The sequence below is a fragment of the Miniopterus natalensis genome, chromosome 1, assembly GCF_054644295.1.
Source record: "Miniopterus natalensis isolate mMinNat1 chromosome 1, mMinNat1.hap1, whole genome shotgun sequence".
NCBI lineage: Eukaryota > Metazoa > Chordata > Mammalia > Chiroptera > Miniopteridae > Miniopterus > Miniopterus natalensis.
Window position 1 is genome coordinate 83,558,775 of NC_142081.1, and position 144,179 is coordinate 83,702,953.

The window sequence follows — 144,179 nt, forward strand, 5'->3', positions numbered from 1 at the left end:
ACTTGGGTTGTTTCCAACTTTTGGCTATTATGAATAATGCTGCTATGAGCATTAGTGAACAAGTATCTGTTTGAGTCCCTGCTTTCAATTCTTTTGGGTATATACCTAGAAGTGGAATTGCTGGATCATACAGTAATTCTGTACTTAACGTTTTTGAGATCACCATACTGTTTTCTACAGCGGCTACACCATTTTACATTCCCACTAGCAATGCACAAGTGTTCCAATTGTTCCACATCCTCACCAACACTTGTTATTTTCATTTTTTTAAATAATAGCCATCTTAGTGATTGTGAAATGGGTCTCATTGTGACTTTTATTTGCATTTCTCTAATTACTAGTCATGTTGAGCATCTCTTCATGTGCTTATTGGCCATTTATATATCTTCTTTGCAGAAATGTATATACAAGACTTTTGCCCATTTTTATTAATCCCATATCAGATATGTGATTTGCATATATTTTCTCCCATTCTGTGGGTTATCTTTCCATTCTTTTGATAGTGACTTTTAATGCACAAAAGAATAGCACATCTTTTTGACCCCTTAACAAATTATGTGTGGACCACAACCAGTTCCAACTACATTGCTACTCCATAGGTTTCTTAATTTAATAAGAATATTGTTTTAACCTCAGTGCAATGATATACCAAAATTTGTATTTGTATTATCACCACAAAAATATTCAGTGTTGAATGTTTTAAACAAATCTATAGGAGTATTCACCACCACGTTGTACATTTTCCCTTTGTTAGAATGCATTTTAAAGCTTCTTTGACTCCATGAATTAGAGATAAAAATTCAGCCATTATTGAAGTGATTTTCTATGTGAGGCATCAATGACAGTGCTAAAATGCTGTCATCATTTAACTGTTTAAGATGTTCTTGTTCTGAGAATGGAGTGAACACACTGACAGCTATTGTTTCACGTTTTGTGTTTGCACAAGAAAATTCAAAATTTAAAAATGAACAAAATTAATTTGCAATGGTCATTTGATTTTAATGTAAAGCCATGCTTCATGGAGTGATATGTAAACTCACCTTTTGTGGCTGCTTACAACCCTCCTAAAATACCTACCACTTTAATATATATGCAGACATTTCTTCAGTACATTTGTGTCTGTGGTCAATGATATCACCCTGTGATAGATAGCTGATGTCAACAAATATTTTGTGAAAATAATACATTTATCATCACCTTCTTTGAGAAACTCAAACAGTACTTAATTTTTTTAATTAAATATGCACGTCCATTTATTTGAGCTCATTGCTCCCAAGGAAATTTATTGTGAAATAAAGAAGCGTTACCAAATAATGACATAAATAAATGAACACTTGTACATTTACACCATACAATAGATAACAAAACCACCAGAGTAAGAGCATTTACACTACTCTCGACTCACTCTTTAACAGGAATGCTCAGCTTCTGTTTTCTGCACATATTTCAAATACTTCTCTCTTATAGTTTCTCAACTTTCCCACTGATCACACCAGCGGGCAATTTATGGGCTTCACACTTCTTGCGGGCCAGTGGGTCGGGGCCATGGCACAATTGGCTGTTATTATACCAAGTGGCCAGCAGAAGCAGCAGGGCCAGGGGCTTTCACTACAATTCAAGGCTGAAAGAAGGCGGCTCTCCCTAGGCTTTGTGTCCCAGAATATTTTAAAGCACTCTGCATACCGTCCCTCAAAGGGAAATTTCAGTTATGTGGAATCAGGAGAGAGTTGGGAAAGGAAAAGTGTGTTATCTCTGGATTCCTTTAAGATTTAACATGTGTTAAAGTATGAACTCTGCTGTTTATACATCCCTCACTACTAGACAAATCCTGGCGAAGGCTAGAAGAAAGTCCACTAAAACTTTCCTGCCTTATTTTAGTGTAACTATTAAACAAAATTTTGTTTCAAAGTGAAAAAGCCTAGGAAAAATGCTAAACTGAAAAGCATTCTGAGAAAATATGCACAAGCCAGAACTGTTCAGGGAAAACCAGGACATGGCCACCTAGTCATAGTGAATGTCCATGTTTCACTCAGAAGATACTGGCTGTTTCCCAAAGTGATTGCTGGAATTTACATCCCCTCAAACAGCATATGAGAGAGAGAATTACTCCACTTCCTCACCAACATTTGACACCATTTGTCTTTTAAATCTTGACTCTTTGGGCATATATACAATGCCACCACATTGTGGTTTTAACTTTACCTGCTTAATAAGAAGATGAGCGCATATTTATTAACCACTTGGATATACTCTTTTTTGAGGTTCCTTCTCAAGCCCATTTTCCTATTGGGCTGTGTGTATATGTGTGTTTTTCTTACTGATTTGTAGTAGTTCTTAATATATAGGATGTCCCTCCAAAATGTATACACACTTTAATTTTTGATAACTCACTTAATTTTCACTCTTTTTTAGGTTTAACTAATTTGAAATAATGGGTCAAACCAGACTAAGCTTTGAACAAATAAAATTTATCCTAATGTGTCAATAGGCTTTTTTTACAGGGATACATAAAAGATAAAGTTTATGGTACTAAAAGGCAACAGTCGATAAATTGAGAGCGTGCAAATACCAAATGAAATGATTCTTGTTTTTTTGCGATTCCATCAGTTCTCATTATCAGCAGCGCCTGGACCAGAACAGTCATTAGTTTGAAAACAGGCATTGACAAAAAATTATTCATTTCTGTAGATTCTTTTAAATTTTGAAAATGAACTATGTTAATAAACACTGACTTTATAATCATTCAAAGTGTGCATACATTTTTGGGGACACCCTGTATTTGATAAACAAGCCACTAATTAGTTACATGTGTTGTAAACCTTGTGTACAGGTTGCCTTTTTGGCCTCTAAATGGTTTCTTTTGGTGAACAAAAGTTCTTAATTTTAATGTAGTCCAATTTTCTGTTTAAGAAATTATTTCTTATTTGAAGGTCATAAAGATATTATCCTATGGTATTGTCCTAAAGCTTAATTTTTAACTTGTCATGTTTAGGTATAAAATTCTACTCAGTTGAACTTAGAATATATAAGAGGGATACTTTATTTTTCCAGTATTGATACTCACTTGATCAAGCATCATTTTTAGAATGTTGTCCTTTTCCTTCTGAGTTTCAGTAGCGATTCTGCCATAAATTGGGTAGTTACTAAATGTATGTTTGGGTCTGTTTCTGGGTTCTCTATTCTGTTTCACTAATCTGTTTGACTTTCCCAGTACCAGTACAACCCTATATCTTAGAACTATAACCTTATAATAAATTGGTGTCTGGTGGTATAAGTGTTCATTGTGTACTTCTTTTTAAAGACTGGCTTGGCTATTCTAGGTTCTTTGCATATTCATGTAAATTTCAGAATCAGCTTGTCAATTTTCACCAAAAACTAACAAACTCTGCTCAGATTTTAATTGGGTTGCATTGCATTATGGGTCAATTTGTGATGAACTGACAACAATATTGAGTCTTCAAGTCATGAATGTGGCATCTTCTTTAATTTCTCTCAGCAATACTTTGTAGTTTTAAGTGCAGACATCACACCCATCTTTTAGATATATTAACTATATATTTTACATTTTTAGCGTTACTGTAAAGTTCATTTTTTTAAGTCAGTCTATACCATTTTTATTGAATTGTTGAATTTCTATCAGTACAGAAAATGTAAATTTATTAATCCAACTAATATACATTTTTAAAAATTTATCTTTATTGTTGAAAGAATTACAGATACCTCCTTTTCTTCTCCATTGACCCCTTCTACCCAGCACACACATGCTGCTCCAGGCCTCCACCACACTATTGTCTGTGTCCATGGCTTATGCATTTACACATATAAATTCTTTGGTTAATCTCTCTCCACCCACTCCCCACCTCATTTTTTAATTTCATTTTTTTATTGTTAATTGTTAACATATAGAAATGCAGTTGATAATTATATTCTGAACTTGTATCCAGCAACCTGTTAAATTCATCTAAGTCCAAAATTCATATGTCAAAGCCCTAACTTCCAGTACCTGAGAATGTGGCTGTATTTGGAGATAAGGCTTTAAAAGAGGTAACTAAGTTAAAATAAGGCTGTTAAGATGGGCCCCAATCCAGTTTGATAGGCATTCACATTAGAAGAGATTAGAACGTAGAGTGAGATATCAAGGGGAGGCTCCCATACACAAAGGGACAGCCATGTGGACGCAACAAGAGGATGGCCGTTTGCAAGCCAAAAAGAGGCCTCCGTGGAGCCAGCACTGATGACACCTTGATCTTGGACTTCTAGCCTTTAGAACTATGAGAAAATAAATTTCTGTTGTTTAAGCCCCTCAGACTGTAGTATTTTGTTGTGGGAGACTAATGCAGAAGACCCTGGTTAAAAGCTCATTAAACCAGGAGGGGGTTCAGAGAGCTTCTGGGCTGGTGAATACATGGAGGTGCTGGAAGAGTGTCACCCTGCAGAGGCTGTGGAAGCTCCACGCCCTTCCCCATGCCTTACCCTATGCACCTCTTCCATCTGGCTATTCCTGAGTTATACCCATTTAGAATAAACCAGTAATCTAGTAAGTAAAATGTTTCTCTGAGTTCTGTGAGCCACTCTAGCAAATTAATTAACCCCAAGGAGGAGGCGGATGGATCCTCCACTTTATCACCAGTTAGAAACACAGGTGACAATCCGAAGTTGCAACTAGCATCAGAAGTGGGGGGGAGGGGAAGTCTCATAGGACTGAGTCCTTAACCTGTGAGATCTGACACTATCTTTAGGGAGATAGTGTCAGAATTGAGTCAAATTGTAGGACACCCAGTTGGTGTCCGAGAAATCCCTAGGTTGGGGTTGGGTGCAGGGCCTTCTTTATGTTCCACTGTTGGGGACAGTTTATGACAGTATTGTTTGGAAATTTCAAGAAAAACTAGGTTTAGGGGATGACAGCATGAAATGCCAAAACAACAATCATGTATTTTTTGGTTTGTGTTTTCTTTTCCTTCCTTTCTTTTTTAATCCTCACCTGAGGATACTTTCCAGAGAGAGTGGAAGGGAGGGAGAGAGAAAGAAAGAGAGAAGAGCATCGATGTGAGAAAGACACATCGATTGGTTGCCTCCCAGCTATGTGCCCTTGACCAGGAATTGAACCTGCAACTTTTTGGTGTATTGGGTAACCATTGAGCCACACTGGCTTTACTTTCACTTATTCACAAATTACCATTCATGTGAGTGAATCAAATAGTTATTTTGATATCATATAAAAAGGAGTTAAAGTAAATATTGAATCATCTCACAACGTAACTAACACAATGCTATATTTTATAATTAATTATAAAATTAAAAATGGAGTAAGTTCTTGGTAAGAGGAAAATCCATACTTTAATTTAGAAAATAACAGAAAATTTCCTGTAATAAAAATGGTGTTTTAAGGACCATGCCGAATTTCCAGGAATCAAAAAATATGTTTGGGGTTTTACAGTTTTCCAAAGATGGAGCCTGCAATTCTAGGGCAGGTGCTGTACCGTTTCTTAATATTTAGATGCCAAAAAAAGGAGATCACCAGTTTTTTCCGTTCCAACTGGAATAAGAAATTATTCTAATATTAACAAGTAATTTTGCTAGCAATACTCTCCAAAGAAAATAAAGATGGTTTACATAAGGAGGGCCATCAAGACAAAAGGATCCATTCAAGAGAAATCAGCATGAATTTCAGCAACTACTGAAACTATCAGCCAAGTCTAGCGGGAAGTATAAACAATATTTTCCATTTCAGAGAAATACATCTTATCCCAATGATTATTCATCAAGACACAAGGCCAGGTAACTCTTCAATAGAGTATTTTGTTTTATAGAAGATAGCACAAGGGAAATTCCACTTAGAAACCTAGCCAAGAGACCAGTAATCACAGGCCCTGACAGTTCAATCAAATGTTTTAAGCCAACACAGGAGTAATTTGGGATAATAGAAAGAGGAAGTATATGCACCAGGAAGAGACTAAATAGATCTAGAGAACTTAATGATCATGTGTGCCATCCTAAATTCCTTAAATTTGGTTGGTCAACTTACAATGGGGCAGGGCTGGGTGTAAGGGAAATCTAAATCCACATCACCAGCCCTCTGGACTCCTTGAGGACCAGGTCACTGTCTAGTTCATCCCCAAGGAGGCTCCCCCTAGTAGGTCTTCAAGATGTGTTTATTTAATTAAATTACATTAAGCCAATGGTGTTTACCAAAGCTAAGATTTCATTTAGAAAAGGACAGAAATTAATAATGGTAATCTTCCTGTAGTTTTTATTTGATCAAATTGGGAAGCTTTTTTTGCATATCTTCTTACTCCTTTCCTCTGCCAGCACCAACATCTTGAGGGGAAAAACCTGTACCATTCGTCTTCTTATTCTCACTCTAGCATAGTAAGAGTTCAATACTGCTTTTAAATGAATGAGTGAATGAATGATTTTTTTAAATTCTCTTTTATTAGAAATGATAACTCTATACTTCAAAAAAATTTATTTAAAGAAATAGTGGCTCAAGAACACAAAAAATAAAACCCAACACAGGGGATGGGATAACAATAAGCAGACAAAATAAACTAAGCATGCATGTCTTATCTCTGTCTGACACAAATTTAAAATGTGAAGCAGATATTCTTGTTCAAGAAAAATGCACAAGACCATAGGATAATATCAATAATCAACAAAGTATGTGCATCGACATAGGGTCCAAGCTCCATGAGTTTTATTATTATTATTAGAAACCATAAACCGGATCAGAGAAAGCATTTAAATTCTGAGTGTAAAGCAAATGGCAAAGATAAGCAGTGACAAAAGGGACATAAAGTGATGATAATCTTGCTCTAGCTGCCACCCTAACCCCAACAGCTCATTTTCATCACTGATTCCTGGATTTCCATCAACTTGGGAAAGATTAAGAAATCTTTTTTTAGAGTTCTTAACAGTCTGGCAATCGTCATGTGAAACCTTGCAATATCCTAAGACGGAGATACCATTAATCTAGTTTTATAGACGAGCAAGTCAAGGCCCAGGAATTAACTAAATTGAGCCCAGGCCTGTACGACTCCAGAGTCCATGTTGCTGTTTTTAACTGAGATATATAACATGTTAACTTGATACTTTTATATTGCAATATGATTACCGCCATAATGCTAGCTAAAACCTCTATCACATCACATAATTATTGTTTCCTTTTTGTGGTGGAAGCAATTAAGATCTAGTCTCTTAACAATTTTGAAGTGGATGATACAGTATTATTGACTATAATCACTATGCTATACATTAGATCTCCAGGACTTATTTATCTACCGGTTGCAAGTTTGTACTTTTTGACTAATGTCTCCTCAATCCCCCAACCCTTCAGTGCCTAGTAAATACCATTCTATTTTCGGTTTCTATGAGTGCAGCTTTTTTACATTCCACATATAAATGAGATCATACAGTATTTGTTTTTCTCTGGCCGACTTACCTTACTTAGCGCAATGCCCTCAAGGTCCATCCATGTCGTTGCAAATAGCAGAATTTCCTTCTTTCTCATTGCTAAATAATATTTTAGTGTGTCTGTGTGTGTACAACTTTTTAATCTACCCATTCACTGATGACACTTAGGTTGTTTTTATATTTTAGCTATTTTGAATAATGCTGCAATGAACATGGAAGTGAAGCTATCTTAAGATCCTGATTTCATTTTCTTTAAACAAATACTTAATACTAGGATTGCTGGATCATATGGTAGTTCTATTTTTAATTTTTTAAAATAACCTCTATACTTTTTTGCATCATTAATCTTCACCATCATCCTAAATTGCCTTGTAGCCTAGGTTGCTTGCTGATTTCTCAAGCTCAGTGTAGTCAATTTTATAAAAATAACAGTGCCCTAAGTATCAAGAGATTGGTCTGTCATCTGATAATAATTTTTGCTTGTCTTTGTTTCATTACTGAACCTAAGGAAAGAAGATGCTGACGATTACCCTTCTTCACCAAATAGTTGAGAGGTAAAAATGAAATGATATATGTAACTCCATCGGCCTGACTTTTATGGATACAAATACCTTATCACCATGCTGCAGGCCATATAGGGGTCAGAAGTATACACCATGACCCCCAATTTTAAGAAGCTTTCAATCTAGCTAAAAACACCAGAGAGATAGGATGTCATAATAGCTGCTGAACAATTTAATGTAGCCTGTAAAAGCTGTGCTCTCCCAATAGAAAACAGGGTCCACGAAGGCTTGTTCACTGCTTACCCCACCATCTAGAATGGAGCCAGGCACATAATCAAGCCTCCATAAATGTTTGTTAAGTGAATAATACTGGATTCATCTACTCAGACTTGAGTTGATGCATTTGGGGGCAAAATGTGATTAAAATTTATTTTTAGAATCTATAAAAAAGACATTTCTGTCATATTCTATATCACTCCCCACATATACTCCTACAGCCTACATTTATAAATACTATACTGTGAAAGATGGTATTATCTCATGTACCAAAAATATGGCATCTGCCATTTCTTGTTCCCATATCTAACCAGAGAATCAGAATATTGAAGCTGGAGGGGACTCCACAGATACTGTGGTTAAACTTTCATTTGAAATATGAGAAAGATGTAGTCCAAAGAGATCAAGCCACTTGCCAAAGATTTCACTGGTTGCAGATCCAAGGCTTGAATCCACATGTTTTGATGTTCAGTTCAGTATGTTTTCCATGACACACCTCTGTCTCAAGTAGATGCTGCATTGTTCCTTCCCAAATACACTCTCATCTCTCCTCATAAGGCGACTTGATCTGACCCTGTCATCTTGAGGTTATGGTAGATTCCACCCCTCTGCCTCTTGAGCTTCAATGCCACTCACTCAGATGATTGCATCACGCCCAGTGCTTCCTTTTATGGAACAGCACCAATTACCAGAACTTGACATCCACTATCTGCTCTCCTGCTGCAGACATTTCCCCCTTCCCCTGCATTTCATGGGTGCACGTGCACCCAACTATCCCCACTACTTACCAACTCTAGATTCCCCCGATTCTTGTTCACATCTCCTTTGTGTATTTCCTCAGTTCCTAGGTCAGCGTTTAAGTGGTCCATGATGCCCATAATCACGCAAAGATCAGAATTTAAAAACAATACCATATATACAAGTAGTAGAACTTCAGTTCCTGGAAATACGGTGTGGACAAGAGAGACTGAAACCTTCATACTAAAGGTAATAGGTCAAAAATACCCCCCCCCCCTTTTTGTGCGTAAGTGTGCTTACAAAATAATGAGGTAAATTTGTAAAACCAGGAACAAAGCAGGAACTCAAGCCCATTTGGGGTAAGTGGACACTGATGCCATATGTTACCTTGAGGCACCTACTGATAACAGGTGACCCAGAGCAGAGATCAGTGGCAAAGCCCGGAGCTTCTGCAGGGCAAGAAGTCAGGTCACAACCTCCCCCTGTCTTTGCTCACAGATGCTGCAGCCTAAAGAAAGTGTCAGTGAGAACAGGCATTGTCCTGGCAGGGGCAATAGCGAGAAAACTTGACTGCGTAAGAGGGGAGGGTATTGGGAGTCTGGAAACCACAAGGCAGGAATTTTCTTCTAAAAAGGCATCAGCAGAAGCAAGTGGAATTCCTCTCTGTAGGGCTGAATCCACAACCCATTTTGACACCCAAAAGACCACAATCTGAAACTTTATTTTAAAAGCAGGTTAACTTGCTCAAATGGGTTAGGTCTTCTAATGTAGTCATAACCTTGACTGATACAAACATATGTTTTTTTAATATTGTTAAATGTAAAGAGGAATTCATGCTTAACAATCTTTGTGAACTTAATTTTTCACTTAATACAATATCCCTAAGATTTAACCATATTATTATATGTTTTTATAGTAGTTTATCTTGACTATCTTTTGTCAGCAGTAAAGGCTGCCCTTTTCTAGCCTTGACTGTGGCTTGCCTTTTTCTAAAAAAAGTAATGAAAAAAGAAGAAAAGAAAAGAAAAAATACTGCAAGCTGAGATAAGACACATAAGTGTCTGCCCCCAGTGCCTCCAGGCCTCCCTCAGTGCCCCCCTGCCCCAGCCCTGGGCTGCACCTTCCAGCCTCCTTGCGACAGAGGTGCCCAGCCCGCCCTGGTCCATTGGCGTGGCGATGCGGAGACTGTGACTGTTCTTTCTTCCTTTTTTAAAGTTATTGCCAACCTCCTGACTTCACTGTGTTTTTGCTCACTGGAGTCCAAGAAGTGGTGGTGGGTGACTCCACCCTGGAAAGCGCCTAACCATTTTATTTTTTTAAAGAAAAACAAAAAGCATATGGACAAAAAGACAGTTTATTCATCCTTTCTCTTGTTGATGGGCACTTTGGTTGATTCCAATTGTTTGCTATGAAAATCATTTTTAAAAATTAAAAAGTATCATAATATTAAATATTTATTCCCACTGCTCAGAGATAATTACTACTAACATTTTAGTATGTGTTTTCTTAAGACCCTGCTACATAATTTTTTATACAGTTAGGATTCTATTGTATAAATATTGATTTATGATGTCAAAGTGCTTTCCCAGTGATCTAATTTATATCTCTGTGATCAGAGGATGAGAGGGCCCATCCATTCAAGCCCCAGCCAAAAAAGGATTATCTTTATTTTAAATGTATGACAAGTTGGCCCTGGCTGGGTAGGTCAGTTGGTAAAAGCATCATCCCAATATACCAAAGTTTCGGGTTTGAGTCCTGGTCAGGGCACATACAAGAATCAACCAATGAATGTATAAATAGGGGCAACAACAAATTGATGTTTCTCTCTCTGTCTCTCAAGTCAACAATAAATAAATAATTTTTTTAAAATGTAAATATATGACAAGTTGATAAGCAAAGGCCTCGCCTTATTTTCTATTTGCATTTCTTTTTCTTTTTTAATCCTCATTCGAGGATATTTTTTCCATTGCTTTTTAGAGAGAGTGGAAGGGGAGAGAAAAAGAGAGAGAGAGAATGTGAGAGAGATACATCAATTGGTTGCCTCCTGCAAGTGCCAGGAGTGGGAACCTGCAACCGATGTACAAGCCCTTGGTTAGAATCGAACCCAAGTCCCTTCAGTCCACTGGCTGACGCTCTAACCACTGAGCCAAACCGGCTAGGGCTAATTTGCATTTCTTTAATACTAACAAGTAAACATTGTTCCCAAGTGACTTTAAGTTTAATTTCCCCCAAACAACAGGAACCACAAAGAAAAGCCATCAATTTTACTTTTATATCAGTATCAGTTTTAATGGGATATTTGTATACCTTCCAATCACTCGGTTAGTTTCAACAAATTTCATGAACGTCTTTGTTCAGTGTCCTATTTTAATGCTATACAAATAATGGAAATAATGGGCCTAATTTTGGGCTCGTGCCCATGTCACCATTTTTTTTTTCTTGCTGGCAAATCACCTTTTATGATTGTGAAAAGAATTAGCTGTGTAAATACTTTATTTTTAATCATATGTCAATCAAACCTATACAAGAAGTAAAAATTTTATTACCCCATTAATGTTATCATTTCAGTAGTTTTGCTGAGTGTAAATGTAAACAAAAAATTACCCACGCTCACTACCAAGAGGCCATGTAATCTTATTTTTATATTTCCTTCCATTCTTTTCTAAGTATTTTTCCATAGTTCAAATGTTTAGAACTCAGGGCTGATAAGGGTATAGAAACCAGTTCTAGCCGGAATTTTAACCATACAGAAATATTAATATTTATGTAATTAAATTGATTTTATGACTTTAAAGTTTTGCTGCATCTGCAGAAAGCCCTTTACCTCCACTTCCTACTCTTACCCTCCAAAGATTATAAAAACACAACTATTTTTCCTTCTAGTACTAACTATGGTTTATTTCTTAAATTTATTTTTATTGTTGAAAGTATTACAGTTGTCTCCCATTTTCCCCCCCGTTTTCCCCCTACACCCTACTCCTTACCTCTCCCCAAGCTTTCACTGTACTACTGTGTGTGTCCCTGGGTTATGCATATGTGCATGTAAGTTCTTTGGTTAATCTCCTCCTGCCCCCAATTCCTTTTCCTCTGACCTCTGTCAGTCTGTTCCAGGCTTCCACGTCTCTGGATCTATTTAGTTTGTCAGTGTATTTTGTTCATTAGATGCCACAAATAAGTGAGGTCATGTGATATTTATCTAACTGGCTTATTTCACTTAGCATAATAATCTCCAGTTCCATCCCTGCTGTCTAGAAGGGTAAGAGATCCTTCTTTTTTACAGTCACAATTCCATTGTGTAAACATACCATGGCTTTTTTATCCACTCATCTACTGATGGGCTAGCTATTGTAAATTGCACTGCTATGAGCATAGGGGTGCATATATTTTTTCTAATTGGTGTTTCAGCATTCTTAGGATATATTCCCAGAAGTGGGATCTCTACGGTTTAGTTTTAATTTAACCTTTCTTATTCCTTGACAATGGGAACTTTAGAAGACTAACTCCATGGTAGACAATGTAGAGTAACATTTAATATTTCAGCCCACTCAAGAAGTAAGTTCTTTAGATGAGCATATATTCAACAAAACTGAAAGTTGTTTCTATATTTTAAATAGTTTTCCTAGAAAACTTCTTAAAACATCACATACTTTTTTAGAGTATTAGAGCATCAAATACTCTACAAATTAGCCTTTTCTTGATGTTAATATAATCACTATACATAATGCATATACATTGTGATATATATGAGTATACATACAGTGTGTCCCCCCAAAATATATGCACACTTTCACAGCTCATTCTATTACATTTTGAAGATGAAATGTATCTTAATAAACACTGCCTTTATAATTATTCAAAGTGTGTACACATTTTTTGGGACACCCTGTATATATAAATTACCTTACAGTGTTGAAAGAGGGATTAATAAAGTTTGAAAACAACAGAAGTCACCTCCAGCAGGAGTCCAGCCTGCTGTTTTTCCTACTAGTAGAACATTTTTACTAGTCTTTATTTCTTTTCTCCCACTATCACTACCCCATCAACCTCAACTTTTCCCTCCTTATTAGTAGGTGCCCTTTACTTTTCTGTGTATTCTTTCGGGAACTGCACATATCCTGGGGCACATACTTGTGAAATCACTCATTTTGGGATTATGTTTTTAGCACAGGAATGTGAATCCTTTCAGACAGCAAACCATTTCCTCCAACCTTTTAAAATGTTTGTAGGCTTAGCATATGAGGTTGCAGAGAATTGGGAGTTAATGGCTGGGTGAGGTGGGATATACACGACACAATGGTGAATGGAAGCGCTATGTTTTGTCCTGTTTGCGTTTGGGTCCCTTAAATTTAGCATAATGCTTGGCACATAGTAAAACTTCAATAAATGTTAAAGGAATAAATGGACAACAATTTTATGGAAAACTCGTATTCCACAGGAGGAATCATTTCCTTCTTTTTCCAAAGTTCCTCCAAGTTCTACCAAGATCCCCACCTTCCCAGGGAACTAGAAGGGAGGAAGTTGCTGCTCACCCTCCACTTCTCATTGGCCCTTTGCTATGCCTGGTGAGGTGGTGGAAGACTGAGGATTGTTCCATCTTTTCTTCAGGACTGGTGAACTCAGTAAAAGTGGCTACTTTTATAAAGGCCACATGCTTCAGTTCTGCCTCTTTCAATCCAAATGCACACTGGGAGCAGCTCACCCTCTGCCTGGGACCCAGAGCATTTGTTCAATATAAGGAAGTAATGGCAAGAAGCCCACTTGGCCACAGGTCCATGAACAGCATTGATCCCAGCCTCCTGTGTATATTCTTAATTTCGGGGCTCAGAGGAGACCATAGTGCCATTAATTGAGTCCTTCAACCCCATTCATAGCAATAACTCACAACTGAAAGCATCAGAGAGCATATGAACAGAAAGTTTTCACAGTGAGTGGGTGGAGCAAGAAGGAAGCAGAGCAGTGAATCAGTCCCTCAGGAAGATTGTCTTCTAGCAAATTCCTGTGGCTTTCTCTGGTGGGGCCAGAGAAACTGCTTTGTGATAATGCAGTCCCTTCCTCCTTCCCTCGTTTTCCCCTCCTCCCAAGATATACTGGGAATTTCTCAAAGTTCTGGATGTGATCATTTCTCCTTGGAAGAAGTGGAAAAGAGAACAAATAATGTCCGTTTTTAAAATGTATTTGTATAATATGAGTTAAAAAATTGAAAGTTAACCCAACTCTTCTGATCATTGCAAAGAAGGCAAGAATTAAATAGGCCTTTGTTTCTAATATTGGGGATGAACTGGTGGCCAACAGGCCCCTCCTTCTAGGATCAGGGGTGGGTACTCTTCAAGCTGGAGCCTGGTCACAGGCCTTGATGAGAGCGGAAGGCTGACGCAGATGGAGATTGGAACGCAGACATTGAGGTGGTGCTATTGAGCTTAACATCTGTTAAGGACAGGGGCAAGGTCGGGCAGAAAGTATGAATGTGCCAGACTCAAGTTGTACCCCTCAGCCTCTCAGAAAATGTGGTTGTTGAAGAGAATTAGACAGTAGAATATGTTGAGGTGGTGACTGGCATGCATATGCAAAAAGAAAAAGAAAAGAAATATGAGCAAATGAAGAAATGAAATAGAAAACCTAGGTAAGTTTAGGATCTTAGGGTGGCTAGGTTTCTGCACACAAACTCTTATTTTCCTTTAAGAACATAACTCTTAACAGGGACAATATTGCTTCCAAGGTAGAGGGCAGGGGTGGTTTTTGAGGATCCAAAAATCAGACTATTTTTATGTATAAAGCAGATATACATAAAGTACACAAACAGATATGCAATATATCTGTGGTATTAGAATTTCATGGTGGGAATGTTTAGGGACATATGTCTAAAAAGGCAACTCATGGAATGGTAATGAAAAAAAATTTGAGAAATACTGCTTTAGAATGACTTAAGTATTATCTTTCTATGCTTATCATGGAAATGGCATTGCTGCATTTTCTTACATTCTCATTAGAAAAACAAACATAAAATAGACAAAAGATTTGCACTTTCCCTCCCGGAAGCACGCCCATACCTTTCTTCCCTCTCAGACAGGAATCTCCTGAACTCTAAGGGTTCCCATGAGACTTGCAACCAGGGGAGCAGTGGCAGTGACAGCTGGCCCTGGGTTAACCCTCTGATCCTGTCTCCAAAGTCCCCTTCTTTCTGACTTTCCAGTGAGCTAAAGCAACCTAGCCTTGGCTCATTTCTTTCCTATAACATTTTTAGAGAAATAAAGCAGCCCAACCTGGACTCTCCTGTTGCTTCTTCTATCTTAAGCACTTCTTTGTTTCACTGTCCCAGGCTTTAATAAATGTACTCTCAAAATAAATAAATAAATTAAAAAAATAAAGACAGAAAAGATTGCTAGAAATCCCACCATCCAGATATACACTGTGTGTGCACATACACACAAACACAATTTTTCTATAGCTATTTTTACTTTTACTAAAGTGGAATTACACAATAATTACTATTTTGTAATTTTTGCCACTTAATATTACAGTTAGCTTTCTGTGGAATAAAGATAAATTACAGCATAATTTTAATGCCTGAATGATATTCCATGATATGATTACATCATAATATATTTAATCAGACTCAATTAATAGTTTCATTCTACAACGTTTGTAACAGTAAACTTTGTACAGTAAACATCTCTGTGCTAAATACCTGTACTTTTTTTTTTTAAGATAAATTCCTGAGAGAGGAAGAGTTAAAGTCTATATACTTTCTTTGAAACATTGATACATGTTACCAAGCTATATGTATCTCTTCACATCAATAAATAGATCCCCACCATCATATTAGTGCCTTCATAATATTCCATGGTATTAAATGTCATCATTTATGTAATCAATATAATATCTAAATTATAGCCAATTTTTTCTTTGCTATTATAAACAATACTGTAAAAAGCATTCTGGACTTGATTGATTATTTTCACAAGAAAAATTCCTGAGAGGAATTAGGGGGCCAAGAGTAAACAATTAAAAAACGCAGACACACACAACTTTTTAACACCTTTGAAATGCTGTTCCAATTTCCCCTCCCTTTGAAGGTAATGAACCATTCCAAGTCACAGCATTTCTGGTCTCCTGACTTGTCTTGACTGTATGTCTCTTATGGGAGCAGCCTCTGGATCCACCTGGAGTACCACCCGCTTCGTGTTTGGCTTCCTTGAGGATCACTTAGAAAGGCAAAGGTTTCTTCCACTGCTGATGCCTGAGGCTTCTGCAGTTTCCAGTCCTAGTAACAGGTATCAGTGGAAGCCTGTAGCTGCTCTCTATACAGACATGTCAAAAAATAAAGTATGCGAAGTTTTCATACTGGCTTCCTGATCTGCTGTTACTTTGGTTTATTTGTTTTCATTTTTAGCTCTGGACCTGCCAGGATGGGAATTGTGTGTTATACATCACCTAGTGACACAGGACTTGGAAAGTTATTTCTGGCCAAAGTCTTTAACCCTGCTCCCAGAGTATTCACTGGCTTATTTTTGCTTCTGTTCAACAGTGAAACCATCAGGGCAGGGCATCCAAAATACGAGCCTCCGGAGTCTGTAAAATCATGGTAAGTCTTCCTATTGTCAGAAACGCAGGAACAGTCGCTGCAAGTCACATCATTCGGTGGTGGAAACAAATGCTCGACTGGTTTTTTATTTTAGATTTCTAAATGTCTTTCCCCTCTATTTCCTACTCCCCTCCCCCAGAGCCAACCTGAGGAATGGAAGTGAGGCTACTAGCCCTGGGCCAGAGGTTTGACTGCGTGAGGGTGGCATAGAGAATCTGGTGGCAGAAGCTGCGTTGGAGGCATCACCTGGGCGAGAAAAAACTTGGGATTCAGAAACCCCTCTGCTCCGGGTCACCAGAGGGGGAGTCCAAAGAGTCATATCAGAGTTCATTGACTTCGGAATCTCATCTCCATCCTCCCAAAACCTCTCCTCAGCTTCTCTCATCTTGTTAATGAAGAATACAGGAATCAAAGGCAACTCGTGATTTTTTCCATAATTTTTAAAAATTGTGCCAAAATACAAATAACATAAACTTACCACCTTAGCCATTTTTAAGGGCACAGCTCATTGGCATTAAGCACATTCACGTTGCTGTGCTGCCATCACCACCGTCCGTCCACAGGGCTGGCTTCATCTTCCAGAGCTGACATTCTGTATCTGTTGAGCAGTAATGCCATTTCCCTTCCCTGTAGCTCGTGGGCTTTGGCCTGAGCAACCGGAGGGATGGTGGTGCCCTCCCTTCTCCTATACTTATCATGGCCACTCAGTGTTCGATGACATCCCCTGTGGCTTGACCACACTTTCAATGCTTATTGTCACCTTATGTTACAAATATTGTAGGTTGGCATCACACCTGGTGGTTTGTGACAGCCACCTAAAGGCAGCCCACAATGACCTTTAGTTTTAGAATTTTCCTGATGCCTGCTCTAGGGTGCTTGTGTTTTAATTCTATCAGAGCCTAATCGTTAACTTTACTCTAAAAATCATGACCCCCATGGATGTGACTCCATGAGGACAAGGTCAAATTTGAAATATTAAGGAGTTGACCGTCATTATCATCATTTGTTTAGAGCTTTCAGGTTGCAAAGTGCTTTGTTTTCATATGTAGTCACATTTCATCACCTCGACAGCCCTGTAAGGTAGTTGTTATTTTCATCTCGTTTTTCAGAACTGAGGAAAGTGAGTCTGAAAGAGAAAGTAACTTGGCAAAAGTCATGCAAACACTCAGGGAGAAGATCCTGAAGTTGTAGAGAACCCTGAGTGTTGCAATGACTTCCTTGAAAAATAATTCCCGTTATACTAACCAGTGAAGCTTTGGCTTCTATTTTGGTTTGGTTGGGGGAGGTTTAAACCTAAATTTCTTGTCTCAAGTTTATTTACTTGGTTATTTGAATTACTGTAATCTCAAAAAGTTGCTTAAATATTTTTGTTTCTTCTTAGGTTGTGTTCATTCTCTTTTCATAACCCAGTATGTATCTTCATCTTCCTTCCTAGGCATAAATTTAATTGCTTTTTGCTCAGCTATAGAAAACTAATGCTTTTTTTCCTCCCCAAAGGCCCCTGTGCCCATCAGGTCCTCTCCAGTTTACCTGCATCCTTCTGCATTTCGGCCACAGCACTACATTATTAAAGTGGAAAAATCACATTTTGTTCTTTTTATTCTTCCAATTTTCCTCCAGCCCCCTTCTCTTTATAACCAACCCCCTTGCAGCTCTCAGGACCTCAGCACAAATGGATCTCTTAGGGCCAAGTTTAAATCACAGCAAACATTTTCTTTTTATTCTTCTTCACTTAATCCTTCTTTTAACACGAACCAGCTCAGTATGAGGATTTTTCCTAGGGTTTACTCCCCACAACTGGACCCAGAGTCCTTTGCGGGGCTCTGTCTGGGGCAGCTCCTCAGCCGTGAGGGCTCCTGTGTCTGTCACAGGACACATGGCCCGCTCCATGGGGGTGGCACCAAGCAGGCGTGAGCAACTACCTTCAGGCTGTGTAGGGGAGGCACATGGCCTGTGCTCTGGGAAAACAGAAAAGGTTTCATTTTCTAGTCCCAGTCTCTTCACTTCTAGCAAAGGACAACCTTGTTCTTACAACCAACAGCCACATTTCAAATGGCGTGTGATGTGTGGAATTCTAGAGAGTGGTGGAAAGAGGTGGCCCCCTCTTGCTTCATGCTTGGCTCACCCATCATTAAATCTGTGAGATTTGGTGGTGGGAGAAGGACCTTGGCTCTTTGGAAAATCCTATGGAAATCTTCTGACCACTTCCACACTGAACCTTTTTGGGGCAGTACAAGTCTCGGTGCTATTTACATCCTTGTAGAGCAATGCATCTGTTTTTGGTGTCTTAAAATTTGAGTTGTCTTTAACTGTGGCTCAAGAGGAGGAAGACTTCTCTTTCTAATGTTCTCCCACCTTCCCCTCTCTCCCTCACCTCAACCCCTACTTTTTTCACATAATACCTTCCTCCGCATTTATTTTTTTTCAGTCTTCAAAGCCTTTGACATGTATTACCTTGTCACCAAAAAAGTATTTTGGTACACCTACTTGCCAGTCCCAGCTGTAACCATAGCTGTCATTTTATGTGATGAGTTGTATAGGTAACTGATCCACACAGGTTTACATCCCCTGCCCCTCCCCGCAGGCATGAGCTGAGACCCACCAGGGATTAAATTTGTAACTTTGCTTTTCTTCAGTGCCGAACACAGAGTCTTTGCATGAGTCTCCATTCTTCTCATGTTCCTGACTCTTTGCTGGTTGGCTCTTCTTCCCCTGTAGGAGAAGCTTTAGAGACAGGAAAAATAGCATTTTCCTGTTCCACCTGGACTGTTTATTATGTTTAATTAACTCCTTTGTTGTAATATCTATTCTGGTTGGCCAAGATAAAATTCAAATTCAAAAATTTAGTCTTCTGCTGATGGTGGAATTCTAAACTATTTACCATACTAGGTCTGGCCTTTGTGATTAACCCCACAAAACGCCTGCTACTGCCTTTCAGTTAGCCAGAAGGCACTCGCTGATGGTGGGGATTGTGAATATTTGGTCACTAAAGACATTTAAGTTTCTGCTATGGAAGTGAAAAGGCAGATCTGTCACCATCAGTGTCTGTGACAAACAAAAAAAGAAAATGATGCAGTAGACAGATTAAGTTTCAAAACATAATAAAAATTAGGGTCCAATACACAAAGAATTAATATGATTTTAGGGACTTTCTTCACCCAGTATGAAGATTTAAAGAAATGATTGACCAGCATGTCCAGAGTTTCTGGTTTTGCTCCTGTGTATCTCTCAGATGCTTTTCCACATGGAAAATATCCTAAAAGTGCCTTCCCAAAAGAGTCTAGTCTTCCAGAAAGCTTTTCTTCACTGTGATAACAACCACAGCCCATGGGCATCGGGAAGTGTGGTAGATGCCACCTCATCCTGCAGGCAGCATCCAGAACCAGCAAACCGCAGCATCCACCATCTCAGCTCAGCTGGCTGAGCCAGATTCTCTTGGTTGTAAATTCAGAAAGCCCAATTCAAGATTGCTAGAGGGAAAGAAATGAGTTTATTGGCTTAAAAAGTGAAAGTTGCAGGGAGAGCTGGCTTCAGATACTGAGTGGATTCAGGGGCTCATCTCACTCTATCTCTTAGTCCTGCTTTGCTCTGTTTTTCTCCATTCTTAGATTCTTACCTCACGGCGGCAAGTCTCCCAGAGGTGGGTGGCTTTTATCTTCTCCTGACATTAATTCCAGGTGGAAAAGCCCACCTCTTGCTCAAGAGTCTCAAATATTTAAAAAGTTCTGGAATTGAATCATATTTTTAGTAAAGTATTGATTTGGGAGAGGGTGAAAGGAAACTCTCTAGGTTGTGAGGTTTTTCAGTCTGTTCGATGCTTTTGGTAAGTTTAGAAAGTTACCTTTTATGCTACTATGGGATGCTTTCCTGCCAGGATTTCTAGGAATCAGCTGTCAGTGTGTGCAGAGTTGGGTGACTGTAGGCTGGCCCGTTATGCTGCTATAATTTTCTGCTTTCTTAATTGTGAAACAGAGAGGATGGACCAACTCTTTCAAGTTCCTTTAAGTTCTAGCATTTCATTTCTACTATTGCATTTCATGTTCAAAAATGCAGAAAACGTACTGGAACCATTGTAAAGGGGCCACTGAATGTTTTCAGTTATCCTTGAACCAAGAACTGGGGTAACAGCCAGGCTCCATCATCCAACCACTAGGTTCTAGGGTTCTGTGGCATGTGGTAAACTGGCAGTCGGCATCTATGCCTCCTCCTTCTGGGGTGCTACCATAAACTCCTGAAGTTGGATTTTTAAATTATTTATTTATTTATTTATTTTAAATTTATTTTTATTGTTGAAAGTATTACAGATATCCCCTTTTTTCCCCTCCCCATTGATCCCCTCCACCCTGCATGCATCCCACTCCCAGGCCTTCCCCACACTATTGTGTGTGTCCATGAGTTATACATTTATGCATGCAAATTCTTTTATTAATCTCTCCCACCCACTCCCCCACACCCACCTTCCCTCTGAGATTTGTCAATCTGTTTGATGCTTCCATGTCTCTGGATCTATTTTGTTCATCAGTTTATTTTGTTCATTATATTCCACATGTGAGTGAGATCATGTGATACTTGTCTTTCTCTGACTGGCTTATTTTACTTGGCATAATACTCCCTAGTTCCATCCATGCTGTCCCAAAAGGGTAAGAGATCCTTCTTCTTTACAGATGCATAGTATTCCATGCTATAAATGTACCATAGCATTTTTATTCACTCATCTACTGATTGGGCACTTGGGCTTTTTCCTTTTTCCAGACCTTAGCTATTGTAAATTGAGCTACTATAAGTATAAAAGTGCATACTTTTTCTGATTGATGTTTTGGGGGTTTCTTAGGATATATTCCAAGTAGTGGGATCACTGGGTCAAATGGCAGTTCCATTTTTAATTTTTTGAGGAAGCTCCATACTGTTTTCCATAGCGGCTGCACCAGTCTGCATTCCCACCAGCAGTGTACTAGGGTTCCCCTTTCTCCACAACTTCGCCAAGACTTGTCATTTGTTGATTTGTTGATGGCAGCCATTCTCGCAGGTGTGAGGTGATACTTCATTGTGGTTTTAATTTGCATCTCTCTGAGGATTAGCAATGTTGAGCATTTTTTCATATGTCTCTTGGCCATTTGTATGTCCACTTTGGAGAAGTGTCTATTTAGGTCCTTTGTCCATTTTTAAATTTGATTGTTTGTCTTCCTTTTGTTAAGTTGTATGAGTTCCTTATATATTTTGGCTATTAACCCTTTATCAGATGTATCATTGGCAAATATGTTCTCCCATACGCTGGGCTCTCTTTTCATTTTGTTGATGGTTTATTTTGCTATACAGAAGCATTTTATTTTGATGTAGTCCCATTCATTTATTTTCTCATTTGTTTCTCTTGCCCTAAGAGATGTATCAGCAAACATATTGCTAGGAGAGGTGTCTGAGATTTTGCTGCCTACGTTTTCTTCCAGGATTTTTATAGTTTCACATCTTACATTTAAGTCTTTTATCCATTGTGAGTATATTTTTGTGTATGGTGTAAGTTGATGGTCTAGTTTCATTTTTTTGCATATACCTGTCCAAATTTCCCAACACCATTTATTGAACTGACTGTCTTTATTGTGTACTCTTTTCTCCTTTGTCAAATATTAATTGAGCATAATGGCTTGGGTCAATTTCTGGGCTCTCTATTCTGTTCCACTGATCTATATGTCCGTTCTTGTGCTAGAACCAGGCTGTTTTGACTACAGTGGCTTTGTAGTATAACTTGATATCTGGTATTGTGATCCTTCCAACTTCGTTCTTTCTCAAGATTGCCATGGTTATTTCAGGTCTTTTTGGTTCCATATACATTTTCAAACTGTTTGTTCTAGATCTATGAAATATGCTGTTGGTATTTTAATAGGGTTTGCATAGAATTTATAAATTGCTTTGGGTAGTATGGACATTTTAATGATGTTGATTCTTCCAATCCATGGACACGATATATTCTTCCACTTGTTTATATCTTCTTCTATCTCTTTTTGTAACATCCTGTAGTTTTCCAAGTACATGTCTTTTGCCTCCTTGGTTAAGTTTATTCCTAAGTATCTTAATTTTTTTGTTGTAATAGTAAATGGGGTTGTTGTTTTTTTTTAGTTTCTCTTTCTGAGAGTTCATTATTGGTCTATAAATATGCCATTGATTTCTGGATGTTAATTTTGTATCCCATACCTTGATGAATTCATTTATTAAATCTAGTAGTTTTTTGATGGAATCTTTAGGATTTTCTATATATAATATCATGTCATCTGCAAATAATGACAGTTTTACTTCCTCCTTTCTAATTTGGATGCCTATTATGTTTTCTTCTTGTCTGATAGCTGTGGCTAGGACTTCCAGTACTATGTTGAGTAAGAGTGGTGAAAGTGGACACCCTGTCCTTTTCCTGTTCTTAGGGTAAATGGTTTTAATTTTTGCCCATTAAGTATGATGTTGGCTGTAGGTTTGTCATATATGGCCTTTAATGTGTTGAGGTATGATCCCTCTATTCCCACTTTTCTGAGAGTCATTATCAAAAATGGGTGTTGCATTTTGTCAAATACTTTTTCTGCATCTATTGATATGATCATGTGATTTTTGTCTTTCTATTTATTTCTGTGATGTACGATGTTTATTGATTTGTGAATATTATACCAACCTTGCATACCTGGATTCAATCCCACTTGGTCATGATGTATGATCTTTTTAATATATTGCTGGATCCAATTTGTTAATATTTTGTTGAGGATTTTAGCATCTGTGTTCATCAGGGATATTGGCCTGTAATTCTCTTTCTCTGCAGTGTCTTTATCTGGTTTTGGAGTAGGACTAATGCTGGATTTGTAAAAAGAGTTTGGAAGTTCTCCTTCCTCTTGGATTTCTTGAAATAGTTTGAGGAGAATAGGTGTTAGTTCTTCTTTGAATATTTGGTAAAACTCGCCTGTGAAGCCATCAGGACCTGAACTTTTGTGTACTGGGAGGTTTTTTTAATTACTGCTTCAACTTCATCAGTAGTTATTGGCCTATTCAGGTTTTTTGATTCTTCCTGATTGAGTTTTGGAAGATTATTATTTTCTAAGAATTTGTTCATTTCATCCAGGTAGTCCAGCTTGGTAGTGTATAGTTGTTCACAGTATTTTCTTACAATCCTTTGTATTTCTATTGGGTCAGTTGTTACTTCACCTCTTTTGTTTCTGATTTTGATTATTTGGGTCCTCTCTCTTTGTTTCTTGATGAGCCTTGCTAAAGGTTCATCAATCTTGTTTATATTTTCAAAGAACCAGCTCTTGATTTCATTGAACTTTTGTATTTTTTTTTTTTAGTCATGATTTCATTGATTTTTGCTCTGATCTTTATTATTTCCTTCCTTCTACTTACTCTAGGCTTTTCTTGTTGTTCCTTTTTGAAGTCTTTAAGTTGTAGGGTTGAATATTTTATTAGAAGTTTTTCTTGTTTTTTGAGGTAGACCTGTAGTGCTATGAAAATCCCTGTCAGGATTGCTTTCAATGTGTCCCATAGATGTTGGGTTGTTGTGTGTTGATTTTCATTTTTTCCAGGAAGTTTTTGATTTCTTCCTTGATCTCTTTGGTAACCCATTCATTGGTTAAGAACATGCTATTTAGCCTCCATGTGCTTGAATGTTTTTTGGTGTTTTTATTGTAGTTGATTTCTAATTTTATGCCCTTGTGGTCTGAGAAAACACTTGAAATGATTTCAATCTTCTTGATCTTGCAGAGATTTGTTCTATGTCCTAACATGTGGTTTATCCTTGAGAATGTCCCATGTGCACTTGAGAAGAATGTATATTCTTCAGCTTTGGGGTGGAATGTTCCATAAATGTCAATTAAGTCCATCTGATAGTGTGTCATTTAAGGTCACTGTTTCCTTGTTGATTTTTTGTCTGAAAGACCTATCCAGTGAAGTCAGTGGGGTGTTAAAGTCCCCAACTATGTCTGTATTGCTGTCAATCTCTCTTTTAATGTCCTCCAGAAGTTGTTTGTTTTTTTAAAATAAATTTAGATGCTCCTATATTTGGTGCATATATGTTTATCAGGGTTATAATCCTCTTGTATTGGTCCCATTAGTATTATGTAGTGACCTTTCTTGTCTTTCTTTATGGTTTTCATTTTGAAGTCTATTTTGTCAGACATAAGTATTGCTACCTCTGCTTTTTATTCATTCCATTTGCATAAAATTTTTTTTCCATCTCTTCACTTTTATCTTGTGTGAGTCTTTTGTTCTGGGGTGGGTCTCTTGTAGACAGCATATATTTGGGTCATGTTTTCTTATCCACTCAGCTACACTATGCCTTTTGATTGGAGCATTTAACCCATTTACATTTAAGGTTATTATTGATAGGTACTTAGCTGTTGCCATTTTAATTCTTTACATTTATGTTTCTTTCTCTCTATTTCTACTTCTTATTACAGCAGTCCCTTTAACATTTCTTACAATGCTGGTTTGGTGGTGATAAACTCCTTGAGCTTTTTTTGTCTGGGAAGCTCTTTTTTTTTCTTTCTTTCTTTTAAATATGTTTTTATTGATTTCAGAAACAGAGGAAGGGAGAGGGAGAGAGAAACATCAATGATGAGAGAGTCATTGATTGGCTCCTTCCTGCCTACCCCCTGCTGGGGATCAAGCCCACAACCCAGGCATGTGCCCTAACCTGGAATCAAGCTGCAATTACCTGGGTCATAGGTCAATTCTCAACAACTGAGCCTTGCTGGCTGGTCTGGGAAGCTCTTTATTTCACCATCTATTATGAATGATAGCTTTGCTGGATAGAGTAGTCTTGGTTTCAGATCCTTGTTTTGCATTACCTTGAATACTTCATGCTGTTCCCTTCTGGTCTGTATACTATCTGATGAGAAATTAGCTGATAGCTTTATGGGAGCTTCTCTGTAGGTAACAGATTGCTTTTCTTTTGCTGCCTTTCAGATTCTATCTTTGTCTTGAATTTTTGACATTTTAATTATGATGTGTCTGTGCTTGGGCTTCTTTGGGTTCTTCTTGCTTGGGACTCTGTGTGCCTCCTGAACTTGCGTGACTTTTTCCTTCACCAGGCTAGGGAAGTTTTCGGCTATTCTTCAAACAAATTCTCTATCCCTTGTTTATCTCTTCCACTTCTGACACTCCTATAATGTGCATATCATTAAATTTCATGTTGTCCCACAGTTCCCTTAAACTGTCCTCCTGTTTTTAATTGTTTTTTCTTTTTGGATATTGGATTGAGTGATTTTTTCTACCCTGTCTTCTAATTTGCTGATCTGATCTTCAGCTTCCTCTAATCTGTTGCTTATTCTTTTCAATGTATTCTTTATTGCTGCTATATCATTCTTCATAGTTTCCATATCTTTTCTCATGCTGTTGAGCATCCTTACAATCAGTATTCTGAACTCTATATCTGATAGATTGCTTGCGGTGGTCCAGCCACAGCAGGAGTCAGGGGTCCCGAAGGTGGGCAAGGTGTCGGCCCTGGGAGACAGTAGACTACACGACTCAGAGGTGTTTTGACACTGTTCCACTTTATTGAGAATCAACATAATTTTTTATAGTTTCTTTTTTGGCTACGATTCCCTTTTTTCGGTTAGTAAGCAAGAAATATTATTCATAGGTTAAACAATACAATTTTCAATTTCATCAGAACAGAACAATTTAGACTTTTATTTTTTAGAATAGAGGCGAAAGGAAAAATCAGTGATCTATAAAGTGATAGATGTGGCTTTGTCTGCAGCAATATATTGGCTTGTGAGACAGAAATTTTATATAATATTTGCCTGTGGTTACTACTGCTTGTGGTTATATTTTTAACTATGGACCTATTCATAAACTATTATACTTTTCTTGCCATTTTTTTCTAAGAAAAGAGCACCTTTTGCCCTGGCTATTGATTAACTGCTTAAGAATGCTTTTCTTTTGTTCCTTTGGGAGCAAGCACCAGAGTGGCTGCTGCCTTGCCAAGCGTTTCATGAAGGGCAAGTTCTCATACTGAACATGCCTTCCATTTACATTAACTATTCTGATACCGTTCTCATTGTAAGCACCTGTATAAGGCAGAGGAGGGTCTGGTAGCCTTTTCATACTATTAACCCCTTTAGGGGGATGCCAAAATCTGCCATTTATTCTATATGCTACCCAGGGTGGTCCTTGTACAGTAGGCAAGGGACGATGGACTTTTTCTTGTCCTCAACTAATCTTGCATTCATAGGCAGAGGCACTTGAGTATAGGCTGGCTGTATGAGCTCAGCTTTCTCTAGTTCTTCCATAAATTCCTTATTGGGGGCTCCAGGGAGAATTTTCCTAGCTACTTCTAATAACAATTTGTTAAAGCATCCAGCACATGTGGTAGTGACTGGACTTGGGGAAATCGGGATTTCTTCAGAAGTGAGAACATCGTTTACCATTCCCAGGTTAGTTATTGATTTCACCACCCAAAATCCCCCTCCAAGAAGGAGAAGAGATATTCCCATTAAGCCAATTACTCCCACCCACATGCCAAGTCCTCTTCCCAGAAGATGCCTTCCTTAAAGCTTCCTCTCCACATCTGGACCTTGTCAGACGACATGGTTGGAAGAGGACGCAGCAATTGCTTATCTCCACTTCATTTGATTTTTCTGGAGACTTCTCTTGTTCTTTCATTTGGAGCTTGTTTTTTTGTCTCTCTGTTTTAGTTTCCTATTGGGGTTTGTTTCTGCATCTTAGGTAGACCTGCTAGGACTCTCAGTCTTTTTGGAGGACCTCTGGCGCAGACCAACGTCAGATGCTCTTTGTGACTGGCCTTGAATACCCTGTTTGGAGCTGTCAACAACCCCACTGCCTGTGATTCACTCAGCTGAGCTGGCTTGTTGTTCCCTCTGCTGGGGCTGGGTGAGTTTGTAAAGGACAAAGATGTACACCAAAGTCTGCTTTTCCAAGGCCGGAGTCCAGAAACAGATCAAGCAAAGACTCAAAGCTCCCAGAGGTCCACTTCTGCCTGCAAGCTGATTGATCTTAGTCTCTTATTGAGCCTCAGGTTGTAGATCACAGCAAGGTGTAAACTCCACAGGGTGGGGCGAGAGATTTTCCAGTGGGTAGGGCAATTGCTTCCCTCCCAGGCAAAGATCTGCCTCAGAAAGATATCCAGACTCTTCTCACACCACTCTAGTCCACTCTGCCCTCCTTCTGCCAGAGCCCAAGGTGAGTGGCTACACACAAAACTATGTGCGTTGGTTCTTTAAGAGGGTGCCTGCAATTCCAGCCCTCTCCCCCTGGGAGATAGAAACCCGGCTGCTTTTCACAAACAGATGTTATGTGGCACCTTTCTCAGTTCTGGCTCTGTGGGCTGGGAAGCCCAACTTGGGATTTAGGCTCCAGAGTCCTCAGTGGGAACCCCCACAGCTGAGAGATCCCTCTAGACCTTCAGCTGCTGCCTGTGGGAGCCCAGCAGCCCTCTCAGCCCTCTCTTGCCTCTGCACTTCCTACCAGTCTCTATGTGGTCTCCACTTTTCAATCTTGGTTATGAGGGTGCTCTCCAGCTAGTCTTCAGTTGATTATTCAGTATGGTTTTACTATGTTTTAGTTGTTGTTCCAGTTTGGTCCTGGGAGAGTGTCAGTGTAGCTTCCACTCAATCTGCTGCCGTCTTGGAATCTCTCTGGATTTTTTTTTTTTAAAGTGACATTTCCAGACTTCCTCAAGCAGGCTTCTGGATGAGTGTTAGCTTCTGCCATTTAGATGCTCTTGGTAGAGATTTTGGAAGCAAAAGTGAGACAGAGCTGTCTCTCTGTTAGTGGCCTGGAAGCTCTGGGCTTTTCTTCAGTGGCAGCGTCCTTGTGTGTGGGAAGGAGACTGGCAGAAGGGCAAGGTAAAGCCCTGCTGCCTGATGCCTGAACTCAGCAACAGTGCAGGTTCCTGAATGCAACCTCTGCAGTGCAGCTTTGCGTCCCCCACTTTCCTGACTGAGACCTAGGAAGCAGCTCCCCAGGCATTCTACTGCTCAGAGGTCTGTCCTGCAGGCCCTCCTCTAGCCCTGCCACAGATTTCATGAGCACCTAATTCCTGGTACAACATCTGGCTAGAAACCTAGCAAGATTTCTTTTTCCATCAACTGAGCCCTTACTGGTGGAGCCTCTAACCTATGTTCAGGAAAAGGAAATGCTCTTTCAGACCATGGTTATTAAAGTTTTTAATTTATTACATCTTTATTTCCAAATCATTAGAAGACCCATAGTTCATGAGTGTATTAGTTAGGGAGGGAAAGAGAAACAGAGATTGATTTATCATGAGGTATTGTCTTACATGGTTACACAGGCTGAGAAGTCCAATGATCTGCTCTCTGGAAGCTGGTGATGTAGGTCAGACTAAACCCAAAGGCCTGAGAACCAGGGAAGCCCATGGTGTAAGTCCGAGTCCAGGGACCCAAGGCCCACGAACCAGAAGCACTGATTACTGAGGGCAGGAGATGAATGTCTCAGCTCAAGCCAAGAGCAAATTTGCCTTTCCTCTACTTTTTTTGTTCTATTTGGGTCCTCAGGGGATTTGGTGATGCCCACCCACATTGGTGAGGGCCATCTGCTTTCCTCAGTTCACCATTTCAAGTGTTAATCTCTGCCTCCAGAAACACACTCACAGGCACACCCAGAAATAATATTTTACCAGCTATCTGGGCATCCCTTGGCCCAGTCAAGTTGTCATATACAATTAACCATCACACCAAGAAATACACCTCTCTACATAAAGATCCTCCCTCTGCCCAACCCATTACTCTCAGGAATAAATATTCCTATGGCAAAAGTATAAATAGGGTTCAGACATATTAAGATTGGAACTATTTGCCCTGCATTCAGACATGTTACTGGGCAGAGGAGTTAACCAGGATGTATGACATTAAGTGAGTAATGCCATTGATTTACAAATCAACATTTGAGACACAAAATGCATTTGTAAACCAAGGACTCATATTTAGACATAAAACAAGACCTTTCAAGGGTTATAAAGAAATGATGTTTTCCCCCCTCCTCTTCTCTTTTTGAAGAAAATCATTGTTTTTTTACCCAGGACTTCTCCAACAGGAAAGTTAGGAGTTTGAGCTGATTTTTATTTATTTTTTTTGGCGGGGGGGCTGTCTTTTTAAAAGTTGCTCTTTGAACATTTCAGAAGAATACAATTATAAAATATTTGCTAAAATTTTTATGAAACTTTATATACCAGTGAATTTCCTTTTGTCCACAAAAGTCTCCATTTCTTTATAAGGTGAGAACACCAGCAGCCAATGCAGCTTAGGTTAAGACTGTCAGAGGGGAATTTCAGACGCCTATAAGGCAATACAGTTCATTCAACCCTCCCCTAAGGCTGTATGCATTTAAAGTGGATGCATCTAAATGTATTGTACTATCACCCTGACAAATCACCCCCTTACCCCCATATCCAAGTTTATGGGGCTTGTAATGAAGGGGACTATAGGTGGGAGAGACCCTTGTTTAATAATTAAACAGGACTAGGGCATTAAAAGAAATGTCCTGGCAGCAGATAGCTTTGGGTCAAGAGCCTCAAAATTAAACAGAGAGGAAATGAAGGGAAAGAAAAAGAAAAGAATAAGGAGGTGCCGCGCAAAGAGTTAGGGCCTCCAGCACCAGGAAGCTTTCCTCCCTTTTCAGCTGCAGAAAGAGCCACAAAACCAGAGTTCAATTAATGCTAATAACCTTCTCCATTTTCTCTACTATTTTCCGGTTTTTCTCCAACTCTTTTAAGTTTTCTCTAAAACAAACAAACAAACACACTTCCTGTTTTCTGCCTTGCTGGACTGATGTTCCCTTCGAAGTCTCTGAAGGCAGATCCAGCTGGCAGAACACGAAAGCTCACTTTCCCATTTTCCCCGAGCTTTCCATGTCTATGTGCCAGTAATTCAATGGCCAGCAAAGGGTTGTGCTACAGACTTCCCCTTGCTCTAATGGAACAGGCCTAAAATACTCCTCTGAGCAACCAGATTCTTAGTGAGCCACTAGCCTCTGAATATTCTTTCTAACAGCCAGGACTTAGTGATGTGTCCCGGACTCCTATGGTCACTTGTGGGGCATGCAGAGGGGCACAGCCACAGAGGGGATCTGCAGTTACACTACCAGAGAGTCACTCAGTGGCTGATGGACACTTGCAATGTCTCACGTGAAGCTGACAGCAGACATTCATTCACTGAATTATCTCCTTATGCTGCTCCTGGCTGAGAACCTGAATGAGAGAAAGGTGGTGGTAGGAGAAAAAAGAATGTCTTTGGAAAAAAGATCCTGCTGGAAAGCCACTGAGATTGACCTATGGGTGCTGAGCCACAGAGGAGAAAGTGCTGGAGTCAGGGTTAAAAGAAACATAGCAATTCCTTTTGTATAATTCCTTTACCTTTTTCTTTTTCTTTTTCGAATGGATGGCAAACTGGTTCTGAAAAAAAATGCTGAGGCCTTATAATTTCTATCTATGGCTACATTTTGTCTAATTTTAATGAAAGCAGCAGCAAACAGAAGTGGGAATGTCCCTGACACACTTCCTGATCTGTACAAACCTAATAAAAATTGTTCACAGGAAGCTTCTTATTCAGGGGCAGGTGGTGGGGTGAGGGACTGGGGGGGGGGGATAGGAGGAAAAAGGGGAGAAGGAAGGAAAACGAAATGCCTTTTGAAGTACATTCAGACAATTAAAACCCCACTACATGGGCACTAACCTCAGGAAAGATTTCAATAGAATAAATAATCTAGGCGCCCGGCTGGGCGTGGCTCAGCGGTTGAGCATCGACCTGGGATCCAGGCCATCGGGGTTCGATTCCTGGTCAGGGCACATGCCTGGGTTGTGGGCTTGATCAATGACTCTCTCCTCATTGATGTTTCTATCTCTCTCTCTCCCTCTCCTTTCCTCTCTCTGAAATCAATAAAGATATATTAAAAAAAAAAGAATAAATAATCTTGGGCTCACAAACTTTGATGCAGAGTCTGTGAAATCAAGGTCTCGGGAAAATTCAGACAAGAAAAGTTCTGAACCACTCCCCTCACTGCTTTTGGCAGGGAACTTGCAAATTAAAATCAAATGCTGCACAGTCAGGCAACTTCTAAGTAATTTCAAATAAGTACAGGCATAATTAATCTCTAGTCAAACCCTGAGATTTTCATAAGAGCAACAGGAAAAGTTCTAGAAGGAAAGAACACTTCTAATTTCCATTGTTCTGCAGACACTCCCACTCAGGCAGTGATTTTCCCCCACAGTTACTAAGTGGGAGTCTGCTTATTGGAACACGAGAAAAGGTAAGCCATATTCTTTTATTCCAGTAAAGGAGAAGTGTGATTATTTAATTCTTATATAACTCTGGACAGATGATACACAAGTGCACTTGTTTGTGTGAATCAGAATTTTTGTTTTCTTGGCCTCCCACCCGAGTAATTGGAAAACATCCACCAGATGAGAGAATGCACATGGGGGTCCCAGCTCTCCTCTTGGCATTGAGACTGACTTGCAGGCTGAGCGTGCACTGTGCAAAGTATTCAGCTTGTTTCTGTTTCTAAATAGGCATCTCCATGATGGGGAGGGGAGTGGTTCTGAAACTATTTACACAAGCTTCCAAAAAGGTACAGAAACCTCCCCTAAAGTGTTGTGCCATCCACAAAGGTTTTGTTACACACACAGTAATAGCAACCATTATACCTGAGTATCTATTGTCACGATTATAACCCAAACTTGATCAGACTAATCACTTAGTGTTTATTAAGACTACTCCCACTCTTAAAAGTTCTAGAACTCTATACTACGATTACAAACACCAGCGTCTGGAGTGAACAGTAAAGCTTATAAAAAGTGGTATGGAACAGGATTTTATGTTGTTTATTTAACTTTTTATTTTGAAATAATTATGGACTCACAAGAAGTTACAAAAAATAGTACAGAGAAGTCCTTTGCACCCTGCACCCAACTCCCCGCAATGGTAACATCTTATGTATTATCAAAGCCAGGAAATTGACATAGGCACGATACCATTCACTAGATACTATTAACTAGATCAGACTTTACAGGGATCAGAAGAGGTTTTTAAAACCATTTAGACACAGCTGGAGGTAACTGGAATTATTTGTATGAAATTTATCCTTGGGATAACATGTTATAGAGAATTGATTTCACTGTCATCAGACCTAGATATTGGGCAAATTATTTTTCACTGAGTCTCAGTTTGTTTGTCTGTAGGATAGGCATAATACTATACACCAGGTAAGTTGATATGAGGAAACATCTCCAGTTCGGTGAGAGCAGCATATTTTAGGAACCCCAACTATAATAGTGTCCTTCTTTCCCTCATGAGACCTTACGCTTCAGTTCTCAGGATTTTGTAGGAGTCCCAGCTGATCTCAGAGTCATCCTGGTTGTTGATTTCCCCCTCCTCAGGCTGCTCCTGTGTCTTCAAAAAGGCACATCCTCAAACTACTTGAAGTGAGAAGTTTCAACTCTCGGATGGGCTTACTGCCACTTCTCTTAGAACCAGCTCCCTAGCCAAGAAAGTGACTTGAAAATGTTGGTACTGTCCTGCTCCAAGAAGCCATCCTCCATCCCGCCATCTAGCTGGCCTGGACCCTGTGCTCCTGTGGGCTGGCCCCCAAGCTGGAGTTAAGGTCTGCGCTGGACTGTCATCCCATTCGCTTCCCTCCCCTGGCTCGGAGATGGGCCCTGAGGTTCTGACACTGGAAGCTAGAAGGAGGGGGGATCAGGCAGTCCCTAATTGTGGGTTTTCTTTCCACCTTCCTGACTACTTGCCACTATGTGCAGCTGCACAATTTGCACTATTGTAGCTTTGGTCCTGAAGGTGATGATAAAACTCATATGGGTTTCTCCACCTCCTGTTTTTTATTGTGTCTCACAATAATTTGTCTATGATAAGCCAAGTGGGCAAGTGCCACCCTTCATTCTCTTTTTGGTACAGTTCCTGCCATGCCTTAATGCCCAATTAATAAAATTACAGTAATAACCCTTCTCTGGCCTACAGACAGTTTACACAGGCTCAGGATCCCCTTCCCGTTGACCTGTAGGTCGGGTGTCAAATCTACCCCGGGAGCATAGGTGGACTGGGACGAGATTGGCTGCAGGATGGCATTACACGGAGGAAACCCAGGCAGGTCACGCCGAGATCCTCAGTTAACCAGGTGCGATGGCCTCAGACCTGAAAGGCAGGTGTCTTCTTTCCCAAAGTGGCGGGGAATGGGGGATGCGGGCTGTATCGGTGACAAAGGTCGCGCTCCCTCGCTGTAGCGGCGGAGGTGCGGAGAGCTAGGGACCTGGTCGCGCCGCAGGAGCCAGGCTCGGGGGCGCGCTGGCCTCCCCTGCGGCGCCGCGGCCTCGGGGGCACCGGGAGCCGGGACCGCGCGCCAACCGCCCGCGCGGGGCAGCGCGAAGGGGTTAACTGGAGGGCGGGGCGGCGGAGCCCGTGGGAACAGCCGTGGGCTCGGGGCCGGCGCGCGGCTTCCCCGGCGGGCCGCCCGGTCCCGGTGCTCGGAGAGGCCGCGCCGGGGCCCCGGGGAGCCCCGAGGAGCCGGTCGGCGGCGCTGCGGCCCTGCCTGCCGCGCCTGGAGGGCCGTGACGCGGACGCTGCGGATCCCGGCGCGGGAGCCCCAGGTGGGTGCGCCGCGGGGCGGGCGGCACGGAGGCGGCGGGGAGGCTCTCGCGCCGCCCTGTGTCTGGGTCGCGGGAGCCGCGGGGCAGCCCCGCGCTGCGCTCCGGGGGGCGGCGCCCCGGGACTCCGAGGGGCCTGGAGCAGACGCGCCCGGGGGCCCGGGGACGAGTGGGGGTGCGGGTGGCACCAGCTTTGCAGCTTCGGTGGCGCGTTCAGAAGCATCCTTTCCTGCATGCCGGGACACGGACACGGACACGGACACGGACACGGACACGGACACGGACACGCGGCTCCGCCCCCTCCCCCCGGGTCGCCGCCGCCGGCTGTCCACTCCGGGTTCGGTCCGAGAAGCCCGGGCGCGAAGGCAGCGCCCCACCCTTTCCTTGTGGTGGCGAGGGGGGGCCGCGGCCCCTGGGGTGCCCCCTGCGCCTCCGGACCCCGAGGCCCGCGGCTGCTGCCCCTCCCCGGCCTGCCGCAGTTCGGGAAAGTTTTGGGTTCTCCTGCTCCCCCCTACCCGACGTCTCCCCGGCCTTGAGGGAGTTCCTCCTGGGCCCAGGAGTCACCCCCGGACGGGAGAAGTGATTGGAGGCGGGAGGCCCTAATCACTTTAAAACAACTTCAGTCATTTCCAGGTCTGTATATCGCCAGCACCTGCCGTTTGTCTAATCTTTGGCCCCTACAAATTTGCTTTCCAGCCGGGGAAGTAATGTGGTCACCTCCGAGAAAAGCCACGAGCCTGTCTTTTGTCTTTAAAATACGAATTTATTTGGGGTGGGGGTACCCGAGGCTTCCTTTGCACGCGTTTGTGGGTACTCAGTAGAGCGCTTCTCTGTTGCGGGCCTTTTCAAAAGGGTGAGTGAGGCCGCCACGGAGGAGCATTTGCATCCACGCAGGACACTGCCGACTTCCCACGGGCCTCTCAGGTCTCCCGGGAGGTCCCCCTGCAGCCCTGGAGACACTCGCCCCCTCCGCCCCAGCCTCCTTGTCCTTTCCTTGCAGAAAGGTGTGTCCTGTGGAGTCAGTCCTGCGGACAGAATGAAGGGAGCGCCCCCTCCCCTTGCTCAGACCCTGCCTGACGCCCATCCTCATGCTCTCTTCCCTTATAACAAATACGGAGCAGAGAGCCTGGGTGGCCTTCCACCCCTGAGGTTGTGGGACCTACCCACGGTCTGCTGGCTTTAGTTTGTTACCTACCTGTTGAATTAAAGGTTTTCATATCCATCCCTTGCTGTACCGTTTGCCAGCATCTTTCATGCATTGTTTTTGCTATAGTTATGGTATGAATTGTGTATAAATTTAATAATGTATATTATGGAAGGGGGGCATTGATAAGGTACAAAAAGATCCATGCCTCTCTTCACCTAGGAAATGAATGTTTAGGAATTAGATCATCTTTGTTGAGGCATTGAATTGTAGCCTCTTTTCTTTAATACCCCACTGCTTTTTGAATCAGCTATTTTAATGAGTGATATTTGCATTTCAAGGAGGCCATTACTTCCAAAGAAGGGGTTGAATTTTTTGTTTTGCACTTGAAATACAATATATGGAAACATTAAGTTCATGCACGTGTAAAATAGGGGAAGGCTTGGTTGGCCTCAACTGGAAAAAATCATGAAAAAACCTACTAGGTTTAGGTTGGAGACCACTTTCACAGAGGTCTTATTGCTAAAAATCAGATCAGGTAAGTCAGCTCTGAGAATTGGAATATTCTGTGAAGTGGAAGAGAAATGATCAACCTATGAGGATATTTATGCCACAGCTAAGAGAATCTTGGTATATGGCATGGTTGAGTGGACTATTTTTCCATCTATATTACTTCCTTGATTGGATAAGGATGGCTTTTTAAAGAGTTGAGCCCAGGAACCCTATGAAGTCACGGTCTCACTACCTGGCACCTGGATTTTGAGCTAGTATCATTTTTAAGGGAATGGACAACATCTCCTTTGACATTCTAAAGTCTCTTTCACCCCACTGAGTTCTTCAAACCATCTTGACACTTATCTTGTAACATAGTTTTTAAATTCATGATTTTTCTACTCCTGGATCACATACACAATGAAGACAAATGCCACATCTGATTTCACTTTGTATTTTCCACAGCAGTTTGTAGACTGTTCTGCACATGGTCAGGGCTGCATTGATGAAGGTTTGAAGACAGCTAGTTTATAAACTGTAGTGCAGCGATCTTCAACCTTTCTCATCTCATGGCACACATAAACTAATTACTAAAATTCTGTGATGCACCAGTTGAAAATCACTGTTGTGGTACAACGTGCAGTCATCATTAACACGCATTTTAAGGAGAAAACTTCAATGTTTACCTTCTCTGAAACCTAATTTGTAGGAGTTTTACTTTCATTATTGAAACTTATTTGAATCATACTTTAACATGAGTTGTGTACACTTATATATTGTGTATCAACAGGACTTAGAAATTACTTGTGAAAATCTTTGAGATCTGGAACACACCGATCACATACTATCATATTCCAATTAGATTCTTGGGACTAAATGACACCTTCTTTACTAAATGAATCTGTACTATTTTATCTGAGGAAACTAACATCTTGTAAAACTTCTTGACACAACTTTGCTATTTATATATTCAAGATAAGGTTGAAGGTTTGGCTTCAGGTTCTCTTTTCTTAGTGTAGCTGCTTCCAAATCAGCAAAGGGATTTCAAAGGCAACAGTTAGTTGTCACAGTGAGGCTTTGCTAATCATAAATTTGAACTAGTTTAGATATGATTGCATATTTTTATTGTTTCATCTAAGTTGCTCTAAAGTGTCTATAGTATCTTTTTTTAAAAAAATGTTACAGCAACTGTTATTCTGAAGTATTGACTAATTTTGCCTTTCTCCATCTCTTTCAAACTGTGTATTGCGGCTGCCTTGATAGAGGGGGCTACCCTTGAAGAGCAGTAAATTGTGCAGATGTGCTCTTTAAGGATGTATTTTTGAAGCCCAGCACTCTTTATGTGCCAAAAGAGATCAGAGCTATGTTAAGGACTTCAGGCTTGAACTTCTGTATGATCTTGACGTTGCTGCTCATTATCTAATTTTGCAATGATGTCCTAACTTTTTATTCATCTCAAAAACACTACAACCTGTTATAACATTTGAGGTTGGCTGTCTCTCTTCTCTCTGAGAGGTCTCTCCTTTGCCAAACTCAAGTTTCAGTTATTAGAACACAGTGATCAGTTGAAAGACTATGAAGTGACATAAGATATCATGAGGATCAGCCAACAAAGCCCGACTTATGCTGACATTATATTAAGAGCATAACATCTAAATAAAACTCACAGGCTCACATCTGGGAAACTACAGGACTTCATTGTAAGCCAGGTGTGAGAACTCTATGCAGAAGCAACAGCAAAGTCTAGGGAATTTCTGTCAAGGTCTGTGGAATGACTTTATGAATTATTATTATTGCTTTTTAAAATATGTCTTTACTGATTTCACAGAGAGGGAGAGAGAGAGAGAAACATCAATGATGAGAGTCATTGACTTACTGCCTCCTGCACGCCCCCTGCTGGGGGTTGAGCCTGCAACCCTGGGCATATGCCCTGTGCCCTGACCAGTAATCGAACCTAGATCTCCTGCATCATAGGTCAATACTCAACTGCTGAGCCATGCCGGCTGGGTATACTTTATGAATTACTGATGTATCCTATTTGTACTTGTTCTATAACACAGATTTCTAAACTAACAGCCTGCAGATGAAAGTACTTTCTGAGTTTTAATCAGTTCTTCATTTTGAACAAATTAGTGATGATATCTCTATAAATCTAACTTTGCATTGTTATTACTGTTGATAAATACTAATTTAGTAATTTTACTAAATATTACTAAAAAAGCACTTGGAACATAGAACTGATGTAAAATTAAGCTTCAGCACTCTGATAGACCAATTAATTATATGAAATACTTGTTTTATATAAGAAATTCTATAATTTTACAATAGTATGTACTACATTAAGAAAAGTATTACTTTTGTAAATAAGCAAAGATTGAGGCTATTAAACACTTTAGAAAGTGGTTTATAATGTTTCCTCAAACTAAGCAGTTCAGTCAGCATATTTAAAATGATTCCACCTTCTTCTGATCAGGTCTCTGCTTGGAATGATTTGCTAGCTCCTTTCTTGTGGATTCAAATCTAGAAATAATTTTCCTTTTCTTTCATTTATCCCTTACATAATTTATTAATCCTTACAGATTCCATTAATTAAACCCTTTTATGTGGATGACTCTATCTTTTCTAACTCTTTTCTTTACTTTGTGTCTTAGCTCTATTTCTTTATATCCAAGCTACTTGTCACCTCCATATCAGTGCACCATAAACTCCTCATCTTCCAACCTCCTTTTCCAACCCAACATACTTGAAGTTCTCTATCAATGAGACTTGAAATCTAAGTGTCCCCTTAGGTTCTTTCTCTGCGTTATAATCTATATAGTTGCTAGTCTTACAGGTGCATTTATATAGCGTCTTTATAGAGATGTCTTTTGATTAAGATAGATGTATTTGTATAATATAAGAAGGATTTGGAGGTTGTTTATACTCCATTCTGGAGATGAGGAATCCCAGGCTGAGAGAAGAAAGGTGACCTGAGGTAATGGTGCTCTCTAGCCACACGGACCCCGTGGAAGGTAGAGTAATGGCTTCCAAAGATGTCCATGCCCTAATCCCTGGAACCTATGAATATATTATTTTACATGGCAAAAGGAACTTTACAGAATTGATTAAGTTAAAGATCTTTTTTTAAAAAAATATATCTTTATTGATTTCAGAGAGAGGAAAGGAGAGGGAGAGAGAGAGAGATAGAAACATCAATGATGAGAGAGTCATTGATCGGCTGCCTCCTGCATGCCGCCGACTGGGGATCGAGCCCGCAACCCGGGCATGTGCCCTGACCGGGAATCGAACCACGATCACCTGGATCCTAGGTTAACGCTCAACCGCTGAGCCACGCCTGGCTAGACTAAGTTAAGGATCTTGAGGTGGGCAGATTATTCTGGATTATTCAAGTGAACCCAATGTAATCACAAGGATTCTTATAAGAGGGAGGCAGAGTCTGAGACAATATTTCAACTGAAGCAGAGAGTCAGAGTTAGTGAGAGACTGAGGGTCCTACACTGATGGCTGTGAAGATAGAGGAGGGGCTGTGAGCCAAGGAATGTAGGCCACCTCTAGAAGCTGGAAAAGGCAAGGAAATGGGCCTCCAGAAGGAATACTGCCTTGCCAACATCTTCACTTTTAGCCCAATTATACTGATTTTGGGCTTCTGACCTCCAGAACTGTAAAACAATAAATCGATGTGGTTTTAAGCCACTGAATTGTGGTAATTTGTTATAGTAGCAATAGGAAACAAATACAGACCCTAATCTTCAAGAATTATGAAAAGAGTTGTACCCATATAGTCAGGGTAATGGTAGAGTGTAGACTACTTCTTGGGACCAAGGCACTGAAGGTAAAATTGGAGAAATGCATGAAGTTTTTGCATCTGTTTAACAAAATTCTGCCTCATTGGGGCCATGTTGAGGATCCTTGAGGATTGCCTCAAGGACCCTTACTACACCCACCAAAATAACTAATTTTTTCCCCCTGATGAGATCAGTGGGATGTGACTTTTCTTTGTAAGCAAGGAGCATGAGTCCTCTGTGTTCTTCCTCCTGGAGTTGGGATTATTCACACCTGAAGGGAGAACATGTAGCTCCCAAACCCCTGCCAAAAGCCACTTTTAGAAATCTGGCTTGCTTTTAAGATTTGCTCTAATTTTGTTGAAACATACCTATTGGTAATAAATGAGCTAAAAGAAAGGTGTGATTGAATGTCACCATAGGCCCCCAATCCCTTCATATAATGAAATGACAGGGTCCCCCCCCCCCCAGCTTGGAATGGCCTCCCAGGTGTTGTTTCAGAGGCTCAGCACAACCCTTCTGATATTTCTCTGCTTCTCTTAGGCAAAGGAGTTGCACCAGCTCTGGGCCTGGACCACATGAACAATTGAAGACACCCCAGGGTAGGCAGAGGGCAGAGGCAGTGTGGGAGCACCTGGATCATCCTTGACACTACACCTGATAGGGAATACAGGAAGTATGAAACTACTTGTCTTGTGAATTTTCCATCTCAACGGGGGGCAAAAGAATTAAGTTCAGTGTGGTCCAGAGAAGCAAGGCATGTGACATTTGGGCAGGTCCCAGAATAGCAGGTGAAGGGGTCACTGGCAATTTAGTGTGTGATTAAAACTTTATAGGCTGGGAGAAGGATTAGGGTGATCAAATGTCCTGGCTTGAGTCTCTTCCCAAGGAAATGAACTCAAGAGTGGAGAGAAGTTTGAACCTTCTCGATTTTATGGCTTTGGCCAGGAGGTAAATAAATAATGGAAAAAGGGAAAGAATCACTCAGTTATTTTAAGGCTGAAGACCTTACCACTTGTTAAGGTATCACATTTATCTTCCCAGTATATCTCATTCATTCATTTCTCTTCATTTTCGCTACTATGCACACCTTAGTCCTCAGAGGGTACTTTCTAGAGGCAGCATAGCATGTCTTTCTCCCTGTTTTAATCTGTTCTTTCAACCCAACATCTCTTCCATGATGTTCCTTTTTAAACACCACTTTAGTCATGTTTCTTTCGTGCAGAAAAACATTTAGTATTTTCATGTTGCCCAAAGTATGTCTAAATTACTAAGCCTGGCATTTACAATCTTCCTGCCTTTCTCCCATGCCTGTTCCAACGTGATCTCCCATTCTTCACCAGTTTAAATTGTCTTTTCCAGCTGGAATGTACTACTCGTCGTCCCTGGATAACCATTGCCCATCCTCACTTCCCTTCACCTACAGCTATGTTCTCTTTTCTGCTCTTGAAATCCCAAATACTGAGTATCTGCTGTATGAAGACAGTATACTACTTATTAGATTAAAAAGGGTGGCATGGAGGGGGACAGTATGTTTTTGTAAAAGCTTGATCATTTTAGAAGTCTTTACCCTGTGATATTTTACAATCCAATTAGAAAAGAAATAGAAAAATAAATTCATAAAGTAAGAAGGACGTCACTATTATACTCTTAATGTATTTAGGCAAGAATTTCTTGAGTAAGATAAAACCAACTAACACTTGGATGCCTAAAAGTCCAGATATTAGTTGTCTGTGATTTTTTTTCCGTGTATTCCAAGAATTTGTTTATAGTGAAACACAGGAAGTTTTATTTCGTAGAATATAAGTATTCAGCACATCACTGAGTACTCCTAAAAGTTGTAAGAAAACTCTTTTTAGTGATCAGATGTTTAAGCAGGGACTGCATAGATTGGAAAATATTGGTTCTATAGTGATTTCCAAAGTCAGTTGATGCTCTGAATGAAAGAATTACAGAAACAATTGTATAAAGCTCATATTACTTAAATTGCATGGAGAGATAAGATTATCAAATATGACCCTGGCTCAGTTGGTTGGAGCACCATCCCATACACCAGTAAGGCTGTGGGTTCAATTCCCGGTTAGGGCATATATTAGGTTTCAGGTTCCACCCCTGGTCAGGGCGTGTATGGGAGGCAGCTGATCAATGTTTCTCTCTCTCGCTCGCTTTCTTCCTCTCTCTGAACATATCCTCAGGTGAGGATAAAAAAAGATGATCAAATATGGATTTAATATGTTCATCAACTATTTCATATTCTTAATTTTATGTAAAACATATAAACGCATATTCAAATATTTTCCTAGCAAATGACATTGGAAAAGCTGACTTAGGAAAAGACAGCTTGGAAGTTAGTATTGAGTTTATAAAAGATTGGCTCGTTTTGTTATTTTGTTTGTTTTATCCTGTACCCCACAGGGATAGAAAAGCATGAGTTTATGAGGAAAGACAACTATTTCCAAGTCAGATGAACATTTTATTTGCTTGAACTTACTTTTTGAGCTCAGAATTTGAGTAGGAAAAGTATTGAATTCATATAGAGCGAAAGATTTTTAATGCAATTTTAAAAATTGATTTCAGAGACAGGAAGGGAGGAGAGAACAAGAGAAACATTAATGATGAGAGAGAATCATTGATCGGCTGCTTCCTGCACGCCCCCTACTGGGGTTGAAACTCGCAACCTGGGCATGTGCCATGACTGGGAATCGAACTGTGACCTCCAGATTCATGGGTCGATGCTCAACCACTGAGCCACACTGACTGGGCTTTAATACAGTTTTGACAGAGCTGAACTAAAGTCACTGAGCACTGATTAAAGCTATCCTCAGTCGGTAAGATGAGTCAGATCAGTAAGACTTATGATTTCAAAACAATTGGTAGCAGAGTCTCAATGGATGGGGTTCACTCTCTTCCCCTTCATACTGGTGAGATTAGGGTGTGGTTGTGGCTTGGTTCCTTTGTACCAGTTATAGTTTATATCTCTCCTCTGGGAGAGAAGGTCAGCAAAACAAGAGCATTTTTAATGGAGATTTTTCTTAACAGAGATAATTAAAGCACATGTAACTTGGGTCTTAATATTTTATTATTAACATTTTATTCGTTTCTTAATTTAATTGTTTGATCATTATCAGACTAATAATTTATAGTTTATTATTAATAATATTTTATTAATGATTTGGATGAGTACATTTCTGGGAAACTGATTATACTTTCTTAATGAAACAAAGGTGAAAAGGGTATGTTTTAGTCCACCCAGGCTGCTATAACAGAATACCATAGACTGGGTGTCTTATAATCAACAGAAATTTATTTCTCACAGTTGCGAAGGCTGGGAAGTCCAAGATCAAGACACTGGCAGATTTGGTGTCTGGTCAGGGTGGTTAATAGAAAACCATCTTTTTAATATGTTCTCACATAGTAGAAGGGGCAAGGGAGCTCCCTGTGGCGTTTTCATATGAGGTCACAAATCCCATTCATGTGGTCTCCACTCTCATGACATAATCACCTCTCAAGGCACCACCTTCAAATATAATAACGTTAAAGGGAGTGTATCAATTTTGGGGAACACAGATATTCAGTTTGTTGCAAAATTTAGGTTAAAAAACTTCTGTAGGCAGTAAGTATGGGTTAAAGTTAACAAAATGTAGAACAGAAAGGAAGAAATCTAATGAATTTTTAAAGACTTAGATCTTGTAGGTGACTACAAGATTAGTTAAATAAAAAGTGAGCAGAAAGTGTGACTTCGTTACCAGAACTGCCAGCGTGATCTTGAGCTGCCAGGATGAATGCCTGATTTCCAGAAAGCAGAGCAGGACATAATCTTGTTGTGTCATGTGCTGGTGGGACTGTACCTGAAGGATTGTATTTGGTCCTAGATACCAGATTTAAGATTGACCCTCCACAGCACATTCAAAGAGAGCTTGAAATCATGTCACTTGCTTTGTTGTTGCATGTCATATGCTTATCTATCTATGACATTGGTGACTGCTGGGCTCGACCTGCAGGCCACTGTGGTCACACAGCCCTCCGACAGAAGCTCCTTCTTGTTGGTCATCACAGGCTCAGCCCCAGAAGAGCTGAACTCAGTTGATTAGTTGGAGTAGCTTCAGGCATGTTGCTGTTAAAAGCAAGGCAGATAAGTAGGTGGCTTCAAAGTCTTATTTATGAAAGATGGGCCATCCCAGAGAATGTGTAGTTCAGACCAAAAAAGATACAGGGAGACCACTTAGGGAACTTCAGATATTTTAAGGACTATTGCATTAGTCCTTTATTGCTGCTTTCACAGATTACCTGAAACATAGCAGCTTAAAGCAGCATTCATTACTACCCCACGATTTCCATGAGTGGGAAGTTTGAGCACAGCACGGCTCAGGTCAGTCTCTGCTTAGGGTCTCACAAGGCCAAAATCAAAGCATCAGCCTGGCTGTGCTCCTTTTTCAAGGCCCTGGGAAGAATTCACTTCCAAACTCAGTCAAGTTGTCAGAATTCAGTTCCTTGCGGGTAGAGGGCCAAGGTCCCTGTTTCTTTGCTGGCTGACTATGGGAGCCTTTTGTCGCTCCTTACTGCCACCTATATTCTTCATTACTTTGCCTCTTCCTTTGCCAAGATAGCAACACGCCCAGTCCTCACGTACCACATCTCTTGGACATCTCTTCTGCCTTGTCTCTCTGACCACAACCGGAGAAAGCTCTCTGCGTTTAAGGGCTCAGGTGATTAGATTGGGCCTTCTGGATAACCCAGGAAAATCTCCCTCTTATATAGTCTGTGACCTTTCTTAATCTCTGCACTCCCTTTTGCCATTTAATGTAACATATTGGCAGTTCCAGGGGGGAGGGTGTCGACATCTTTAGGGGTCTCATTCTGCCAAGATGTAAAGAGTGGGTCAGTCGGGCTCCAGTGGGTAGAGGGGTGGGCAAGGCAGATCTCCCCTAAGGGAGGTTGAGGAGAACAGGGAAGAGGACTGGAGAGGGTCTTTTAGGGATTCTGGAGAAGGGTTTGGATCAGGGACTTAGGTGCCCCTCCCTGCCCTGAGACTTTAGATGGTAAACTCCATGGACTGAGTTCTAAATTCTCTGGACTCATGTGCAGGGAAAACCTAAGAGCTTATTTGATACCAAATGCTGTATTTAAAGTGGTCCTGAGTTTTTGTATTTTGACCCTGAAAACCTGGAAGTAAGGCTTATTTTAATAACGTACTAAATTATTTGAATGGTAAATATTTAGATATCTCTGCTATCCTTAATGTTAAATCAGTGACAGGCACCTCGGCCTCATTCACCTAGACATGAAGAAATAATAATGATTAGCTAGCACGTGTTGGGTCTTGTTGCATGCCAGGCAGGATGCTAAGTACCATAATCACAGGAATCCTGGCGGGTGAGGTGTGCACATGCCGTCAGGGTGGCTCTGCCCACCTCAGTTCCACTCTACTGTCCTGCTCAGAAGGCACATGCCGGTGCTGCCCCAGAAGTGGCTGTAGGAGGGCATGATCCAGTGTTGCTAACTCACTAATTCTGACAGAATTAGTGGTAATGCTACACACAACTGGCACCCTCCTCCTCTTTCCTTGTAGCGTGTCTCTCTCAGTTGCTCTACGCCAAGGGTGAGGAACCTTTATCATGTCCTTCGCAAGCCATACAAAATTAACACAGAAAAACTAGCCTGCTCTATTTGGTCAAGCATTTAATTAACTCACCCCTAATGTGATGGCTGGAACTGCCTCTCTTTGTGAGGCGTATGATGTTAGCTGGTATTGATGATGTTGCTACTCTCAGCTGCTGTTCCAGGTGTCGGTCAGTCTGGAGTGCAATCTACTCTTTGCGATGGTAAGTTTTAAAAAGAACTGCTTGCAGCAGTAAGTTATTTTCAACATACATGCATATTTCAATGCATGTCTCCCTGGATATTCCTGGCTGCCTGACGAGTTGCACAGGACCTTTGAGGAACCAGGAGAACAGTGATCTATGTAAATTATCTTTCTAGTTCACAGGAGTTTTATTTTTGTTTTGTGTTTTTATATGAATGAAGTGGTGGTGGTGTTGAGTCCCCCAGTTCCTTACCTCTTGAAATGTTCATTGCCTTGTGTTCGTAAGCAGCACCACTCACCCAGGTAAGAGCCAGGGTGCTCAGGAGTGGTCCTGAGACCCAGCTAGGCCATGGCTTGTTTGTACTGTAGGGAGTCGGGGGCTCGTGGAGAGATTACAAGGGAGAGGAAGTTGAGAAAAGACATCTCCTAGACCTGGTGCATAGCATTCAACTTTTACCCTGAGGTGTGATGTCAGTGTCTTCCTGCTTGTGGCTTCATCTCATCTTACTGGTCTTAAGGCCTCTCCCACCATAAGGGCATATCTGTGAAATGACACCCTCTTGGCCCCATTGCCCCTTCAAACTATTCCTTTCTTCTATTCATTACCAGAAAAGCTGCAGTCCACACTCAGTTTCTCCCCTCACTCTCCCCCCAATTCACCCCTTAATGCTCTGCTTTCTCTCCTCTTTGACACTGGTACCTCCATCTCCATGACATGCTGCCACAGCTTTTGTGGCAGTAGCCTCTCATGGCTTGGCTCCTCCTGCTAGGACTGCCTTTCCTAAGTCTCCTTTGCGTCCCTCCTCTCCTTTGCTTCCCTTTGAGAGGAAGATGTGACCTAGGGTTCTGTTCCTGAACCCCCAAGAGCATTCTCTCTACATTGGGCCTTCAGTTTCTTGTTGTCTTCTTAATGGACCCCCAGATCTCATCCCCAGTCCAGACCTCCCTTCTGAACACCAGCCTGTGCTTTAGCTGCTTGTTGGGTGTCTTCACCCATGGGTGTCCCGCACTCTCACTCTGCCGTGCCTTGGCACACGCCACTCCTCCTGCCTAGAATGCTTTGACCCAGCTAACTCTTTTTATTTTATTATTATTACTTTTTTAAATGTATCTTTATTGACTTCAGAGAGAGGAAAGGAAAGGGAGAGAGAGAGATAGAAACATCAATGATGAGAGAGTCACTGATTGAGCCCGCAACCCGGGCATGTGCCCTGACCAGGAATCGAACCCCAGTCACCTGGATCCTAGGTTGAAGCTCAACCTCTGAGCCACGCCTGGCCGGGCACTTTCACTCTTTTTAAAGCATCAGGCATCAGTTCCTTTGAGGAGCCATCTCTGGTCCCCGAATCCCTCCCCAGGTCTGTGTGCATACCTTTTATTCAACAAATATCAACTGAGTGCTTCAGTGTTCCAGGCACTGTCATTGCTGCTGAGGGTGCAGCAGAAAACTTTGTCCAAACACTTACCGACCTGTATTGAGAGGTTGTGTGTATGCACCCGTAATCCATCTGCCTCTCCTGGAGGCCAGAGCTGCCTCTCATTCTGCTGGTCCTCAGCCAGTGTTTGCTGAGAGCGAATCCAATTATGCCACTTTTTTTCTTCTCTCTTCTCACTTTTCTACTGTGTGTTTTTGCTCTCTCTTACTCAGGAGCAAAACAGGAAATAGAACTTCATAATTACAAGATTAGCCAGATACAATTTCATCTCTGTTTCTGGTTTCTACATAGAGTTCCTTAAAGTTTTGAGGGGTATGATGTAAAGCATGAGTTGAATGCTTTCTTTGATGAATTTGCTCAGCTGTGGCTAACAACAAAGTTCCCCTCTGCTGTGTCCTTTGTTCAGAACTGAAGAACTCGGTTCTTCGAAGTCACTGGGAGAAAGGGATATTTTGCTTATATCTTATTCTACATAGTGCCTGTGTCTGTGAACCTCAAAGCATGTTGGTGGGGACAAACACAAGGTCTTCAGATGTTCTTATCTTGTAATACCATTATCCCTTTCTCCAGAAACAAAGCAACAGAAACAACAAAGCCAGATCATTTACTTTGGGGCTAGTATGGGTAGAGTTGTCAGATGAAATACAGGACACTCAGTGTAGTGACATTTCAGATAATCCACAAATACATTTTTAGTGTAAGTATGCCCAATATTGCACTGGACATATTTACACTTAACAATTATTTATTGTTTCTTTAAAATTCAACTGTCACTGGTGTCCTGAAGTTTTACTTGCTAAATCTAGCAACCCTTATTACGGCAGAAGGCAGTTGTTGGGATCAACCATTATTAGCTCTCATTTTTGGTCATGGCGATGTCTGGTGGAAGCTGCTGCTTTTGCCAACTTTAATATTAGCCCCACTTTTAGAAGGTTTCTCAGCCCTAAGCTGAGGAACAGTGAGGAGAAGCCATACTCACTTCATTGTTCCTCCTTCAACCTGGAGGTGTGACACCAGGTGTACAATGTTGCATGGTTGGGAAAAATGTGATCACAGATGGCAGCTCAGTCTTTCATCCCTGAGGTTCCTCACCTCTTGTAGAAGTGCAAGTTGTCTGATGTGGAAATATATTTAGTTTAGTTCAGCAATCATTTTTTAAGTATTCCATTTCTAATGTAGAGTGTGTTAAACTGTCTGTCTCCCAGTCTGGGGAGGAACAAAAGCTTTCCCAGTGGGGCTCAACCCCGGGTGGACATTATAATCACCTGGGAGCATTTTAAAGCCACACTGATACTTAGGACATACCCCAGAGATTCTGATTCACAGATCTGGTAGGGCCTGAACATGCCTAATTTTTCCAGAGCTCTCCCTCTGATTCTGGTGTGCAGCCAGAGTTGAGCTTCAGCATCATGTATTGTCTTGAAGTGTTCTCTGAGTGCCAGTGTGGAGGAGGAATGGTGAGTGACAGAATCTTGGCTTATGGAGTAATCACATGCAGGTTTAATTCTTGGTCATGACAGACAGGTGGGGCTTCCAAGCTCTTCCAGGAATGGCCCATGTGATCAGAAGCCCATGTGTGTGCCGACTGCATTTTAAAAATCATTGATAAGTGGGACTGGTGAGGGTCAGGTTCGGCATACTGGAATGCCTTAAATTGGACTTGAAATTTCATGGGAGCTTGAAATTTTATGGGGGTGATACTCGTGCTTATTTTCCACTCGTCATTAATTCATCATTCTGCGTGGTTTGTTGGTGTGACTTTAGTGGTGTTAATCTGGAATAGTTAAAATAATGTAAAATGGAACATAATTAAATGTAAGTAATGTCAAGAAGCCTGTCACAGTGACACATGCTAGCAGCTGTACCACAAATGGTGGCACCTCTTCCAGGCAGTGCCACCTCATCAGGTTAGCAGGCTTATTAATTATTTGGGAGAAGCAATTAGCTTCCTCTTCTACCTTGTGACATACCTCTTTATAGTAGAGCTCCTTGGTTTTTATTCAAATTTCTTTTCAATCTGCCCACCTCAGAGGGAAGATAGTATTTGGTCTCGCCAGGCAGTCTGAGCTTTTCTGAAGTGTAGACTTCTCTACACATTGGCCTCTCCTTCCCAGAGTGGCCTTCCATGTAGAAGCCTATTAAAATGAAGAATAATAGAGGTCATCGGATGAGCTCTTCCTAATCTCTCCTCTACCAGAAATGTCTCTGTGGCCACACAGCCCTTCTCCCCCCTTGCTTTTCTGTCCTCCTAAAGCTAACCGGCCCCAGCTCTGGAGGGTGCCCCTCCTGCTCACGTGGGGCCTTGCTCCGTCCTTCTCCCTTCTCCTCTAACTTCACACTTCTTTCCTCTCCATTGGCTCTTACCCTTTAAGATATAAATATACTCATATTTTTTTCATCTTAAAATTAAAAAATCCTAACACTGTGTTTCCTTCTGAGTACTACCACATCTCTCTTCTCAGCCAAATGCTCGCAGAGAGAAGCCCTCAGTTGCTGTCTTCACTGTCTCGCCGCCTGTTCCCTTCTTCACCCCGTTGCCGTAGCCGGTGCACCCCGTTTGCAGCCTTCCCGCCCTCCCGACAGCAGCTGACTGTGGGGCCGGCCGCTGGGCCACGGGCGCGCTCGGCGGGGGCGGGGCGCTGCAGCGCGGGAGGGCGCGGCCGGAAGCACTGCCTCCCGCGAGGCGGCGCGTGGCGGGAGCTCGGGCTGATTGGTCCCCTGTCACCAGGCGACCACGGAGTGGGCTCGGGTTGGCTGGCGCCAGCAGGAGGCCTGCCTTCAGTTGGGAAGCAACTGTGGCAGGAGGAGGAGCTTGGTGCTCGCTTCTCGCGGTGCTTGGGATTCGGGGCGGTTGTCTGATCGCCACACCTTTTAAGTAAGTCCGGCTGCTCGCCGTCCTCACGGACTGGTCGGCTCGGTGGAGGCGGTGGCGGCGGGCAGCAGGCGGGGCAGCAGCAGGGGCGTGGCCGGGCCCTGAGCCCTCCGGGGGCTGGCTGCCCGCGGCCCCTGGGGTGGAGGCTCCGCATGGGGAACAAGCTGACGTGCTGCCTGAAGCCCGGTGCCAGCCCCCGGCTGCGCTGGCGCTCTGGGCGGGTGAGCCGGGAGGATGAGTCTGATGTCTGTGCGGCGGGTGCCGGGAACTCGGGGGCGGCACCCTCAGCCGCCACTGCCCCGGGACCTGCCGAGCTGGATCTCCGAGCCTGCGAAGGCCGCCGCGTGCTGCACCTCTGCGACCTGGAAGTGCCCGAAGGTAAGGAGGCGTCAGGGGTTCGCTGCTCTCCACTGACCCCAGGAGGGAGCCCCCACCTCAGGCTCCTTCTTGCCTGGGGCTGGCTTTCCAGGAGCTGGCTCTTCCTGGCGTCCCGGCCCCTTATTCTTTTCCCGCCATGTCAGCCAGGTCCTTTCCCCGTGCACAACCCAAACGCCCAGTTCTTTCTTCTGTTCCCAACGCAGCCTGAGACACTCCAGTCGTTGGCCCTTCCTGTTCATGGCTCTGTTTAATGTGTCGTGGGACTCTGTGAAGACTTTTGGATAAATGTTCTCCTTTTTTGCAATGAAAACTCTAATACCCCAACTTCAGAGTATCCATCCCATCTCCCTCTCCTTACCTGTCCATATTGTACTTAAGTGAAGGAACAAGGTAGGGCCTGGTGATACCCTTGCTCCCACCTAAGGTAGTTGAAACTAGGGACAGTTCAGCTGCCAGATTTTAGGATTTGTTACTTAAATTCAAAATAGATAACTGACAGAATCTATGTGGTGTTCTTAAGTAGGCTGTTTTCAGTTGCCTGGATAGAAGCTGCTTTATTCCTTCCAACTATAATTTGAACACAGAAGGAAATGATGGGAGAGGGAACTTAAAATTACTGAATGATGTGAAATGTTACTGCCAGTGCTACAGAGAATAGTTTTTTTGCTTGTTTTTTTACACGAAGAAGAACCCACAGAGTTCTGATTACTTTATATATCCACTTTCACACAGTATGTCTTCAGTGACTTAACAGACTTCACTTTCCTAATGCCTGTTTTAAGGGAGGGGTGGGGTGGTTCACAAGAGTGTTGGTCAAAAGTTTCAAAAGAGAAGAACACAGATTTAGACTTTAATTTGTAACATGAAGTCTTGGGAATTAAGACACCAGATCCTGCACAAGAATGTTTGTCTCCATGACTCCTTCTAGGTCCTCTCCCCTCCTGCCAGTAGATTCCTGTTTAACTGTAAGAATGTTGAGGTAAAAGTTCTGAAGACCAGATGCCTAAAGTGGGGGGAGGGGGGAGGAGAGTGGGGAGAGGGAGGAGAGAGGAAATATTTGGTTTAAAACAATTTTGGGTAACAATGTAGCTAATGAAGACTGTGTTTTCAGAAGTAGAAAGCATTCATTCACAAAGATGTTAAAACCCCATTGATCCATTTGTTTCATTTAAATGCCAGAGATTATTTTATTATTTCATAGAGAAAATGTATTATAGCTCTTATTCTATTTAAACTTTAGTTGAGCTTTTAATTTCTTTAAAAGAATAATGAAGCCTGTGAATTCACTTGGATGGTGGATATGGCTTTGCAATGGAAAAGTACTCCCTTTTCAGAATATTAAAATATTGTGGGGAAAAATTAAAATATTGTGAAAAGGTACAAATTATGTGAATTAATTAATTGTACCTTTAAACACAAAGCAAGTGAGCACCTGTGAAAACTTCTCTCTGCTTGGTTCTGTAAGGTAAGCCTCTGTCTGAGTTATTTTATAAACCAGTTAGTATATGAGTAGTGTTGGATGGGAGGCCAAAATAGGACCTTTATAGAATTCTTTTAAGATTTACAGCTCACTTCCATGTATATCTCATTTGGCTCTTCTAACTGCAAATAAGACCTGTGTATATTATCCCTCTATTGCTGCCGAAGAAACCAAGACTTAGAATGTGAAGTGACTGATAGATGTGCAAAATTTAAATTTTGTGATGCTTAAAACACTCTTTTAGAATGCAGCTTATATTTTATAATTTCTCCACAAAGTGAGCCTATTTTAACTTCCTCCAGTCTTGATTATTCCCATGTGAAATTATTGTATACAACTCAGAAGTCACAGTTACTCCATCCTGTGTCTATAAATTCATTACAATGGATAAGAATAAAATTAGAAGTCACGAAATAGCATGAATTTACCAGGTTAATGGTTGATATATTTTGAAGTTTGTTCTGACAACCTCAAATTGAAGCTGATAGTGCTTTGGACATAGAGGGGCTTTGCAAGAAGCTGGTAAGAGGACAGGTCAAGTAACAAGGATTAAACATAAGCTTATAATAAGTAATGTTCAATTAGAAGAGTTCATAAGTATAGAATTTACCTTTTGATGTTTATTATGATAGATTTTTATTTCAATTTGTTTTTAATTTTGGGGGGCATTCCATAAAGTGATATGAGAAACCTCAATTTCAGCATTTGCCTGTTATTAAGTTTCCATAGAAACAAGATAAAAATAACAAATGTAAGTACAAGCACATTGGAAGATTGCTTTTAATGTCTTTATTTCAGACAATTTTATATTGGTTTCCCTGGAAACTAGGAAATACCTACTTAGATATAAAGCATTCCGACTTTTCTATGATGGAGAATTGAAGTATTTGGTTACTTACACAAAATCACACTTGAATGATGCTCTGCCTTGTTTTTTCAGAAACAGAACATGGTTTCTTTAGGTCATTTCCAGGAAATATTCTTAAGAACTAGTACAGATTTCAGACAGACTTAAAAGAATTTGTCTGGTACCCTGCCTTTATCTAATAGTATATTTAATATAACTGATGGTGGCATCAGTAACACAAAAAGGACACTAAGGTCCCGTCATCCAATTTGATTATTACTCACCAACTGCTCACACAGCCTTTTATGCTCTGACCTTATGAGCTTTGCTAATTTGCTGGCTAAAGGTGCTCTCTCAAGTGACCCCCTTTCTCCCTCTGGCCCTGAGGAGTGAGTAGGGAAGGAATTGGCAGTATTTTGTGGAAAAACCTCTGTGCAACAGATCTTTACTCTTTCCAGAAGCTACTTTAAACCCTCTTTTTTGTGTGTGACAATATTAATAAGCCTTTGGGGTAAAAGATTGGAAAATACAGAAAAGTCATTTACTTATGCTGAGAATACCCAGAACTTTTATTAAAATTTTGATGTTTATTCTTTGTGAACCTTTTGTATGCGTATAAACGTAACATTTTCTTTTACAAAAATGAGGTCGCCGTTTCTGTGCTGCTCTATAACTTTGTTATAAAGAGATGTAATGACATAAAGCTCCTGGAACTGTGCTTGACCCCTAGAGGGCGCTCCAGGATGTATTTTGAGGCAACTGGGTGGAGCTCTCCTGCAGTTCTTTAATAAACTGTTCATGTACCTTCAAAAGGATGGAGCATCATTCAGTTATCCAGCCTTCATGATGGGCCATCTTTCAAAGTGGAACCGTACAAAATCCCAGTATAAAGCTTTATTCTGGGGACACCGATAAAACATGCATTGTAACTACCTATATAGAATTCAGATGGTATACTTTCTTATAACTTAATTTGGATGTCATTTTGCAGTTAAGGTATTTTAATGTTAAATGTTCTTAACCCAAATTAAAGTCACAATTGGTTTTTCACTGGACATTAGAACTTCTCTTTAGGTTTATGTGGTTCTTGTGTCTTTAATTCTGAATAACTGCTACTCTGAGATCTGAAAGAAGTGCTGATCTTAGATGACAAATCAAAAGATCACATTGGATGAAATTTTAGAAGATATAAGAGTGTTGGGAGAAAGTTAACTGGCTTGGGGTACACTGAAACAGTTAGATGTTTATTGGGCTTCATACCAGATGCAGGACAAACAGTGATATTCAAGACTAAGCCTCCACCCTAACTCAAGTCCTTACTTTCTAGAGGAGGCTAGGGGCAGACAACACATGAACAGTCAAGAAACTACGGTAACCCTACCCAGTTTGGTTCAGTGGTTAGAGCATCGGCCCATGGACTGAAGGGTCCCAGGTTCGATGCCGCCTAAGGGCACGTACCTTGGTTGAAGGCTTGATCCCTGGCCCCAGTCGGGGCACATACGGGAGGCAACAAATCAATGTATGTATCTCTCTCACATTGATGTTTCTCTCTTTCTCTCTCTCTCCCTCTCTCCCTCTCTCTCTCCTCCTCCCCCTCCCTCTCTCCCCCTTTCACTTTCTGAAAAGCAATGGAAAAATACCCTTGGGTGAGTATTAAAAACAAACAGAATTATGTAATCAGGTTGGCTAAAGACAGCTTTTCTCCTCAGTGACACTGAGCCAGTCCTAAAATGAGGGGGAGCCCTGTGAACATGCGGGAGGAAAGACTTCCATGCAGAGTTCCTCAGATGGGATACACAGAGTGCAGGCCAATAACGGCAAACACAGTGGTGGCTGCAGCAGACAGGGATGCCAGAGGAGGAATATGGTGCATTAAGACATATGCTCAGTGGGCCTTTACAAAAAATACGAATTTTAGTCTAGTAATGGGAAACCATTGGAGGATTATATGTAGGGAAATGATGCTGATTCTATAAAGAGAGTGAGAGAAACAGAGAGAGAAGGGAGGGGCTACTGTGTAAGAAGGATGGAAGCAGGGAGTTCAGGTAGAAGGCTGGCACAGTAATTCAAGTGAGAGCCAACAGTATCTTAAACCAAAGCAAAAACAATAAAGGCCTAAAATAGGCTGACTTAAAGAAATTAAGTAAATCTAAATGTAGTAACAAAGGTATGAATGACAAGTCACAGAAAAAGAAATGTAGGTTAGCTTTAAATGTGTTTCTACGCACAAGAGAAATGCAAATTAAAACTATACTGTAGTTTCTCTCCTTTTGGGGGAAGAGCCATAAACTTGACACTTAATTTTTGGTAAGTCTGAGGAGAAACAGTTACCTCCATATATTGCTGATGGAAATGCAAAATGGCTCCACCCATGAAGAGATGTTGGCATCATTGCACAACAATGTAGTTGCATTAATCAAGGAATCCTACTTGAGGAATTTATGCTGAAGACATACCCCACAAATATGAAACCATAGGAGGGAAAGTGGCACTGTGAGAAGCAGAGTGCCCCTGTTCCCAGCCATGGACTCAATTTACTCCTAAAATGCTACGTAACCAGCTTGGAAAAACCAGAGAAATATACCCACATTTCAAGTAGGGAGCACAGAAGAAACATCATAGAGTCTGGAAGGGGGGGGGCATAGAAAGGGGGAGTCCCCCCTGAAGTCTGTGCTGGCCTCTGAGCCCTGAGGCTTAGAGGCTGCAGAGCTCCATCCCCTCAGGAGTGCCGACCAGCATCCAAAAGCGGGGATCTCAAACCCGGAGTGGAGGAGAAGAGGAGTGGCCCATGCGGAGGGCAGAGGGACCCAGGGGAACAGTGTGCCCTCAAGGAGGGGACAGCACCTTCCTAGTGAAACAAAGCTGCTAATGGTGGATGCTGACCATAGGAAAGGCTGTCACAAAGTGTGTGGCACCTGAGTAGTAAGGGACCAGAGGTCTGCACTGAGCAGCCCCATACAAGGACCCTCTGCCTTCCTGTAAGGCATTGTGTTGAGCCTTAGAAAGAACTTAATCTGTGCGGCGCAGGGAAGGGGAGGGGAGCCCTCCCTCCCTGAGCTCCCGGTAGGGAGCTTCTGGGATTTTTGACCAGCCCTGAAGGGTGCCGTGGAGCTGCCCCAGCTTTACTGAGATCAGCGGTGCAGGGGAGCTGCATGGAGCTGACTTTGTGTCCCCTCCTGTTGGGTGCCTTGGCCCTGGGGCAGCAGGACCTTGCAGGGTGGACTCTCTGCTTGGGTGTTGCTTTGTGGGTTTTTGAGTTTTTGATCCTTGAACTGGCTTCCATCTTCCTGGCTTGCATTGAAGAGAGAGACCTGAGGAAGCTGGGATTTGTGTCTGCATAGTAGAGTATTTGAAATACATGCCTTGTGCTACTAGCCAACCAGAGCTGAGCAGGGAGGGGCAGAGCTCGCCTGCCTCTCCTGCAGGCTAGGAGCACCACCCACAACAGGAAAGGGGCTGGTCCAGCTCACTGAATCCCTAGATACCCCTGTAGGGCACAGTCCTGAGGGGTAAGGGAGAACAGCTCCTGGTAGGACATTACAAGAATAAGACTCTAAGGGACTGTTGTTTGGGAACTGGAGGAAAAGCTGAAAGTCCCTGCTGGGGGCTGGGCAGGCAAAGTGCTCATTGGAAAGTTTTTTAATTGAACCCACTGAGCCCAGGCTGCTGAAACTGTCCATACAGAAAAGGCAATAGGCTGAAGTCATTCTGAACCTGCAGCAGACCAGTGCATGGGGAACTAGAATCAGAGGATAGGGTAGAGACTGAGGAGCTGGCTGTGGAGCAGAGAATAACTTCCTCACGGTGAGTGCATGACAGTGAAACCTCTAGGGGAGCGATATCCCGAGCTACAGTAGCCAGCCTACACCCTAACGACTCGACAGAAGACTCTGGAGTAATACCAGGCAACCACACGGTTGCAAAATAGCTGACATGTGGAAGTGGTCCACAGAGAGCCTCAGATCAACCATCTACCTAAGGACATCAGAGCCAAACCTATATAGATCCTCACATTGGCTGATATACAGGTACCTCCCAGGAGAACTGAAATCAGCACACAAAACAGTGAGCCACAGACAACATAAGCTGCCCAGATGAAACTCATCTGATTGACTTTCTTTTTCTTTTTCCTAGGTTAAAAGAGAAGGGAAAAAAATTTTTTTCTTTTTAAATTTTATAATTTTTTTTAATTTTTAAAATTTAAAATTTTTTTTTAAAGAATTTTATTTTGCTTGCTTGCTTTTTTGTTTTGTTTTATTTGCTTTGTTTTGTTTTATTCTCGCTTTTACTATCAAGATTTTCTTGATATTCCCTGCTTAATTGCTGGGACTTTATCATTGTAACCAACAAGTTTACTGCTTTTCTCTATAGTTTCCCTCATATCTCTTATTGGACTCCCTCCCTGCCATGGCTTTATCTTTCTCTCTCTCCTCTTGATCTGTTGGCATAACTTTATTTTTCTTTTTTCTTTTTTTCCCTTTTGTTTTTCTCCCTTCTGCCTTCCTGTCTTTTTGTTTGATTGTTAGTTTCCGTTTTTCTCTTTATTCTGTTTTTATGTTTTCATTTTCAACTATTATCCTATTCCTATTCTCTCCCTTAATTTTTTACTCGCCTTTCAGAATCTTTTCTGTGCCCCTTTTTTCTCCCAGTAGTTTCTCTATGTTTTACATTTTATTTTAGTTTATTATTTTTAAAATTTTCATCACTATTAACAATAATACACTTTTCTCTCTCTAGCTTTACTTTTATTTTTTTACCTTTTTTTTTTTTTTTTTCCTGCTTTAGCATTTGTGTTCTCCCTTCACTCTCCCAGTTCTATTTTCACTTAGGTTGTTTGCATTGTGATTGTCAAGATGTTTTTAAAGATACCTCTTGTTTCCTGGAAGTTTAGTTGTGTATTGTCCAGCCTTGCCAGCACCCGTACAACAGCTCACATGATGTGGTTGGGGCTGAGACACACAGTTACCCAACCTGAGAAGAGAGTCCTCCCAAGGACTGGTCAACAACAATCTAGACCCAATTAGAACAAGAGAGCCCAAAAAACCCATGAAAAAATCACCCACAAAAGAGACATGTCTAGAGCAAAGAGCTCAGAAGTATAAGGAAAACACACCTCTGGGCTCCACTGGGCTCACACTACAAAATCCCACCCCATAAGACTGGGAGACAGCAAATATATCTAATATATAGATACAAACACTAAGAGCCACCAAAATGGAGAGACAAAGAAACAACCCCAAACTAAAGGAAAATGGCCAGAGAAAGACTTAGGTGAGATGGAGTTAAGCAAGTTATCAGAAACAGAGTTCGGAGTAATGGTTATAAAGATGCTCAAGGAAATCAATGAGGACAACAAGGCACTTGATGGTAAGGTAGAGGAACTTAGTGAAAACGTGAAAAAGATGAATATCATAAACAAGAATCAGGCAGAAATAAAGAATACTATATCTGATATCAAGAATACACTAGAAGGAATTAAAGCAGGCTCAATGAAGCAGAGGATAGAATAAGTAACTTAGAAAATAAGATAGGAAAAAACACTCAATCAGAGTAGCAAAAAGAAAAAACTTGAAAAGCATGAGGACAGTCTAAGGGAGATTTGGGACAACATGAAGCAAAACAACATTCGCATTATAGGACTACCAGAGGGGGAGGAAAGAGCAAGTGATAGGGAACTTGGTGGATGAAATAATGACAGAACACTCCCCTATGCTGGCGAGGGAGAAAGTCACACAAGTTCAGGAAGCACAGAGGGTTCCAAACAAGAGGGACCCGAAGAGACCCACTCCAAGACACATCATAATTAAAATGGCAAATATTAAATTGGCATTAAATGGCAAATATATAATTAAAATGGAATAAATGGTCCATTCAAAAGACATAGGGTAGCTGAATGGATAAGAAAACAGGACAAAGAGAAAATATTAAGGACTGCAAGAGAGAGACAAGCAGTGACCTATAAGGGAACCCCCATAAGGCTGACATCAGACCTCTCAGTAGAAACTCTTCAGGCCAGAAGAGAGTGCCATGAAATTCTCAAAGTAATGAAAAGCAAGAACATGTAATCAAGATTGCTTTATCCAGCAAGGCTATCATTTAAAATTGAAAGTGAAATAAAAAGCTTCCCAGACAAAAAAAGGCTAAAGGAGTTCAGTACTATGAAACCAGCATTGCAAGAAATGCTAAAAGGACTACTCTAAGAAAAAGAAGGAATAATGACAGAAAGGTGCATTAGCATAAAGGGGAAAAATGGCATTAAATAAGTATATATCAATAGTTACCTTAAACGTAAATGGTCCATTCAAAAGACATAGGGTAGCTGAATGGCTAAGAAAACAGGACCCAAATATATGCTGTCTACAAGAGACCCACCTGAGAGCAAAAGACTCACACAGGCTAAAAGTGAAGGAATGGAATAAAATATTCCATGCAAATGGAAAGGAAAAGAAAGCCGGAGTAGCAGTTTTTATTTCTGACAAAATGGACTTCAAAATACATAATACTAAAGGGGTCAATCCAACTGCAGGAAATACCAACTACATAATACTAAAGGGGTCAATCCAACTGCAGGAAATAACCCTTATAAACATTTATGCACCCAATATAGGAGCACTTAAATATATTAAAAAATTTTGATAGACTTTAAGGGAGAGATTGACAGCAACACAATCATAGTGGGGGACTTTAACACCCCACTCTCAGCATTGGACAGATCATCAAGACAAAATGACAACAGGGAAACACAGATCTTAAGTGACTCACAAAATCTAATGGATTTAACTGACATTTACAGAACATTTCACCCCAAAGCAGCAGAATACACATTCTTCTCAAGTGCACATAGAACATTCTCAAAAACAGACCACATGTTAGTTTAGGGCACAAGGCAAGTCGCTACAAATACAAGAAGACTGAAATCATATCAAGCATCTTCTCAGATAACAATGCCATGAAACTAGAAATCAACCACTATAAAAAACTCAAAAATATTCAAACACATGGAGGCTAAATAGCATGTTATTAAACAATGAATGGGTTACCAGTGAGATCAAGGAAGAAATCAAACACTTCTTGGAAAAAAATGAAAATGAACAGACAACAACCCAAAATCTATGGGACATAGCAAAAGCAGTCCTGAGTGAAAAGTTCATAGCATTACAGGTCTATCTCAAGAAGTAAGAAAAAGCTCTACTGAACCATCTAATACAACTAAATGAACTAGAATGAGAACAGCAAGAAAAGCCCCAAGGAAGTAGAAGAAAGGAAATAATAAAAGATCAGAGCAGAAATTAATGACATAGAGACTAAAAACATAATACAAAAAAATCATTGAAACCAAGAGCTGGTTCTTTGAAAAGATAAGTAAGATTGATGCACCTTTAGCCAGATTCACCAAGAAACTAAGAGAAAGGAACCAAATAAATAAAATCAGAAATGAAAGAGGCGATATAACAACCAACCCAACAGAAATAGAGAGGATCAAAAGAAAATACTATGAGCAGCTATATACCAACAAACTGGACAACATGAGTGAAATGGACAAATTCCTAGAGTCATACAACCTTCCAAAGCTGAATCAGGAAGAGGCAGAAAACCTGAATGGGCTGATAACAACTAATAAAACTGAAGCTGTAATAAAAAAAACTCTCAAGAAACAAAAGTCCTGGACCAGATGGATTTGCAGGCAAATTTCACCAAACATTCAAAGAAGAAGTAACACCTGTTCTACTCAAACTATTCTATAAAATTCAAGAGGAGGGAAAACTCCCAAACTTTTTATGAGGCCAGCATCATGCTAATCCCAAAACCAGATAAAGGCACTACAAAGAAAGAAAATTACAGGCCAGTATCCCTGATGAACATAGATGCTAAAATCCTCAACAAAATACTAGCAAACCGGATCCAACAATACATTAAAAAGATCATACACCACAACCAAGTGGGATTTATTTCAGGGATGCAAGGCTGGTATAACATCTGCAAATCAATAAATGTGATACGTCTCATAAACAAAATGAAGGACAAAAGTCATATGATCATATCAATAGATACAGAAAAAGCATTCGACAAAATCCAGCACCCATTTCTGATAAAAACTCTCAGCAAAGTGGGAATAGAGCGATTATACCTCAACATAATAAAGGCCATATATGACAGACCTACCGACAACATCATACTCAATGGCAGAAACTAAGACCATTTCCCCTAAGAACAGGAACAAGACAGGGGTGTCCACTTTCACCACTCTTATTCAACATAATACTGGAAGTTCTTGCCACAGCCATCAAACAGGAAGAAAACATAAAAGGTATCCAAATTGGAAAGGAGAAAGTAAAACTCATTATTTGCAGATGACATGATATTATACATAGAAAACCCTAAAGACTCCATCAAAGTACTACTAGATTTGATAAACATATATGCACCCAATATAGAAGCACCTAAATATGTAAAAAATTTCTTGATGGACTTTAAGGGGGAGACTGACAGCAACACAATCATAGTGGGAGAATTTAACACCCCACTAGCTGGATACAAAATCAACTTCCGGAAATCAATGGCATTCTTATACACCAACAATGAACTTTCAGAAAGAGAAACTAAAAAAAAGTACCATTTACCATTGCAACTAAAAAAATAAGATACCTAGGAATAAACTTAACCAAGGATGTAAAGACCTGTACTTGGAAAACTATAGGACACAGAAAAAAGAAATAGAGGAAGATATAAACAAGTGGAAGAATATACCATTTTCATGGATTGGAAGAACTAATATTAAAATGCCCATACTACCTAAAGCAATTTATAGATTCAGTACAATTCCTATTAAAATACCAACAGCATATTTCACAGACCTAGAACAAACATTTCAAAAATTTATATGGAACCAAAAAAGGCCTGAATAGCTGCAGCCATCTTCAGAAAAAAGAACAGAGTGGGAGGGGTCACTTTACCGGGTATCAAACTGTACTACAAAGCTGCTGTTATCAAAACAGTTTGGTATTGGTACAACACCAGACATAGACCAATGGAACGGAACAGAGACCCCAGAAATAGACCCACGCCATTATGGTCAGTTAATATTTGACAAAGGAGGCAAGAGCACACTATGGAGTAAAGACAGTCTCTTCAATAGGTGGTGCTGGGAAAATTAGACAGCTACATGCAAGTAAAATGAAACTAGACCACCAACTTTTACCATACACAAAAATAAACTCAAAATGGATAAATGACTTAAGTGTAAGTCACGGAACTATAAAGATCCTGCAAGAAAACATAGGCAGTAAAGTCACAGACATCTCACATAGTGGAATTTTCACTGTTACATCTCCTAGGGTAAGAGAAACAAAAGAAAAAATAGACATATGGGACTACCTCAAACTAAAAAGCTTCTGCACAGCAAAAGAAAACAGCCTCAAAATACAAAGGAATCCCACAGTCTGGGAAAACTTATTTGCCAAGGATGTATCTGATAAGGGGCTATTTTCCAAAGTGTACAAAGAACTCATACTACTCAGCAAGAGGAACACAAACAATCCAATTAAAAAATGGGTAAAGGACCTGAATAGATATTTTTCCAAAGAGGACATACAGATGGCCAAGAGACATATGAAAAAATGCTCAACATCACTAATCATCAGAGAGATGCAAATTAAAACCACAATGAGGTATCACTTCACAACTGTAAGAATGGCTGCCATCAACAAATCAACAAACGACTTGTGCTGGCAAGATTGTGGAGAACGGGGAATCCTAGTACACTCCTGGTGGGAATGCAGACTGGGGCAGCCACTATGGAAAACAGCATGGAGGTTCCTCAAAAAATTAAAAATTGACCTGCCTTTTGACCCAGTGATCCCACTGTTAGGAATATATCCTAAGAAGCCAGAAACACCAATCAGAAAGAATATATGCACCCCTATGTTCATAGCAGCACAGTTTACAATAGCTAAGATCTGGGAACAGCCCAAGTGCCCATCAGAGTGGACAAAAAAGCTGTGGGACATTTACACCATGGAATACTATGCAGCTATAAAGAAGGATCTTTTACCCTTTGGGGCAGCATGGAAGGTCCTGGAGAATATTATGCTAAGTGAAATAAGCCAGGCAGAGAAAGACAAACATCACATGATCTCGCTTATATGTGGAATCTAAAGAACTTAATAAACTGATGAACAGAAATGATTCAATGACATGGAAGTGGGGATCAGACTGATGAATCTTAGAGGGATGGAGGGGGGCAGGTGGGTGGAGCGGGAGCAATTAACCAAAGAAGTTGTATGCATATATGCACAACCCAAGGATATGGACAATGGTGTGGAGAGGGACTGGGGAGGGGGGTGGGATGGGGTGGAATGGGTCATTGGGGAGAAAAAGGGACACCTGTAATATTTGAACAACAAAAAAAATTGTAATAAATTGTAATATACCTTCACCAAAAATATAAATAAAAAATAATGTAGGAAAAAATAAGAAACCATATATTCACCAAGTTTTTGTTGCATTATTTTCAAATACAAACATTGGAAGTAACTTAAAGTCTAGTAAGGGAGTGGTAATATAAACTGGTACATCCATGCAGTAGACTACTATAGAGCTATAAAAAAGAATAAAATCTTTCCTGCTATGTTGTGATCTCCAGGGTAACTTACATTTAAAAAGGAAGGAGGAGACATCCTGTGATCTCCGTGACAGAAACAGGGGAAATAAGCTTATTTAAAAAAAAACACAAAACAGAACACTGAGAAAAATTCTTGCTAATTGTGTAACTTTTATTCCCTTTCCTTTAACGAGCAACCAAAACACATATTAAGATGATGTGTGGGTAATAAGTTAATGAGTTGGCATTTCATACAGTTTCCAATGAAATGCTAAATGTTCATATTTTGCTTTGGAATTAATTTATGAAAGCTTTGTCATTTTTTGGTGCTTTGTGTGTAGTATATAAATTGCTGTTGCATTTCATTTGATCCTTACAATGTTTTGAGTTCAGCAGTATAGGAATTATATCTGTCTTTTGTGTCAGAAGACAGGCTCTGAGTGGTGTAAATTGAATTATCCAAGGTTTGAAAAATCAGGCTTGATAGAGCAGGAATGTAAATTCCACATATATGGGACATGGGAATAGAATTTATAGAATGACACAACATGTGATCAGCTTTGGGGATAGTGCGTTTTTTCACACACCCGATTTTTGTGTGTATTAAAGTATTTAAACTTTAGAGTTAAAACAGTAACATTACATAATGTGAGATGAAATTGAGGTAAGTTGCTACTAAGGAATGTTCTTAAAAGTCCAAGATAACGAGCAAAGTACTTTTTAAAAATAAAGGAAGAAAGGTGTACTTCACTATATGAAATGTCACGTCTCTGTCACAGTCATTAAAATGACTTCAGCGTGCCTGCCCGGGCGTGGCTCAGCGGTTGAACGTTGACCTAGGATCCAGGCGATAGGGGTTCGATTCCCGGTCAGGGCACATGCCCAGGTTGCGGGCTAGGCAGCCGATCAATGACTCTCTCATCATTGATGTTTCTCTCTCTCTCCCTCTCCTTTCCTCTCTTTGAAATTGATAAAGATATATATTTTTTAAAAAGTGGATTCTTTAAAAAAAAATTAAAGTAAAATAAAATGGGCTCAACATTAAAACAAGGCAATACTGAGATCCAAGGTGAGGCAGCTACAGAAGTGGTTTGGAAGCCAGAATTAGGATGGTCAGAGGCTAGGAAGCTAGAAGCAAGGCTCAAGGAGCAGAAGACTCGGGGACACAGAAGCATGCTCTGTGCCCTTTGGTGAGGCAGCCAGCTCAAGGCCTTCCGGTAGGAGTCACCTGACTGGGGTGGATAGTGTGGTCTCAAGAGAGAGAAAATCATTAGTGTATATGGTTATTGTTAGACTCTAAATTTGTGTTATGGGCTACAAAACTAATACAATGTATAGTAAATACAATGTATAGTATAGGGGATAGAGCAGTTCAATAAATGCAGGAAACCTTAAGTAAACAGGTACCAAGCAGTTGGCCCAGAAACTGCTGATATTTCTGTTTAATTGGAATAAATTGAAATCAGTGTCTTTCTGAAAAATGCTTAAAACCATTCTATAAAATAGTGGTGCAGTATTTGTGATTAGCAAAAAGTACAAGTTATATATAAAACTGTTGTAGGCTATAAACAGAAAATATTTTATAAAAGCTTCATGCAAATTGACAACATTAGGGCCTAGTGGATATAGTACATGCAAATGATAGGCAACTCACCAAAGTGAAAATAACACTGTTAACTGTGGTCAAAGAAGTGCAAATTAGAGACACCATGAGGTTCCTCATTCACATAACTGATTTTTTTTTTAAGTATGCAAAACTAGGGTAGAAGCTAAAATGGTATGCTTTGCAGCATTACACACTAATATGCCCTCACTTGTTTTGGAAAGCCACTTAGTTTTATATATTGAGCCATAAAAACAATGTAACCTTTGGTCTAGTCATTTTATTTTAAAGAGCTTTTCTAAGGAGGTTTAAAAGATTGTTTAAATAAACACTATACATGTGAAGATTTTTTTTGACAATATTATAAGAATAGAACTTTGTAAGTACCTAAACCCCAATAGGAGTTTGGCTAAGTAAAGTATAGGAATAACACTTGATAGCTGATTATGTATCCATTAAACAGTAAATATGCTGCATGTTAAAAAAAAAAAATCTAAAAATACTTAAAATCTTTTAAAGAGAAGTATTGATTTGTATAACCAGAGTCACAGAGTAAAAAATCAAGGTACTCCTTGATTCAGTAATTACATGTTCTTCTCAGAACTTGTCTCAGTTCTGCTACCCTGTTGGTTTCTCCTGAGAAAGCTTTCTTCTCAAGCTGGCAAAGGGAGCATCCACAGCCCCAGATGACCTAAGGATCCCAGAGCTCACCTCTGCCTTTCTCTTAGGTTCTTGGGAGGTGCCAGGCCAGCTGTGAGCCATTGGCCAGCCCTGGGTCATGTGCCTGCCCTAGAACTTAGGTGTAGGGTAGGGGCAGTTTCAACTTTTTTGTTTGTTTGTTACTTGAGCTAATTTTGATGTGTTTCTGCATGTTGTCATTTCTTTTGTACCAGCCTTCTTGATTTTCGATTTTTGTATTTAGAGCCATAGCAGCACATCTTGGTTTGTGTGTGTGTGTGGAAGCCTGCTTCTTCTTTGATTCAAATACACTCTTTTTTCCTGGGCTTCCCATTGAAAATTTTAATTAAACTATATCATTCCATAGACACCGATATATAATATGGCTACTTCTGCAGACATTTGTTCTTATTTTTTATTCAAATGCAATATGTTTGCTTTACTTTTGGTAGGAATTAGTCTTGAATTTTTTCAGAAGTCTGAGGTTAAAGGCTGCATCTCACTTTGTGCACAACTGAATTAATTTATTTTTCTAAATAGCTACTAGCATGTCTCATTTTTCAAATATGTGGGAAAAAACCTTTAAAATAATTTTATGGGGTTTTTACATTAAAATGTTAACATAAGAAATATTCAAACCTGTGAAGAATTTTTGTGAGTTTATTTGAGCCAAACTGTTGACATGTGCTGAGAAGCAGAATCTCAAAGGATTGAGATAATGCTCTGGAGAATGGCAGTTCGGCACCTTGTTTTATGCATTACAGTCAAGGAGGAGACGTAAGTGGGTTACATGAAATCCTTTGGTGATAGATCAGGGAGGCAGGAGAAAACAAAGTGGGGAAACCTCTGGGATTGGATAAAAAATAAAATGATACTTAGGTGGGTACAGGACAATTAACAATCAACAACTCGTTAACAATGAGGGGATTTGTGGTCTCCACAGAATAGTTCATGTGTTTTGAGGGGTCCAGAAAAAGGAAAATTACTTTGACATTCCAATGATGTTATTGTAGATGCAAAAAGACAATAGACAGGCTCAGTTAAGGTAAAGACTACCTTTGTCAGGGAAGATACTGGCCTAGGACATGACTGCCCACCATAAACTGCTTTTTAACTTAAAAAGTTTTAATTGCACACCGTCCTTTGTGGTTAATTTAGGTCTCTGAGTTTGCGAGGCTGCCATGCAGGCCTTCCCTGAGCTAGTCAGGTTAGCATGTGGCCCCTTTTCATCCACAGAAATGTTGAATAGAATAGTTCCTACAAAAGCAATTTAATAAACTTGAAATTTAGTGAAGGAATTTTCTTGAAGAACAGGGCAATTGGTTTAGTTATTTAAATTTCTAGTGTTGGCAATACTTTCAAAATGGATGGCTCAGATGTCTTTTAAACCAGGAAGTCCCAAATGATGTTGGTGGAAGATTCTAGCTGTATTACTGGGAGGGGAAAAGGGTTCTAGGTATAAACGTGTGACATGATGTGTTAGACTTTATTCATTATTAGACTGCTTAGTTTTAACACAGCAGTGAGCATTTTGCTTCTCTAAAAACCACGGATGTGGTTTATTTATATTTGACCTCTAGATACCCTTTTAAAAAATAGAACCATTATGTGATTTGGAAAATATTGCCTTAACCATTACTCTATCAGGATCTTGGTCCACTTTCTTACAAGATTGGTTAAGTGGTTTGAGATGGTCATTACTAAGGAATATCATAGGGTTTGTTTTTTAAAAGTGATGCCTTTTTATTCCATATAGTGGCAAACTTTATGTTATTAAAATTCAAGTACCTGTTTTGTGTAGTTGAAGATTATCCCACCTTGGTGCAAGGTGGACTGCAGGCAGACCTACCTTTATATAGCTACAGCAAATTTCATTTTTACAAGCAGCCCAATGATCAGGTCCAGAAAGTATTCTTATTGAAGTCCCAAATTAATCGTGTCGCATGGAAGGAAGAAGTGAGTTTAGCTTTGGAATTTGAGGGTGTTGGGGGTAGAGATGTTGATTGTGCTCTGTTGACCTGATTGTAAAAGGGGGAGGGCATATAATAGGAATAGGACCATAGCTGTTTAATGATTATTCACCTTACTAACTGTAGATAAAGAAATTTTCCTACAGACCCTAGGAAACTAGAGGATGTGCTGCAAGAAGAAAAACAGAGCTGTAAAAAGATGAGACACCTTGGGGCCTGGATGGGCCCATTGCTCAGAAAAGAAAATGCATTTCAAGAACAGACAAAGGGCAGGATGCATTTTGATTTGGCTGCTGTGCCTAGAGCCTAACCCCACTCCTGGAGTTTACCTCAGGAATGCTGACTGTTCTCAGATCCCAGGAACTGGCAGAACTGGGTTTTAACACCATTGAAAGTCAACCACCTTGTTATGGGACTTCAAGATCTTGGAAGGAGACACAGGGACCACAGATCTGCAGCCATCCTTCCACACGCACCCCTCCCCCCTTGCGTGCAGCCCTATATAACCAGCCAGGTAATAAGGGAAGGGCAGAGCAGATTTTATGTGGACAAATCCCACTGCTCTCCCATTTGCTGGCAAAAATGGAATAAATGCTCATACTTGATTCAACCTTGTCTCTGCTTAATTGGCTGAAGAAGCAACAGGCAGCCTGGACCCATTGTGTTCAGTTTCAAGGGCAGAATTAAAAAATCACTTTGATGAAAGTGCTGAATGTCACTATCATGAAAGTGTTCCTGTAGATTAGCGCATTGAGCTCTTAGGCTGTCCTTTAAAATGTGCTGTGATGAATAGCCCCAAGTAAGCCTCTACTAACTAAGTTCATTTTCTGAATGGAGTTAGAATTAGCCTAAATGTGTAAAGAACACTTGGCAAAAACAGCTCACTTGCTTTGGGCATGTTTGATATATTAGTTAATTGACCACAGTGTAACTTGGTTCTTGAGACTGTTTCTGGAATGTACTAGTAAGATCAGCATAAAAGAGAGTGACTGTATTTCTAATTGATAAGTAGAAGTGGGAAAGCACTTATTTGATTCATAGGTTATTTAGGTGCAAGTTAAAAGAAAGTCTAGGACATAGCCTGGTTTTATTCCGCATGTATTGAATGATTCTACAAGTTTGAATTTTCCCAATCGAATTTTTATATTGTTACCTTTACTAAAATTGGCTTGTTAGCATTACTTAAAAACTCTTCCCAACCAGATTTTAAGTGATTAAAATTGCTGTGTAGCTATTTTTTAAATTATGTATTTTTCTACTCAACTAAATTAGTATCTCTTTAATGTTCTCTTCTTCCTATACAGAGTTGGCTTCAGACTTAATACCTTCCGACCATCCGAGGGCAAGCACAATTTTCCTGGAGAAATCTCAAGTGGATGGTAAGTCAAGATAGGATTTAGGTCACAGTTAGGTTTTTATTTGAACAAATAAAAAAAATCAGTTGTTTATATATGAGGGTTAAATTTGTGATTTTGGCTTTATTTTACATAGTGCCCAACCAAATGATCATATATCATATCTAGAACTTTTAAGCTATTCAAAACTCTTTCATTCTGATATAATGCTGCCAGGGTGCATCAGAGCAAAGAGAGCCACGTGGGGTTTCCCAGAAGCTTAGCCTCAGCTTCTGAAACTAGCGTCAATTTCCTGTGTCCTGTTTGTTTTAGGATAAGAATAAAAACTGTAGGATTTTAAGACTTTTGCTTGCCTGCTTATTTTCCTTAATGTTATGTTAAATTGAGTTTACTTGCTCAGAAAGGCACACTGATCAAGTCTTTCAGTTGATTATGACAGCAGAAGCACATGAAGGGAAGGTTCCATTTTATTTGAAGCAATGCGGCAGAGTAAAAAATGGGGGTTTTCACGTGTTTTAATGGTATGTGTGCATTTTGACTATCTGGAGCTGATCATTTTTTGTTAGGACTGCTGTATTTCTGTTTTTTCCAGAGCCATGGGCTGCTCACATGGGGAGAGAGGGTGCTGACAGTAAAGGAAAATCTATCCCATGCCCCTCTCTTCAGTCCTAAGGAATGTGTGTCTATGGTGCCCGTCCCACATTAAAGGAGGCAGTGTGGGAAACTAAGTTCAGCCCAAGACCCTCTTTGGAGCTTTTCTTTTTCTTCTGATCTTTGTTAGAACAAAAGGATTTTGTGTGTTGTCCATATGTTTAGTTATGTTAGCCACACTCATTTTAAAATTTAAATTAGATCGGTTCTTTTGCAACTGAGTAAAGCCCCATCTGTTTATTTATATGTTTGTTTGTTTGTTTATTTTTTAATCCTCACCTGAGGATATTTTTTCCATTGCTTTTCAGAGAGAGTAGAAGGGAGAGAGAGGGAGAAACATCGATGTGAGAGAGACATATCAATTGGTTGCCTTTTGCACACACCCCAACTGGGGATTGAGCCTGCAATCCAGGCACATGCCCTTGGCTGGAATCGAATCCAGAACCGTTTAGTCTGCGGGCTAATGCTGTAACCACTGAGCCAAACTGGACAGGGCAAGACCTATTTATTTTTTTTGAGTAAGGTATTCTAGTTGATTACCAGTAAGTGGTTCAGGATGCTTCCAGGTGCCTGGCCAGAAACTGGTTCTTAGAGCAGTCAACCGTTAGATCCTCGTCATTCAAGTAAAATGGGTATAAATGTAGAAATAGAAACTATGACTAAGCAGTGGTTCAGAAATGCAACAGTTAAACTTGTTTATTAGCTGTTTCTCACCTGGCCTAATTCACTTTGCCCTTTTCTTCTGTACATGGAGAGACTTTTATTTGTACCTAATACAGAATATCTGTGAGATCAAACAAGTAAAACTTAGCTTTAAGATTTTACTTTATGGGACTCATCTTGCCAGGTGATTTAAATTATAAATTTTGTTGGAAATCATAAAAGAAATGGAATAAAATATTGTCTTATTTTGTATGTTGGTAACCTTTCAGGTAATCAGTAACTTTTCTTTTCCTATGGCATTTATATCAGCATTGATCAGTGACTTTTTTTTATTCTTAGTGCGAGGAAAGAGAAGAAAGAACTATTCATACCATGTAAGTAAACAGTTAAAAACTTAATAATTTGAATGAAAAGAAACTAATAATTTGAACTAAAAATTGTCTACCATGATTTTTAAAATATGTAATGGACCCAATATCATTAGCATGGACCTTTATTGGTAGATTTTCTAAATCTCTTCTATTATCTTAGTTATCAAACTTACATATTCAGGAAAGTTTTTGGCTTAATAATGCCCATTTATTTTTTAAGGGGTTCTAAACTTTAAGTTAAATTTCAGTAACATGGTTGATGTATAAAGATCTGCCTTTTTTGCCTTATTTTTTAATTTTGTTTTTCGACAAAACGAACAACAATATAATAGTTAAGTCGGTTTTTAGCACTGTCTATTGACTTATTGTCACAGCAGCTGAAAGCTTAGCTTTCTCACCCCAGCATGGCCTTATTTCCCTTCCTCTGTCCCCTCAACATGTATCATGGTTTTTATTAAATCAGAATTAATGTTTACATTATTATGACTATGTAAATATTTTTTACCTCTGAGCCATATAGTTCTCTGGCTGTGCCTCTTTATTGTATACTCTTCATTCTTTCTCTCAAATATTACTGAAATTTGAGCACTTCTCCAGGATAATCCAAACCCTCTTCCTTATCACCATGATCTCAGGTAGCGAAATGCAGCAAGTAAGCTGGTCTCCCTACTTTCAAAAATAACTTTTTTGGTACGTAATTATCTAGTAATTTGTCAGAGAAAGATTACTGTCAGACAGAAATACTACACTTATGCTACATTAACATAGTACCTAAGTCCTCATTTTTGTGTGTGTGGAATTAATTTTTTGACTATATTCACTTCCTGTTTTCTAACAGCTTTTTTTTTTTTTTTTCAGAAAATTTTTCACAGGCCTGTCAAAAATATTTTCCATTTACTAAATACATTTGTTCCATTTTTTATTGGAAGCAATCTTCCCCAGCCTTTTGTTATCCTAGTCTAGTATAGAGCTATTCCTGGTTTTTTTTGGCATATTTCTTTAAAGTCATCTGCAGCAAGTAAGCTGGATTGGATTGGATCCCCTATGTCTTAAATCAGTGATTTTCAACCTTTTTCATCTCATCGCACGCATAAACTAATTACTAAAATTCTGCAGCACAAGAAAAATATATCTTTTGCTGATCTGACAAAAAATTGGTGTAATTTTAATTCATTCACACTGGACCTCTATTATTATGTTGGCTGTTGTCATTTTTTTATTTGACAATCTAAGGGAAAAGAGGCCAGTGCCCCTGACTAAATAGTCAGGTATTCCATGTTTCGAAAATTCTTGTGGCACACCAGGGCACCATGTGGTACACTGGTTAAAAATTGCTGTCCTAGGTTGTATATTTTCCTCTGTCTTGTTACACTCCGTTGTTTTACTGGAGCACTTTTTCCTGGGAAAGGATACATGGGCAGAAATTTTTTAGAGATATAGCTTCTCTGAAATGCCTCCTATTTAATAAAGTATAGAATTCTAGGTTGAAATTTATTTTTGCAGTTCTAAAGACATTTCTATAGTTTTCTTATTTCGCAGTGTTGCTCTTAAATCTGTTGACATTGGATGATACATTGTATATTACCAATTTTAGTAATTTCCCCCATCCCTTTCTTCTCTGGAAACTTTTAGAATCTTCTCTATTCCTAGGATTCTGAAATTTTATGTTTTAGTATGTACCTTTTCATTTTGTTGCCATTAAGACTGCAGGTCTTATCTACTTTCAGGGAATTGGTTTTGTTAATCTTCACCCGAGGATATTTTTTCCATAGATTTTTAGAGAGAATGGAAGAGAGGGAGGAAGGGGGAGAGAGACACAGAGACAGAGAGAAGAAAGCCACATCGATGTGAGAGACATCAATTGGTTGCCTTCCAGTGTGCCCGGTTGGGGTCTGGGATCCAACCTGCCATCCAGGTACGTGACCTTGACCGGGAATCCAACCCGAGACCCTTTGGTTCACGGGCTGGTGCTCTGACCACTGTACCACACCAAACAGGGAGGGAATTTTTTTGTTTCTTTTATATATTCTTTATTCCTTCTTTTTTTCTAGTATTCCCATTACTCAGAAGTTGGAAGTCTTAGACCAGTATTCCTGCACAAATCTAAATGTTTTCCCCTCTTATTTTCCATTTTATCTTTTTCTATTTTCTGGAGATTTCCTTGACTTTATGTTCCAACCCTTCTATAATTCTTTGTTTTGTCTATCTTGTTTTTAATTTATAGTGTTCTCATATATCCTGACATTCTTTTTTATAGCATTTCATTCTTTTACCAATACAATTTTTTGCCTTTCTGAGGTTAAAAATTTTTTTAAGTTTCTGTTTGCTCCTGAATGTTATCACTCCCATTAATTTTCTTTTCTTTTTACGCAATAGTTTTATTTTACATAGGACAACTTATTTGCTGACACCATAGATTCTAAGTTGCTCTATTAAAGTAATCACTAATAAAATGTGATGTTCTTAGCATGTAGATTTTAGGAAGTGTTTTCAACTTACTTTTTTTATGAGTTCAAATTTTTATTCTTTTTTAAATTCATTGGGGTAACATTGATTAATAAGATTATATAGGTTTGAAGTGTACATTTCTATGATGCATGATGGGTATATTGCATTGTGTGCCCACCACCCAAAGTCAAATCATCTTCCCTCACCATATATTTGCCTCCCTTTACCCTTTACTACTCCCTCACCCCCTTCCCTCTGGTAACCACCATACTGTTGTGTGTGTCTATGACTTTTAGTTTTATATCCCACATATAAGTGAAATAATACTGTTCTTAGCTTTTTCTGCCTGACTTATTTCGCTTAGCATAATAATATCCATGTTGTTGCCACGATAGTCTTGAGAAAGAAGAACAAAGTTGGAGGGATCACAATACCAGATACCAAGTTACATTTGATTACAAAGCTACAGTAATCAAAACAGCCTGGTACTGGCATAAGAACAGACATATAGATCAGTGGAGCAGAACAGAGAACCCAGAAATTGACCCATGCCATTATGGTCAATTAATATTTGACAAAGGAGACAAAAACATACATTGGAGTAATGACAGTCTTTTCAATAAATGGTGTTGGGAAAATTGGACAGATACTTGCAAAAAAAAAAGAAACTAGACCACCAACTTACACCATACACAAAAGTAAATTCAAAATGGATAAAAGACTTAAATGTAAGATGTGAAATCATAAAAATCCTAGGGGAAAACATAGGCAGCAAAATCTCAGACATCTCTCATAGCAATATGTTTGCTGATACATCTCATTGGGCAAGAGAAACTAAGGATAAAATAAACAAATGGGACTGCATCAAAATAAAAAGCTTCTGCACAACAAAAGAAACCATCAACAAAACAAAAAGGGAGCCCACTGTATGGGAGAACATATTTGCCAACGACACGTCAGATAAAGGGTTAATAACCAAAATATATAAGGAACTTATACAACTTAACAAAAGGAAGACAAACAATCCAATTAAAAAATGAGCAAAGGACCTAAATAGACACTTTTCCAAAGAGGACATACAAATGGCTGAGACACATGAAAAAATGCTCAACATTGTTAATCATCAGAGAGATGCAAATTAAAACCACAATGATATATCACTTCACACCTGTCAGAATGGCTCCATCAACAAGTCAATGAACTACAAGTGCTGGCAAGGATGTGGAGAAAAGGGAACCCTGGTACACTGCTGGTGGGAATGCAGACTGGGGCAGCCACTATGGAAAGCAGTATGGAGTTTCCTCAAAAGATTAAAAATTGACCTGCTATTTGACCCAGTGATCCCACTTCTAGGAATGTATCCTAAGGAACCCCAAACATCAATCACAAAGAACTTATGCACCCCTATGTTCATAGCAGCACAATTTACAATAGCTAAGATCTGGAAACAGCCCAAGTGCCCATCAGTAGATGAGTGGATAAAAAAATCCGTGGCACATTCACACCATGGAATACTATGCAGCTGTAAAGAGGAAGGATCTTTTATCCTTTGGCACAGCATGGAGGGAACTAGAAAGTATTATGCTAAGAGAAATAAGCCAGTCAGAGAAAGACAAGTACCACATGATCTCACTTATATGTGGAATATAATAAACAAAATAAACTGATGAACGAAATGGATCCAGAGACATAGAAACACGGAACAGACTGAGAGATCTCAGAGGGAAGGCGAGGGGAGGGGAGCGGGTAGGGAGAGATTAATCAAAGCATAACCCATGAATACAGACATTGGTGCGGGGAAAGCCTGGGGGTGGGATGGATGTGGGGTGGAGGGGATCAGTGGAGATAAAAAGGGGACATCTGTAATATTCTCAACAATAAAGATAAACTTAAAAAATAAATAAATAAAAGTAAATCTGTAATATTAAAAAAAAAGAGAGAAGAAAAACAAAAGCAATAATGACTTTTATTTATAGACTGGAGCAAGGTGAAAAGGAGTCACTTCTCCCTTGGGGTCATGGCCAAGAGGGCATGGTCCAGGACAGTGCCCTGGAGGAGGGGACCAGTGGGTGCTGGACAAGCCTTGAGGCTGTTCGGGAGGGTCAAGCCATGTTGGGAGAGTATAAAAAAAGAAAGAAAAGAACAGAAAAAAAAGAAAGAAAGACACTTTGGTTGTTTCCGTGTCTTGGCCACCATGAATAATGCTGCATGAACATAGGGGTGGGCATATCTTTGCAAATACATGTTTTCAAATTTTTTGGATAGATACCCAGGAGAGGAATTGCTGGGTCATATGGTAGCTCTATTCTTAATTTTTTGAGGAAACCCATACTGTTTTCCTCAAAAAAGTGGCTGCACCAGTTTGTATTTCCACAGCAGTGAGTGAGGGTTTCTTTTTCTCCACAACCTCTCCAACGCTTGTTAGATTGCTGTACCTGCCTTGTTGATAGTAACCATTTTGTTTTGATCTCTCTTACTTGTTGGCCTCCCTCAGATATGTGGTCGTCCCTGACTGTCTTTTGATACCTGATTGGAAGCACTAGGAGAGAGCAGAACTTTCGTTAACTGACAGGGCTTCACTGCAAGAACTTGGGGGCTGAATTCTGAGCCTGCCTTGGGTTCTGTAAGACAAACTGGCTTTCTTATTCCTGTCCTAGCCACTCTCTTTAGGCACCAAGGTTGTGCTTCCTCTCCTTTGTTCCGCCATGTCAGTTACCACTGATTTATGTCGTCTTCAACTTTCAAACATTAAAAATGATCTGCTGTTTTTCTTATACTGTGTATAGCTTTTTTTTTTTTTTTGCCTTTAATTCTAATGACATATCTCTGAAAGGAAGGAGAGCAGAAATAGATTTGTGGTTAGTCCACAGATCTCAAACTTATAGGTTCTAATTCAAACTTAGAACCTATATTTAAAGTATAAATCAAAGTTTAAACTTTTAATTCAATAAAATTAATAATATTAATTTAGGGAATATTTTTGGTTATACCTATAGTTAGCATACTCCACTTTTCTACTTAAGTCTTGGTTAAGAATTCTATTCAAACTATGCATTTTGCTATATTGTCCCATTTGTGTGCAACATAGATGGAGCAGTTTTCATTAATGCATAAAGTGTTAGAAATTTTTAGATGAATTAAAAATCATCAATTCTTAATATCCAAAATGTGTCTTGTGAAAAAGTAGAGAGAAAATAGTAAACTTCAGCTTTAGTTTTGGATGGTTTAAGATGAGACAGTGGGCACGATGGGTGGGGGCAGGATTTCAACAGGTACTTCACTTGATGGTAAGGTTTGGGTTGTCACTTATTAGACTTCTAGGTATGGTTAATTTTCCAGTCTTTGCTATTGAACTTGAAGTCTGCTAAGTAACCCCTTCCTTTTCCTGCAAAGATTGTAAAAGTCCATCTGTTCTGCCATTTGTGCTGAGTGAATGAAGATAGGGTTTTTGTCCCTGTGTATTCTAGTGACCAACTGAAATACCTATGAGCACTAAATTGTCAATAGTATTTTGACTCTTTGATTTTTTTTTTTATATTTGTGTTTTGTGTTTTTTAAATATATCTTTATTGATTTCAGAGAGAGGAAGGAAGAGGAAGAGAGAGAGAGAGAAACATCAATGATGAGAGAGTCATTGGTTGGCTGCCTCCTGCACGCCCCCAGCGGGGGACCGAGCCCTCAACCCGGGCATGTGCCCTGACTGGGAATCGAACCGCCATCTCCTGGATCCTAGGTCGACACTCAACCGCTGAGCCACTCCCATCTGGGTGATAAGTGTACTTTTTAATTGTTATGTTTGACAGTGTAGTTTATTGAGGTTGTAAACGAGCAATAGTAAGGTTTTAACCACAAAGAACAATTGTTTTAAATTTGCAAGCAAAATGAGGGGAAAGTAACTTTCTGGCAGCCAGTATATCCAGGCTTTGCTAGGAAGCTTAATTCTGCCACCCTCCAGTGGATACTGGATATTGGAAAGCTGGAATAATTGGAAGCAGGCCTGGACTGATGGCAAAGTATATAGTGTTCTTTGGCTGGATCTAGCCAGTATACTGTATATTGTTGATTTACTAAATGAATCCTCATAGAGCTGTGAGCCCGTCTAATTAAAAATTTTCAATGTTTTAGCGCTACTATTTTCAAATATAAACCATTATACATTCATATTAGGAAAAAAAATTAAATAGAGGAAAATGAGAACAAATATCACCCAAAGCTTTACCAACTAGTCTATATTTTGGTGCATTTTTTCCTATTCTTTTTACTCCTTTTATATAGGTTTTGGTTATAATTGACTTTATTATGGTGCATTATATGCCATGTTACACCTGTATAGTACTGATCTTAAAATATAACTTTCCATTTAGAATAAAAGTATTTGAATGAGTTTTCATATTTTATGCTATATTTGTCTTTTTGAGATCCCAAAAGTAAATTACATGTTAACTTCATATCTTAAGAACATATCAGAGTTTTAGCTATAGTTAAAACATTTCTAGCTTGAAAAGTAGTGATTTTCCCCCCAAAATATGCCATCTGGAACTTTTGGTTAATAAGGAATAAGTAGCTTTGAAGTTAAAGATCTGAAACAGGCAAAATGATGTTTCCTATAATATAAAGATATTTCTGATTATTGGCTACTGGCAATTTTGAAATGCTCTGTATTTTCAAAGATTTCAGCTAGATTTTCTCCCTGTCCTATCTTTTATGTATTTGTGTGGATACTGATGGGAAAGTTTGAGAGCATGATGAAAGCTATTTTATATTAATATGAGGAAGGTAGGCTCAGATTAATTCATTTATAAAAATACAACAAAACTGATATAGTAGGCAGTTAGGCAGACATGAACAGAGTAGGAACAATAGGCCAAGTATGTCACCAGGGTGGAAAGCTTCAGGTGCCTAGGGAGGGGCAAACTGGGAAACCAAGTATGTAAGGCGGGACCTCACTCCCAGTGTGACCTTTTCTCCCCTGGCATATCCATGATCACCCCTGACCTTTTATATCACTGGTCATGTGGTTCAGATCCTCCGCTGACCTTCCCTCGCCTAGTATATTGAGACCCTTAGAGGAGGAACAAGGAGGCCAGAGAACAGCCTCATGTGACTCCCAGGCAAGCCCTTGTGCGTCCCCTGCCTTAAGCATTAAGCCCTCAGGACAGTGAGGTTCTGACCTGCATCTAATAATCTTAGAAAAAAGCCTCAATCCTTTGACCACAGAGAGAAGAGTTTTGTTCAAACTAGAGATAACAGCTAGGCCTCAACTGTGTTTCAGTTCCAGGCCCAGAAAATCTGTAATGCTAGGGGGGGCAATGCCATGGCTGGCATCAGGACCAGCTGCAGTGACTAATGAACACCTGTCCTGACACTGAACTGTCAGTGGAGAACACAACCCTGAGGGGACACACCTGGAAAGCTGATGAATATTCTCTTGAGATCCTCCCCTAAGACCTCCCCTAAAATTTCCTTTAGATAAAAACTCTTAAAATGAAGGACCCAAAGGAGGCAAGAGTATCCAATGGAGTAAGGACAGTCTCTTCAATAAGTGGTGCTGGGAAAATTGGACAGATACATGCAAAAGAATGAAACTAGACCACCAACTTTCTCCATACACAAAAATAAACTCAATATGGAAAAAGACTTAAATATAAGTCACGAAACCATAAAAATCCTGGAAGAAAACATAGGCAGTAAAGTCGCAGACATCCCACGCAGTGGACTTTTCACTGATACATCTCCTAGGGCAAGAGAAACAAAGGAAAAAATAAACATATGGGACTACATCAAACTAAAAAGCTTCTGCACAGCAAAAGAAAACAGCCTCAAAATACAAAGGAACCCCACGGTCTGGGAAAACATATTTGCCAAGGATGAATCTGATAAGGGGCTAATTTCCAAAGTGTACAAAGAACTCATAGCACTCAGCAAGAGGAAGACAACCCAATAAAGAAATGGGCAAAGGACCTGAATAGACACTTCTCCAAAGAGGACATATGAATGGCCAAGAGACACATGAGAAAATGCTCAATGTCGCTAATCATCAGAGACATGCAAATTAAAACCACAATGAGGTATCACTTCACACCTGTCAGAATGGCTCCATCAACAAATCAACAAACAACATGTGCTGGCGAGGGTGTGGAGAAAGGGGAGCCCTAGTACACTGCTGGTGGGAATGCAGACTGGTGCAGCCACTATGGAAAACAGTATGGAGGTTCCTCAAAAAATTAAAAATGGAGCTGCCATTTGACCCAGTGATTCCACTTCTAGGAATGTATCCTAAGAATCCTGAAACATTCATCAGAAAGGTGCCGTTTCAGCCCAAGTGCCCATCAGTAGATGAGTGGATAAAAAAGCTGTGGGACATTTACACCATGGAATACTATGCAGCTATAAAGAAGAAGAATCTCGTACCCTTTGGGACAGTATGGATGGACCTGGAGAATATTATGCTAAGTGAAATAAGCCAGGCAGCGAAAGAGAAATATCACATGATCTCGCTTATACGTGGAATCTAAAGAACTTAATAAACTGATGAGCAGAATAGATTCAATGATATGGAAGCATAGATCAGACTGACAGAATGTCAGAGGGAGGGGGGAGAAGAGGTGGAGGGGGAGAGAGTAACCAAAGAATTTATATGCATATATGCACAACCCAAGGACACGGACAATGGTAGGGAGAGTTACTGGGGAGGGGGAAGGAACGGGGGGTGAAAGGGTCATTGGGGAGAAAAAGGGAAATCTGTAATACTTTAAACAAAAGTAAAAATTATTAAAATAATAATAATAATAAAATGAAGGACCCGGTGCATGCGCTGTCTCCGGCACTCTCTTGTGTGCGTGTTCTCTCTCTCTCTCTGTCTCTCTGTCTCTCCCTCTCTCCTTTCCCCTTTCCCCAGGCATGTATATCCTTGCTTTCTTTCACCTAAGTTCCAAGGGCCCTTCTTTTGCCTCTGTAACTTATTTCCTGAGACCATGCAGCTCAGCTGGCTCACTTCTTCTACTTCTCTAACTTTCTACATAAATTCTCTCATATAATTTGAGTTCTTGGCTCTAAATTCTTTCTCAGCAGAACTCAAGGACCAAGATCTAACATCTGGTGCCGTTTCACCACTGACAAAACCAAGCATATTAAAATTGTTGGTATTCTTTGATATTAAAGAATGCTACTATAACTTCCAACTACTTACAGTGACTGGGACTAGTTTTTGGTTTTACTTTAAAAGGATTGTCCTAACATAGTTTAGGCTATTTCCATATTTGATTATTGCTGTATTGTTGGGCTCTTTACAAATCAATAAATACTTTTAAAATAAATGAAGACTTTTGAAGTGTTTCAAAGATATCTTATTCTCTGGAGGGTCTCAAAAATGTCCTGTCATCTCTCTAATGCCATTTCTCTAGATAAAATTTAATTTGTATCTGTAGTAAGATTTACTTTTCAGTTGTAATTTGTTTTAAATAATTTGTTGAAATTAAGTTGCCCCAGATTCTATGCTCAGCAGCTGGAGGCAAAAGAGGAGGAAAAGCCCTGCCTTCCCTAGAGAAGCTCACTTTCTATGAGGGGGATACCCTGCGAACAGTTGATACCGTATGACAAGTAGTAACTCAGATGTGTGAGTGTAGAGAAAGGGAGAAGTTTTGCAGGTACCCGCTGACAGGTATCCTGGAGGAAGACGGGAAGTGGGGGTAAGCTTGCGGGGGTAAGGAGGAAGCAAAAGGCCTTGTAGTCAGAGAGAGCAGCGTGAGTGAGGCAGGGTTCTGATGAGTATCAAGTAACTTAGAGAATAGAATTAATTACATAATAGAAATACTCTCTGAGGCGCTCATTTGAGTAATGTAATGATAGTCTTATTTAAACATGAAGTGAGATAAATTCTCAGAGTTGATCTATCTGTGCTTTGGATGTGAAAGAACCTTAAAACAATGCTTTTATCCTCCAGGTAGGAAACTGAGGCCCAGAGAGCGCTGCCCCCTACCTTGTTAGCCATAGGCCAGCCCCAGCACACACAACACCTCTTGACTCAAAATATTTGTTTTGAACTAATATTTATTACTGACTTTCATTTACTTCAGTAAACTGCTCTTCCTTCAATATTATAGAAGGAATTATGTTTTAATGTAGAAAATATATAGTAGAAATAGAAATCTCAGCTGCTTTTCATTTCCTAAGGAAAAAACAATTCTGAAATCTTATTTTAAATGTTTTACATTATTATAAAGGGAATTTATCATAGGTGTTTGCCAAGTTGGATTATAGGTACTATATCAAGGGCAGCATTTTATAATCCTTTCCTCAAATCTTATCATTGGAAGTTAGAGTGTCTAATGGGTTTATCATAGAGCTGCACTGATATTGCACTAAAGCAGTTCATGGATTATAAGAACAATTTTAATGCTTAATTGTGTGATGTTTTAGCCAAGAAAACACACACTTTTATAGATTTAACTTACTGTGATATTTTCTTCTATAACCCTTCCCCTGCAGGTATCTCTAGGTCATCTTAATGAAAAGTATAGCTCATGCTCAACAATATTTTTAGATGACAGCACAATTTGCCAGCCTAATCTTAGGATCACCATGCAATGGTGAGTACAAATAGTTTGCCAGGGCTCAGTGACAGACCCCCTTATGCTAAAAGCATCCTACCCATATGTAATCTCATTTGATTGTCCTTTTTGGTGATCAGGTTAAAAAACTGGTGTCAATTATGTATTGATTTCAATTTCCATTTTAATCTTAGAGTGGATGGAAGAAGGGAAAGCCAGTTAACAAATAAATTATTTCCCTCAAAAGTATTCGTCTTTATTTGATGCATTACTGTTGTTGGACACAATTCAAGGAGAGGTGCTTTTCATTGACTGTTTCTAGGAAAAAAAAGTTTCTTTATGAGATACAGGCCTAAAATAATGTGTACTACTCTGGAAGCTACTCTTGGAGGAAGGAACAGCTTGTCTCCCACTGGCGCCAGAGTGTATCTGTATTTACATATAATTGGAATTTGTCAGATTTCCCACATTGTACTTTTTTTTTTCCCTTCTCTATTTCTATATTAAAATTCACTTCTCCTTCCAGGAAAAATGCATCAAACCGGTCTTAAGGAACAACTTTTCAAGCTAATTTCTTTGTGGATAAAATGTGTTCAACTGAAGTTTTAATTTTATAGATGTATTAATTTAGCTATATATATATATATATGTATTGATTTAGCTATATATTATGTATATATATATGTATTGATATGATTACATATATATATATATGTAAATGCATTGCAAAGACACTTTATCAATCCACATATAAGGAAATCACAGCAGAAAAAGTGAGAGAGGTGAAGCTTTGGAAAGAGTCACAGTCAGGTTTACTGAAGCAAATGTAACAGTGTCATGATGGTGAAAACTATTCATTAAGTTCTGCGAGCACTGCATAGTCCACAATTGGAGATGCACTTTAAAAACACCCTAAGATGAAACTTTCAAACTATTTAATAGTGAAATAAAACCAAAATAGGATGTAGAGCTTCGTGAATCCCACTGGGTTGTCCAAGGAATATTATCAGTGTCTTCTGGCTGATTTTCCAGAACCCAGGGGAACGCTACCTGGAAATATTAATATCCTCATTCTTAATGTTATTTTTCAGTCCTAAAAACATAATTTGTATATAAACTTAATTTGGTTTCTATTGTACCAGCTTTTTTGCTAATTAAATTATCAGTAACTTGTACTTTAATTAAAAACAGCAAGTTCCCAATCATAATAATGTAACTTTCTTCTCTTACTTATAACAGCAGTTGAGATCAAATTGTGTTTCAACAAAAATTGAGCCCCATCCCTCTCTAAAGTCCTGAGCTTTGGAACCTATCGCACAATCACTAAATCTTTTTATTCAGCCAGGACACTAAATCCATGAGTAAAAAAACCACTCCACTCTGGCTAAACTCCATAGCTTCTTTTGAATTCAGAAGAGTCTGATGTTATAGTATATAATTCAAAAGTAGTTTTAAAGATTAACCTTGCTCAGACAAGTAGGTATTGTGCTTTTTTCCCTCCAAATTAGTCTAATTTTTGGAAGTACAGTAAGTTTTAACTTGCTCTCACCAAGTTTTGAAAATGATCATTTAGTACATTTACTGTTGGTAAAATGAAGATTTACTGAGAAAATTAATAAAGCTAATTGGCTTTTAGGAATGGTTTTGAAAAAATGTAAAATGTGCCCAGCCGGGCGTGGCTCAGCGGTTGAGTGTCGACCTAGGATCCAGGTGATCGGGGTTCGGTTCCCGATCAGAGCACATGCCCGGGTTGTGGGCTGCAGCTGATCAATGACTCTCTCATCATTGATGTTTCTAGCTCTCTCTCCCTCTCCTTTCCTCTCTCTGAAATCAATAAAGATATATTTAAAAAGAAAAAATGTAAAATGTTTATTATGGGGCAGTAGTGCATTGTCCTCAGTGGGGGGTGGCTGAACCTTATTAGAATCACGTCTGCAGCTTTTTTCAAAATATATGTCTCTAAACACATGCATTCCATTTCCCCTCCCCCAGCACACTCTCTAACTCTCACAAGCCTTTTGATAAGCTGAGAAAGGATGGGAGGCGTATTATATGGAGAAAAGCATCCAGGGTGATTCCGATTTTAACCCTAATTCATGTGTTGACATTGCAGTCACCTGAGAAGTTTTCAAAAACAATCCCAAGTCATACCCAATGCCAGTTAAATCAGATCCTCTCAGGGAGCGAGCCAGGCAGTTTTTAAAGCTGCTCTGGTGATCCCAGTGTACAGCCAAGCTTGGGAACCACACGCCTGATTAGAGTGTAGGAGAAAGAGAACCGCTTCTCGCTGTTGCTGGGACCTTGAGCAAGTCAGTTTTAAGCCTTGGTTACCTTACCTGTAAAATGGGTTGTTGAATTAAATGTCATCAAAAGTTCCTTGGTTCTTTTCAGCTTATACGCTTCAAATTCTGTGATTTTAAAATCAATTTGAAGATGAAACCGTTCGAAGCACTATAGAAGTACCCGTCTTTGATGCTGTTACAGGCCCTTTTACTAGGTCTTAATATTCTGTAGACCTAGTTATAAAATTCAGATTTGCTTTCTCTCAGTTATTTTGAGCTTCATTTTAGACATTGAGGGCAAAGAGGAACAGCATATAATTTAACCTATAGTACCCCTGTGTTTCATATTACACAGCATCTGTGAATAACTTAGGAATATAGTACCTTACACAGTATCTGAGGACTTACATATGCTCATTAAAATTGTATTTAAATTAATTTGGAAATAAATGTTACTAATATTACACTCTGTACTATTACGCTGCATTGTTAGCACTGCTTATTTTAGGAGAGTTAGACCTATTGATTTTGTTGGTTCTTATATTTGCCATTAAATTTTCTAACAGTTATGTAAAAGTGATCTTAAATTATTTTATTTGGTATAGAGTGTTTTGTTTACCTTTAGGGAAATGATGGAAAATGGGTAGGTAGGTAGAAAAACTATTGTATTTCTTAAATTTAAGCCTGTGTATAAACAGATCTAACTTGTACAGGATGAAAGGTTCTATGGGTAGAAGGTCAAATGACAGGAAATGTGTAAGAACATATATTATAATAACCAGCCAAAACGTGTCTTCTAACAGCATATTCTCTAGCATTTTGGTTTTCCTAATTTTGCTGAAAGTCAAAGAACTATAATAAGGCTAAAAGTGCCCATGAGAAACTGTTCTGAAAGAGGATTTCGTGTCCACTGGGCAGCTGGGAAGGCCCTCCCCACCACAACCCCTTTTAAGAAATGTCTTCAGACCTAACATAAAATCAATTGTTACAATTTTTTTTTCTCCACAGCCTGGCATTAGCGATATATTACCATATAAAGAACAGGTGAGTTTTAAAACCTGTCTTGTTATTCTAGCTAATAAACTTACAAGATATAAAGTTTAGTGTTAGGTAATAACTGTAGACATTATTGGAGTGAGCTGTCGAGTGCTTTTATTACATTATTGAAGTGAATCATTTATTTTTGTCTTAGGACTCTTAATGCTTAAGTTATTGAGGATCCCAAAGAATATTTGTTTATTTCGGCTGTATTGATATTTGCTGTATTAGAAATTAAAATTGAGAATTTAGAAATAAATCCCTTGTATGTTGAAACATGGTCTTTTATAGCACTGTTGAAATTTTGAGCTAGGTAATTCTTTGTTGTAGGGGCTGCCTTGTGTGTTGTGGATGTTTAGCAGCATCCCTGGTCTCTCCTCACTAGAAGCCAATAGCACCCTCTTCCCAGGCCACATTGTGACAACAAAAAATGTCTCCAAACATGGCTGAATGTTTCCTGGGGGACAAAATCACCCCTGATAGGGAACCATAGTATTAACATAATTTTTATAAAAAATAATTATTTTCCACAACAAAAATGTTGAGTGGAAATTGTGTCATTTATTTACATTTTTGCAAATCTCTATGTCTGGTTTAATAGAAGACAGCTGATTCTCAGGTATACCCTGTCTTCAATCATTTGTAATTACTTCAATCATCTCAATAATTTGTTTTGAAGAAACAATATAAAGAAGACCCAGCCTCATGTAGTTTTATGGCTAGAAAAGGGTTTATTTTTAAAGCCTTCAGATAATTGTGGATATTCTTTGATACAGTACCCAAAGTCCACACTTGCTGGTTTCTTAAATTAGTTACAATGAAATTTTAAATCATATTTGTGAACTTGCAGTAAGGTCCCTGTTAAATTAATACCCATTTATATATATCTTGTATGCTGAATGAATCTTTTTACTTGTATATATTTATAATAATATTATGCATTGGTCATTTGGAAAGTATTGGCTCACATTTCTTTATACAGTATTAAAACTCACTTTTGTTAGTTAGCATCATATAACCACCAGTCTTCCCAGAAAAGCCTTTAAGTGTTGAAAAGCTCCCAAGCTCACAAAAAAAGGTACAAGTTTTCCACAATCTTGATTTTTAGCTTGATACCTTGAGTTTTGTCATTGGCAACAAATAATACAAGTTATTTTCCTTGAAGTCACAGTCTCACTTTTCAGTTTTGAGAGAATGACAGTTGTACTGTCAAATAATGATGTTATTCAATGAAAAAGTAGCTCATTCAGCTCACAGCTATGTCACAAGTGCTTTTCCGTAACCACATTGCAGTATGCAGAAGTGCTTAATGCATACTTTCCCCTTACTCAGATAGAAAAGAAGAATCAGTGTTCCATAACACTGTCCTTACTGCTTTATCAAAATTGTTCTTAAGAAAAACAAAATTTGTTTTTCAACAAGTAGTCATGAAGAATAAAATGACTCCTAGCACAGGGTGGTACCCCTGCCTTGATTCAGGCTCAGAAGCCAGTTTTACTGACTTTTGCTTTTATACAGTCATTGCAAATGTCAGTGTAAGTGCAGGCAATGCCTCAATATTTCTATAAAAAGTTTTTGCCTCATAGGTCTCCTGAAAATGGACTAGGGGAACCCCACAGACCTTCAAAACAGGCCTTGGAGAACCACTGTTTAAATGAGTAGAGTGTATTATTGTGGAAAATTAAACAAAAAAAAAGACTGGTTGCCCTGGCCTGTGTGGCTCAGTTGGTTGGAGCATCGTCCATACACTGAAAGGTGGCGTGTTTGAGTCCCAGTCAGGCCACATACCAAGGCTGTGGATTCAATCCCCAGTGGGGTGTGTGCAAGAGGCAGCCAATCAATGTCTCCCTCCCTCCCTCCCTCCCTCCCTCCCTCCCTCCCTCCCTCCCTCCCTCCCTCCCTCCCTCCCCTCTCTTTCCCTCTCTCTTTTTTCTTTCCTCTCTCTAAAATCAATAGACTGGTTGCTTTCAAAATAAAAAGGAAAGTTTTAAACTCAGACTATTTAAAAGAGACAAGAAGTAATACATAATAAAAATATAATAAAGGAAACTAATAAGAGAATAAACCAGGGAAAAAACATGAATCTCATATTCACATGAACAACTGCCAACCACTACTGCTTTATAAAATGTTCTCCTGTATTCCAATGTGAGGTTAGAGGAGTGGAAATAGATTTGGTTGACTAGCATTGCCTTAGGGAAGGTCAGTGCTTATAAAGGCAACTCTGGCTGGTTACTGTAGAAAAGATTTCATAGAATTTGATGTGCTGAGTAAAATGTCAGAAAATTTTTACAGAATCTAAGAGAAGAATTTGTAGAAGGACTCTGTTGAAGGTTAAGCTTCTCTCCTAGCAGATAGTTACTAGGATATTAACAGTTCCTGGATTTTTCTTTTAAATCATGTTCTTATTTTACAGGGAGGCAAATAGATCCGAGGACATTTTTGATGAACGATTACATCCATTCACAGTAAGTGTCAGTTGTATTGAGGTTGTATTTTTCTCTCATACAATTTTATTTAATGCTTATTTGCTTTGAAATTAATCACTAGAAGAAAATTACTCCCTTCAGCTTGAATTCAAAATGATCTCCCATTAAGTTTTCTTCCCCACCCCATGTTGTATCTAATTATTTTACAAAAGGAATGTTGTATAAGAAATATGTCAGTAAGAACTGAATTGCAGCTTTGAATTATTAGTGAGCTAAGGTGAGTAAACATGCCCAAAAAACAAAATGTATCTTTTTAAGAGATAATTTTCAGTAACATCAAACAATAGGACTATTTGTAAATAAACCTAATAGATATGTTAAGATCTCTATGAAGAAAATTGAACAACTATTTAAATTTTGGATTAATTAGAATGACAGAAATTTTCAAGTTCACTTCTTCAGATGTTCTATAGCAATATGTGGCTGGTGACTACTGTATAGCATGGCACAGCCTTAGAGCCTGATGGTTACAGGAAACTGAAAATATATTTTCAGAGTTGATTGCAGAGAAGTGGGACATGGCGATCAACAAGATGTTTGAGCCTAAAGATAGCTTACATTTAAATAGAATTCTGTAGGGAGAAGGTGGAAAGGAACATACAAATTTTCTGAGGTTGTGCCTGTATTTATCTTTAATGAGTAGTGGTATTGAATCACTATTGTTTTTTAAGGTCCCATTGTTTGTTTTTAAAAGACTAAAAGACATGTCACCCAATCAAAATTATTTTAAGGGGCACGTGGGCACCAGTAGATGGCTATCATAAAAGCACTTAAGTATTTTTCTTTAGTGGATACTTACATTGCATTTTTTCTCCTTTCAGCAAGAAACAGTTCCAGAGGAATACTTTAATCAGAATCCTGATCCCGAATCTATTTACAGATTTATTCATCCTTTTTTCAGTGCCACAAAGCTAACAGCTGAATATGCAATAACAACTTTGGTAAGATAGTTCTTTCAGAAAACATCTTTTCTGTCTTGTCCACAGGGTATGATCTTTTTTTTCAAATAAAAGTAGGTTCCTGAAATGATCATCAGAACTTTATTAAGGGAAACCTATCAAAGGAAGTAAAATACACACATTTGAGCTTAATAATCATTATGATTTAAAATGTCCTTGCTTTTCTCATCATAAAACAATTGCTATTAAAGGCAGCAGGAGAGACTTCCGGTTTTTCCTTCCACACCTCAGGAGACATGTACACATGCAGTGCACACACATGCACACATACAAGGTGTGCTGATGGGGTAGCATGGGGGCAATAATAAAACATCATGGGCCCCAGGCAGTGACGATTGATTGCAGGTCTTAGCTGAGTCCCAGGCTGTATTCCCCAGGCAGTTCTAATGTGTGTCCTGATTGGGAATTTAGAGCCCTGAATTCTCTGTTCCTTGGATGATGGGTGTTCATCCATCCTTGCTGTCCTCTCGTGCCTGCCTGTGAAGTAGCCCAGGATTGACGTGCAGTATTATCTGACAAGACTTTGCTAGCTGCCTGCTAAGCTACAGCTGTGTGAGGACCTTTGTGTCATTCATACAGAATTCCTATGGTCAGATTTTATCATCTGGAATAAATAGTCCTATTCTAGTGAGAAGTGATGGGGATTGTATTACTCCCCGCTCCAGCAATCCTAAAGGGGAGAGTCTACTGCTTGGTCTGGAGGGAAAGATTACTTAGGTCGATGCCTCCTCCTTCAGTATTCAGTTACAATTTTTAGAGAGGCAGCTTGTGCTTCTGAATAGAGACCCCTCAGTGGGCAATGGGTCAGACTCAGGCCTTTTCATGGAGCTGTCAGCCATGTGGAGTGGTTAGCACATGTGGAGAAAGGCAGGAGTGGTGCTCCCGTGTGGAGAGCTAGGTGATGATACAGGAGCGAGAGCATCTGGGTTGGAGGAAAGTGAGTCCTTTGTAGATGAGTTAAGCTTGATGGACCTGCGAGTCAGCAGAGTGGCAATCTCTAGTGATCATTTGAATGCATAAAATTAGAGCATGAATCTGAGCTAGAGGTAGGGAATTAGGATTAGCTGTTCAAATGCAGAGAAAGCATGTGAATAAAGTGTGTAGAAGATAAAATAGTGACAAAGAGTTAGGTATTCAGTGGATATTTATGGAATGGGCAACTTCTTGGCAGCATTTCTCATTTTGACCACACTCTCTTTCTTGAACCTCACTTATCTTGACTTCTTTTTTATTATTTTCTCCTGGTTTTTGCACCACTCTAAGCCACTCCTGGGGACTTCTCCACTTAGTGCTGTTAGTCTTTACAGATCTAAGTGCTGAGGATAGAGGAGAGACAAGGTTGAATAAAGTTTTTGCTTTTATGGAGTGTATATCCTAGTAAGGAAGACATAAATATTTCTTTAAATGAGTGTTTTTAAAAAGATGAATATTTCAGGTAGTGGTAAATACCAAGAAGATAAAGCAGGATAAAGTAATAAAGTGGTTACAGGGGCTTACTATTTAGATAGAATGATCAGGAAGAGGCTCTATAAAGAGAGAACATTTGAATTGTGACCTGACTGAACTGGGGAAGATGAGGAGCTCTGGTGTGACAGGCAGAGGAACGAGTGCAAGATTCTGAGATGGAAACGAGTTTTTTATGTTTGAGGAACAGTGAGGTATGGCCGGTGTGCTCAGAGTGTGAATGAGGGAAAGAATGTAGGACATGAGGGTACAGAAGGGCAAGTCCTATCTGACAGGGCCTTGTAGCTTGCAGGCCATGGGAAGAAGTTACTTTTTTATTTGTTTGATGGGAAGCCTTTGACAGATATTGAGCAGGGGAGTGAAGTGCTCTTAGAGGCCATCCTGGTTGCTTTGGGGAGAGGAGACTGGATAGCTGGGAGTCTGAGTGGAGGCCAAGAAGTCAGGAGGCAATAACAGTGACACAGGTGAGAAGTGCCAAATAGAAGAGAAAGTGGTCTGGTTACCAATGATAGGTGGAGATAACAAGAATTGCTAACAGATTGGAGCAGGTTAACTCAATTGGAGGTTTTTGGTCCAGCAACTAGGTGAATGGCAGTGCCCTATATGATGTTAGGGAATGCTTGGGGAGTGGGGAGTGGGGATGAAGAGCTCTGGTTTGTATGTGCGAAGGCATCGATGGCCTTAGCAATAGTAGCTTCAGTAGAGTGATGGTGCCAGGGACAGACTAAAGCGGGTTAAGGAGAGAATGGGAGATGAGAAGCAGCATCAGGACATTTACTGGGAGCAAAATGAGAGCCAGCATTCTAGGGGTTGTCAGGGATAGGAGGGGAACAACACAAACACATTCACATTGGGGAAAACCTCTGGCAGACGGGGAGGATTCTTCAAAAATAGGTAATTATGGGAAGTGTTCTTCAGAAGTGGACGGGATTGACTTCGCTGATAGAAGAATTTCAGTGAGAAGAGAAATCTCAATTCCACTGACACAGGAGGGCAAGTGGTATAAATGAGTCAGTAATGGCACATGCCATGTCTGCCAGTAAAGATGATGGGAAGTTGAGAGATTGCCAACGTTGTGTTAGTGCCTCTGATTATTCCCATAAAGTAGAAAATTAAATCTTGTAAGGAAGATCATTCTTAGGACACCAGAGAGCACTGAGTTTTGGGAGATTGGTGCAAACTTTCACTAAGAACACGTGTAATGTTCAATAACCATTTGTTTTTTTAAAAAATAGTTGGGTTTGAAGAGAATTGGCAAATCTGAGCTGTCAATCTAATAACCTGACAGTAAACATACTCTTTAAAATTGGACTTTTTTCTTTTTGTCAATGGCATACATACCCTTCTGCAAAGCATCCCTTGAGGTAACAACAAATCACTGCTTGCCTCTATAATCTTTACTTAGCTGTTAACTTCACCCAGTTCTTTGTAGAATAGACATTCAACACATGTGAAAGAATTCATGAAACCTCACCAGTTACCTGGCAGGTTTAGAGGAGTACCAGGGGTACAGAGACTGGCAACTCTGTTACCACCTAAACCAACAGAATTGACTAAGCTTCCAATTGTGTAAGACAGAAATGAGTTTCATATAATGATAAGGGAGATGTGAAGCTTAGGGGATATGGAAGGACTCTCCTTTGTATGCCTTTGTGTTTCTTACAAAGGCACTAAGTCTGGGAATACTGGACAGCTGTAAGGACCTGCCTCAAGCACACCTGTTTTTACTGCCTGTCCTGCTGCACCGCACATCAGCCACTAGGGTCTCTCTTGACAACCAGGTTTTATATGCAGCTTGTGCCACAAAAGGACTAGTTACTGTATAAAGAAGATACAGATGTGCTCAATATTACCAGAGATTTACATAATCAAGCATTAGTCACCATATAACTACTAGCCAGGTATGAAACATTGCACATGGTAGGCACTCAAGTACCTACACTATTCCCTTTACAAGTGGAAAGGTAATAACATTTCTTCAGGAACTCCTTTGCTAAGAGGTCCATTCATTCCTGTGATCAAAAGTTGGCCTGGAAATTCAAATGGACAAAATAGGAAACAGAAGTATCTGATTTGCAACTGTGACTTGGCCTCTGGCTTTGGCTGGCCAAGCAGTCTTTGTAGAGTCTAAGAATAAAAGACATATCAAAAACAGATGAAATCTGTCATTCCTAATGGTTCTTATCACAGCACTTAAACTGTACTAAAATCAAAGACAAGTGTCCTACTTTTGCAGGTTTACTTAGAAAGACTTGTAGTTTATGCTGAGATCGACATTTGCCCCACAAACTGGAAAAGAATTGTTTTGGGAGCCATTCTTCTTGCCTCCAAGTATTTGCATGATCTGGCTATATGGAATTCGGACTTCTGCCAAATTATCAAGGGCATTACAGTCAAGGACATGTGAGTTTGCAAGGCTTTGGTGGACTTTCTAAATATTTTCCAATACCTTATTTGCCCCCATAAAGCTTACATATTAAGACATATTTTTAAAGGTTACGTTGTGCAGAGAATTGAACTAGGCATAAAATTACATACATTTTTCTATCTACATTTGCTATAACAATTCATATTCCTCCTCATTAATTAGTAGACCTTCATGTGTTATTGTAATAATCTGCGTGATAATATGAAATGTATTTCTCTGGTGGTTATTGGCAAACACTATACAAACTCACTCCCAAGAACAATAGTACTATAAATATCTTCATGGCTTTCTCAAAGCCGGCTACCAGTTCTAGTCCTTTCCCACCTCCCTCTTTTTTACTATTTACTTATTTATTTTTTTCAATAAAACTTTATACTCAATATTATTTTGTATTAGTCTCAGGTGTACAGCATAGTTGTTAGAAAATCATATACTTTACAAAGTATTTTCCCCAATATTTTCAGTACCAACCTGGCACCATACATAGGTATTACAATGTTATTGACTATATTTCCTATGGTTTATTTTGTTTCCCCATGACTATTTTGTAACTACCAATCTGAACTTCTCAATCCCTTCACCTTTTTCACTCGGTCCCCAACCATCTTCCCCTCTGGCAACCATCAGCCTGTTCTCTGTATCTATGAGTCTGCTTCTGTTTTGTTTGTTTATATTGTTCTTTACATTCCACATATAAGCGAAATGATAGGGTATTTGTATTACTTTGACTGACTTAGTTCACTCAGTGTAATACCCTGTTGGTCCATTCATGCTGTCACACATGGTAAGATTTAATTCTTTTTTATGGATGAGTAATATTCCACCACATTTTTATCCACTCATCTATTGATGGGCACTTGGGTTGCTTCCATAGCTTGGCTATTGTAAATAATGCTGCATTGAACACAGGGGTGCATATATTCTTTTGAATTAGTGTTTTGGGTTTCTTCTCTTATATACCCAGAAGTGGAATCACTGAGTCATAAGGTAGTTCCATTTTTAATTTCTTGAAGAAACTCCGTATTGTTTTCCACAGTGACTACACCAATCTACATTCCCACCAAAAGTGCACAAAGGTTCCTTTTTCTACATGTTCTCGACAACACTTGCTGTTTGTTGATTTATTGATGATAGCAATTCTGATAGGTGTGAGATGATATCTCATTGTGGTTTTAATTTGCATTTCTTTGATTATTAGTGATGTTAAGCATCTTTTCATATGTCTATTGGCCACCTGTATGTCTTCTTTGGAGAAGTTCAGATCCTCTGTCCATTTTTTAATTGGATTGTTTATTTTTTGGTGTTGAGTTGCATGTTTTAAATTTTTTAAAAGATTTTTATTAATTGATTTTTCCTTTAGAGAGCGAGAGGAAGGAAGGGAGAGTGAAGAGAGAGAAACATCAATGTGAGAGCTAAACATTGATCAGCTGCCTCCTGCATGCCCCCTGCCAGGAATAGAGCCCACAACTCGGGCATGAGTTGTCTAAGTTTTTTATAAATTTTCAATATTAATCCCTTATATTATTGTCAAATATGTTTTTCCATCAGTAGGTTGTCTTTTATTTTGTTGATGTTTTCATTTGATGTGTTAAAACTTTTTAGTTTGGTATAGTCCCATTTGTTTATTTTTTCTTTTGTTTCACTTGCTTGAGGTGCTTTATAAAAAAAAACACACAACTATTACTAAGAAGAAATGTTCCATATTTTACTGCCTATGTTTTCTTCTGGGAGTTTTATGGTTTTGAATCTTGTATTTCAGTTAATAATCCATTTTGAGTTTATTTTTGTATATGGTGTAAGAGAAGGTGGTCTGGTTTCATTTTTTTGTATATCTTTCCAGTTTACCCAACACCATTTATTGAATAGACTATCTTTACCCATTGTATGATCTTGCCTCCTTTGTTAAATTTTAATTGACAATATAGGCATGGGCTTATTTCTGGGCTCTCTATTCTGGTCCATTGATCTATATGTCTGTTTTTATGCCAGCACCTTGCTGGTTTTTTTAAAAAAAAAATTATTGATTCTTAGAAAGAGAGGAAGGGAGAGGGAGAAAGAGAAACATCGATGTGAGAGTAGAACATTGATCAGCTTCCTCCTGCACAACCTCTAGTGGGAATCGATCCCACAACCCAGGCATGTGCCCTGACCAGGAATCAAATCAGCAACCTTTTGGTGCATGGGACAACACCCAACTAACTGAGTCAGACCAGCCAGGGTTGTACCATGCTGTTTTGATTACTATAACCTTGTAGTGTAGTTTGATATCAGATAGTGTGATACCTCCAACATGTTTTTGTGGGTTTTTTTCTTGAGATTGCTGTGACTATTCTGGGTCTTTTGTGGTTCCATATAAAATTTTGGATTGTTTGTTCTACTTCTGTAAAATATGCCATTGGTATCTTGATAGAAACTGCATTGAATCTATAGATTGCTTTGGGGGTAGTATGACATTTTAAAGATGTTAATTCTTCCTTTCCATGAGCATTGCATATGCTCCCATTTATTTGTATCTTCTTCAGTTTCTTTCTTCACTGTCTTATAATTTTCTGAGTACAGGTCTTTTACCTCCTTGGTTAAATTTATTCCATGGTATTTGGGGGGTTTTTGATGCAAATGTATATGGGATTGTTTTTTAGTTTCCTTTAGTTTCCTTTTTTGAAAGTTGATTATTGGTGTATAAAAATGCAACTGATTTATGGATATTTACTTTGTATCCTGCTACTTTACTGAATTCATTTATCAGCTGTAGTAGATTTTTGCTGAAATCTTTAGGGTTCTTTATACACAGTATCATGTAATCTGCAAATAATGACAGTTTTGCTTCTTCCTTTCTAATTTGGTTGCCTTTTTTTTCTTCTTATTGTCTGATTTCTGTGGCTAGAACTTTCAGTACTATTTTGAATAAGAGTGATGAAAGTAGACATCCCTGTCTTGTTCCTGATCTTAAGGGAAACTATTTGAGTTTTTCTTCATTGAGTATATGTTATCTGTGTGTTTGTCTTATGTGGGCTTTATTACGTTGTAATATGCTCCATCTATTTCTACTTTGCTGAGAGTTTTTTATCATAATGGGTATGGATTTTGTCAAATTCTTTTTTGCATCTATTGATATGATCATATGGTTTTATCTTTCATTTTGTTTATGTGATGTATCATGTTAATTGATTTTCAGATATCGTACCAACCTTGCATCCCAGAAATAAATTTCACTTGACCATGGTGTATGATCTTTTTAACGTACTGCTGAATTCAGTTTGCTAATATTTTGTTGAAGATTTCTGCATATATTTTCAAGAAGAATACTGTACTTTAATTTTCTTTCTTTGCAGTGTCTTTATCTGGCTTTGGAATTAGGATAATGTTGGCCTCATAAAATAAGCTTGGGACTCTTGAATCCTCTTAAATTTTTTGAATAGGTTGAGAAGGATTGGTGGTAGTTTTTCTTGAATGTTTGGTAAAATTTACCTGTGATGTCATTATGTCCAGGCCCTTTGTTTGTTGGAAGCTTTTTTTTTTATTACAGCTTAGATTTCATTAGCTGTAATAAGTCAGTTCAGATTTTCTATTTCTTTTTTATATTTTGAGGAACTTATCTATTTCTTCTATATTGTCTAATTTGCAATATAATTGTTCATTATATTTTCTTATAATCCTTTTTATTTCTGTGGTGTCAGTTCTTCCTACTCCTCTTTTATTACTGCTTTTACTTATTTGGGTTCTCTTTTTCTTGATGAATCTGGTTAAAGGTTTATCTATCTTGTTTATTTTTTCAAATAACCAGATCTTGGTTTATTGATCTTTTGTATTTTTTAAATTTTTATTTTCTTTATTTCCGCTCTGGTTCTTATTATTTCCTTCCTTCTACTCACTTTAGGAATTGTTTATTGTTCTTTTACTCATTCCTTTAGGTGTAAGGTTGGATTGTTTATTTGAGATTTTTCTTGTTTCTTGAGGTGAGCTTGTAATGCTATGAATTTCCCTCTTAGAACTGATTTTGGTATGTTTAATAGATTTTGGGTGGTTGTGTTTTTATTTTCATTTGTCTGAAGGTATCTTTTGATTTCTTTCTTGATCTTATTAACCCATTTATTGTTTAGTTACATGCTATTTAGCCTCTGTGTTTGTGTGTTTTTCAGTTTATTTTGTAATTGACTTCTAGTATAATGCTCTGTGGTTGCAGAAGATGCTTAATATGATTTCAGTTTTCTTAAGTTTATTGAGACTTGTTTTGTGTCCTCACATGTGGTTTATTGTAGAAAATACTCAATGTGCACTTGAAAATAATGAATATTCTGCGTCTCTGAGGTTAAATGTTCTGAAAATATCAATTAAAACTACATGGTCTACTGTGTCATTTAAGGTGGCTATTTCCTTGTTGATTTTCTGTCTGGAAGATCTATCCATTTATGTCAATGCAGTGTTAAAATTTTCTATGATGACTGTATTACTGTGGATCTCTTTCTTTACATCCATCAAGATTTGCTTTAGGTGCCCCTATGATGGTTGTATCAATGTTTATAAGGGTTATATCCTCTTGTTGGATTGATCATTTTATCATTATGTAGCATCCCTCTTTGTCTCTTATTATAGCCTTTGTTGTAATGTCTATTTTGTCTGATGAAGTATTTCTACCAGTTTTTTTTACTTCCATATTTACATGAAATATATTTTTCCATCCATTTACTTTCAGTCTGTGTGTGTCTTTCATTCTGAGGTGGGTGGGTCTCATGTAGGCAGCATTCTTTATATGGTTCTTGTAGTCTTATTCAGTCAGCTACCCTATGTCTTTTGATTGGAACATTCAAGCCATTTACATTTAAAGTGATTATTGACAGTTATGTATTTAGTGCCATTTTATTCTTTATAACTATGCTTATTTTTCTTTCATCTTTTTAAAGAAGACCCTTTACATTTCTTGTAATTCTGGTTTGATGTTAATGAACTCCTTTAGCTTTCTTTTGTCTAGGAGGTTCTTTTTTTCTTTTTCAATTTTAAATGATAGTCTTGCTGAGTAGACTAGTCTTGGTTGTAGATGATTGTTTTTCATCACTTTGAATATTTCTTGCCAACCCTTCTGGCCTGAAATGTTTTTGTTGAGAAATCAGTTGACAGTCTTTTGGGAGGGAGCTCCCTTGTAGGTAAGTAATTGTTTTTCTTTTGCTGCTTTTAAGATTTTCTCTTTGTCTTTAACCTTTGCCATTTTAATTATGATGTGTTTTGGTGTAGGCCTCTTTGGGTTCATCTTGTTTGGGACTCTGAACTTCCTGGACTTTCTGTGTCTTTTCCCTTCACCAGGTTAGGGAAATTTTCAGTCATTATTTCTTCAGATAGGTTTTCAATCACTTGCTCCCTTTCTGTTCTCCTTCTGGTATCCCTATGATGTTGATATTGCTATACTCATGTTGTCCCAGGTTTCTTTTAGATTATTCTCATTTTTTACATTTTTTTCTTTTTGTTGCTTTGATTTTTTTCTGCACCTTGTTTCCAAATCACTAATTCAATCCTCTGCTTCATCTAATCTGTTTATTCTTTCAAGTGTAGTCTTCATTTTAGATATTGTAGTCTTCCTTTCTGACTGGTTCTTTTTTATGATTCTAGGTCCTTTTTCATGCTGTTGAAATTCTCACTAAGTTTCTTGAGCATCCTTATAACCATTCTTTTGAACTCTGTATCTGGTAGATTGCTTGCCTTCATTTTATTTTGTTCTTTTTCTAGAGATTTCTTCTGTTCTTTCATTTGGGGTATTTTTTTGTCTCCCCATTTTGGCTGCCTCTCTGTATTTGTTTCAGTGTATTAGGTCAATTTGCTATGTCTCCCAGTCTTGGTAGGATGGCCTTATGTAGTAGTATTCCTGTGGGACCCAGTGGCATAGTCTCCTTTATCACCTGAGCTGGGTGCTCCAGGAATGTTTCTTGTGTGGCTTATGTAAGCCCTTCTGTTGTAGTTAAGTCTTGATTGCTGCTGGCCCATCTATGCATGGGGCTGACCTTCAGGCTGGCTGGCTGGCTGTGAGGATTGACCTCAACCACAGTGTACAAGCTGCTGTGCAGGAGCTTACCACACAAAGCAGAATTCACTACAGTAGGGTCTAGTGCTTCTCGAGATCTCTCTTTGGATATGCCACTTGTGGAGGTAATTGAATCCTTTTCTGATATTGTCTAAAGTTTGCCACTGGGTGTGTTGGTTCTGAGGTTTCTTGGGAGGGACTTGATGCAGGTCAGTGTCAGGCACTGCCTGTGACTGGCTCTGGGCAATCATCTTGGAGCTACAAAGTAATCCACAGTTTGTGACTGCCCATGCTTTGATTGGGTGTATATGTGAAGAGCCAAGCTGCTCACCAAGGATACCTTCTACCAAGTTTGGTGCAGGTCAGCAAAAGGCCGAAGGCATTCTAAGATCTGCCTTCCCCTGCCTCTACCTATAGGCTGACTGCTAGGCTCAGTCACTGAAGAGCCTCTGGTGGTACTTAGTTGTGTTAGGTAGATTCTCAGCAAGTCATCAGGTGTGAGTGAGTGGTGTTCACCAGACTGATACATATTCAACTTTGGTGCCAGTTCTGAGTCTCAAGCCACTCAAAAAAATTCCCAGGGTGTACCAAGGCCAGCTGCCAAATGCTGGGTGCCTACAGATCTTTTCAGTGGGGTGGGGTCTCAAGGAGTCTTCTGGGGGGTCCATAAACAGAGTTTATCTGGCCCAAAGAGACCAGAATTTAGCCATGTGAAGGACTGGCTCTGTGCCAGCTGAGTATATGAGGGAAAATTGGCCCCTGACTTGGAGCCACACAACTCAGTCTGTCCTGTATTTAACTAAGACCTCTTACAGGCCCCAAGCTGGATGGGGCAAGGTCTCCAGTATTCTGGATAGTGGGGCTAGTGGATCTCCTATGGGGGTGGTGGCACTGGTTAGGCTCTCAGGAAGGTGGGGTAAATGTCTCTTGCCCCAGAGCCACACAACTCAGTGTCTGACACACCCCGAATCTGCCTGGACCTCTACACCCTGGGCCCAGGTATCTGTTGACTACTATTTGTAATGGTCTTCTTTGAGTCTAAATTGAAATATTGGTGTCTATCAGCTTTTTCTTAAAACTTTCCAACTTCTATGTATCTTTTTAGAATATTATTTCCCTTCACAAGAATAAGTTAAACTGAGCAGCTGCTATTCAGAAAATTTGCTGTGCCTGTAAATGGTATGCCATTCAGCCTTCTAGCCATTGAAAAACAAAAAAAAAAGCAAAACAAAACTAGATGATGCATAATCTGTAGGCATTATGCTTTTCTTCCATTATTAATCCTCTATTAATAGACATGGTGATCCTATGACAGTACCGTATTTCTTCACAATTAACATGTATTAGTGAAGAAAATACAAAAGGGATAGTAAAGAGCATCTATTCCTGTAGTAAATTAAGTCCTGTTTAGCTGATTATCAAAACATTATCTGATTTACATTTCTATGGACTTATGGCCATATGAACAGGGAATTAATTTGGAGGTAGGTTCAGTTAGGTTTAAAGTTTAACAAGTCAGAGAACCTCATCTGTGTCCATATTTTGACTGCTCTCCATGCAGAACATTGAGCTTTTGTTGACCTAGCCAAGGGATAAAATATTAAAATGTTAAAACTAAGAAACCAAATATGTTTAAAAAGCCTCTCTCATGTTCAGGTATTTCTCATTTTATTAATTAACTCTATTGAGGGATGACTGGAATTAGTACAATTTACTCTAATTTTATATTTATTTAATTACTTGTCAGAGACAGCAGTATGGTCACATAGCAAAAGGACTGCTTCCAAATTTCCTTTCCCACTTTATTGAATTCCCCCACGTAGGAATGTTCCCCTTATGTTCTGGCAAGGGCCAGGGGATGCTGAACATCTCAGGACTGCATTCCCAACATGGGAGAACACTATTTGAATTTTACTCCAGTGCTCTATTAGAGGCCATATCATAAAGTGAGCTTAGTCCAGCCAAGACATCTATCTTTAATCTTTCTGCCTTCCAGAGTTTTAAAAGTGCATCCAGTTAAATAGTGACAGTTTCTCATCCCAGTAAGATTAAGGTGAACAGAAGCTTCCATATGCTCTTTAACATTAGCCCCATGCCTTTTTGGAGGGCGAGGGGTTCCCTTTCCCATTGAATGTGGCATATTTATTTATTTATTAGAGATGAATCCTTGTTGCTTCGTGTTTTCCCCCCCCAGAGATAATAATGGTGGCTCTCAATGGATCCATTGGTTGCCATGGTGATGTGCCCACTCCTTTTGCTGGCACATCTCTACTTTAATAAGCCCCTTCCTGTTACCGGCCTGGTGAAAATGTCTGCAAGTTCTTCAGAGCTAAGAAACAGCATGCATCATTCCTTTCATCTAACACTGTAGTGGGGCCTTGTGAGTGAGCGAGGAGCATGAATCTCCAGCTGCACCAATGGCACTGATGAATGAGCCCTGAATCAGCAGCAGGAGTGCACAAGAGAGGCCTCCTCCCCATTGTCCCAAGCTCAAAGTGCTGGGATGCAAAAGGGACCACAAATAGCTGTACCTTGTTTGTGTGTCTGAACATTAGTGCCTTAGTACAGCTGGGTAGCCTTTATTTGTTTCAAAACAAAACTCAGAGTCATCTTAGTAGCTTAGAATGGTAATTTTGAAGATAGACAAGTTGATTAAAATTGTCCTGTGTTGGTTTTGTGTTTTCCTTCTCCCCCAGAAATGAGATGGAAAGGCAATATTTATATTTACTACAGTTTCATCTTAATGTCTCTGCCAGTGTCTATGCCAAATACTATTTTGACCTTCGGTCCTTAGCAGGTGACCATGGACTGCCTATTGTATTTGCTCCTCTGCGAAAAGGAAGAGCACAGACCCTAGAGGTAAGGCTGTGGAATCAGAGTGGGGTTTTCACCAGACACTAAAACCAATATCTGTGGATAAATCAGATTGTGTAGTGATTAGGAAAATGAAAGTTTTTTAAACTGACAAGTGAAGAAGACTTATTAACTCTTTCACATCAGATTTCCGGTATCTTTTATGGTTTGTATAAGAATCCCACATTATAAAAAAAGTATCTCTCTGTGACCTTGATTCAGAATATTTGAAGTCAAATTTAATCTTTGATGGGTTTTTTGGAAACTGTGTTCTTTTTTCTAAGCATACATGAATAATTTTTTAAAATTGTATCACTAATCATATCTACAAACATAGCCTACTTACCACTCTTAATTCAGTTTGCAAATTCATGTCTTTTCGGTCCCGTGAGTTTGTTAGATAAAGCTAACCTGAGAGATGTACACTTAGATTGTAGAATATGTGTTTCAAATATTTGGTGTAGAAAGTACATGGGCTTTTAATGGAAATAATAGAGTACATGGAACAAAGTAATGTTTAATGGCTTATGACTTTTGGTGAATATACAATAAAATTATTCACAACTGAATTGGACACTTTCTGTGGGACTTTGATGGTACTTTAGAAAACGGCGTGTTTCTACCATAATTAATGTGTAAGTGAAACTGTACCTCATGGTGCTTCAATCATTAGACCTTTCCTACCTTTCAATAAAGTACAACACATGCCTGCCTCATTACAATTTGCTTAGAGTAGATAATAACTAATAAAGATTGGATAGAATTTAAATAGCTGAGTAAACACTGATTTTGCCCAAGTGTATGTTTTTTATATTTAAGGAACCAAGTGTACAGGCAACAGGTGATATCGTTAGCAGCCTATCACTCCTTTGACATCATTGAGAAAACCCAAACTTCAAAAAGTTCGAAGTTCCCTTTTGCTCTGGTAATCTAATCATAGTCCCTAAAGACTTACCTTAGTGAATTAGCATAAAGTCCCAAGAACCTAGCAGTGTAGACGACAGCTATCCAAAGAGGCAAGGCAGTAACTATAATCTATATAAAGAAGTGAGGAATGTGTAGCTTATCAGTGATGCTTTCTTTGTTAAGGCTGGAACTCTGTTATTTTTAACGTACCTGTGCTCTATTTGATTTCTTCTCCTAGGCCATTTCCAGATATTGTGAAAACAAAAACCTGTGCAGGGTGGCTATAAAAAAATGTAGCAGCTGTGATAATTTGACTGATAAGCAGTGTGCCAATGCCATCTTATCTTAAAAGAGAAATGAGCGGTTGGGACATAATGGGCCCCTCATCTACAACTACTGGAGAAATATCACCTCTCCTGCTCAAGAACCAGCAAAGCTAGTATTTCTTCACAAGGAAGAAATGAGGGGTTGTAATATTATAAGCCCCTCATCTACAAAGTAAAGGACTAAAAAAAGATATCGCCTTTCCTGCTCAAAAATCAGCAAAGTTAGTATTTCCTCTCTTAAGGAAGAAATGAGAGAAATCATAAGCTTCTCATCTACACACACACACACACATAAAGACCTGGAGATATATCACCTTTCCTGCTCAAAAACAAGCAAAGTTAGTATTCTTTTCTTACAAAAAAGAAAAAATGAAGGGTTATAACTTCATGAACCCTCATCTACAAGGACATGGACTGGAGAAATATCACCATTCCTGCTCAAAACCTAGAAAAATATTTCCTTTCTTAAGAAAGAAATGAGGTAATATTGTGAGCCCCTCATCTACAAAAAGAACTGGAAAAATATCAACTTATTGCTCAAAACCAGCAAAGTTATCTCTACTCTTTTTTAAAAAATTGATTTTTAGAGAGGGAGGAAGGGAGAAAGAGAAACATCTATGTGAGAGTGAAACATTGATCGGCTGCCTCCTGCACACCCCTACCAGGGATCCAGCCCCCAACCTGGGCATGTGCTCTGACTGGGAATTGAACCTACAACCCCTTAGTGTACAAGATGATGCCCAACTAACTGAGTCACACCATCCAGAGCTGATTTCCACCTGTAATGAAAAAATGAGAGGTTGTATCATCATGAGGCTGTCATCTACAAATACGAGGACTGTAGAAATATTACCTCTTCTACTCAAAACTCAGGAAAGTAAGTATTTCCTCTCTTAAAAGAGAAATTAGAGTTGTATCATTATGAGTCTTTTATCTACAAACACAAAAACGAGAAATACCACTTTTCTTGCTAAAAACTAGCAAAGTTATTATTTCCTTTCTTAAAGGAGAAATGAGGGGTTGTAACATCATGCACCACTCATCTACTGTTGCATGAGAAATATCAACTATCCTGTTGAAAAATGAAAGAGGAGCCCACTGAATAGGAGAACATATTTGCCAATGATACATCCAATAAGGGGTTAATTTCCAAAATATAGAAAGAACTTATACAACTCAACACCAGGAAGACAAACAATCCAATTAAAAAATGGGCAAAGCACCTGAATCAACACTTCTCCAAAGAGGCCATATGGATGGCCAGTAGACATGAAAAAATGCTCAGCATCGCTAATAATCAGAGAGATGCAAATTAGAAATCTCTTATGAGATGAGTAGTTGTAACATCTAATCCACAAAAAAGGGCTTCTAATCTACAAAAAAAAAAAAAAAAAAAAAAGACCTGGAGGTATATTACCTTTCCTGCTCAAAAACCAGCAAAGTTAATGTTCTTCTCTTGTAAAAAATGAAGGGTTATAACTTCATGAACCTTCATCTACAAAGACATGGACTGGAGACATCACCACTCCTGCTCAAAACCCAGCATGAGGGGTATTAACATGATGAGCTTCTCATCTACAAAAACAAGACTGTTGAAATATAAATTTCCCTGTTCCAGCAAGTTTAGTATTTTTTAAGCATCATGAGGAACTTTTTTTGGCCTAAGTTTAATTCATGGGCCTTAGTATTTTTCATTTCCCTTTTGATTATTTTAATTTCTAAAGAATATTACATTTTTTATTTTTTGCTTTCATTTTGGAGAAAAAGGAAATGTGTCTCAAACTTTTTAAAAAGTTCTAGTTAACCTCATACTTGACATTCTCTTTGAGCTTTGGTACTCTCATTTAGAAAGTTTAAAGTACCTAGTTCTATATACTATAGTTTCAAAAGCTTTGGTATTGGAGAAAACAGCGATTTTTTTCACATTAGAAAATTTCTTAAGTATTTTTTGTTGCTTCCTAGAGCAAAATGGCACCTCCCCCCCCCCCCCCCCCCCACCATTATTTGTCCTTTCCTTTCCTCCTGAACTTTCTGGACAGTGTTACTGTATATGAATTACGTTAAAGTGATTTTAATCATGAGTTTTCATTTCAGTTTTTCAGACTTTGACGATTTGTCTCTTTTTTTAAATTGATGTTAGAGAGGGAGAGGGAGAGACAGAGAGAGAAACATAGATGTGAGACAGATACATCTATTGGTTCCCTCCCATACATTCCCAGAGACCAGGGGTCAAACCCACAGTCTGGGTATGTGCCCTGACTGGGAAATGAATCTGCAATCCTTCAGTACGTGGGAACACACTCCAACCGAGCCCCACAGCCAGGGCGAAGATTTCTCTTTAAAAGAAATTAAGTAACAGCTATTCTCATTATAAAAATCATATATTCTGTGGTCTTTAGCCTTTGAAAAACTCTTATGTAGTTAGTCTAAAAACTGCCAGAATGAACTAGTGAAATGGAAATTTCTGGTGGTACAGAAGCTAGATAAAAAGAATTGCTGTTTGGTTATTCTTTTCAGGAAATATCTTTCTAGGAGGTAACTTTTGGTAATCAGTAGTTCCAAGTTCTTATATTGAATAAGCGAGTTATTCTACCTATAGTGCATTCCATTAGCTATCATCTCTGGAAATTCTTTTTAAAGAAATTAGACAACCTAAATCTGGAAAGTAAATTTTGATTTTTTGTGATATACATCTTGCTTTCCCTATAGAACTGTCTATGATGCACCATTGCCTCCTTGAGCTAAAATGTGTCTGTAATGTCAGCATTTTCTCTCCTACCTCTGCAGTTACAATGGCCATTTCTAATATTAGCATATTAGCAAGGAAGAATTTAAAAAATTTAAAAGTTCAATGATGCTTCTTTCTCAGGCTTTTCAAGCCTAACTTTTCAAAATATTTAACATTTTTAGAGTTGATAAGACAGTTAAAGGAAATGAGTGGAAAATATTCACAAGGATAATAGTAAAAACTGTCATTAAGGATAATAGTAAAAAAAATGTGATAAATATTTTCCAGGTTTTACTGGGTTTTATGTAAGCATGTTTAATAGTTTTATTAAGGTTATCAAAATTTTGGCAGGAATAGTTGAACTAATTAAAATTTCTTTTCAAGATTAAGTGCTTACACCAGTCTCTATATTAAAAGTAAGGAAATAGTAAGATATTTTTGTTACATTTTTTTTTAGTATCTTAGAACATACTGCATACATATTGTGGACTGTGTGGTGCATTCCATAGTGATAGGTTAAATGGCTTCAAAACATTAATTTTGGTACTTCAGTAACTATTGAATTCCGCCTAGAAAAACATTTTAGTAATTTTCCAATTTACAAAACTGGACATGAATAAAACCAGATTAAATTTTTTTTTAATAATTGTATAAATTAGAAAAGTTTTATTAACTGAAAATTTGAGAATTTAGCTCAGATGTTTACAAATGAAATGAACTTACATTAAAATTTTGATTCCAGATAACAATCTTTTTACCTGTTTTTTCCTCTATCCCAGTTGTGTTCTTTTTCTTGTGTTTTATATATTTCACCATCCTGCCTGTCAGGCTTTTTACTTTCCTTGCCTTCTTTCTGTAAATTACTATCTTTATGTCAACTTTTGTAGTGTATGCCCGATAAAATTATTTAGATAATCACGCACAGAAAGATTAGTACAATTTGGAAAAGGTTAGATAGAATTCTTATTTTATCTGGAAATTTTAAATGTGAAGTATTTTCCCCATTGTCAGTATTACACTCTGTACAAACATTAATTTCATTGGCTTGTGTGGTGTGTATAGTTTTGGCTTCTGGTAACCGCACACTTGTTTGCAGTAGTGAGTACTCAGGTTCAATTTCAGTCTGTTTCCCACACAAATGAAAAGATTACTTAAGCCACTGGATTTTTCAAGATTTTAAAAAGTAAACTTGAGACATTTGAAAATTTAGACTTTGAAAGGCTATCATGCTGTGACCTTTTAAATTGTAAATCAAAAGAAATTAATCTTTCTTACTGAATCAATTTCTCTAGTGAGAATTACTATATGAAAGTACTAAGATTGGCTTTACAAATATATAAAAACACATATGAAATTGCTCATTGTGATAAATTGGAGAAGGCATTTCGATTCATCATTAAAGGCTTTATCTTTGTGGAGCCAAGACTCTCAGGGTTGAAATCTCGGCTTTGCTGTTTACCGCTGTATGTACTTGAGAGGATTCTCTGTGTCCCAGTTTCCTCTTCTGTGAAATGAGGACGAATAGGGTTGTTATGAGGGTTCAGTGAGGTGAGACCTGTAGAGCATTTGGAAAGGGGCCTGGCACTTAGAAAACTGCTAAATACACATTAACTTTGATTTAAATGCTTTCTTTGATTTACTTTGATGTTTAAAATTTATAATAGTACTGTATTAATAAAAATAATCTAAAGTTACTGAAAACTTATCAACAGTTATATGAATTAATGCAGAAACAAACTTAAAGCTGCTGTTGAACCTGTATAGTTTCAACGTGCTATGCCTTTTTATACACATTTGTTTAATAATTAAGCATTTAACCTAAAGATTTATAAGGAAGAATATTAAGTATAATGATTTTACTTGGCTCTAATGATTGAAAGATTATATGAAAGTGCAGGACACATTACAATGATGTGTGAAGCACTATGATTGCCAAAAATTTCTCATAGTTTATAAGCAACCCTAGCATAACTGAATTGAAAAGAAGTGTATTATTTAATCACTCTTCTACATTCTCAGTGTTATATCCATTTTAGTTATAATCATGGTAACTAAGATGTTGAAATAAAAGTTTATATTATAATAAAGTTGAAAATAAACTGAGGATTTTAAGGGAGTAAGGAAAGAGGGAAATTTTTGATTGCTTGAAAGTATTTACAGCCTGCTGTGTGTATCTTGTGTCATTTATTTGCCATGTGTAGTGCTGAAAAGTGTCTTTTATTATAGCTGCCTTGGCTGTCGAAGAGCTTGGCTTTGAGCGATTTCATGCCTTAATTCAGTAAATAACATTGAAACATTTAAAATACTTACCTTGCAGACACATTGCCATTTTAAGTCTGTTCATACTGGGGAAAGGTACTTAGATTTATATGCCTGAGGATTAATTTGTTTTCAAATTTAAAAAAATTTGTAAACGTGTACTTAAATTATTCAGATTCCTAAGTTAACTATCAAAATAAACTTTTTATAACATTAAAAGCTTTTTATCATTACCATGAAAGAATAATTTTAGCTTAATGTTTCTCTGTCCTGAGTGATTATAAAGGTTTATAGTAGAATAAATATTTGAATTATTATTTATTGTTTGTCAAAATATGCTTTCTACAATTTTCATTAAAAGGGCCATATTTTCATTAGAGCATTTTAACTTTTTATTACAAAATAAAAGGTAAGCATAGCTATGGTGATAGGATTATAGGTGGTATTTGATTTGAAATATTAATTTCTTTTAAAAGGAGTCGTAAATATACAACTTATCTTTGGTAGTTAGATATTTGTTAAATAATTTTCAGGCTTTAAAATGTCAAGTTTTGTTTGTTCTTAAACTCATCTTAGAAGAGGGCCACCTCATTCCTTAAGTAACTATAACTATTGAATAATTAATTGATGCCAGACAGTTTACCTAAGAGATGAAGACATTCCCTACCAAGAACACATTCTATCTTACTGGGATATATTATATATAGTGACAGTTGCAGGCAATAGCTGTTGCTTCTAATGACTAAGTTTGTGTTGGAAAATTTGAGACACTTACAAAAATCCCCTGTTTATATATATACATTTTAATGTATAGGACAATTTAAGAATGTTTCTATTTATAGGTGTAGTAAACCTCATACTTAAGTATATTCACCCTCTAGAAAAAGATCATTCAGAAGTTTATCTGAATTAAAAGATGCTTCTTGCACCAGTATACAATGTGGGGAAACAAATTTAGATTGTTGTTTTTTCTGTATTCTGTGTTACTGACAAAGATTTGTTTAAAAAGATGCTTCTGCTGGTTTTTATTAGAGTTTTTCTGCTATGAGGAAAAAATGTATTTCTTATGCTGTTTCTAAATCTCAGAATAAAAATCTCTTATGCTGATAATAATTCTCTTTCCTCACCACCCTTTTGTTACTTAACCATTTTGAAACTTACTTTCACCCCTGCTCTTCTGGACTTCAAAGGTTATCAATTATGTGCTAATTATGAAAGGCACTCGGTTCTTCAGAATTTTATTTTCTTTGCTCTTAGCAATGTCTGGCAATTGACACCTTAACCCTCCTGCAAGCTCTTTCTAACTCCCACTCCCTTTCTTATCTGATAAATAATTGTACTAAGTTTTCTTTCTGTAATGTGTCATTACTTTTTTGTTTATACCTTTCTTTCCATCTTTACCTGTTGTCTCCTGGTTGTTTCCCTTCTCCTCTAAGCTTTTATATTCCAGACATTTCAGTCCCTGGGCTCTGTATTCTGTTTCTTTTATGGGTATTTTGTTCTCTCAGCTTACCTTGATGTGTTTAATTCCAATATCTGCAGTACCAGTCCTGCCCTTAAGTTTATTTGGTGAAATCAAAGTGGGACCTTATATAATAGGGATCATTCGATGGATAAGGAAAAGTTTTCTAGACAGAAAAGCTGTGGGAAGATTTTCCTAGCAGTGGGAATAGCAGGAATAAAGGTGTAATCATTTGAGGATATAACACATGTCTGGGGAACCATAAGATCTCCCGTATTACTGCAGCATAAGCCTCCAGAAAGGCAATTGTGGAAGATGAGACTGGGCAGTTATATAAATAAAATTTAGAGTATGAAGGTCCTTGTATATTATGAAAAAATTCCTTAGTTTCATGTGGACAAAATTATAATAAAGCAAGAATTTTCAACAGGGGAGTAATAAGATCTTTTTGTTATTAAAAGTTTCTTTAAATTGGGATAAGAGTTGTGATGGAGGGAGTTGGTGTGTGGACTATAAGTCTAGAGTCAGGAAAATTAGAAGAGTGGTTATTGAAATAAGTGAACCTTAGCTGCAGTGACCATGGAAATGGAAAAGAAAAGGAGCATATTTAGAAGCAGGTTCTAAATTTAGAAATTTAAAAGAATTCTGGAGGATGTTTAAGTGAAAGGACCAAAAGTACTTGGTAGGTGGTTAAAAGAGGTGAATACCAGTGGTGGAGGTATTTAAGTGACTGGTTTCTTATGACTTCCTCATAACATCCATTCTGCCAGTTTTTTATGCTCAAGGCTTTGGATACCTCCTCTGTTTCTTCTCCTTTACAGCCAATAAACTGTCATGTCTAGTTTTTCCGTGAGCCTGTCTTTCAAATGATGTCCTGTCCATCCCCCGTAACTATGTCACTTGTTCCTATTGTTCATTTTGGCTTTCTTAGAGCCTGCTTTGTATTGTTTTCAAAGAAGGCAAGTGCAAGATCTCATACTTGTGTCTTCCTACATGTACTTCCAAATCATTAAATAGTTTGATCATTGACCCTTCGAAATGGCTTGTAATCTCATAGAACCAGTGGCAGATTATCTTTGTCACTTTGGAGTTGTGCCTAGGTCTTCTTGTAGTGACTTAGTATCTAGACTGTTTGGGATTTGGATGCCCTTTGGGGGATTAAAAATATCAGAAAATTGACAGGGGCACTCTCCAGGGACCAAACTGGAATTACAGCTAAATTGCAGGAAAACCATCCTGAATAATCAGCTGGAACTGAAGACAAGTTGGAGAGCACCCTCATAACCAAGGAGGAAAACTGGAGACCACATAGAGACTGGTAGGAAGTGCGGAGGCAGCTGAAGGTCCAGAGGGGTATCTCAACTGTGGGGGTTCCCAGTAAGGACTCTGGGGCCTAAACCCCATCCCAGCCAAGAGCACCAGAACTGAAAAAGGTGCCCACTTAACATCTGACTGTGAAAAGCAGCTGGGTTTCTGTCTGCCAGGGAGAGACAGATGGAAATGCAAATGCAGACACCCTCTTAAAGAGCCAACACACAAAGTTTTGTGTGCAGCCACTCACCCTGGACTCCAGCAGAAGGGAATCAGACTGGACTGGAGCTGTGTGAGGAGAATCTAGAGTTGTAGGCTCCGGAGATAGAGCACATAGGGCATCCCTCTGGATTCCTGTGCTGAGTCATTCCCCCATATGACAGAAGACATCTTTCACAGGCAGATATTTACCTTCTAAGCAGCTTTTGCCTGAGGAGGGAAGCAATTGTGTCACCCTGCTGGAAAACCTCTGGCCCTACCCCACAGAGTTTCTACAGCCTGAGACTCACTAAGACACTGATAACAATCAGCTGACCCTCCCTGTGGAGTTTCTACAGACTGAGGATTCTTAAGAGAATCAGATTAATCAGCCTGCAGGAAGAGGCAGACCTCAGAGTACTTTGAGTCTTTGCCTGCTCTGCTTCTGGACCTGGGCCTTGGAAAAGCAGACTTTGGTGTGCATCCTGATCCTGTCCAAATGCACCCAGCCCCAAAAGGGAACCTCAAGCCATGGGATGTTGATAGCTCCAAATAGACTACTGAAGACCGTCACAAAAAACATCTGACACTGGCCTGCACCAGAGACCTTCCAAGAAGACAAAGTCCTAGCAGCCTACCTAATACATAGAAACAAACACAAATAGACAGCTAAAATGGGGAGACCAAAAAAACAAGCCCCAAGTGAAAAAACAAGAGAAGTCTCCAGAAGGAGCTAAATGAAATGGAAATAAGCAATGTCTCAGATATAGAGTTCAGAATACTGATTGTAAGGATGCTCAACAGCATGAAAAAAGACATAAAAAGTATGAGAAATGACCAGTCAGAAATGAAGAATGACATAGCAGATATAAAGAATACATTGGAAGGAATAAACCACAGATTGGAGGAAACTGAGGATCGAATCAGAGAATTAGAAGACAGGGTAGAAAAAAATCAGAGATCAAAAAAGAAAAACAGGAGGACAGTTCAAAAGAGCTGTGGGACAACATGAAATGTAACAATATTCACATCATGAGTGCCAGATGAGGTTAAAAATAAGCAGGGATTACAGAATTTGTTTGAAGAAATAATGGCAGTAAACTTCCTTAATCTGGCCAAGGAAAAAGTCACACAAGTTCAGGAGGCACAGAGTCCCAAGCAAGAAGAATCCAAGGAGGCCCAGGCCAGAGATATCATAACTCAAACGCCAAAAATTCAAGACAGTGAATCTTAAAGGCATCAAGAGACAAGCAATCTCTTACCTAGAAAGGAGCTCCTATAAGGTTGTCAGCTGACTTCTCATTAGAAACTCTACAGGCCAGAAGATAATGGCATGAAGTATTTGAGGTAATGCAAAACAAGTACTTGAAACCAAGAACTACCCTATCCAGCAAGGCTATCATTCAAAATAGATGGTGAAATAAAGAGCTTCTCAGACAAAAAAAAAAAAAAAAGGCTAAAGGAGTTTATCACCCAAACCAGCATTGCAGGAAATGTTAAAGGGACTGGTGTAATTAGGAGAAATAGAAAAGAAAGCATAGGCATAAAGAAATAAAATGGCAATAGATAACTATTAATAATAACCGTAAATCAAATGGATTAAATGCTCCAATGGAAAGACATAGGGTGTCTGAGTGGATAAGTAAACATGGCACAAATATATGCTGTCTACAAGAGACCCACCCCAGAACAAAAGATTTGCAAAGTTGGAGAGTGAAGGGATGGAAAATATTGTCCGTGCAGATGGAAATGAAAAAAATACTGGGGTAGCAATACTTATATTTGACAAAATTAACTTCAAAATGAAGACCATAATAAGAGAGAAGAAAGGTCACTACATAACACTAAAGGGATCAATCCAACAAGAGGACATAACCCTAATAAACATATATGTGCCCAATATAGGAACACCTAAATTTACAAAAAAAAATTCTGGAGGACATTAGGGGAGAGATTGACAGCAATACAGTCATAGTAGGGGACTTTTACACCCCTATGGATTAACTAGATAGGTCTTTCAGACAAAAAATCAACAAGGAAACAGTGACCCTAAATGACACAATAGATTAGATGGATTTAATTGACATTTATAGAACATTCCATCCCAAATCTGAAGAATATACATTCTTCTCATGTGCACACGGGACATTCTCAATGATAGACCACATGTTAGGACACAAAGTAAGTCTTTACAAGTTCAAGAAGACTGAAATCATATCAAGCATCTTCTCGGACCACAATGGCATAAAATTGGAAATCAACCAAAATAAAAAACAAACAAACATTCAAACACATTGAGGCTAAATAGCATGTTATTATACAATGAATGCATTACCAAAGAGATAATAAAGAAATAAAAAACTTCCTGGAAATAAATATAAATGAACTCACAACAACCTCAAATCTATGGTACACAATTGAAGCAGTCCTGAGAGGGAAGTTCATAGCACTATAGGCCTACCTCAAAAAACAAGAAAAACTTCTAATACACTCTTTAACCCTACAACTTAAAAACTTAGAAAGAGAACAACCAGAAATCACCAGAGTAAGTAGATGGAAGAAAAAATAAAGATTAGAGCAGAAATAAATGACCTAGAGATTTAAAAAAACAATATAAAAGATGAACGAAACCAAGAGCTGGTTCTTTGAAAAGATAAGCAAGATTGATGAACGCTTAGCCAGACTCATCAAGAAACAAAGAGAGAGGACCCAAATAAACAAAATCAGAAGTGAAAGAGGGAGAGGGAAAATGGCGGCACTGTGAGAAGCAGCAGAACGCCCTCACTCCCAGCCACGGACTCGAGAGGAGAGTCATCCCAAGGACTAGTCAACAACACTCTAGACCCAACCACAAAAGGAGAGCCTAAAGAACCCAAAAAAGGGACACACCAAGAATAAAGAGCTCAGAAGTATAAGGAAAACACACCTCTTGGCTCCGCTGGTCTCACAATACAAAATCCCTCCCCACAAGACTGGGAGACAGCAAATATACCTAATATATAGACACAAACACTAAGAGCTACCAAAATGGAGAGACAAAGAAACAACACCCAAATTAAAGTAAAAATTCCCAGAAAAGGACTTTGATGAGATGGAGTTAAACAAGTTATCAGAAAGAGAGTTCACAGTATTGATGATAAAGATGTTCAAGGAACTTAAGAAGACACTAGATAATAAGATTGAGGACCTTAGTGAAAACATGACAAAAGAGATACATAACATTAAAAAAAACCTCAGAGATAAAGAATGCTGTATCTGATATAAAGAATGCATTGGAAGGAATTAAAAGCAGGCTCAATGAAGCAGAGGATAAAATAAGTGACTTAGAAGACAAGGTAGAAAAAATCAGAGCAGCAAAAAGAAAAAACACTTAAAAAGTATGAGGACAGTCTAAGGGAGATTTGGGACAACATGAGGTGAAACAACATTCGCACTGTAGGAGTGCCAGAGGGGTAGGAAAGAGAGCAAGGGATAGAAAATTTGGTGGAGGAAATAATGACAGAAAACTTCCCTCGGATGGCAAAGGAGAAAGCCACACAAGTTCAGGAAGCACAGAGGGTTCCAAACAAGAGGGACCTGAAGAGACCCACTCCAAGACACATCATAATTAAAATGGCAAATGTCAAGGACAAAGAGAAAATATTAAGGGCTGCAAAAGAGAGACAAGCAGTGACCTACAAGGGAACCCCTATAAGGCTGACAGCTGATTTCTCAACAGAAACACTTCAGGCCAGAAGAGAGTGGCATGAAGTTCTTCAAGTAATGAAAAGCAAGAACATGCAACCAAGATTACTTTATCCAGCAAGGTTATCATTTAAAATTGAAGGTGAAATAAAGAGCTTCCCAGACAAAAAAAAAAAAAAAAAGGCTAAAGGAATTCAGTACCACCAAACCAGCATTACAAGAATAATGAAAAGAACTGCTCTAAGAAAAAGAAGAAAGAGTGAGAGGAAGATACATCAGCATAAAGGTGAAAAATGGCATTAAATAAGTTTATATCAATAGTAACCTTAAATGTCAACGGAATAAATGGTCCAATCAAAAGACATAGGGTAGCTGAATGGATAAGAAAACAGGACCCAAATATATGCTGTCTACAAGGGACCCACCTGAGAGCAAAAGATTCACACAGGCTAAAAGTGAAGCAATGGGGTAAAATGTTCCATGCAAATGGAAAGGAAAAGAAAGCTGGAGTAGCAATTTTTATTTCTGACAAAATAGACTTCAAAATAAAGACCATAACAAGAGACAAAGATGGTCACTACATAATGCTAAAGGGATCAATCCAACAGGAGGAAATAACCCTTATAAACATTTATGCACCCAATATAGGAGCAACTAAATATATAAAACATTTCTTGTTGGACTTTAAGGGAGAGATTGACAGCAACACAATCATAGTGGGGGACTTTTGCACCCCACTGTCAGAGCTGGACAGGTCATCAAGACAAAAAGTCAACAAAGAAACCACAGACCTTAAATGACTCATTAGGCCTAATGGATTTAATTGACATTTACAGAACATTTCACGCCAAAGCATCAGAATACACATTCTTCTCAAGTGCACATGGAACATTCTCAAAAACAGATCACATGTTAGGGCACAAGGCAAGACCCTACAAATACAAGAAGATTGAAATCATATCAAGCATCCTCTCAGATCACAATACCATGAAACTAGAAATCAACCACTATAAAAAAACTAAAAAATATTCAAACACATGGAAGCTAAATAGCATAATATTAAAAAATGAATGGGCTAACAATGAGATCAAGGAAGAAATCAGACACTTCTCCGAAAAAAAATGAAAATGAGCAGACAACAACCCCAAATCTATGGGACACAGCGAAAACAGTCCTGAGAGGAAAATTTATAGCATTACAGGCCTATCTTAAGAAACAAGAAAAAGATCTAATGAACCATCTAACACAACAACTAAAAGAACTGGAATGAGAGCAGTATGAAAGCCCCAAGGAAGTAGAAGGAGGAAATAATAGAGATCAGAGCAGAAATTAATGACATAGAAACTAAGAAAACAATACCAAAAAAAATCAATGAAACCAAGAGCTGGTTCTTTAAAAAGATAAATAAGAGTGATGCACCTTTAGCCAGACTCATCAAGAAGCAAAGAGAGAGGACCCCAATAAATAAAATCAGAAATGAAAGAGGTGATATAACAACTGACCCAACAGAAATACAAAGAGTTGTTAGAAAACACTATGAGCAATATATGCCAATAATCTGTACAACATGAGTGAAATGGACAAATTCCTAGAAGCATACAACCTTCCAAAGCTGAATCAAGAAGAGGCAGAAAACCTCAATAGGCTGATAACAACTAATGAAATTGAAGCAGTAATCAAAAAAACTCCCAGCAAACAACAGTCCTGGACCAGATGGGTTTACAGACGAGTTCTACCAAACATTCAAAGAAGAGTTAACACCTATTCTATTCAAATTATTCCCGAAAATTCAAGAGGAGGGAAAACTCCCAAATGCTTTTTATGAGGCCAGCATTATCCTAATCCCAAAACCAGACATAGATACTACAAAGAAAGAAAGTTACAGACCAATATCCCTGACGAACATAGATGCTAAAATCCTCACTAAAATACTAGCAAACTGGATCCAGCAATACATTAAAAAGACCATACACCATGACTAAGTAGAATTTATTCCAGGGATGCAAGGCTGGTATAACATCCACACATCAATAAATGTGATGCATCACATAAACAAAATGAAAGACAAAAATCATGTGATCAGATCAATAGTTGCATAAAAGCATTTGACAAAATCCAGCACCAGTTTCTGATAAAAACTCTCAGCAAAGTGGGAATAGGGGGATCATACTTCAACATAACAAAGGCCATATATGACAAACCTAGAGCCAACATCATACTAAATGCTCAAAAACTAAAACCATTTCCCTTAAAAACAGAAACAACACAGGGATATCCACTTTCACCACTCTTATTCAACATAGTACTGGAAGTCCTTGCCACAGCCATCAGACAGGAGGAAAACATAAAAGGTATCCAAATTGGAAAGGAGGAAGTAAAACTGTCATTATTTGCAGGTGACATGTTATTGTACATAGAAAACCTGAAAGACTCCATCATAGTACTATTAGATTTGATAAACGAATTAGGCAATGTAGCTGGATACAAAATCAAAATCCAGAAGTCAATGGCATGCTTATACACCAACAATGAACTTTCAGAAAGAGAAACTAAAAAAAACAATACCATTTACCATTGCAACTTAAAAAATAAGATACCTAGGAATAAACTTAACCAAGGATGTAAAAGACCTGTACTCAGAAAACTACGGGACACTGAAAAAAGAAATAGAGGAAGATATAAACAAGTGGAAGAAGATACCATGCTCATGGATTGGAAGAATTAATATCAAAATTTCCATACTACCCAAAGCAATTTATAAATTCAGTGCAAACCCTATGAAAATACCAACAGCATATTTCAGAGATCTAGAACAAACATTTCAAAAATGTATATGGAACCAAAAAACATCCTGAATAGCTGCAACCATCTTGAAAAAAAAAAAAACAAAACAGAGTGGGAGGGGTCACTTTACCGGGTATCAAACTGTACTACAAAGCCATTGTAATCAAAATGGCCTGGTATTGGTACAACAACAGACATATAAATCAATGGAACTGAACAGAGTACCCAGAAATAGACCCAACACATTATGGCCAGTTAATATTTGACAAAGGAGGCAAGAGTATCCAATGGAGTAAAGACAGTCTCTTCAATAAGTGGTGCTGGGAAAATTGGACAGCTACATGCAAAAAAATGAAACTAGACCACCAACTTTCACCATACACAAAAATAAACTCAAAATGGATAAAAGACTTAAATGTAAGTCACGAAACCATAAAAATCCTGGAAGAAAATATAGGCAGTAAAGTCATAGACATCCCATGTAGTAGAATTTTCACTGATACGCCTCCTAGGGCAAGAGAAACAAAAGAAAAAATAAACACATGGGACTACATCAAACTAAAAAGCTGCTGCAGAGCAAAAGAAAACAGCCTCAAAATACAAAGGAACCCCACAGTCTGGGAAAACATATTTGCCAAGGATGTAACTGCTAAGGGGCAAATTTCCAAAGTGTACAAAGAACTCATACTACTCAGCAAGAGGAAGACAAACAACCCAATAAAGAAATGGGAAAGGACCTGAATAGACACTTCTCCAAAGAAGACATACAGATACCCAAGAGACACATGAGAAAATGCTCAACATCACTAATCATCAGAGAGATGCAAATTAAAAGCACAATGAGGTATCCTCTCACACCTGCCATAATGCTACCATCAACAAATCAACAAACAAGTGCTCGTGAGGATGTGGAAAAAAGGGAAACCGAGTACACTGCTGGTGGGAATGCAGACTGGTGCAGCTACTATGGAAAACAGTGTGGATTTTCCTCAAAAAATTAAAATGGAGCTGCCTTTTGACCCAGTGATCCCATTTCTAGGAATATATCCTAAGAAACTCAAAACACCAATCAGAAGGAAGTTATGCACCCTTATGTTCATAGCATGAAAATTTACTCTAGCTGATATCTGGAAACAGCCCAAGTGTCCATCAGTAGGTAAGTGGATAAAAAAGCTGTGGTTTATTCACACCATAGAATACTATGCAGCTTTATAGAAAAGAAGGATCTCTTAAACCTTCTGGACATCATGGATGAACCTAGAGAGGATTATGGTAAGTGAAATAATCCAGAGAAAGACAAGTACCACATGATCTCATATGTGGAATATAAGAAACAAAATAAACTGACGAACAAAATAGATCTAGAGATGTAGAAGCATGGAACAGACTGAGGAATCTCAGAGGGAAATCGAGGGTGAGGAGTGGATGGGAAGCAATTAATCAAAGAACTTATATGCTTACATGCATAACCATGGTATGGGGAAGGCCTGGGGGTGGGGTGGATGCAGGGTGGAGGGGACCAGTGAGGCCAAAAAGGGTACATCCGTAATACTTTCAACAATAATATAAATTTAAAAAAAAAAAAAAGACTGCACCCACAAGAATAAACTTAAAATAGATTAAAGACTTAAATGTTAGACTCAGCACCATAAAAATCCTAGAAGAAAACATGTCTCAGACATTTCTCATAGCAATTTTTTTTCTAATACAGCTCCTTGGGCAAAGAAACAAAATAAAAAATAAACAAATGGGACCACATCAAACTAAAAGCTTTTGCACAGCAAAAGAAACCATCAACAAAGTGAAAAGACAAGCTACTAAATGGGAGAACATTTTCACCAATGATACATCTGATAAAGGGTTAATATCCAAAATTTATAAAGAATTTATAAAACTTAACAAACACACAATCCAATTAAAAAATGGGCAAAAGACCTGAATAGACACTTCTCCAAAGAGAACATACAGATGGCCAATAGACATGTGAAAAGATTCTCAATGTCACTATCACCAGAGAAATACAAATTAAAACCACAATAAAATGTCACCTCACACCTGTTGGAATGGCTATCATCAATAAATCTATTTGTAACCCTTTGAGAAACTCTTGTTAAACTTTGATAGACAATGCCAAATTACTTTCTAAAATTTACCAGCTGACAAAGTATAAACTCATGCTTCTAACAATAGAGTTCCTATTTTTCTGCATTCTGCCCAATACTTAGAACTATCCATCCTTAATATATTGCCAGTCAGTTTATTGACAAGTAATAGCCTATTTTAATTCACATTTCTCTGATTCCTAGTGAGCCTTTGCTTGATCATTTTTTGTATGTGTGTCAACTTTTAGTATTTCTTCTTTTGACTTACCTCTTTATATCGTTTTGGCATTTTCAGGCCAGGAGTTTTGTTTTTTTTTCTCACAATTTCTAGGAGCTCCTTATAAATCCTCTCAGTACTTTTTGTGTAAAATCTGTGTTGCAAATATTTTCCCTCATTCTGTCTTGTCTCTGCTAACTTTGCTAATGGTATCTTTTAATATTTAGTTCTGTATTACTTTTTTCCAAAGAATTACAGTGGTACCTCGGTTTTTGAACGTCTCCATTGATGAACATTTCAGTTTACAAACCTCATAAACCTGGAAGTAAATGCTTCGGTTTTCGAACACACCTCAGAAGTCGAACATGCCACATGGCTTCCACTGAGTGCAAGATCCTGAGGCCTAGCTGTCGGCTGTTGATCCCTCAGTTTTTGAATGTTTCAGAACTTGAAGGGTCTTCCAGAATGGATTACATTAGAAAACTGAGGTACTATTGTACTTAATATCCTAACTCCAGTCATTTCTCCACAGATAGGAAACATCTACTCAATCAAATCAATTTTCCCATATGTATGAGCTGTATTTTGGACTCTTCAATGCCACTAATCTATTTGTGAGTTCTTAGGCCAAAAAAACACTGCTATATAGTTTTATAACATACTTTGATATTTATTAGCACATATTTCCTAATACTGTACTTTTTCAAAATTGTCATAGTCATTTCTAAATTATTCCAATTCAACTTTTTTCTAGCTTTTTAAGTTTCAGTTTTAAGAAATCTTTTAGGATTTTGATTGAGGTAACATTAAATTTATAGATTTTTTTAAAGTAGTGACATCTTATAACATTGTCTTTCCATCTAGATTGTTTTTATGACTTTTAATGAAATTACATATTTTTAATCATATAGTTCCTGAAACCATGTACTTTATTCTTCCTTAACTGTTAGAACTGTCTTTTGTTTCTGCAGTAGTCTAGAAATAAAACTGCATTGTAACTAGTCACCTAATTTCCTTCTTGCCCACCCCCTCAGTCCTTCACAGTGCCTACCATCATATGTTTAAAACTAAATCAGGTTATGATACTCTTACTTTAAGCCATTGAATGGCTGGCTTGTCCATGCACTTAAAATTCAAACTCCTTACTTAGGCTCTCAAATCCTTTTGTGGTGTGGTCTCTGTCTTCTTGCCATCTGTCTGCATTTTGTACTACTCCACGTACTTCGAACTGAGGTTTTCTTTTATTTTGTTTTTCTATAGATCAATTTTCCCATGGTCTTTTTTCTATATTAAAGGAATATCTCTGGAGAGATCCAAGATGGCGATGGATTAAGTGGAAGCTACACTGACATTCTCCCAGGACCAAACTGGAATTACAACTAAAATATAGAAAAACCATCCTGAATAATCAACTGAAGACTAGCTGGAGAGAACCCTTATAACCAAGCACTTAAAGTAGAGACTGCATAGAGACTTGTAGGAAGTGTGGAGGTGCAAGAGGGCTGAACAGAATCCCACAGGCAGCAGCTGAAGGTCTGGAGGGATATCTCAGCTGTGGGGGATTCCCACTGAGGACTTTGGTGTCTAAACCCTAAGCTGGGTTCCCCAGCCCAGAGCACTAGAACTGAGAAAGGTTCCCACTTAACTTATGGCTGTGAAAAGTAGCAGGGATTCTGTCTACCAGGGAGAGATGGCTGGAAATGTAGGCACCCTCTTAGAGGTGAGTGACCGCATCTTTCCTTGGGCTCTGGCAGAGGGAGGACAGAATGGAGTAGAGCTGTGTGAGGAGAATACATGGTTTTGGGCTTTGGATATAGAGCTTGGAAGGTACCTGTCTAGATTCCTGTGCTGAATCATTCCCCAGGACTGCAGAGAACATCTTTCTCAGACCTACTTCTACCATCCAGGCAGCTTTTGTCTAGAGGGGAAGCAATTGCCCCATCCATTGAAAACTTCTTGCCCCACCCGGCGGAGTTGACCCCTTGCTTTGGTCTATAGCCTGAAGTCATGAAGAGACTGAGAATATCAATCAGCCTGCAGGCAGAGGCAGACCTCTGGGTGCTTTGAGTTTTTGCCTGATCTGCTTCTAAACACGGGACTTGGAAAAGCAGACCTTGGTGCACATCTTGGTCCCTTCCAATTGCTCCTGCCCCAGCAGAGGGAGCCACAATCTGTGGATTGCAAATAGCTCAAAGAGGGTACTCAAGGCTAAGCACAAACAGCATCTGACATTGGCCTGCACCAGATACTCTCCAAAAAGATTAGGATTCCTAGCAGATCTATCTAATGTTTCAGGTAGCAGATCTACCTGAAACAAGCCCAAATAGGCAGCCAAAATGGGGAGACAAAAAAAAAAAAAAAACAAGCTCCAAATGAAACAACAGGAGTATTCTCCAGAAGAAGAGCTAAATGAAATGGAGATAAGCAATCTATCCAATACAGAGTTCAGAATACTGATTGTAAGGATGCTCTGCAGCATGAGAAAAGATATGGAAACTGTGAAGGATGACATAGCAGAAATGAAGAATACATTGGAAGCAATAAACAGCAGATTAGAGGAAGCTGAGAATCGGGTCAGAGAATTAGAAGACAGGGTTGAAAAAATCAATCAAAGATCCAAAAAGAAAAAATTAAAAACAGGAAGTCAGTTTAAGGGAGCTGTGGGACACCATGAAACATAACAATATTCACATTATAGGAGTAACCAGAAGATAAAGAAACTGAGCAAGGGATAGAGAAGCTGTTTGAAAAAATAATGGCAGAAAACTTCCCTATCCTGGTGAATGGAAAAGTCACACAAGTTCAGAAGGCACAGAGAGTCTTAAGCAAAAAGAACCGAAAGAAGCCCACACCCAGAGACATCATAATTAAAATGCCAAAAATTAAAGACAGAGAATCTTGAAGTCAGCGAGAGAAAAGCAATTTGTTACTCACAAAGGAGCTCCCATAAGGCTGTCAGATGATTTCTCATTAGAAACTCTACAGGCCAGAAGGGAATGGCATGAAGTATTCAAGGACATGCAAAACAGGGATCTGAAACCAAGACTACTCTATCCAGCAAGGATATCATTCAAAGTAGATGTTGAAATAAAGAGCTTCTTGGACAAAAAAAAAAAAAAAAAAGGCTAAAGAAGTTTATCACAACCAAACCAGCTTTACAATGTTAAACTGCTGTAATAAGAAATAGAAATATATATAGAGAGAGAAATATAGGCATAAAGAATTAAAATGGCAATAGATGAACACCTATCAATAATAACCTTAAATGTAAATGGATTAAAGGCTCCAATCAAAAGACATAGGGTAGCTGAATGGATAAAAAAACATGACCCATATATATGCTATCTACGAGAGACCCACCTCAGAACAAAAGTCTCACACAGTCTGAGAGTGAAGGGATGAAAATTTTTTTCCATGCAAGTGGAAATGAAAAAAACCAAAACTGGTAGCAATGCTCATATCTGACAAAAAAGATTTGAAAATGAAGGCCATAACAAGAGACAATAAAGGTGGCTACCTAATAATACTAAGGGGATCTATCCAACAACAAGATATAACCCTGGTAAACATATGCACCCAGTATAGGAGCACCTAAATATATATATTTAAAAAATAACTTCTGGACAACTTTAAGGGAGAGATAGACAGCAATACAGTCATAGTAGGGGATTTTAACATCCCACTGACTTCAGTGGAGAGATCTTCCAGACCAAAAAATCAATAAGGATGTTCCTGTCCAATTATCTCAGCACCACTTTTTGAAGAGACTCCATTGTATGCTCTTGCGTCCTTTGTCAAATATTAATTGACCATAATGGTGTGGGTTGATTTCTGGGGTCTCTATTTTGTTCCATTGATCTATATGTCTGTTGTTGTACCAATATTAGGCTGTTTTGATTATAATGGCTTTGTAGTATAGTTTGATATCCGATAAAGTGATCCCTCCAACTCTTCTTTCTCGAGATTGCTGTGACTATTTCGGGTATTTTTAGTTCCATATAAATTTTTGGAATATTCTAGTTCTGTGAAATATATGCCAGGCAGAAAAAGACAAATATCACATGATCTCACTTATATGTGGAATCTGAAGAACAAAATAAACTGATGAACAAAATAGATCTAGTGACATAGAAGCATGGAACAAACTGACAAATCTCAGAGGGAAGGCATGGGTGGGTGGGGAGAGATCAATCAAAGAATTTATATGCATACATGCATCACCCATGGATACAGACAGTAGTGTGGTGAAGGCCTAGAGTGGGGGATGAATGGGAGGTAGAAGGGAGAGGATCAATGGGGTAAAAAGGAGTAAATCTGTAATTCTTTCAACAATAAAGATAAATTTTTAAAAATCAACAAGGAAACAGTGACTCTAAATGGCACACTAGATCAGATGGATTTAATTGACATTTACAGAACATTTCACCCCAGGGCTGCAGAATATACATTCTCAAGTGCATATGGGACATTCTCAAATATAGACCACATGTTAGGACACAAAACAAGCCTCTACAAGTTCAAGAAGATTGATATATCAAGCATCTTCTGGGACATTTACACCGTGGAATACTATGTACCATACTTACCCTTTGAGACAACTTGGTGGGACCTGAAGAGTGTTTTGCTAAGCAAAATAAGCCAGTCAGAGACAAGTATCATATGATCTTCCTCATATATGGAATCTAATGAACAAAATAAACCAATGAACAAAATAGGTCCAGAGACATAGAAGCATGAAACAAACTGATGAATCTCAGATGGAAGGTGGGGGTGGGTGCGTGGGAAGAGAATAACGTAAGATATCATCTGATATTTTCATATAACTGGGTGTCTTGTGTTTTACTTGCTACATCTGGCAGCCCTAGCTAGATGCCAACTCTCTGGCAACCTGACTTCTTGGGAATTCAACAACCAGTAAGTGGGTTTGAAAAGCTCCTCACTTTCAGAAATTGATTTCACAAAGGTCATGGCTCAAATTACACATGCTTTGCTTGGGATATAATAAAGCATTTCTTAGTATTTTATTTCATTTTATTTTACCTATTCTAACCTTCTTATTAAAAAGTTAGTGGTGTGTCTTTTTAAATTTTTTAACTACAGATTCTTTACCTTACTAATTTTGAGCACATAAAGGGAAGAATAGGAGACTAGGACCTTTTTGGAGATGGTTGTCTGAGGAGGCTTCTGTGGAAATAGCTGAATGGACACATGAAGGGTGAGAAGAAGCTAGCCATGTGACAGAAGAGTGGGTGTGGAGCAAGTGTTCAGGCAGAGGGGACAGCAAATGCAAAGACTTTAATGTGGGAAAGAGCATGCTTGTTCAGGACACTGAGCAGTGTGGCCAGAGCCCATTGAGTTGGAGTGTGATGTGAGATTAGGTTGTAGAGAGGCAGGAACCAGATCCTGTCAGCCTTTTGAATGCCATGGTAATGAATTTGGATTTTATGTTGGCTGTCGTGAGGAGCTGTTGAAAGATTAGGCAGAAAAGAAAGATGATCACACTTGGGTTTGAAGATCACTTAATATTATTTTACATGTAATTGTCAAAGTGTGATTAAAAGTAAAAGAATAAAGAACATATTTATGCATAACAATTTCTAAAATGTTGTGATTGGTGAAAACTGAGGTGCTAGATATTAGCGATTTGGGGGAAATACTGTAGGCTTTTAAACTGAACAGTTACTGTTTGTCGAGGACCTGTTATCTATCAAGCAATGAGGTATGTTCTTTACACATGTCTTCACAGAAATTTTCTTGAAAAGAAGGCATTCTTTTCCTGTTTTATAGGGGAGAAAATTTTAGTCAGAGAAAAAGGAACTACTATAGCAGAGTTAGGATTCAAAACCATGTCTGCTTGACTTCATTTTACCAAGGCTCTTTCCATTATGGCTCTTTTTTAGGGGGAAGGGGCAGAGGAGGATGGCTGAAAATTGAGGGAAAGGAAAGCAATCTTATAATACATGATTATTGAATAAATGAATGCAAATATTTCTCCTTTGTGGGAGTAATGGTTGGGAAGGTAGATGCTGTGAATTAGAACAATCAAATTGAATTTCCCAATTAGAACATTATCCTGGAAAAGAATTTCAGACCCAGCTTTGATTAGAAGTTAGCATTCAATGATTTTATGGTATACCAGTACCATAAAAAATTTGAATGCATGTATATATATCAGACAATTAAAATCATCATTATAATATTATCAACTAACCACTTAATCTTATTTGAGATCCCCAGGAAAGGAGTTGTGCATGCTTGGCAGACACAGCTTTTGGAGGAATTAGCTGTGCCGGGCAGGAAGGGCCTGAGCTCTGGAGCTGAAAGCAGTAATTGTTATAGAGCAAAGCAGTGTAGAAACATTTGTTAACTCTTAAGTGTTGCCTGTTCTTATTTGATAACATGAGTATATTTTGTTGAACTCTTTGAATAGTAAATGATTTTAACTTTTAATTTTTAAACAATTTGTTTATAAATTGAGAACTTAAAGCAAGAGGGCACGACTACTGTGTGGTGATAGTGAACATCAAAGGATCAGAAAGGATAAAAGGCAGCATTTAGAGACTAACTGGATGCTATAGAATGGTCAAAAGTAATTTACTTTATTAAAATCTGGAGTGGAAAGGGGTTGTAGCAGCCTGGGATAGGGTGTGGTCATAGTGTCTATGAGGGGGCAGGTGGAAAGCCAGTCCTCTGGCTCAAGAATGGGCAGTGCAATCACTCCAGGATTTTTCTTTATTCTGAAACCATAGCTCCTTGGAGGCCAGAAGAAATTAAGCTGTTGGTTTGGTGTTGATTTCAGAGAAATGATAGTTTCATTGTGGGACTCTTAGACCAGGCCCCTAGAACTGATTTTCCCAACTCTGGACGCTCAAGCCTCAAGCAAAAGGGGCCAACCCTCTGAGGGCTCCACCCTTTGTGGCCCTCACAGTCCAGCCTGGAACTCTGGGGGAGAGGGGCCTCCGGACCAGGGCATATTGGCCATTCTGAGTCCCATTGGGACAAGGGACAAGATGGGCAGGGGCCCAGGCCTTCAAGGCTATCTAGCAGGGCAGGCCCCTTCAAGCCTGACTGTATGACTCTTCACTTCCTTTGGCTAAAGTAGGAGTAGATCACCCTAAAGTAAATAAAGCTTAAAAGGAAAGACAAAACTCTCCAATTGTTCCTGACAGGGCGTGCACAAAACCCACTTTCCTGGCATCGGAGCAGCTGAACTACTGCATCTGCCTCTTGGGGTCAAGCTGCCTGTGATCTCAAGGAGCAAGATTTTATACTATACTATGAAGTTAAGTGAAAAGGTAATTTTTGTTTTGGCATTGGTTGTCTTTGCCTATTCTACTTGCTGTTAAAGTCAGGCGCTACATTATACAAAGTCCATTAAGGGAATTCACATTAACATTCACAACAACAAAAAATCAAACCCACATCTAAACCAAGGTATTGTTTTGGATTCATGCCAAGCAATTTCACCTAGTATGGCTTGCACAAAATCATGGGCCAGAAAGTTTTGATTCTTAGTTCTTTCTTAAGTTTTGGAAGCATATTAACTCTTCTTTATAACAACATAAGATATACATATTTAGTGGGATTTTATTTACTGAGAAATAAATGTTTGGTTCAAAGGCAGAAAATTATTGGTGCTGGCTGGCTTTCAATTATGTTATGATTTTAACCAAAAATTTGGACAAAACTCTCATACAGAAACTTCTCTATGATTTTGTTCCAAGAGAAATTCTATTTCATACCAAAAGTGAGGGAAAATGGAAGTGAAATGAGTTAACATGTTTAGGTACTTTAACCTCACTTTAATGGAAGAGGCTCTGCCTCCCTGAAAAGACTCAATGATTCCTTCACCTTTCCTATCCAGTTTTTACTCCAATCCAGAACCTAGCTTCCTCCAGCTGGGGTCTTTAATGCTTACGCACACATGCCATGTTAATGCTTCTGTGCCTTTACTCACCATGCCCCCAAACCTGGCGTATCCTTTCCTCTTCTCAGTCATCTGTTTCAAGATTTTTTTTTCTGAACAATGATAGGCCCCAGTGAGCTTATATTTCCTTAGTATTTGCATTTCCCTTGGTTTGTTTAATTTTATTCAACACTACAGTTCTATAATTATAGTTTTATAACACAAATCATTCTGGGTTATAGTGTGTACTTCTCTCAAATCCATTCTTGCTTTTAGTCCTCAGTGCTACTCCCACCTCAAACCGCCCCAGCCCTCGACTCAATCACTAACACTGAGGGAGGTTCAATACATTCTTTCTGAGTGGTTTCTTTGGTTAATGTCACAAAAATTTCTGCAAGGAAGAATTCCGAGTGACCCCTTTCCCCTTCTCTCTCTGATATTGGAAATGAATAGGCCCCTTAGTATTTGATACTTGCCTAGTAAACAAAATTTCTTAAACCAAGTTTTGCTTCTGGAAAATATTTGTTTTTAAAATCAAATCTGTTCTACTAGGATGGAGCAAGCTAACTAGAAACATGCCTACCTCACAATTTAACTGGGTCGCATTCACACAGCTTTTCTAAAGCATGCTTGAGACCTGTACCACTCCTCTTTTGTGTCTAAACGTAGCCCTGTGTTTCTTGTCTGCTTCCTCAAGTATATTGTTTGTTGTACTATCATTTTCTGTCAAATATTAATTTACTTGTCAACTACTTTTTAAAAGATACTCTCTCTATTCTTTATTACATTCGTTTCCCCCAAACTGTCTTCATTTAATTATAAATAGACACCAAACTATTTCCTTGAAGACTGAGTTTATATGAAAGCTTTCCTTTTCTTTTAGTAAAAGCTCCTCAGTGAAGTAATGCTTTATATTTACACTTTCAGGTTTTTTTATTTTTTTTAAAGGGAAACTATTTTAATTGACAATTGGGTTACCCTGGCTCCAGTGAATAGATTTGTTTAAAAGGTGTTCTTTGTTTATGGGTCAGTAGCCCAGGTGAGATCTTGAGAAATATCTCATCACAGCTAAAAGTCAATATCTAAAAGAAGTCAATAGCTACATGTCAACATCTAAAAGAAACACTCAGACCAATCCTTGACTCATGATTGTTGGTTGCTTCATATCTGGTTTCACCGAATTCACGACATTGCCCTGTAGAATTCCTTTCTTTGCCTTCTCAGGGAAGCACTGGCAGTTGAAGAATTATTACGCTTGATGATATAGGCCCGTTGGAGGGGATTAAGTCTGGTATTAAGAAAGAGAACAGAAACTTTCCAAGGAAGCTCCAAATGGAAAAGGAAAGCTAGCATCCTATCAGGTTCCACCAATCTTTCCCTACATCATAGGAAGCACCCTCCACCTACCTTAAGGGAGTTCTTTTTAGGATCCCACCCAGCCAGGCTCTTTAGTGTTCAGAATTTGACTGACGTGGCTTCTGCCAGACAGAACAACACAGAGGTCACAAATTGGTACCTGCAGACGGGTCAGGACTATTAAGTCTTGTAAATTGAATTAGATGCCTGCAAACAGAGCAGGTGCTTTCAGGTTTGCCATGTCTCCCACACATTCCAGTAGCCTTTCACTTGGGCTAGTTCCTGCTCTGACATGACTTTAAACTAAAATTGTTTTCCTGGCCAAATGCACATAAAGGAAAACAGAAATAATGTAAAGACAGTAGGACACTGTCCACACCTACATCAGTCCTCTACTTGCTCCCTTTCACAGGTTCTCCCTTAACACATTAACACCATCCTGCTATTGAAATATGGACTAAGAACTCAACCAAAACAAACAAAAACAAAACACACATAAACAAACAAAAAACACCCACTTTGGTAATGTTTTAATTTACAAATGAGATTAAATAACTGAGCTGTTTCCTGTAAAGTAACAGATATAGAAACATGGCTGTTAGCTGATATTTTCCTTCTTTTATATGCTAACGGCCGTTGCACGAGGTTGTATTTGGTCTTTACACATGTGGAGAAATCTCCATTCCTATCAATATCCTATATAACTGGCTCTTTAATATACTGAGCTTTATAATTCAGATCTTGAATTTTTTCCTGACTGTAGCACTCAGAGATCATTGGGTTTCTTGTATTAGATAAGACCCCAAGATACAATCACTCTCTAATCCATCATCTTTAACATCTAGTTTTACTTCTACTTTTTGATAAACTTGTTCCCATGCATCTTGGAAAGAGATTTTCCATTTTCTTCATTTTCAGATTATTGAGATATAATAGTCAAATTAATATTATCTCTTTAAACTTTGAATACAGCACGCTGACCTGGAAGAAGGAGGACGGAAATGGAGAAACTTAGCATTAGCTTTATACGTGAAAACAAGTTTTATCCTATTCTCTTTTCCTCTCTTCCTTTTTTCTCTGGCCCCGAGCCAGGGCTGATGGAGATCAGTGGAGGAACTGAGTGAGGGTGGGTGTTTAGAATAATTCAGGTCACCTGGCTGGGCGTGGCTCAGCAGTTGAGCATCGACCTAGGATCCAGGAGATCACGGTTCAGTTCGTGGTCAGGGCACGTGCCCAGGTTGCGGCTCCATCCCCAGTAGGGGGCGTGCAGGAGGCAGCCGATCAATGACTCTCTCATCATTGATGTTTCTATCTCTCCCTCTCCCTCTGCTTCTCCCTCTCCCTTCCTCTCTGAAGTCAATAAGGATATATTTGGAACAACAACAAAAAGAGTAATTCGGGGAAAGTAGGAATAAGCAATTAGTGTTACTCAGTCCATCCTTCTGTTGCTGGTTTCCCCCACTTCGCATTCTTCTTGCATGCTCTATTTTCAGTGAACATTCTAATCATTTTAATAGGTTGATATTTAGAAGTGAAATTCATTAATTTTACATTTGTTGTCATTTTAAATCTGCATTTGCAGCTTTTTCAACCTTCTTATGGTTTTAATCTGACTGACCCTTATTGTCAACTTTTGGGAAACCAATATAATAGTCTCCATGATCCACATTTAAGAGCATACCATTCACGCGAAGATATCCGGAGGAGATTAAAGGAAGGAAGCCACAGCCCCAGCAATAATGAAGTGGGTTGAAGATCACTTCTTTTTAACCACTGAATATTTCCAATACTTGATGTAAGTTTGCTTCTATACCTCACTGGGGTGGCGGTGGGGCTGGGGTTCCACCTTTAACTGGGTCATGAGAGATACTTAATGAGAAATTCTATAAATTACTTAGTATTTTGGATAAAGGGAAATCAGGCAACAGTTGTTTCTGAATGATACTACTCCCACCTTTTTTCTATGTAATACCAAAAGATCATTACCAAATAACTTGAGGATATAAAGATAATTTCCCAACTATATCATAGTTCTCTTTCTCTCTAACGGTTCTGCATTCTTGTCAAGGATTATGTCCTATGAAATTTTTAAAAACTTGAGACAAAATAGGAACACAGCAAAATTAGCCTGATAGAATCGTGATAGAACATAAGAATAGTCTTATATTTCTAATTAGTATTGAACATTACTGTTACACTGGTATTTTATTCTAATAACCCCAATTATGTAGACTAAATTCATAAATCATACTTTTAAAAGTAATGAGATTTGGATAGAAATTTCCTGTTGTTTAACAGTTGTGGAGAGATACTACTTACAAAATTGTTAGCAATTGTTATAAAATTGTATGTTATTAATATTTTTCCTCTTGAAAGTGATTGCTGTGATTTTTAAATTTATACCTTTATAAAGGTATAAACTTATGATGATGTATTTATCTTTCAGAGAGAGAAATTTTTACTTTGGTTCAGTTACCCATGTCTGTAATGGATTCAAAATATATTTAAATGCAGTTAAACAGAATTAGTTCTTTAGAAAGTATAGGAATTTTACTATACACTAAATATAAAAAGCTGTATCAAAGGACAGTTTTATTTCTGTAGTTTTATTTCTGTAAATTTTAAAAACTATACACACACATAGATATATGCATATATATGATATGGTACATACTTTTTTAAAATAGAAAATGTTTGCAAAACAAATAAATAATCTGCAAGAAAACAACTACTTGGACTTTCTGATATTCCAAAATTGGTGGTTACAGGAGGATACCCAACCTTAAGGACCAGGAGTGATTAATAAGGCCCAGATAAGATTGAAGTTAATGCATATTTTATGTATAGATTGTGGATTCAAAGAAGTTGGAAAAATACTAGAAAGAATGGGAGTTGGGAATTTCTTAAAGTACTAGACACTATTTAACTCCACTATTGCCCTCTATATAGAGAGGAAGGGAGATCAAGAGGTACAGAAATTGGGAACTTTGATGCCAAGGGAAGGAAGAGCAATTTCCACCAGAGATGACAGGGTTTCTGGGAGTCCAGGGGATAATCCAGACTGATAACAGAAGAATGAATCAGTTCCAAAATCCTTCCTGTAGTTGGAAATGGAAGAAAAGAACCTTTTAGTACATGCCTCTAGCAGTAGCTCTTTAAGGGCTGACAGCATAAAATTTGAGGATGTTAGTGCAAAGTCAAAAATGAAGGTTTGGTTAAACTATATCTAAAGCCAATATAAATATGCATTGTCCCTAAATGAAAATGTGTAAGCTCTTCAGATATTACCTGCTTATATTCAACCATTATTGTTCTGTGGTCAGGCCCATATCTTAGGAAGTGAAGGGATGTTATAGCTTTTTTCCTCTCCTCTTTCCTCCTTCATTAGGTGAGGGATTGGGCTGCACAGCCTGACTTTTATATTCCATGGGTTCATTGTGGGGTAGTTCCATAAGCATATTGACATACCAGAGGCCCAGACTATAGAGGGAAGATTTGTTCAAGGCTTTGTAAGTCGCAGGGGACACAGGATACATATTTTTCTTAGGAAATTAAAATCTTTTTCTTTCTAGATTTGAAATCAATTTTCAGTTAGTCCAGCCTTCTTTGCAAACTCATATCCCTAAACCCACTGGATAATGCATAATTACTGTGCAAAATGTTTTTAATGAGTCTGCTCCACATTTTACCGTGGTCTTGGCCTTAAGAACAGGTACTGACATGGTAGGGAGATCTGTATAACAAAATATGGTGAGAGCTGGCTTACAAGTCCATGAGCAGAATTGATAGAAAAACTAAAATTCCTGTAGTTCAAGGAATAAAAAGTAAGCAAAGAGGGAGGTTGGGCATATCAAAGCAGCTGGTGCCACTATGAGGGACGCACCCAATTCACTTTCACTTGCATTCGCACTTTTATTCAGATACTTGGATATGATAAGCAGGAAATTACAGCAATGTGAGCTCACAGCAGAAGAGCAGCGCCTACTGTGGATGGACAGAAGAAAGATGACAGCAGGAACCAGAAGGAAACAGTCTTCATAGAAAAATTGCAGAGGTGAGAGATACATTTAAAATATTCAGAGAAAAATTGTGTATAGTGTTGTGTTTGTAAATAATTGTAGCTGTCATTTCAGGTCTAAATAATGTGCTCACATGACTTTCCTCACAGCTGTAATATACAAGTTGTTACATGAAATCATGAGGCTGATACCACAAACTATATACGTAAGCCGTATCTGCTCTTTTTTTTTGTAACATGTCTTATTGACTTCCGAGAGAGGAAGGAAGAGGGAGAAAGAGAGATAGAGACATCATTGATGGGAGAGTCATCATTGATAGGTTGCCTCCTGCATGCCCCCCACTGGGAATTGAACCGGAAACCCTGGCATGTGCCCTGACTGGGAATTGAAGTGCGATCTCCTGGATCCTAGGCTGCTGCTCAACCACTGAGCCACGCCTGGCTGGGCCCAGTATCTGCTCTTAAAGTAATTATTGTGAAACTTACTAGACACCATTTAACTCCCCTACAGCCCTCAGTGTGAGGAGGATACTTTTTAAAATTTAGCTTTAGTAAAAAATAATTATGCCAAAAATAACCATGCCTGCATTCCTAGTACCCAGTGCAAGAAAGAAAGAAGCCCATTTGAAGGCCAATATGTGACTTTCATTACACAACCTGTTTCTGTGAGGCTCCTGACTTGTTGTAATTTGCTTCCTGGTAGTGGACAAAATAAAAGGTTTATTTTTAACACTGATTACAGTAACATTGTGCTCTCTAGGAATGGAAGACAAAAGGGATGTTGCTCCTGACAAAGACTGTAGAAGATGTTAAAAGAGAAGCTAGGATAGAGGAAAAGCGGCCTAAAAGCAGAGGAGAGGGTGTCAAGAAGGTAAATTTAACTTTCACCTCTAATTTCAGCTATTAGAGGAGAAGCTTGTGCTAATTTGGATTTTTTTTTTTTTTTATCTTTATTGAAAGTGTTACAGGTGTCCCATTTTCTTCCTAATTGACTGCCTCCACCTCGTTCCCACCCCCTCCTCAGGCCTTCACACCGCTATTGTCTGTGAACATGGGTTATGCATATACACATATAACTTCTTTGGTTAATCTCTTCTGACTTTCCACCCCCCTTCCCTCTTCCCTCTGAAATATGATCCTCGGTTGCATGTGTCAGTGTCTCTGGATCTATTTCATTTGTCAGGTTCTTTTGTTCATTAGCTGCTTCTTAAAGAAGACCCTTCAACATTTCATGTAATACTGGTCTGGTGGTGATGAACTCTTTTAGCTTTTCCTTGTCTGAGAAGCTCTTTATCTGACCTTTAATTCTAAATGATAGTTTTGCTGGGTAGAGTAATCTTGGTTGTAGGTTCTTGTTTTTCATCACTTTGAATATTTCTTGCCACTCCCTTCTCTCCTGTAAGGTTTCTGTTGAGCAATCAGCTGAGAATCATATGGGTGCTCCCTTGTAGGTGACTAACTGCTTTTCTCTTCCTGCTTTTAAGATTATATCTTTGTCTTTAACCTTTGGCATTTTAATTATGATGTGTCTTGCTGTGAGCCTCTTTGGGTTCCTCTTGTTTGGGACCCTCTGTGCTTCCTGGACTTGTAAGTCTATTTCTTTCCCCAGGTAGCAGAAGTTTTCTGTCATTATTTCTTCAAATAGGTTTTCAAGTTCTTGCTCTCTTTCTTCTCCTTCTGGCACCCTAACACTATGAATGTTGAGCCTCTTGAAGTTGTCCCAGAGGCTCCTTATACTGTCTTCATATTTCTGGATTCTTTTTTCTTTTTGCTCTTCTGGTTGGGTGTTTTTTGTTTCCTCATGTTCCAAATTCCTGATTTGATTCTCAGCATCCTCTACTCTACTGTTGATTCCCTGTAAATTATTCTTCATTTCGGTCCATGTAGCCTTCATTTCTGATAGGTACTTTATTAGGTCATTGATGGTCTCACTTGTTTTTGTAACAGTCTTACTAATATGCTTGAGCATCCTTATAACCAAAATTCTGAACTCTCTATCTGTTAGCTTGCTTGGTTCTATTTCATTTAGTTCCTTTTCTGGAGATTTCTTCTGTTCTTTCCTTTGTGACATGTTTCTTTGCCTCCACATTTTGGCTGCTTCCACGTGTTTGTTTCTGTGTATTAGGTAGAGCTGCAATGTCTCCAGGAATTTCCAGAGTGGCTTTGTGTAGTAGGTGTTCTATAGGGTCCAGTGGCTCAGCCTCCCCAGTCAACTGAGCTGGGCCTTCTAGGTGTTCCCCTGTGTGGGCTGTGTGCACTGTCCTGTTGTAGTTGAGCCTTGGTTGCTGTTGGCATCACTGGGAGGAATTGACCCCCAGACCAATCAGCTGTGAGGACCAGCTGCAACTGCAGCCAAAGGGCTGCTGTGCCGGAAACACCCCTGTAGAGCAGGATTTACTTCAGTGGAGCTTTGGTGTTCACCAAGTGCGCCCCTTGAGTGTGTCACTTGTGGATGTGGTAGGGTTGTAATCCAGTGTGGTTGAGTCTGACCACCAGGTGCACTGTCTCTAGGGCCTCCCTGAAGGTGCAAAGTCAGTCTTTGCCAGTGCCTTGTCCAGGACCACCTAGCATGAGCTACACAGCAAACCATAGTTGTCTGCTACTTGTACTGGGCTTGGAGGTGTCTAGGAGAAGCCAAGCTATGAACGAATGCAGGCTGCTACTAGTGCCAGGCCTGTGGCCCCTTATCAAGCTATATGGATCACACTACTGCTTGTTTGAGAGAATTTAGGAAAGTCCTAAGCATGAGGCTTGAGAGGCCACTTGCACAGAAAAGCCACTGGAAATGTCTTGGATGAGCTTGCAGGTAGGGAAGGACAGGGTCTCTGGGAATCACCAGGGCAGGGCCAAAGGTGTGAGTCAGGTGCTAGAGATTCAAATATGGCACCTGCCTGGTGGCTCTGTGTGGGGAGGGCTCGCCAAAAGAGCAATGGCCTCTGCCAGCTCTTCTGTCTGGGAAAAAGCTGCCCCTCCACTTCGTGCCCCAATTCCAGGCAAGTTAGTTCCTCCTCAAATGTCCCAGTTTCCTTTCAAGCTGCTGCCCAGCACTGGGGCTCAGAGGGAGCGTGCCTGAGTGAGTCTGTGTGCTGGCCCCTTTAAGAGGAACATCTGGAACTCCTGCATTCTCCGTGTCCCTCAGGGACAGTCCCCAGCCTGAAGTTGTGGGGACTTCTCTTCCCGGCCCTGGAGCCCTGGGCTGGGGGCCCAATGTGGGGCTGGGACCCCTCACTCCTCCAGGAAACCTCCACTGCCACGACATTCCTCCCGGGTTTAAACCCCAGCACTGGGTGTGGGCCTGCGGCTGCATCTCCAAGATTCAGCCCCGATCCTCCCGTGTCTTCTTCCCTCCTACCAATCTCGTTGCTTCTTCAGTTCCCTCCTTGTAGGGCTTCTCTTCAGCCAGATTTCAGGAGGTTCTGAGTGATGGTGGCTCTGTATTTTAGTTGTAATTTTGATGTGGTTGTGGGAGGCGGCGGGTGCAGCTGTTACCTACGCCACCATCTTGTTTTTCTTCCCAATTTTGGTTCTCGAAAGTACACTATGTAAGACAGCAATGGGTCAGTTCCCCCATAACTGAAAGTTATGACAATTTTTACTGTATATCTGCCATATTGTATTCTGACTATAGTATAAAAAGTACTGCCCTATTATTTGATGCAACTACTTTTGACTTATTTTTATACCATAAACTATACTTGTAATTCCTATAGAAAAAAAATGATAAAACTGATTTTTTTTAGAATTAGAATTTCTTGGAGAAAATTCTCAAATTTTACCCACTAGTTAATTTTAGAATAAGGGCTTTTAATTTTAAAGAATATATAATATTTTATGATTTAGAGTCTAAATCTGTTTAAAGGGAAAGAGAAATCATTTGTAATACCAGCACCACTCTAAAAATTTATTGGTACAACACGTGTGCACAGGCACATACACACAGGCACACATACATTTACATAATATTTCTATGAATGTTTATTCAAACAAATTCATGTTGTTATACCTCATAGGCATAGCATTGACAACTTTTCATATCAATAAATGTTAGTCTAAAATTGTAAATAATCATTTTATGTAGCTTATTTTTTACAAACCTAGACTAAGTGTAAGATTTACATAATTTGGTTATATTGATATACAATTACAATTTTTTTTAATTTTGGAAATTGAAATATGTATGATAATCTTTTAATCTACCTTTGTCACATGTACCTTTTAGTATTATCAGGAGCTCACTGCTCAGATAGCACGGTTAGCTCATTCCAATTTATTGTAATTATTATTTTCTAATATTCAATTTTTCACCACCTTTGTTGTAGTTGGAGTTCTCTCTAAGTTGGAGTTCTCTTTAAGTTGTTTTGGGGTTTTTTTGGTTTTTTTTTTGGAGAGCAACAGAATGCCCCAGGTATCCCTTTAATTTTTGCCCAATGCCAATTTCTATTCAATGAGTCCTAGCCCATTTTAACGGCAACTAGTACAATGGATAAATTCTGCCACTGGGAGTGCCCATTAGACATGACCACTGATGGTAGGCATGGCAACACCACAGGCTGCTTAAGGTATGTTAAGGCAGAGCTATTTGAAGTACTGATATTTGCAATGGAGTTATTGTAAATTGTCTTCTTTACATCATGTTTTACTACAAGAAGCTTTCAATTCATTTGTGTGTGTTTATCAATATTTTTATATCTTTTCTTTCAGATTTGACATTATATATTTTTTTACTCCAAATTCTGGGCTTAAATTAGAGTTACAAAAATCTTTAAACAATTTTTGCCTTTGCATCTTTGTCAAAACTAAGTTGTACCACCCTATTTTTGAACTCTTTTTTGCTCTTTCACTTATTTGTCTAATTTACTGTCTTGATTGTTGTATTTTTAATAATTCTTTAAATAAGAAGTACTAGCCTTTCAAGTTTGTTCTTTATTTTTAAAGTTATTTTGGCTAATCTAGGCCCTTTAACATATCCATATAAATTTTAGGATCAGCTTGTCTGTTTCTACCTAGGAATCTTGCTGAGATTTTGATTGGAATTGTGTTAACTCAACCAGTTGATCTCTTGATAATACTGAATTTTCCAACTCATGAACCAAATATGTCTCTCCATTTATTTAGATATCCTGACCGGTCATGGTATACTGGTGTTTCCATTCCCAAATGTTGTTGATCAGTCACGAGATAACTCGTGTCTGAACTTACATTAATCTAAGTAATTTTAAGGTCTGAAAGCAATGAAGAGTGTTAAAAGAGTGCTGTAGACTGTTCAGGCTCAGATTATAAGAGGTGTGAGATATGAGTAAGTACGTATAATATCAATCATTCACGATGCCTCTATGATATTCACACATAACATCACAGCCTATGTGTATAGTGGATTACAAAAGATATATGACGGGAATCAATTGAGCAGATCAATATTGGGCAGACAGCAGTATCTTGTGCAAAAGTATCAAATGGTATAAAAAAGTAGGTTTCTTTTTGATAAATTATGCCTTTTTCAATGCATTTAAAATTTGTTGCTACCATAATAAAAAAAATTTTTTAATGAGATACAAAAATTTTCTACTCGAAATTGCTAGAAAGTGGATTACAGAAAATTCAACCAAATGCAGCACACAACCTATACGAGCTCCAAATAAAGATTTGCCATTCAGATTATTAGGAAAAGTAAAAGACCATGTTTTACAAAAAACAGTAACCAGCGGTAAAATAAGTCCCACTAGGGTGTGTAAAGTATGTTCTAAGGGAAAGCGAAATGAAATACAATATGTATTTAAAACTTGTTTAGTACCATTGCATGTAGATACATGTCATATAATATATTACACTCAAAAAAATTTTTTTAATAAAACAAAAAAATAAAATATTAAAATATATGCAATATGTTTAATTTTGACATATGGTAATATAAATATAAGATATGACAAAATAAACTTAAGTACACTTAAGTTTATTCAGATGCTTTCATTTACTACTATTCAAGTGTGGAAAAGCAGCCAGCCGCATGGGTGAGTTCTGGCTCGAAATAGCCCATCAGCAAGGTGTTAACTTTTCTTATCAATGTTATGAGTTTACAGGGTACAAGTCTTACACATGTTTTTGATAGATTCACCCTTAGGTATTTCATAATTTTTACTATTATAATTTGTATTTTTTTTCAAATTATATGTTAGTATATAGGAAAGCAATTTTATATTCATCTTGTATTCTGCATTATTAAAAATCACTCATTAGTTGTAGTCATTTTTTTCAAGATGCCAGTTGATATTCTGCACAAATGATCATGTTGTTTATAAATAAAGGTAGTTTTATTGCCTCTCTTCAAATTCTCGTCTCTTGTATTTCTTTTCTTGCCTGATAGCATGGACTAGAACCCCCAGTATGATGTAGAATAGAAGCAGTGATAATAAACATTATTGTCAAATACGTCTTTTGCCCCTCTCTCCTCTCTACAGACATATTGGGCTGCTTGATGTTGTCCCACATCTCACTGATACTTTCTTCATTTTTAAATTTTTTTCTCTTAGTCTTTTCCTTTTGGATGGTTTCTTTTCCTCAATAGACATTAATCTCTCTTTTTGAATTGTCTACTATGTCATTAATGTATCCATTGTATTACTATCTCACACATTAAAACAATTTATTTTGGTCCTTTTTATATCTTTCATGTCTCTTCTTTGCCTTGTGAATAGGTGGAATGCAATTATGTTATCTCTGTTAATGTTCTTTTCTTTAATTCTAACATTTGTGCCATTTCTATGTCAAATTTGATTGATTTACTCATTTTATGGGTCATATATTTTCTTTAATGATTTAGAAACAGCCCCTTTTAGAGAAAAAATGTTTTATCATTTACAAAAAAAGCAAGAAAATGACTTCAAGGGAGAAGATATGGGAAAAAATACATCTGATTACAGAGGACAAGATAGAACACATTGTGAATGCAAGAACATTAAAAGTTGATGTGGTTCTGTAAAAAGTGCTTTTCTATGTATTTCCATTAAAATTCTTTTGTAAAACTTTGCTTACACTTGTTCTACTTGGGTTGTACCAGGCACTGTTCTAGGCACTTCCCTATTACAGTTCAAGATAAAGAGTAGACATATATGCAAAAAAACCAAAATACTCTTACCAAGTGGTTCAGTGGACAAGCTTGCCTATGCTGCAGTTCTAACCAATTTCCCTATACTTAAAATAATGTATTTTTCGCTACTAAAACTTGAAAAAGTTGTGTGTAAGATGATGGATATTATATATCAATATAGTTTTCTGCTATGTTGCCAGCCAGAAAGAATAATAGAACCAGAGAAAAACAAAGGGAAGAAGGAGGGTAACGGAGGAGTTAGAGAAGGAAGGAGGGTGAGGAAGGGAAGAGTTAGAGAGAGGAGGAGTTAGAGAAAGGAGGAGTTAGAGAAAGGAGGAGTTAGAGAAAGGAGGGGGGTGAGGAAGGGGGAGGGGCTAAAGAAGGAAGAGAGCGAGGAAGGGAGGGGGTGAAGAGGGGAGGGGTTAGAGAAGGGAGGGGGTGAGGAAGAATGGAAGGGAAAAAAGGAAATTATGCGTTTCAAGGAGGAACATCAGGTCATGACTGCTATGCCCCATCTCTACCAGCTTCCTTTTATTTATAACATTATAAAACTATAGGGACTTTATCAAATCAATTTAATTAATATTAATTAAGATGTCATGGCTAGAATGTAAAAGTGTAGACTTGTTTTAATTATCTGTGACGATGTAGTATCAGGAAAAACATGAGCATCATCCATGCAGCTATCATCAAAGCATCCATCAGTCCTATCTCTGTCCCATTAATCCTGTTTCTGGGTGAGAGCCTACCTGTGTCACTCCAGTAAATTACTAACCAGTCTCCAGGGCTCTTAATTTAACCTGCTTCAAATCCATTTTGTAAACTGCTACCTAATGATACTTAAACTCTTTTCTGATTGTTTCTTTTCCTAGCCTCAAAACTTAAAGATCTCCATTACTCTCAAATAAAGCTCAGACTCCGTAAATAACCATTCATCACCATCTAGAGTTCACACCAAATCTAAGTTTTTCACTTTATTTCACACATCTCCTTGAAGAAGGCAGCTATGATCTAAGTATTGCATATATAGGCTCTTGAGCCAAACTGCTGTAGTCCAAGTCATGCTTTACCATTTTCTAACCATGTGAATAGCTTGGACAAATAACTCCTCTAAGCCACAGTTTCATCATTTGAAAACAAATATAATACTCCTAAATGATTCTTATAAAGTGTTTAAAAGTTCAAGCCCATAGTAAGCACTCGATTTATATCATTGTCCAATCAAATGAAACTACTGACTATTCCTAAAATACAAATTACCTTTCATACTTCTGTGCTTCTCTTTGCCAATCTTCTGAGCCTGGACTGACGGGCTCACTGACCATCTGCCCAGTCCTACAATTCTTTAAGCTCCACTGTAAATGAAACTCCATAGAGTCTTTCATAATAAACCTAATTGGAACATCTCTATCCTTTGAATCCCTGTAGTACTTTGTGTCATACTTTTTTATTTTTGATATATTCACAGCCCACTATTCTTTTCTTTTTAATTGATCCTAGAGAGAGAGAAACATTGATGTGAGAGAGAAACATCGTTCGGTTGCCTCACACATGTTCCCCGACCTGGGATTGAACCCACAAGGTAGGAATGTGCCCTGATGAACCCACTGCCTTGTGTACAGGATGATGCTCCAACCAACTGAGCCACCCGGCCAGAGCTACTTTGTGTCATTCTTGGTATACTTATTACATACTTCCAACTGTCTTAATCACCCCTAATATTGTAACCTTTGTGTTCCACAGGGCATCGAGTACTCTATATATGTGCTTAGGTATAGACTAAAGGTATGTTTGCTGAATGAGTAATTCAGTCTGTTCAGCTCACTGAGATAATGACAGCTTCAGAAGTCACTTAAGTAACTATATGCATTCTTTACTCTTCAACTGTTAACTTTCTCATTTAATAGGAAAAAGAGTTTCAAGTAGGCATTTTAAACATTTGTTACCTCGAATCCCCCTTTTTTGAAGTAGAATATAAATTAATGTAATTTATATTATCAAGGTCACAGAGGATAAGAATATTTGTTCCACAAATGAAATGAAATTATACCTCTGTAGTAAGGTTGTCACCCTCCACAAAGTGGACAGCTTCCAGAGGGACACAGAGGGAATGGGAGAGGAAGGGCCTGGCGTGTGAATCTGCTCCAGTGGGGAGACAGATCATGCTCACATTTTATATCGCTAATATAAACCCATTGAGCGCACGTGCTGTGAGGACCCTTTGCCCTCCTAAACGGTTGGGAGCAAGAACTAAAATCATCTCCGTCACAAGCAAGGGATCTGGGTATGGTTGCTTATGCCAGGCCGTGGGGCACATCTAAACTGCAATAGTCACTGTGGGCTGGTGAGTCTCTAGCCAGTAGCTATGTTGGTGTGCGTCCCACAAAGAGGAAATTACATTTTACAGTCGAGCTGAGTATAGCTTTTCCTCTCTGCCAAAGGAAAATTCTGTCCCTCATTTAACTGGAAGAGATAATATTTCAAGAGTTATTGTCTTCTTATTTCACATCACTTCATCTCCAATACCTCCCCACAGTCCCACATGCAAACTGGCATATGAATGAGATGCCGTGTGTTCAGTGAAACTGTACATGTTTGATTAACCTAGTGAAAAAGATGCTAAAAGTGTCATAGATTGCATTGAGCAAAAGTATATTACCTGATTTAAAAAACTGCTGTAGCTGAATTTCTAGGCCCAGAATAATGCCTTTAAATCCATAAAGCATTAGTGTAATTTCTCAGGTTGTTGATTCTGCTTGTGTTGTGCTAAAACAGAAGTTAGCTAACTTTTCATATGAAGTGCTAGATAGTAAACACCACAGGTTTGCACAGCAAAGGTCTCTGTAAAAACTATTCCATTGGGTCTTTGTGGCAGAGAAGCAGCTGTAAACAAGATATGAACAAGTGAATGTGGCTGATTCAATGAAATTTATTCATGAACAATGAAATTTGAATTTTATTTTATTTTCACATCACAAAATATTAATCTTTTGATATTTTTCATGATTAAAAAATTGTAAAACCATTCTTAGTTTTGTAGGCCAGCTGGCATGGCTCAGTGGTTGAGCATCAACCTATGACACCAAGAGATTGGGGTTCGATTCCTGATCAGGTCATATGCCCAGGTTTCGGGTTCTACCCCAGTGGGGGCATGTAAGAGGCAGCTGATCAATGTCTCTCTCATCATTGATGTTTCTATCTCTCTCTCCCCCTCTCCCTTCCTGTCTCTGAAATCAATAAAGACATATTAAAAAATAAATAAATAAAAGATGGCAGGCCGTATTTACCCCATGGTGGTAGTTTGCTGACCCTATACTATTTAAATTTGGGACCCATAAATTATTCGAATATGATATGTGTATTCTGTTGTAATGTATACATGTCAATTATAATCCATTGTTGTTGATTTTCTGCCTGCTAAATCTGTCCATTTATAATAGGGGCTTATTGAGGTCTCTAATTATGACAGTGAATTTATCTATTTCTCCTTGCAGTTTTATAAGTTTTTGCCTTGTGTAGTTTGCACTCTGTTATTAGGTGCATACATGTTAAGGATTGTTATATCTTCTTGGATAATTGACTGCTTTATCATTACTTAATGCTCTTCTTTATCTCTGATATCTTTCTCTGCTTTGAAGTCTGTTCTATCTAAAATTAATACAGCTATTCCTGCTTTCATTCTTTTTTATATGTTTTTATTGATTTCAGAGAGAGGAAGAGAAAGGAGAGATAGAAGCATCAATGATGAGAGACATTGATTGGCTGCCTGCTGCATGCCCCCAGCTGAGGACCAAGCCCACAATCCCCGGTGTGTGCCCTGACCGGGAATCGAATCTCAAACTCCTGGATCATAGGTTAATGCTCAGCGGCTGAGCCACACCAGCCAAGCTACTCCTCCTTTCTTTTGAGTAATGTTAGCCTGGTATATGTTTTCTATCTCTTTACCTTAATCTGCATGTCTTTATATTAAATGGAGTTTCTTATAAACGACATATAGTTGAGTTTCTTTTGAGCCAGTCTAACAATGTGTCTTTTAGTTGGTGCATTTAGCCCATTGATGTTCAAAGTAATTATTAACCATAAGGGAAATTAAAGACAAATACCACTAATCTTCCCAAACTTTATGGATCATTTGTTAATCAGTTTAACATCAGAACCTTTAACTAGCAAAACAAAACAAAACTGGTGCAAATATCCCTATATTATAAATTAAATTGATCATATGAAGTTTTCAGAAATAACATTAAATCATAAATTTTCCAATATCACAAAGAAATATTGTGCTTTCAATTCAACATTTCAATGCTGTAGCACTTAAAAGAATGCTACATAATTTAAGGATGCTATTTAATATAAGCTTTCAAAAATTGAAAAGCATAGTGAAATACTTTTTCTGAAACATTATTTTATGATAGTACATATGACAACTATAGTTTTTTGATAGAAAAAAATCACATTAGGAGTTTTTTATTAAATTTATTGAGGTGACATTGGTTAATAAGATTATATAGGTTTCAAGTGTACCTTTCTATGATACGTGATCTGTATATTGCATTACGTACCCACAACCCAAAGTCAACTACACTGAAATACCAATTCATACCTGTTAGAATGGCTATTATTAATACTTGGAATTTTTAAAAAAATCTTTTTTCAAAAATTCTTACTGAAATATCAGGAAAGTTATAGCAGAAGGTAATTTGGTGAAGATGAAAGGGCTAATTCTAAAACAACCCAGGAAATCATATTAAAAGAGAAATGCGGGTTCATCTAAGATTTTCAAGTACTTTTAACCACTGAAATGCTCCAAGTAATGGTAAATTTAGCAATGTTAGAAAAAGAATTATAAAAGCCCATACTTACAAGCCAACTTTCTCTTACTACATTACATACATTTGGGTAGGGAAGTTCTGAAACATGAATTTCATTTTAATTTTCTGGTTTCCACAGAAGAGCTGTTTCTCAGTTGCATAACCCCTCAAAAGAGTAGATTATATAATCACACAATGTGAAAAAAATTAGATTCTTTTACACATTTCCAGATTTACAGTCAGGATTTTGACAATTCTTTCTTCAGTAGAATAA

At 38.7% G+C, this 144,179-nt stretch overlaps 1 protein-coding gene across 2 annotated transcripts; it reads left to right on the forward strand.

Moving 5' to 3' along the window:
• The first annotated feature begins 49,789 nt into the window (after positions 1 to 49,789).
• LOC107530233 (cyclin-Y-like protein 1) lies at positions 49,790 to 103,009 on the forward strand. Of its 2 annotated transcripts, XM_087815386.1 has the most exons (10): positions 49,790 to 50,015; positions 68,498 to 68,572; positions 70,202 to 70,236; positions 81,169 to 81,269; positions 84,521 to 84,556; positions 86,967 to 87,018; positions 87,861 to 87,980; positions 91,699 to 91,865; positions 100,597 to 100,759; positions 101,898 to 103,009. In XM_087815386.1, exons 1-10 carry the CDS (start codon positions 49,790 to 49,792, stop codon positions 102,006 to 102,008), a joined length of 1,086 nt encoding a protein of 361 aa, XP_087671512.1. In that variant the 3' UTR covers positions 102,009 to 103,009. The 2 variants fall into 2 exon arrangements, 1 of the variants encoding a protein (XP_087671512.1); XR_015714250.1 differs by lacking the exons at positions 49,790 to 50,015; positions 68,498 to 68,572; positions 70,202 to 70,236; ... (2 more) ...; positions 91,699 to 91,865; positions 101,898 to 103,009 and having other exon boundaries at positions 86,939 to 87,018; positions 100,698 to 100,753.
• The last annotated feature ends 41,170 nt before the right edge of the window (positions 103,010 to 144,179 follow it).

Excerpts from the sequence above, each read along its gene's own strand:
- LOC107530233 (XM_087815386.1), top strand. The coding sequence starts at position 49,790 with ATGGGGAACAAGCTGACGTGCTGCCTGAAGCCCGGTGCCAGCCCCCGG. Across the intron at positions 70,237-81,168 it reads GAAAGAACTATTCATACCAT|GTATCTCTAGGTCATCTTAA; the intron begins GTAAGTAAACAG and ends CTTCCCCTGCAG. Across the intron at positions 81,270-84,520 it reads CTTAGGATCACCATGCAATG|CCTGGCATTAGCGATATATT; the intron begins GTGAGTACAAAT and ends TTTTCTCCACAG.